This window comes from Podarcis bocagei, assembly GCF_964188305.1.
Source record: "Podarcis bocagei genome assembly, chromosome: 6".
In the NCBI taxonomy this organism is placed as follows: Eukaryota; Metazoa; Chordata; class Lepidosauria; order Squamata; family Lacertidae; genus Podarcis; species Podarcis bocagei.
In genome coordinates, this window is record NC_138130.1 from 26,527,812 (window position 1) to 26,671,990 (window position 144,179).

The 144,179-nt window shown below is 42.1% G+C and overlaps 2 protein-coding genes across 11 annotated transcripts; both read left to right on the top strand.

The window, feature by feature from the left end:
* Positions 1-2,190: 2,190 nt before the first annotated feature.
* On the top strand, positions 2,191-89,805 carry ARHGEF7 (Rho guanine nucleotide exchange factor 7). Of its 7 annotated transcripts, XR_014009194.1 has the most exons (23): positions 2,191-2,874; positions 16,575-16,661; positions 27,018-27,102; positions 29,589-29,719; positions 32,205-32,406; positions 33,314-33,402; positions 39,492-39,586; positions 41,829-41,924; positions 43,266-43,388; positions 51,237-51,375; positions 53,543-53,602; positions 55,008-55,154; positions 56,371-56,457; positions 57,895-57,973; positions 59,363-59,502; positions 59,948-60,172; positions 62,497-62,590; positions 63,769-63,858; positions 69,552-69,728; positions 76,557-76,648; positions 85,061-85,160; positions 85,921-85,975; positions 87,740-87,823. XR_014009194.1 is itself a non-coding variant. In XM_081198333.1 (22 exons), the coding sequence occupies exons 1-21, from the start codon at positions 2,710-2,712 to the stop codon at positions 85,118-85,120; spliced, it is 2,463 nt and encodes an 820-aa protein (XP_081054459.1). In that variant the 5' UTR covers positions 2,191-2,709; the 3' UTR covers positions 85,121-85,160; positions 85,921-85,976. The 7 variants fall into 7 exon arrangements, 5 of the variants coding, with proteins under 5 accessions (XP_081054459.1, XP_081054460.1, XP_081054458.1 ...); XM_081198333.1 differs by lacking the exon at positions 87,740-87,823 and having other exon boundaries at positions 85,921-85,976; XM_081198332.1 differs by lacking the exon at positions 76,557-76,648 and having other exon boundaries at positions 2,192-2,874; positions 87,740-89,805.
* A 1,115-nt stretch (positions 89,806-90,920) lies between these two features.
* On the top strand, positions 90,921-103,279 carry TEX29 (testis expressed 29). Of its 4 annotated transcripts, none has more exons than XM_081198690.1 (5): positions 90,921-91,352; positions 93,419-93,529; positions 96,475-96,544; positions 98,527-98,640; positions 103,103-103,279. In XM_081198690.1, exons 1-4 carry the CDS (start codon positions 91,166-91,168, stop codon positions 98,621-98,623), a joined length of 465 nt encoding a protein of 154 aa, XP_081054816.1. In that variant the 5' UTR covers positions 90,921-91,165; the 3' UTR covers positions 98,624-98,640; positions 103,103-103,279. The 4 variants fall into 4 exon arrangements, with proteins under 4 accessions (XP_081054816.1, XP_081054815.1, XP_081054817.1 ...); XM_081198689.1 differs by lacking the exon at positions 103,103-103,279 and adding an exon at positions 101,628-101,780; XM_081198691.1 differs by lacking the exon at positions 103,103-103,279 and adding an exon at positions 99,669-99,892 and having other exon boundaries at positions 90,924-91,352; positions 96,505-96,544.
* Positions 103,280-144,179: the final 40,900 nt, after the last annotated feature.

Below are 144,179 nucleotides of genomic sequence, written 5' to 3' on the forward strand. Positions count from 1 at the left end.
GGAAAATGCACAAAGCCAATTCCCTGCTTCTTTTAAAAAAGATTAACAAACCCTACATAAAACCATTATCTCTTACTCCTTATCATATGCATCTCTCTACTTTTTCACATTCTCTCTGAGGATCATGTTATATGCCATGTTTTTATGTGCCTATTAAAACCATTTGACAGGTACACATAAAAATCAGAGTACGCACACACACAAAATAACAATACTATCCATGTCTGAAAGACATGACACGAGGGGAAAAACAAGCTCAGGCACCAGTTCTTAAATTAACGTAATTTGTTGCAGTGGACATCTTGAATGAACAGTTGAAGGAGAAGAGTGCCTTTATTAAAGATTTCAGTATTAGATACACCAGTTTTTAATTGTGGAGGGGGAACCTTGTCACCTTTTAACAACCTTTTGGTATTAAGCAGGTTTGGCAATCTTTGGTCTTCTCCTCATCCCTGGCCATTGACCATGCTTTCAGGGGCTGATGGGAGTTGTAGTCCAGCAACATCTGGAGTCAGTGGTTCCCCACATCTGGCACAAAGATAGGCGAAGGGTCCTGGGTTGCCATAGCTTCACATTTCCCCCACTTCTTGCCAAACTTGTGTCTTGCTAAAAGCATTGCTGGCAGAATGCCAAAATGCAACAGAAAAAGGGTGGTGGGGAAAGAAAGAATATAGCTTCTCATAACAGCATACAAAAGAACTTGTGAAAAGTGTATGGTACAATCTAATTTATCCAACAGCTATGACTAATCAGCAGGTGAAGCAAATAGAAATGCGGTCATCTTGGGTTACATTGCCACAGCAGCTAAATGCAAAGAAAAAACATATTCTGATTTCAAAATAGCTAATCAAGGTCTTTACTAGAAGGGTTTCCCCCCTGAACTCCACCACACATATAAAAGGAGTGCCTCATTTGAATAAAGGGAAATGTCCACATTTTTATTAATTTTAACCAGCCATATGCTTTTCTAATGTATTTTTTAGCCTTGAACAATATGATCCAAATGCTCTTAGGTGAGAGAGATTATTTGTGGCAGATTTCAGAATCTGTGATCCATATTAAAAATATACAATGAGGATTTTTTAGTCTCTCCCGCTTTCTTTTGAGCCATCATATCCTATTTTCAATAACTTCTATTCCTAGATCTGTGACCCAGATAAATATTCCTTTTGGCTGTTAAGAGTCTGCATTCCCTTGTCACCAAGAAAAGAAAAATCCCTCCCTTTTAATTCATTGCACCATAAAACCGTTAACGTAGTCCTGCTATTTTGATTTGATGATCTCATCCTTTGGTGTGAACAAACCGACCCTCCGCCGGGGGGCGCGCAACGCTGCGACTCTTCATTCAAACGCCCGAAAGGGCAGCGCGTTGCTCTTCTAATTCGGTATCTTACAGACATCCGAAGCTGTTCCTGGAGAAGTGCAAAGCCCCGCCCCTCCATCAGTGTCAGAACGGCATCTCCCCCCTAACCCAGCCCGGAAGCTGCCCGGCTTAGGTCTCCTCACCTGCCCTCCCTGTCGTTGCGCACCTTGGCACGCATTTGTAGCGCGCGCGCGTAAAAGAAGGCTCGGCAGCTGCAGTAGCATCTTCTCCTCTCCTGGTTGCTGGCTTGTCTCCTTCTTCTTTGTCAAGTGATTCAGTTTTTTAAAGCCTAATCTGAGAGATCCTGTTGCAACCGTTTTTGACTACACATTTAAAGGAGGAACTCTGGTAATAACCACTTTCCTGGGAGTAAGTCCCATTCAACTAAGCAGCCCTTACTTCTGAGTAGGCATGCATAGGATTTTCAACTGGATTTTTTTTTAAAAAAACCACAGCCCTTCGCATACAGGAGACGGTATTTCTCACAGGGAGTTTAGAATTATGATCCAGATATTGCTCTTCAGAATTATTATGTACGCTTGCAATTTTATCTACGTCTATTGTGTTCGTGGTACGCATAGGGGCACAAAAGCCAAAAGAGGGGGATCGCATGTCTCAGAGCATTCGCGTGCAAATGCTTTTCTTATCCGTGCAGGTTTCACGCTGGATCGAACGTCTGCATTTGCAACAGGGACAGGCTTTGGAGCGCCGTCTAAAAAAAAATCTGCAAGCGGTTTGCCTAAAGAATTTGTAACGGGAAGCGGAGCGCGTGTATGTGCGCGCGCGCGCCACCCATGTGCCTTTCATGCAAAACGCCCAGGCGCGGGGGGGTGCTGAATTTGTGCAAGGTCTGTTTGCCGAGAGGGGGCCCGTCTCTTCTTCTCCCCCTCCTCCCGCTTCAATGATGTCATGGAGAGGCAGCAGGCGAAGGAGGGAGGGGGGGAGGCAGAGAGGAAAAAGGAGGAGACACTGCAGGTTCATGTGTATATAATGAAAAGGCATTTGACAATCTGCCAAAACGCACGGGAGGGAGAAACTGGACCTACTGGATTTCGTAAAGCGAATCGTCATCATCTGCAACTACATGGGGAAGGAGGAGGGGGGAGCAGTGGCGGCGGCAGAAGCAGCGATTCCAGACTCGGCAGCCTCCATGTGAAACCACAAGCAAAAATAAAGCGGGGAAGAAGGGGGAGGGTGGGGTGGTTGGGGGAAAATTAAGGGAGGAGGAGATCACTGATATTTTCACACAAAAAATCCATCAGATCCAGTCCTCCTTCGTCGCAATTGCTTTCTCGCGCTGGCTCTTCGCTGGGATTAAAAACCGCCTCTTGGCAAGAGCAGCAGCCATGAATTCAGCTGAGCAAACCGTTACATGGCTGATTACTCTGGGGGTGCTGGAATCGCCCAAAAAGAGCATCTCGGATCCGGAGGGATTTTTGCAGGCGTCCCTGAAAGACGGGGTGGTGCTGTGCAGGCTGCTGGATCGCCTGCTGCCGGGGACCATCGATAAAGTAAGTGGCATTTATGTCCCTATATTTCCCCTTTAAGCCTCCTCTTCTCCCTCCACCGCCCTCCTTCCCTCCCCCCCCCCCCACCATCACACGGGTAAGGCAAGCGGATTTTATACTTGGGTTTCACCACCAGAGTGCTCGCACAGCTCATGCAGCACACCATGCTGCCCTCGGATCTGATAACCCACGAGTGCAGCAGACAAATAAAAATGCCCGGGCTGGGTGCTGAATAATGCAGCGGCCCCGGCTGCTTTTCCGATCCTCTTTGGCACAGGGCGCAACAGTCACCCAGGTAGCCAGAGGCTCCGCCGCCCTTGCCAGATAAAAGAGGCGCGCACAGCGCGCATGGGCGCAACCCGAAGAGGCTCCTTCCATCCCAGTCGATCTGGACATGCAAGGAAGTGAGCCGATCGCATCTAAGCGCTTTTCCTTTGTCCAAGGAGTCTCCCCACCCTCGCAAACGCAGGAAACGTGCGGCCTTTTCCTGGGGAATGCAGTTGCCTTCCTTCAGCCGACGGCGCGGACATCCCATCTAGCAAGCGAAAGGCGCCATTGTCAAAGAGGAAGGGGGTGGGAAATGGGTGGGGAGTGGGGTAAATATAGGAGCAGAGTTTGGAGCAGGGCTAAGCTGCTGTACTTTTCGATTTTCTCTTAAAGGGGCAGGAATCGTCGAACGTTTGCAGATCTAGCCTGAAGGAAAATTAAGGGTAAAACGTTTGTAATCGCCCTACAAGACCCACAGTGATTTAGCATGGGAAGAATGAAACGTTTTCCAAAAAATAATGTATAAGAGAAAATTAGTTTTCCTTCTTTTATTTAAGACATTAGCAATCTAAACTAAAAGCGTGCCTCTCCTTTTTTGCACAAGCACTGTTATTCATTGTTCTTACTGAGAAGTAATATTACAGCTGTGGTCTGATAGGCATGCAGACAGAAGGTTCCAGCTGAAATTAACAATCCGTTCTAGAATTTATGGATTGGTGCAGTTTATAATTTTGCATGGATGCTAAGGATCTGCTGAGGCCTTCACAGATCCAAAGGCCCATTTTGGGCCTGTTGGATGGGAGAATGGGTGTGACAGAAAGAACATACTCTCAGGCTACAGGCTTGCAGTGGAACATACAAATTTCACAAAATATGACTGATTAGAGAGATAGAAAGATAGACAATCTTGCATGAAGTCCTGCACTTAGACTTACAGTTCTAGCATGGGTGAGGTGCAGATCACATAATTCAAACTACTATAGCACTACTGTTGCTATTGCTTAAAAATACCCCTTATACTAAGAGATAGCTCTGCTTGCTCACATTGCAGTACGCTGACCTAGTTTTCGAAGGAGCGCTGGTGATTTATTGTAAGTGTTATTTTGAAGTCTTAAGTTTAGTGTCTTACAGCTTGACCCTCGGTAGATGAAGCAGCATTTTAGCTGAAAACAAAGCACCTTAAAATTTTCTGTTGTGTGTTAAAAAAATTTGAATATGGTACTTGTCTTTTTCAAACATTGATTCAAAGCCAGAGAAAGCCCCCCCACCCCTACCCCCGGTGTATTTTGCAGGCAGACCTTTATTTCAGGGTCTATAAACAATGTATTCAGATTGGCTTATTGTATTTTCTTATCTCTGGGTATAGTTTTGACTGTAGACTTTTCCAAACTTGGGAAAATCGGTGCCTGTTTGCTGATCCCACTCCACCCTTGTAAATTAATGTGAACTTTGACCTACATATTGGCTAACTTTCGCGTTCATACTAGTTGTCTAGTTTCTGTGCGGGTAGAGGGAGAAAGGGAAAGTTCAGCTTTGTCGCTGGTTACAGATGCATCATCATAATGCACGAACCTGCATGAACGCAACAAGAAAAACAATATTGCTCTGGCTGTAGTATTTTTGCCATAAGTTTCGGCACTATTCTACATAGGTTTGTGGATTCAGAATATTATTTGTACAGTGGTGGCCTCTAGAGGGTGTAGTGGTTGTTAGCGTTGGAGCTGCAACTCCCAGCTGCATTTGCAGAGCATGTGGAATTTGAATTCCCACCTTCCTTTTTTCTAACCTTGGAGAAATTGGCAGCACAGGGCTTGCTACTGGGTAATCCAAAACTATAGCTTTAAGCAAATCTTGTCTGGTGGGCAGTGTGACTTAGACCAGGTTGGCAGAATCATCTTTGGTTTTTTTTTTTTTTGGGGGGGGTATTAGAACCTTTCAAGATCCATCAAGTGGAGCCCAGGTGCAAAAGACATATACTTAGAATGAAATAATTCTGACCCCCCAAAATGGCTGAGTACTGGAACTGCCCTTCCACACACAAAAAACCCACTCCTCATTGCCTCTTCTCCCTGAGCGGTCTTAGCAGTATAATTTGGGGGTGACAAGTACTTTTGTGGTTGTCCTGTTTTTTTTCTTTTTTTAAAAAAAGGAAGCCAGCTTTCCTTGCTCATCTGCTTCAAATTACCCAGAGATCTACCAGCAGATTCCAGTCTCCCTTTCACCCACTTCTAGGCTTAAAACACAGCAATGTCGTTTTCTCCATGCTGCGTATCAAGTTGCATTTGCACATTGCTGCGAATTGCACAGTGCTGCGAACATTGGGGCGGAGACAGGGGTGTCTTCACCCGATGCGCGTGAACCTGTTTGATTTCTCTAGCCTTGCAACCTATTCAGGAAGCTGCCGTCTGCGCATGTACAGTGGCTGTTACGCATACACACCTCATCTTAACAGCAAGGTGAATGAGGCTGTTATGTACTGAGTTGAATAGGATCCAAAAGGCAGCAGTCTGATTGGTCCTAGAACAATAGGATTCAGAATGCAGCAGTCTGATTCGTCCTAGAACAATGCAGCAGTATGATTGGTCCGTAGGAGCCACCCAATCCAGCTCCAGGTGGAAGTGAATCCGCAACCTGATTGGCCCATGGGAGAATCCCGGAATTAGCCAATCACATGCGGCCCATTGTGTAAATAATGTATATAAAGCAGATATTTTGGGGGAGCTTTCATTCCCCACTACTATGAGCTGAATAAAGAGCATGAAATCCACACTCGACTCTGAGGATATTTCAGAGGCTTAAGTTTTCCTTTCGGATTGACAGAAAACACATCAAACAACAGGGCCTCTCAAGGAATTACAGGATAACTCTGCACCAAGAGGCAACGTCCTCTGTGTGTTCATGGATTCAAAAGCCAACCGTGGTAGTGCAGCCCTGGTTTAACCCCAGCACCACCATTCCTTTTAAATTTGCAGGGCTAAGGGATGCGTAGATGAGTCCTTGGGGCAGGGTGGGGCAGAGTGTGGAATGTGCTGTTTGCTTGCATAAGCAGGCAAGGGAGAGTGTGGAAGGGGTCGTGGGGACACCCTGGGGAGACTGCATCTTAGATGACAGGGCTGTTTGGGTTGGCAAGATAGTTGGTGTTTTGGCATGTGGGAGGATTTTGGAGGGCAAGCAGTGGCACACGAGAAGAAAGCTTAGACTGTATGTGTGTGTGTGTGTGGCTGGAGGGCGGGGGGAGAGAAGGAATTGGGAGTTGCAGGGAGGTGCTAGAAACCAGATAAATTGGATGTTAGCTACTATCTGCTGCTGCCCTGAAACAGTGTGAATGGAAAATGTGCGGTGTGGACCCTACTGGATAGGGAATTGTTGGTGGGAGCTCAAGCAACCGTTGGTTTGATTGGAGGCAATGGAGAATCGTGCAATTCCCAGAGAGCATCGTACTGCCTTGTGCTTTGAGAAACATGGCTTAAGGCTGAACTGCCAGTGTAAACCCTCATAGAAGTTTGTTTGAGTATAGCGCCTAGATCTCTAAATCACTGCCGCCGCATCCCCTCTACTGCTTGAATGTATATGGTAGGAAACCTTTCCAAATCAGGAAAACGTATCTTTCCAATTGTGGCCAGAACAAAGATGGCTCACCAGCGATGGAGATCAAACTAGAAGGAGATACAAGCTGCTTGCGGGATTTAAGTCAGCAAAGAGGGCTGCTCAGCTGGCTCTTTTGCCTTTGCTAGTCAACAAGCCTAAGCATAACAACTTTTCTCAGGATGGCAGCCAGAGGGTTTGGAGTGGGCTTTGTTGTTGTGCGTTTGTAGTTCTTTTTGTAAACAATCTGCATGACACCGAAAAGCTGACTTAACATTGGCTGCATTTGGACAATCCACTCCCAGCCTAATAAGCTGAGAAATGAATGAGTGTTTTGCCTGCGCACACACAACCCCCTCGATTGATCCATAATTGAACCAGGAAGGGAATTAAGCATAGTTTACCATTTCATCCAAACTGGGAGGCTAGAGTTACCAGCAAGTCATGATGTTAAGCTGGCTTCAGATCGTGTTTGAATGCTCTGGCTTGTTATAAACTTGGGAACCATATGTTGCATTTATACTCCCATTTACTGTGTACTCACTGCGTTTCAGTGTTGCGTTTTTAATCCCTTCCACACAACATTATCCAAAATGCATATGTATCCTGTACTTTGCTGTGATATACCAATGTTTGATGTGTTGTTTCTCCAACCAGTGGTGTCACTTCACACCAACTGGAGTCCTTAAGTGGACCTTAATTTGTCTCTATCCAAGGTATGAACACCTTTGCATAGGGTAAGACATCCCTGTCATCAACAGCCCCTGATGTTTTTACACACTCAAATTAATTGAAGCTGTGCAGAAGTGAACAGCTAGCGGGGAAAGAGCTGTGAAATGCACTGAGAAAAAACCAACTTTACTGTGCTCTGAGATGGTAATGTAGACCAACCCATGGTTTCCTGGTTTGAATGAAATGCCAAACTATGGTTTTTCTCAGGCTTTCTAACATTTATTCACTACCTGATACTGCCTATGAAAGCTCATGTTACAATAAACAAATTTAGATGTAATTTACACATTCAGGTACCTTGACAAGGTCTGCATTTTTTGGATGTATGATTTCTGCTAGCACATTGACACGTAACAGAAAGTTGCATTATTGTCCTTTGCAATATGATGAGTGATGCCGCACCATTGAAAAGCAGCTTTCACTGAGATAGCCCTTCTAGGTGTGTATCTGTATGCACAGTGCAGAGAACCTGGCATAGAAAGAAACCTGAGTCTTTGACGTCAAAATATCAAGTACCATCCAAACTGGGTTGCTGAAATTCCACTATGCCCAGAGTGCGTGGCAACTGGTGAAAGTAGCCATTCTTTTATCATTTGGACCACCAAAAACAAAAAGGCTAGGTTGTGCTCAAGTAAGGAGTGAATAGAATTAGGAGTGTGGTGATAGAGACCTTGCTGAAATGTCGCCACACACACACACACACACACACACAACCCACCCCAAAAGAGTTGCTAATGAGCTTCCACACAAGCTGTGACTGCAGATGCATAACACGTTATTTTTACTTAACAGAATTTCTGCAATAAGAGCAAATTTGGATTTAAATGGATGGAAAGAGTACAAACTGGCATTTTCATGTGATATGGATGATGGAAAGAGACTTGCGCACACAAGAATGGTTGATGAAAATATTGGAATATGCAGAGATGGCAAAACTGACGGCACTGATGAAAGACACAAATTGAGAATCTTTTAAAGATTGGAAACCCTTTCTAGTTTATATAAAAAAAAGTTATTTCCCATATGCGAAGACCACAGTGGGGTTTGAAGTGTAAGAAAACTGCAGAATATATGAAGAAACAAGTTAGAGAGAGGATGAATTTAAATAAGAGGGAACCTTAAAACACAGTTGTATGTGTTTTGGGTTATAAACACTGATGTTGGGTGTGAGCAGGAAGTCACTAGTTTCGTTGAATTGGAATATAATTGTTGAGTAACAAATGTAACTGTATGGAAAAAAGAATAAAATATTGTTATAAAAAAAGAAAGAAAGAAACTTGCACACATGAGCAGCTGTGATTCCATAATAAACTTCCATCTGGAAGCCCCTTTTGATGACAGCTGACCAGCTCATTAATTACTATGAAGTAAATACCCAGCAAGCTAGCCTTACACAGGAATGTTTCAGCACTAATGGAGGTAGTAATTAGAACCTGATGAGAAATAGTGCTTTCATGTGAAGTATACAGAAAAAAGTAACATTTAATATGAACAACATGCAACATTTTCCGTATGTTAATTTTTTACAATGCTGTATTGTGCATAACGTGTTTTATGTGGGTTTATTTTTGAGAAGACATTTATTTGGAATGGGGGGGGGGGTAACATCACAGTCCCGTGATGTTAACTCAAAAGTAAGACTCATTGGGCATAATGGGGCTTCCTCCCAAGGTACCTAGTTTGCAGCCAAAGGCAAGAATTACTTCTGGGTGCACAATTCTTAGGATCGTTCTGGGAATGACTGCTTACATTTATATTGAGAACGTAAGAAGACCTTGTGCAGGGTCAAAACCAGAGGAGCCATCTAGTCCTGCATTTCCTTCTCATATTGGCCCACCAGATGTGAGAAGCTCATGAACAGAGTGATACTCTCTGCACGTGTGATCTGGAACAACTAGTATTCGGAGGCATATAGCCTCTGATACTATGGGTAGTGAATAACGATATCATGACTAGTAACTACTTAGTTTTATTTCACCACCACACTATTAAAAAACAACAACAGCTCATAGGCATGGTCCGACAAGGAGGACCCTGGTCCAACTCTTGCATTGCATTGCAGAACATGGCATGTAAGGCTCACACTTTAATTATCGACCACAACTCTCTGTGTTTATGTTACCGCTGACATAATGTGCCATCCACATGCTGTGATACCATATTATGCATTTTCTTAACTGTCCCCTACACACACTTCAGTTGTTGCTGAGAAACAGGGCATGAGAAGCAGGGCATGTGATAAGGGTCCGCACATGTTATAGGAAGAGAGGCATTGAACTCTTGCTTGTGCATATCCATTTTAGAAGCATCACTGTTTCAGTTTTCACATGGAGGATCATCCTTTTTCAACCTATGTGTTTGTCTTTGTCCTCTCTCCTCTCCTCTCCTCTTTCTCCTCTCCTCTTAAAAACTTGCCCAAAAAGAAAATGCCAGTGGTGTAGGTCCGGGCATGATCCAGTTGTAGGTTATGATGAACTACCAGGAGGTGCAAGAGCTTACAGATACCTTGCACTCCAGATATTTTATTGTGCACTAGGGTTCCATCTCCCCAACAACCTGTTTATTGAGCATTAATCCAGTTTTGCTTGCATGAAGCTTACATGGAGGTTAGGTTATATCCGGTCTTTATTGAGCATTCATTATTTGTTTGTAGGGCCGCTATACAACAAGGAGCATTCGTCTTGGTTTGCTTGTGGGATGTTGATATCTATTTCTATTAGTCTTTATTTTTCATCCCTATCACTTTTCATTTCCCTATCACTTTCCAAACTACGGAAAGGCATATAAAAATGTATGTTTATTGTGCTGGGGCAGCAGAGCTGTATATCCCACTCTTAACTATGTAAAACTTAAAATTCTGATATGCACTTGAATCTCACTCACAAAGCAGTCACAATCTGGAGGCACATTTATTTATTTTTGAGGAGATTTGATTTGCATTTGAACTGTGTGTTTTTTTAATGCAAGCCGTATAAAGGCAAAAGGTGGAATATAAGTTTTAAAACAAACAAATTGTGCATTTTTACTTTTAATTTCCCCCTTACATTTATACCCCATATTTCTTCCATCATAAACTGCAAGGTGGCATAGAAGGTTCTCTCATCTAGGCATGGATGAGACCCAGACGTATTTAGCCACAGTAGGTTGTGGTTTAATGTGTCTTCAGGCTGTCACCGTCCAAAGTTGTCCTCTCTCATGGGAGAGCATTCAAGCTGTTGCAGACCTCATCACTGCCACTGCCACTACTTCATCGCTTGCATAAACTGGCTCTGGATGTGAGGACATCTCATGGGCTTGCCTTTTCAGCTATGGAGATGGAACCTGGTGTTTTATAGATGTTGGAGAGGAACCATAAATAGGACAAGAATTAGACGAAAGTACTTTGGGGGAAGGGAGGAGTGGGGGACCAGTGTGTTAAGAAATATGGATGCTTTTTTCTGAGGAGATAATTGAGAACTGATAATGAGGCACAGACTATGGGACCAGGTTGCCTTGAACTGCTGAGCTAAGCACCAAGGCACCGCAAGCAGAGGGCTTCATGGTGCAAGCTGCAGCTCTTTTCCTTCCCTGGCAATCCTAAAGACACCAGTGTGCAATTGTGACAGTTTTTCAGAAGCATTTTAGGGCTTTACACTGGGGCCTGAGGCATGGCCTGCATATTTACACACATATGGTCTCCTTCCCTGACAATACTCACTATGTGCAGCCTCCTGTGGAGATTTATATATGCCCCTGACAGAAATAATCTGTACAGGACAGCTGTGTTTGGTCTGTTTGAGGAATAACACTGCACATTAACTATTCGTTTAGAATGTTAATTCTCTGAAAACTGGCTGTGCAAACATTCCCTGAATGTGCATCAAATTAATTTTGACACCAGCTGTCCTGGTGGCTCAGGGAGTGGCGAACTGACATTTGCTCCTGAAGGTCTAGAGCTCCACTACAGAGCTGATGACTCCAGATTCCATGTGCTAATTGACTTCTACTGTAGACCGCTTGGGAATCTCTTGTGTTGGCACAGCACTACATCTGGAGTCTCAGCCGGTGTAGGAGGCTACAGCAAATCTCTGCAACTCGTGACTCACCAAGCCCATGAGCAATGTATTGCAAGAGGCTCACCGACACTCCCTTTTTATGCTAGACCCAGGTAATGGCAAAAAAGGGGTTAACCCATCACGTGATGGGGTGCCACGGCCAGTGGGCTGCACTTACGTTAGTGTGTGGCACGTTGCTCAAGCCTGGATTCGGTTTAAGACACGGAAAACTCAGGTTCAGCTCTCCAGACAGTTGTGAAGTTTGGTGGGTGGTCTTACGCAAGTCGCCATCTCTCAGTCTCACCAAGGTTTGAGCTTGCTCAGCGGCAGACAGTGATGTGGGGCTGGGCCCCACACCTGACCTCTGCCCAGCTGAGCCACTGCAGCAGAGTGGGCTGCACAATGGGAGTGGGGTGGCAGCCAGGTCAGCGTGGTGCAAGTGCGCCAGCGGAGCCAATCTAGTCTCCTGCTGGTTCTTACTCTGAGTTATTTGGCAGAAAGTTGGGTTACGAATAATTCATGCATGCTAATGCGAAGTTCTTTGTGTGTGTGTGTGTGTGTATAGGGGTTGTTAAGTTGGAACCCAGAAATACTGTTTATTGTGTGGTATGAAACAGCTGTAGACTGTGACTTATAGAAACTTCTCCAGACTTCCAAGACTCAGGACAGTGTTTGGATGACTATGTTTATATGGCAATGACCCAGCAATGACTCAGCATGAGTGTGGATTCTTTTTATAGCGGGACACTTAGTGACTGATTCTGTGAACGCACCAATATGTGATGAGGCTGTTGCTTACTACATGCAATTAATTTGGATAGGAGAAAACTTAACTATGAAGCGAACAGTCAAAGGACGGGTAAGCACACCCAAAAATGACAAACGATGATGATTTTGTGCCACAGCTAATGTGTTATGTGAGGTAGCACTCAAAATCAAGCTGTTGAAGCAGAAACTGCCCAGTTTTGAGGTTTTTGCCCACAACTGTGGGGCAAAAGATTTTAATAAACAAACAAACAAACAAACAAACAAACAATTAAATTAATTAAAATAAATAAATAAATAAATTTAATAATAATAATAATAATAATAATAATAATAATAATAATAATAATAATAATAAAATATATAGTCATGGAGATCTTCGGCCTACTATATTGGAGTTTGCTTTAAATGACTGAATCACTTGTAAATCGACCCCACCGATCCCTGTGGGAGTATTCACAAGTAAGTGGGTAAGCTGTTCTTGCCATTATGAAGTTAATTTTGAATCCATGCGCTATTAAGTCTTTCAGACTGTTAACAGATATAGAGCCCTGCCCTGCAATGAAGCCTCACCTCTTAGCTTGAGTGTCTTGCCAAGTGATACAGAAAATGGTGCCACACATTAGGCAAAAATATGTAATAAAATGTCAAAGGATTGTATGGACTCTCTTCTAACAGATCAATTTTACCTCAGAAACATGTAGGGTAGTCCTCTTTGACCTCTTTTCATGATGAATGCTGGCTATTTGTTTCTGTTCTAGTTTACCTATGTTTTAAATAACCGATGGAAAGACTTGTCGCAGCTGAAGTGTTACAGGCTCCCATCTTTCCTCCTGCATTATAAAGGTTGCTTATGTAACACTTAATTTATCACACAGGTTTTAGTTCCAACTCATTTATTTTAAGGCAGCTTGAAGAACAATTTGGCAGTCTTCAGAAATGTTTCCAAAGTAGAAGTAAGAAAACTATTTTTGGATTTTTCAGTTGCTTCCCTTGAACTCTGGGATAGTTGGTTTTATATTCATTCACTTGGAGCCAACTCTGTGAGCGTCACAAGCCAAACTGCGAATTTCCCCACAAAAGTGAGGTGTTTACGCGCTTGAGATTTTGTGCAGATACACAGAGCAGGCCATTTTGTGCTAGCAGAGCCTGCCAGCTACTACCTACCTGAGTACTCATTGCCACTGCTTTATGGCACGTAAAACTGCCTGTGAGGGAGTCCGCATAGCTCCATTAAAAATAAAATAAAATAGGGAAGGGGTTTGGGGGACAAACACAAGGGTGCTCCCACCTTACTTCTCCTGTTTCTGCCAGAAGAAAGTAGCTTGACTGTATGCATGTACATATACATTCAGATTCTTATTTTCCACATTCATTGGAAATTTGATTTTCAGACCACGTGTATTCAGTAGTTTCCTGGAGAGCCCATCTGTGTGCTTTGTAGTGAAAATGTTTAGTAGCCTAAGTTGAAACATACCAAAAATACTAACACTGAATGCATTTAGCCATAGGGTTATATATACATTAAGGGCATACTCACATTACAAACCTAAGCTGTTTTAACCAGGGGTCAGCAAACTTTTTCAGCAGGGGGCCAGTCCACTGTCCCTCAGGCCTTGTGAGGGGCTGGACTATATTTAAAAAAAATAATGAATGAATTCCTATGCCCCACAAATAACCCAGAGATGCATTTTAAATAAAAGGACACATTCTACTCATGTAAAAACATGCTGACTCCCAGGAGACTAACAATTTATGCAAAAGCATTCTTGGTGTCTTCAGCAAACTATAACGGTAAAGGTAAAGGGACCCCCGACCATTAGGTCCAGTTGTGGCCGACTCTGGGGTTGCGGCGCTCACCTCGCTTTATTGGGCGAGGGAGCCGGCGTACAGCTTCTGGGTCATGTGGCCAGCATGACTAAGCCGCTTCTGGCGAACCAGAGCAGCACACGGAAACACCGTTTACCTTCGGGCCGGAGCGGTACCTATTTATCTACTTGCACTTTGATGTGCTTTCGAACTGCTAGGTTGGCAGGAGCAGGGACCAAGCAACGGGAGCTCACCCCGTCATGGGGATTCGAACCGCCGACCTTCTGATCGGCAAGTCCTAGGTTCTGTGGTTTAACCCACAGCAAACTATAACCCCCACTATATCATGGGGAGAAGCCATGGAAATTACAGCGGCATGAAACTGGTGCATGCTTATAGTGGGTGCATAGATAAGTAGTTCTGCATGCTATGATTTTGTGACTACTCTGGGCTCTCTGTATGAGAGTTGAAGTTGTATTTTCTGTGGTTTAGGGGACCATGTTTGTGTCTGTTACTAGACCCATGGGCTGGCGGGAAGAAGTTGAAACGGGTTGATTCAAGGAGGCTGTCTCTATGTAGTGTATTTTTCTGTGCATAAGACTAGGTCCCCCCCCCCCTAAAAAATAATGTCAAAAGTGTATACTCTACTTATACTCTGGGCCATCTTCCCCCATTTTCTTAATAGGGGCGCCTTATACATGGGGGCATCTTATAGATGGAAAAATATGGCACTTTGTTTTGCTGTTGATGTTTATCATGTGTTTCATTATTTAAGGATTGTTAGCTGTCTTGAACACATTTGGAAACGTGGAGCACAAATGTCTTAAATAACAATACAGTAAAGTTAATAGCAATAGAAGTCAACAATACAGACTTCTGTACCATTCACCTAGCCTCCTGCATCTGCACTGACAATGTATGGAAACCAGTGTACAGTGGTATCTTGGGTTACAAACGCTTCGGGTTACAAATACTTCAGATTACAAACTCCACTAACCTGGAAGTAGTACCTCGGGTTGCAAACTTCTCCCCAGGATGAGAACGGAAATTGTACAGTGGCGGCAGCGGATGGCTCCATTATTGAAAGCGCGCCTCAGGTTAAGAACGGTTTCAGGTTAAGAACGGACCTCCGGAACGAATGAAGTTTGTAACCCGAGGTACCACTGTATGTGGCATCAATGCAGTGAAATCACTGCTTCAAGGAGGGGCCCGTTTCTCTGGTTCAGCTTCTAGTGCGGCGAAATGATTTGTTTGCAGAAACTCTGTAAATGTGACATCAGCAGATTTCCCCACTTTCACTGTGTTTTGCACCATTATGCAAATTCAGCAGGTTCCACCTGAGAGAAACAAGTGGAAAGAAGGAGGGTGTAGGAATATGGCAAGAAGCCACTCAAGGTGGCTTCATCACGTACGTAGGCTACATTTAGCAGCTTGCAAGATTGGAGTTAAAAGTTAAGTAGGTTCCCCACCTCCCTACTGACTGTACAATGGAGCTTGGCTTGATTTCTCGAGTCTCCTGTAACCTATTTGTTCTGCAAGCACCGGTGCTGTTTTGTAGCACACCATGAACTGAATGCCGTGCTGTGGAATGCAGATGGTCCTACTATGGGCGACAGCAGACTCGGGGCTTGCCCACACTGGGGCAAAATGTGGACCCCCATCCCAATGTTCTCTCAGACCCTTCCTCCTTTAAATGCTGGGTGTTTTGATCCTGACCTTTTCTGATTTCCCAAGCATCAAAGCCCTCTGCATTTCAAGGTGGAAAGGTCCAGGGTAAAACTTGAGATGGGGAGGACATTATGTGGATGCTCCTACATTAACGGGGAGATTGGCCCCCTGGGAAGACACACGTTGGAACAATGTGGACAGGCCATTGCAGAACGTTGCTGATGGGGAAAGCCTATGAAAGAAAGTCCGTCAGCCCTGCCTTATATGTTATTTTCCTGAAGGTGGCCACCATTTATTTCCGGCAGGCTCCCCGTGCCTTGGAAATAGCTAGCCCAAATCCAACAGGTGGATCTTTATTAGCAGTTTCTTAGAGAGCCCTTCCAGAAAAGCACGGTGGCAAGATCCTGGCAACTCCGTTCTGCACACATTGCTGCTGCTGCACTGGTGGGGTGCTCTCTATATTGTCTACTGTAATTGCATAGCTAATAAGACAGCACCTCTCTAGCCCTGCCCCTGCAGGGGGGGTGGCGCGGGCGGGAGGGAGGGAAGAGAAGGGGAAATCATCCCGGAGTGGGGGAACGAGGGACTTCCCTCGTCCCCCGTTCCCACGCCATTTCCTGTCGGCATGTTTACTTCCGGGCAAGTCAAATCCAAAAGCTGCTTTCCAAGTGAAGCCTGGAGGGGAGAAAGTGCGGTGGGTGGGCGGGTGGAAGCGAGAGCCCGGAGCCCACGGAGGGCGAGTTAGACCCGGGTGGGTGCTCCGCAGCCCCTGCTTCTCTCCACGGTCTCAACCCGCCACCGCGAAACTGACTTGAGCCGCTTCTCCTTCTCTTCCTCTTGCAGGTTTATCCGGAGCCGCGCACCGAGAGCGAGTGCCTGAGCAATATCCGCGAGTTCCTCCGCGCCTGCGGCGCCACTCTCCGCCTGGAGGTGAGGTGGGGGAGAATTGTGCATATTGCAACACACACACACACACACACACAAACACGTGTGTGTGTGTTTGCTTGCTTGCATGTATCTATATATGCACACACACACGTGTATATATGAGCATGTAATATGGGGTGAGGGTGGAGGGTGTTAAGGAGGCTAGAGGGCCGTGCTAAGGAATGAATTAAAAGTTAAGGGAGCCACTGTGCCGGACGGTTGGCAGCAAACAAACGCCTACCTGTTCCATCCTCTCTCTCTCTCTCTCTCTCTCTCTCTGCACACAGGCGTTTCTTTCTCCTCCAGCGTAATGTCACGGTGGTGGTTCTTACCCACGCACCTATTCAGCACACTCGTGTCTGTGCAGCCACAGTGTCCTTTTTTTTTTTGCACGCCTCCCCTTTTATATTGCCTTGCGAATGCTATATATCATTTTGTACGGGTAGCTGTTTTAACAGCCAGATATTGAACAAGCTTTCCCACCTCCTGTTAACTCTCACTGAAGGCCAGACCAGATGAAATACAGGAGGATTGTGAGTCCTCTCTCCTGGCATTTTTACTTAAAAGCAGCCATGGAGAAGCCTGGATTTTATTGGAGCCATGGTGCAGGGGGAGTGAGGCTTTTACATTTCCCCGCTTTCACTGTTTATTACCTCTTTACAGCTGCTATTAGTCCTGAAGTAGAAGACATCTCTGTTTTCTGCTGGGAGGTTATTAACTGCTTGTTGAGAGTACTGTATTAAGTTTTTTTTTGGGTAGGGGCAGTTAACTTCCACTCCCCCAATGTTGGTGCTTTGATCATAGTCAAAGCCCAAGCACGCGTGCACACACACACACACACACACACACAGGTTTTTGTTTTTTTACTGTTAAGTAAAAATGAAAATGTCATGAGATTGTTCCACACCTCTTGTTTCTTGTCTCATCTGGCCCCAAATCTAGCCTTGTTTTTCAAAGAGATATATTGTTTTCTACTGTGTTTGTCTTCGCACTGATTTTATTTGGATTCTTCCAAATTTTATATATATATAGGAGAGAGTCATCCCTTTAAAATAGCCTGATTAATATCATTGTGTAATGCAAACATATTAAAATATACACTCTCTAGTTTCATAAAACTCAATCCATGCCCTCCCATGAAGTACTGTATATTGAGGTTTTTTTGTTTTGTAGGGAACGATCGTCTCAGAATCAGATTTTTAACGCCACATCTGCACAATATATTGAAAGCGCTATTATGCAGCTAGGCTTCAGCCAAAGAATCCTTGAAAACTGTGTTTAAGTGTACAGTGAGTTGTTAGGAGACCCCTATTCCCACCCCAGAGCTACGATACTCAGAGTGGTTTAACTGGTTGTCCCTTTCCCCATGGAACTCTGGGAATTGTAGCTGTGTGAAGGGAATAGGAGCCTCATAGCAACTCCCAACTCTCTTAACTTTTAGACTTTTAAAAGACATCTGAAGGCAGCCCTGTTTAGGGAAGCTTTTAATGTTTAATAGGTTATTGTATTTTAATATTCTATTGGAAGCCGCCCAGAGTGTCTGGGGAAACCCTGCCAGATGGGCGGGGTATAAATAATAAATTATTATTGTTTATTATTATTATTATTATTATTATTATTATTATTATTATTATTAACAAACTACAGTTCTCAGGAATCTTTGGGGAAGCCATGACTGTTTAATGTGGTGTTATACTACTTTAAAATGAAGGTGATAGCTGATGTGTTCACGCCTCCTCAGAGGTGGTGGATTTCTGCTCAGCATGACCAGAAAAAATCCTAACAATGGAGGCAGAAAGAGGGTTTTCTTGAGTATCCCTGGGCTATGGAGCAAGGAGAAACCGCTTGTTCTGGTTCTACCTGCTCAAACACTTTGAACGATGAAAAATTTACCCTACTTGTAGAAGGAACATCATGGGTGAGCATGTCCAGCCATTTCAGGAATCCTACCCAAAGCTGTTGCTGTCAAAGGCATTTATCCTCTCTACTTAAAGAAGTCCCTGGCTGGAAGTGACACTAAATCATCAAGTCAACCCTCCTTCCTCAAGGACAGCACCTAAACAAATCTTAATCAACGGTGGTCTAACTTGATATTTAAGGCCTCTGTTGACAGAGGATGCACAGCAAGGTTCCATCTTTTTATGTCTCGTATACAGTAGACAAATAATATAACTAATCTCAATGCATTTGAATACTTCTATTAGATTCTGAGGCTGGGGAACGATGGCTATTCCAGGCCTTTCTTTAATTTTTCATTTGTTTGTTGATGATCCTCGGGATCCCTTCCAACTCTGTGATTCTATGATTCCAGCCCTTTTCCGTAGTGAGATAACTAGAGGAAATGTGTAGGTGATAATCAGTCTAAATGCTCTTCTTCTGTTCTGACTGCTAGGTGACACTTTCTCAGATTTTCTCTATGAAACTAGTTGGTTTCTACATATTTTCCTCATTTATTCAGACCCTTGATTGCCTTGGTTTTTGTTGGCTTTGGTTTCCTTATGACTTCTTTGTTATAAGGAGTACAGTTTAGAACGGGACAAGTATCTTCTGAGTCTTCTGTGTATAATTCTCTTGTTGCATCCAAGTATGGTGTTTTCTTCCTTTTGGCAGTGTCGCTACATTGCTGAGTCAGAGTCAATTAGTTAATGATGAACTCCCCCTCTACTTACTTTCTACACAGCTATTTAAATTAGTGTTGTCGTCCCCCCAAGCTTGCTAACTTTCCCTTGGGTTAGTGAATCTGACTTTAAAGGGCCTTGTAGATTTAACACTTGATAACTTTAATACCTAGCAAATTTATTGCCTTTCCTTTTAATGAGTAATTGATTAGAACATAGAGACCTAGATTTTGGTCACATGATCAATCGCACACCTACCTTGCTTCATTTTTGTCTGTGAACCCTGTGTGGGACTACAGTTATGGCAGACGTGTTGAAACAAGCTTGTGAACTACAGTAGAAATGTGAGACAATTGAACTTCTGGCTTTGTTTACCCAAGGTAAAGCCTCACCCATGTTTCTTATCTTTCCAGGGGAAAGACAGAAAGAATAAGAGTTTTATAAAATGACTTAGCTTTATTTAGGTGGGGTGCAGGGGGTGGAATTCACAGGGCCATCTGAGGAACAGTTGTGATTGGCTACCCTGAGTTGAAACTTCTTGATTATTGGCCATAAACAATATGCAATTTACTATATTAAGTGGTCAGTGCTGTTTGAATTCATTTGTGAAGTTGTTTTCTTCTTGCCTGCACTTGCCTTTCTGTTAAGACATGGAACTTAAAAATTGTTAGTTGGAAACGTATTTAAAAAATTGAATGGGCATTACGTATAATAACAGGAACAAAGTCTGCCAAAATTGTGGGACAGTTCAAGACTATATGACTCACTTTTTGCGGGGGGGGGGGGAGTTGAGGGGAGACTTCTGTATTTTCAAGGTTTGGGGAAAATTGGAAATATTTTGAACCCAGGCACGAGTCGTTTTAAAGTTGTGAACAAGATAACAACTAGATAGTTTAAGAGAATGCTGGATAGGAAAAAACCCAGCTGTACCCTATTGCATCATATATTGTACTTGAACTGCAGGTTTTTTGGGGGCCATTTTCCGTTCTAGATAATATTGTTGACCTCTTCAGCACATTTCAGATATCCCTGGCCTTAATGTTCTGCCTTGGGAAAAGCATAGGAATATATCTACACTGCAAACCTATAAATCTCATGTTTACTGTAGGAAATTATGGGAATGGTTGGTTGGCAAACGTGCTTAGAATTATCTGTTGTAAAACTATAGTTCCCTGGAAACCTAGAATAACTACAGTCTTCAGGTTGAGCATTTTCGGGTTGTGCCCTGCGGCGACCCTGAAGTAATGGAACATTTTACTTCCGGGCTTCACCGCTCGCGCATGCGCAGATGCTCAAAATGATGTCATGCGCAGAAGCAGCAAATCGCGACCCATGCATGAGCAGACGCGGTTTGCGTTGACTTCAGGATGCGAACAGGGCTCTGGGACGGATCCCGTTCGCATCCAGAGGTACCACTGTATTAAAATCAGTGTTAGCTGTGGTCTAAACTACTGAGCCTCTCGGGCTTGCCGATCAGAAGGTTGGCGGTTTGAATCCCTGCAATGGGGTGAGCTCCCATTGCTCGGTCCCAGCTCCTGCCAACCTAGCAGTTTGAAAGCACACCAAAAAATGCAAGTAGATAAATAGGTACCGGTCTGGCAGGAAGGTAAACAACGTTTCCGTGCGCTGCTCTGGTTTTGGTGTTCCGCTGTGCCATAAGCTGCTTAGTCATGCTGGCCACATGACCCGGAAAAACTGTCTGCGGACAAACACCGGCTCCCTCGACCTGTAAAGTGAGATGAGCACCGCAACCCCAGAGTCGTCTGCGACTTGTGGGAAAATGATTGCTTGTACATGAGAGCATGAGCAAAGTTCTTATTGTTGCAGGGTGATTTCATAGCTAAAAGCATCCTTGGAGCATGAACAGCGCGTGAATAGCTCGTGCTGTCCCAAATGATTGGTCAACTAGCATGGCCTGATGCTCGCATGATCTAGTGCGATGGTCCTTATCTGCTGGCTGAGAACAAATTGCTTTGCTTGTATTTTGTATCTTTCTGACTTCACACAATAAAGGCTGTGCTGCAGTAGCTCTAAGGCAGCTAGAGGGGCCAAGGCGACCAAAGGGCTAGGGCGGCCAGAGGAGCCGAGGAGCCAGAGCAGCCATATTTCTTCAACCTATCTTGGTGTGAGACTGATTTCTTCAGATGTCGAGCTCGCACTCGACATTTGGTGCCCCGTGTGACTACCTTCGGACTTCACGTTGTTTCTCATCGTTCAGCGCTCACCACGCGTCTTTCATCTGCTTTGGATCCCGGTGAGTGCTCCCTTTCCTTCTGGCATTGTGGGGCAGTCTCTTTCGGATCGCGTGCATGTGATTTATCTCGGACTTCATGCTGTTTTACAACGTTCAGCCTCACCTCGCCCGGCAAGGGCTGCAGACGCGTCGTTCATCCACCTAGTGGATCCCTGGTGAGTGCTCCCTTTCTTTTGCCATGTGATTCTGGACTACGTTACGGACTTATCAGCACTTATCTCGCCCGGCAAGGGCTTCGGCGCCATTCATCCTTCTAAGGATCCCTGGTAAGTGCTCCCTACTTTTTTTGCTACTCTTGCAATCATGGGGACGTCTCTATCAGCACCACAGAAAAAGTTTTCTGAAGACCTTAAATCTCTTTTGGCCAGCAACAGCCTTCTCGTCTCAGATGCTGACCTTCAGTCTCAACAGCAAAGTTTGACTCCAGCCAATCTCCTTTTGGCTGCCGCATCTGTTCCTTTGCCTGCCGACTTTCCCTTGATATATCCAGCATTGCCGCCTTCTGCTGTATATGCCCCACCAAAGGCTCCTGTCCTCCCTCCCCTGCATTCTCCGCATTCTTCGCTTCCTGCACCTCCCGTTACTACTCCTCTCCAAGAATCTTCGCATTCAGCACCCACCGCTCTTCCACCTCCTCCACCCAAGGCATCTGGCACCGCTCCTACCATTTCTCTTCAAAGATCTCTCAGTGCTGCCGCTCCGTTGTTGCCTTTTGATTCTGATACTCCAAATCTCTTTCCTGTGATTGCTCCTGCACCCCCAGCCCCCGTCATGCTGACTCAAACCGATGTTCTTGATGGGCTGACGGGAGGAGGCAATTTTCTTACTGCTGCCCAACAGCTAACTCTCGATCCTCAATATTGGGAGGCCACCACGGCTGCTGCCCAAGAGGCTTTGGCCTCTGTCCCTGATGACAAGAATGAGCACGATGGCCTATTGGGCAGCATCAGACAGGGCCTTGCAAAGCCCTATGGACAATTTGTTGATCGCTTGTATAATACCTTCAAGCGGCAAGTTCAGGACCTGGCAGCACAAGAACTGATTGTACGCCAGTTTGTGTTTGATAATGCAAATGAGGACTGTAAGCAAGCGCTGCGCCTTCTAATGGCAACATCAAATATAGCCATTGCTGATATGCTTAAAGCCTGCCAGTCAGTGGGCACTGCTAGCCACGACCTGCTAGCCACGGCCTTGTCCTCCGCCGTGTCCCAAAATCCTGCAAAGGATAAAACCTGTTGGATTGACAGTGGCTAAGGAGAAAATCCAGCGGACCTTACCCATTGCGTGCCTGGGACACAAGCTGACAGCATCTGCAGCCATTCCAGTTACGCCTCAACTACAGTTTCCTGGTTATCTTAGATTGGTGGATTTACAACAGATTCTTGGACAGCTGAATCGGATAAAGAGTTATTTGGACCTTAACTGTCAGGGGTTCTTTACCTTTACCTTTAATTCTCATTTAGGGGTAGGTGTGTCTTTGGGCTGTGCTAGGTAAAGGTAAAGGGACCCCTGACCATTAGGTCCAGTCGTGACCGACTGGGGTTGCGGCACTCATCTCGCTTTATTGGCCGAGGGAGCCGGCGTACAGCTTCCGGGTCATGTGGCCAGCATGACTAAACCGCTTCTGGCGAACCAGAGCAGCGCACGGAAACGTCGTTTACCTTCCCGCCGGAGCGGTACCTATTTATCTACTTGCACTTTGACGTGCTTTCGAACTGCTAGGTTGGCAGGAGCAGGGACCGAGCAATGGGAGCTCACCCTGTCGCAGGTATTCGAATCGCCGACCTTCTGATCAGCAAGTCCTAGGCTCTGTGGTTTAACCCACAGCGCCACCCGCGTCCCTTGGGCTGTGCTACTGGGCTGTAAATGGGAAGTCACAAAATTAAATGTTCTTCCATACTAATGCATAAATAAAATTCCTCTCCTTAGAGGGAAAGGGTTCTAGCATAGCCTTATTTCTTACACTTGCTTTTCTATATGCAGCGGTTATTGATTTCTTTTGCATGGAGGACTCTGTAGTCACTAGTGATACAATCCAGGCAGAGGCTTACTGTTTTGTGTAGACTCTCAGGCCCTCACGATCTTGCTGTGTTTTCCAAATAAACATGCATAGGATTAGGCTGCCAGTGGGTTATAGCTTTCTGTCCCATTTATAAATAAAAAAAATCCTTCCAGTAGCACCTTAAAGACCAACTAAGTTAGTTCTTGGTATGAGCTTTCGTGTGCATGCACACTTCTTCAGATACACACTGTATCTGAAGAAGTGTGCATGCACACGAAAGCTCATACCAAGAACTAACTTAGTTGGTCTTTAAGGTGCTACTGGAAGGAATTTTTTTTATTTTGACTATGGCAGACCAACACGGCTACCTATCTGTAACTGTCCCATTTATAGTTTTATATCTGCTTATGCAGTTCTAGGCCAGGAGAAGTTGAATTCTTGACAGGAGAAGGGGAGCAGAGGAAGAAGAGAAGACAGGAAAAGTATTGAGCTCTCATTTTGGTAGAGACTTGAAAGCATTCCTTTACTAAAAAAGAGACGGTTGGGCGATATGTGTGTAACCATTCACTGCACAGGTTTCTGGAAGGAAAGAAGTTTGCTTGAGAGTCAAAACTGTCTGTATTCTTACTTCTGTAGATGAAAAAAAATGGTGTGTACAGAGTTTTCTGTATCTAGGCTGATCAGAAGTGTTTGGCTTGGTTTCTTGAGAACATGGTATATTACCTTGAAAAACGATAGGACTTTAAATACCAGATAATAGTGAGAAGAGACCCAGAGCCATTTAGGCTGATTTTCTGTAGACTGCAAGTTGCTGCCTTCAGTTTTACAGCTGTCACAGATTCAAATGGCGCCAAGTACATGATCAGCAGAATATGTGGTACTGATAACTGATCAGTATCTCAGCATCAACTTGCGCCAGCGTTTGCCATTAAAAAAAAGTGCTTGGGTGAACTAGTCTTCAGTACAGTTGCATTTTACAAATGTTTAACTTGCATGATTCGAACCATATGCAGCTGAAGGCTGGTTGACTGAAATTTTGCAAGTTAAATGCAAGGAAGATAGAAGGCTTTAAAGCTCTTTCTGCACTGAATTTTGCCTGCATGAAAATAACTTTCAGCTCTCTGCTTTGCTTGGGGGGTGGGGGCAAGGCACACACAGATTTGGCGCACTGGTGCAAGATCTCACAGGGCTGTCCAGTTCCTGCGAGGTCTCATGCAAGCATCCCTACCCTTCCAGGGTTGGCGTGCTGAGTGAGCCTTGCCTGGCAAGCAAGGGAGACAGCTTAAAAGCTCTTTCTGCACTGGGAAAACCCAGCGGAACAATAAGTTTATAAACATTCTCACTGGCTCGCTTGCTGCTTCTTCAAATCCCTCTCTGCAGATTCAGAAAGGCGAACACCCACAGAAAGAATGCATGGTTCTGATTGGCTTAGGGTTGGCTGATTGACTTAGGTTGGGGAAACTGAGTCTGCCCCCCTCAGCTCATTATAGGCAGCGACCATTTTATGCAAATCATGCTCATGCTCATCGCTGCCAATATGGAAGTGGTCTGAAAAAGGGGCGGGGTGGGCTTATGTAAGCTCCGCTTACATGCATGGGGGGTCAGGAATGGAACGCCCGGCCAAAAGGATTGCCACCTGTATAAGCCGTAGCTTGGTTTTCACCCCCCTCAGTGGCTTCTTACAAAAAAAAAGGGGGGAGGGGAATGAGCAAAAGAATCCACTGCCCTACAGAAGCCGTTTCTTTGGGATAGAGAGTTGCGGGAGACTGGGTGGGACCTGCTGGTAGTGATCATTCTGACTGGCTAACTAGAGGAGATGGGCAGAAGCATCTAGGAAGCCTCTCGGTTGGTATTTCCAGCACTGACCATAGGTGGCTTTCCAGAGTCTCTGGTGGAAAGCTCCCTTCCCAAGCGCTGCTTCCTTTGATGCTTTGAACTGAACTGTCGTGGGCTGAACCTTGAGCCATGTCATCACGAATCAGCTGCTCTTCTTCCCCCACCTATTTTTGTTTTCATCTTTATGCTGCGGAGCATACCATCCTGAAATTTGGCACCCCCACATAATTTCTCAGGTGCAAAGAAATGTTGAGTGTTCAAAAACAAGTTGACTCCCCCCCCCCTTGGTACATTGTTGGCGATTCTTACTATTCTGTTTAAAGAGAATTCCCAGATGACATGAAATCACTTCCATGAAACCATTACACATGCATATATACTCTTCTCTCTGCAATCCCCTGTCGTTCATCCTCTTGTTTGGCTTCCTGTTGAGTAACGCCGCCTAGGTGCGTGTGTTATTCCGATGATGAACTGGCTGTTGGAATGGCCAATCAGCTTGCTCCCACCGTCCCAGATAGCCTCAGACTGGCAGGAAACATAAGCCTCTTCACATCCTGTTTTTCCTTGACTTCTTTGAACATACACGTTTAGCAGTCTACTTTTGTTGAGAGAGAATTCACAATGGTGAGCCCAAATCCTTCTCTTGTGTGCTGTTTATATAGATTCTCTTGCTTCCTAACCCATTTTTATTTTGTGATGGCTGTTTTGAAAAATAGTCCTGGTATATCTCTGGCAGGATTTTTCTTCCGGTAGATACTTATCTCTCCAGGGTGGACGGGGTGAGGGGTAGGGAGTGGCTTTTGGAAACAACTTTTATGCCTTTACAGTGGTACCTCGGGTTCCAGGCGCTTCAGGTTACAGACTCCGCTAAATAGTACGGTACTTCAGGTTAAGAACTTTGCTTCAGGATGAGAACAGAAATTGTGTGGCGGTGGCAGCGGGAGGCCCCATTAGCTAAAGTGTGGTACCTCAGGTTAAGAACGGACCTCCGGATCAAATTAAATTCTTAACCTGAGGTATCACTGTAATCCTTTCTGGGAGACTTAGCAGGATTGGCTAATACTGTACATCCTGTAGGGTAAGGCCGTTCTCCCCAAACCCCCCCCCCCAAATCTAATGCCTGAAGAGGGCTATTGTGTTTGCTGAAACAGATTGGCATAACTGCCCCTCTGTACCGCAGTTGACTCATCAGCCTGTAAAAGGGACAACATCTGGACAACCTTTACATGGCCTATGGAAGATGGGCATAAAATAGGCCAGGTAGGGGTGTTTTTGGAAATGGATTCCATAAGGAGGTTGTTCAAGGGAGAACACTTGGTCCTGTGCCCTTGCAGTTCTGTGTGAACACAGCCGATTCCCTTTGGCATGTCTATGGGTGACGCATGTAGCAGGAGATGTTCATTCAGGTAGGCAGAGTGCATAATGCCCGGGGCTTTAAAATCCAATGTCGACCTGGAAGCTAATAAGGTAGGTGGTCCTCGCAACCGAAACAGAAGTTGTATGCTCTTTGCAACTCACGTTTGTGTGTATAAAAAATAAACAATGGATCAAAACTTGGCTGAGATCTTTTAGAAAAAAATCATTTTGAACTTGCAGTGGCTTTCTTTCTAGCATGACTTAATATGTATTTATGTGTGTTTTTTTAAAAGACGTTTGATGCAAATGATCTCTATCAGGGACAGAACTTCAGCAAGGTGCTTAGCTCCTTGGTTGCTCTAAATAAAGTAACAGCAGGTAAGTAGAATCCATTTCCTCCTACTTCATTTACTCGCTGTTCTGTATTTTGTTTGTTTCTTTTGCTCTGAACTGAAAGTGTCTATGTTTCAGGTTTTTTTTAAAAAAGAATTCACTGCATTTACCATTCAGCAGCAGGATTTTTATTTCATTTCATTTCTTGCTCCGCTCTTGTGACACTCCGGCTCACAACTCCCCCAGTTGTCCTTGAGCTGAATATGCTTCCTTAACTAAATAAACAAACTATAGCTGAATAGCTCTGTTGATGATCGCGCCCAAGTCATTAGCTTGGAATTTGCTTGGTTTTCAGTGTTACCTGCACAAGCGACCATTTCTGTACTTTGATACTATTTGGAATATATTTGGCGTGGGTGGCGCTGTGGGTTAAACCACAGAGCCTAGGATTTGCTGATCAGAAGGTCAGCGGTTCGAATCCCCGCGATGGGGTGAGCTCCCGTTGCTTGGTCCCAGCTCCTGCCCACCATCAGTTTGAAAGCACGTCAAAGTGCAAGTAGATAAATAGGTACCGTTCCGGTAGGAAGGTAAATGGCGTTTCTGTGCGCTGCTCTGGTTTGCCAGAAGTGGCTTAGTCATGCTTGCTACATGACCCGGAAGCTGTACGCCGGCTCCCTTGGCCAATAAAGCAAGATGAGCGCCGCAACCCCAGAGTCGGTCACGACTGGACCAAATGGTCAGGGGTCCCTTTACCTTTACCTTACAGAACACCTCTATTTTCTAAGTAGTAATATATACCTACTGTGTCTGTTTTGGTGTTCATCCCATGCTCCCTTTTTCCATTTTAAGAGGATAGATGGACAATTGTCCCATTTTCAGATTTTTCTAGTAATACTGTGGTGTGTACGTTTGTTGTTTTGATTATAGGTTCACCTCTAATGATTTTGATACCCCATGAGTATGGGGCATAAATGTCACTGTCTCTTAAAGCACTCATGTGCGTGCATGCACAAGCATACACCTAACAGTTCATAATATTAGTATTTGTGTTAATGCCTTTTTTATTGCATAAAGCCCATGTGAGGCCCGGAGGGTGGCAGCACAAGAACCGGCTTCCTCTGATGTGTTTGCACACATCATTGAAGCTGGACAACAGTAGAGCTGAGGAATAATCTAGCAGAAGTCCCTTTGAAAGCAATCTAATTGAAAGTTTATTTTATTATATGTGTCACTCACTTTTTTTTCAAAACTGGCTCTCAAACCAGTTTACATCTACAATATACCATATATTATGGATATAGGTTTTGTGGTAGGCTATTCTGGTTCCTGGTAGTTGGTGTCATAGTCTAGGATGGTTGTAGGATTTCTTCCAGAGAGAGAAGGCGCTGCAAATGGACTTGGGGGGCTAGTAGATTATAAAGATGCATTTAAGTGCTCAAATGTATGAGCCTCATTGAATTCAGTGGCACTAACATTCCCATATGATGTGCCTATTATAATACTACAACAACAACAACAACAACAACAACAACAACAACAACAACAACAACAACAATTTATTATTTATACCCCGCCCATCTGGCTGAGTTTCCCCAGCCACTCTGGGTGGCTCCCAATCGAGTGTTAAAAATGGCTGCCTTCAGATGTCTTTTAAAAATAGGATAGCTGCTTATTTCCTTGACATCTGATGGGAGGGCGTTCCACAGGGTAGGCAACACTACCAAGAAGGCCCTCTGTCTGGTTCCCTGTAACTTCGCTTCTTGCAATGAGGGAACCGCCAGAAGGCCCTCAGCGCTGGATCTCAGTGTCCGGGCTGAACGATGGGGGTGGAGATGTTGTGCCTCTCTGAGTATAGGAAGAGTGGGCTATATACATTTAAATAAGTTTAGACCCCTGAAAATGTTTCATGATTTATTTTGCTACTGTTGTTGGTGTACGGTTCCTTCCTTTCCCAAATGAGACAGTGAGGACTTTACCTACCGGCCTCTTCTTCCCACCCCATGTCTCCTGGATTTCTTGCCTGATCCAACTAAGGAGACACATACATGGAAGTGGTACACCATCCTAATCATTTCAATAATAATATCACTTCTGGGGTCAGGGACAGGTTGTCTAAATTGGTCTAAATGTGCCTCCTGGTGTGGATATGAAAGTGTGTCCTCATGCATTCCATTTGATTTAGGGGGATGAGGGGTGCGATTATTATCATTTGCTTTTGAAGTGAATTTTGCCTGCATACCTGTTGGATGCATCTGCCCAGAGATCCTTTCCAAGCCCATCTCTTCCCGTTTTGGTACTCAGTATATTCCTATGAAGACAACTCGCTTTACAGATCCAAGGGATGATAAAATATAGTTCTGTTGTCTTGCATAGAAGTAGGTTAATTCAAGTAATTGGCATCTTACACGTGCATTTCTGGGAATTCTGCACTTCTGTTTTAGGAAATCAAATATAAATGCTTGTCCCCAGCATGAATTTTATATATATGTGCCTTACTGAAATGCTAATGTTTCATGGTTATCTCTTTTCAGATATTGGGCTAGGAAGTGATTCTGTGTGCGCAAGGCCATCATCTCATCGAATAAAATCTTTTGATTCCCTGGGATCCCAATCTTTACATAGCAGAACCTCAAAACTTTTTCAGGGCCAGTATCGAAGTCTGGTAAGTGTTGACCTATTTCTATTCTCTTTTTCTTTTCACTCTCCTTAATTAGTGCTGCAAAGTGAGAAGCTTGACTCAGATTCACAGATACTTGATCATTGCCTTCTCACCTATCTGTAGCATAAGCCTTTGAGACTTTAAATATGTGTTGTGCTGTTTTGAGGAATCTGCTTTCGGATTATGCAGATTCATGGGTTGAGATCAACAATTCAGTGCAGTCAGGTGTTGCTGAAACCCACTAGTGCACCAGTGAGGTTTAAGTGTGCTTAACTACTGGCTTGTGGCCATAGAGTCCTAGAAATGGTGTATTTGTAAACAGAGCCCATAGCCATCTAGTTCCTCCATGTTTGTTATCAGGGGCAACCCAGTCAAATGGGCAGCATGTTGTTGTTGTTGTTATTCTGTGCACTATCTTAAGTCATAATATATGGAAGAAAAGATCTCTTTATTCGCTGGGGAGGGTGTGTGTCCAAGAATTACATTTGTGTTTCATTTTCCGCTTAGGGTTTAACCAATTAAATTTCAGCGTTGCGTCAAACATTGGTCCTACTTAGAAATGACCCATTCAAACCAATGTATTTAAGTTAGCCATGCCCATTCACTTTAATGGTTCTGCTCTGAGGAAGGCTAGTGCTAGTTACTGCCCTCGGCAACCAAGTTGGCCAATGTCAAATGAATTCGTTCAGTTCCAGTTCGCACGACAAAATGTGTGATGAGAAAATAAGGCACACGATAAAGCAGTTCAAAGCAAAATAATAGGTCTAAAACTTTTACAGCTAAGGGGTATGAATTCTACTTTAAAAGCATACTACCTAAGTACTAAATAAATCCCAAAGCCTTCTTTCATTTGTACTTTTTAATTATACAATCATACGCATACATAGGTGAAGAAGCAACCTATGCTTTTGGTCTGAACCCGGTAACCTGATTTTTTGTTTAGGGAGGGGGTGGTTCTATTCTGTTTCATACTTGGCTAAGACTTCTGGATAATGGTTCAAGTTCTGTTCTGCTTCAGGAAAAAATAAGGGTTTATTCTAGTTTGTTTATTTATTACACTTATATCCCATATTTTCTGGAAGGAGGACACAGTGGCATGCTTGTTTCCCGCCCTATTCAATTTATCTTCATAACAACCCTGTGAGGTATATTAGGTCATCAGGCAGTGACTGGCCCATGGTTACCCAGTGAGTGGTTGAATTTGAACCCTGTTTCTTGGTTCACATTTTGTTTGAATCCGTGTTTTTCCCCCCAGTTTTTGAAGTATGATTACAATCTGTGAGAGTAAATCATATTAGTTCATATAAATGTTGTTCCTCTGCTTTCCATCTCAAACAGAGTTTTTCTGCTGAAAGGCAACTAACCAATGATATGCATCGGGTGCAGAGAACCAGTGGTTTTCTAGATGCTGTCGGACTCCCAGATCCTGTCAGCCCCAGCTTACATGGCTGTTGGTCAAGGGAATGATGGGAATTGCAGTCCAGCAACATTGCAGTGCCTCACCCCTGATATAAATTAAATGAACAAAATGAGGCCCACACCTTATGATCAGTCCTTGCCATTTGATGCTCACTTTCTTCCTACTGTGTGAACTTTTATAGAACTATATAGAAATAGCCTCTGTGTTTGATTTGAAGCTTAGCTTGGTATGGTCAAGGTATCCCATGCATTTCCAGGAATGGCAAATCTGCCGAACAATGACTGTTCACACTGTTTGCAAAGGGTGATGTTGGTGTCAAGCTGATGGAGGAATTGGCGTTCTAGAATTGAGTAAGCGGCCATGCCACTTCTTTTGAGGCTGTCTTGTACTCTTTACTCCTGAAGTTTCTAAGCAGCTGAAAGTACTGCATACTTTCCACTAGTCAAGGCAGCCGTAAATCCTGAAATCAGTGGCTGGCTTTATTCCAGTCTGTTTTGAATGACTCCACCCAGGGATGTGAAAGAGTGCTTGTATCCTTTCATACACTTCGTTTTGCATCAGTCGGCGATATCAGCTTATACTGATTCACACATACAGGCTGGGACATTAAATGAAAGAACTCTTAGGGCACTCCTAGGAAAGTGATAGCAGGCATCTGTTTTGACTTAACTTTTCCATCAGTACGCAGTTGCAGGTTCAGTTTGGAAAATGTTGCAGCAAATATGTGTGGGTGGGTGAATTTTCAATTCATGCCAAGTTTCACAGTATAAGCTTGGGAAAGTATCATGGGCTTCATAATATTCTAGGACCTTTGCCTGTCTTGTGTGCCTGGGGACCATGACTGTTTACTACATGTTCCTAGACTCCCAAATGTTATAGAAATGGCATGGTTAACCCATTGTACAAGCACGGAGACCTTTCTTGTTCTTCAGCCTGTGAAAAAGCTGTCTTATTATCCTGCACTGGGGATTTGCAGATGCCGTTTCATACATCTCACTCAGTTAAATTCTGTTAACATTTTGAAAAAGTACCTAAAACTTTTGTTTTCGCTTGTCTTGTCACTTCTAGGATATGACAGATAACAGCAACCACCAGCTGGTGGTAAGAGCAAAGTTTAATTTTCAACAAACCAATGAAGATGAACTTTCTTTTACAAAAGGAGATATTATTCACGTTACAAGAGTGGAAGAAGGAGGCTGGTGGGAAGGAACTCACAATGGCAAGACAGGCTGGTTTCCCAGCAATTACGTACGAGAAGTAAAATCAAATGGTGAGTTTCAAGAGTCTGCTTATAAACTGCTCAAACTTGCTTTCTTTGTGGATTTCTATGTAACATATATATTTGTGATGATGCATGCCAATGTGTGAAATTCTTTAATCTATCTTTTGTGCATCAGGACAGGGCACTGAATGAGAGGTTTTATTCTGAAAACTCCAGAATAGATTGACAATATAGTTAGGTGCATTGCACGCAGATACACAGATTTCTTTCATATTTAGCAGCCTTAGTAAGATCCCCACACATTACGTGACTGCTAAGCAGGTGTATGCTCTGACACTTGTTTACAAGTTACTAGTTTTCACATTTGGATTTCTAGCCCTAGTGAAGATGGTTCACTGACCAGTGGTAGGGAATGTAAAGCTCCAGGTCTTATCTTTCATTTTAAAAGAATACACTGTGTAATGTGTTCCAGAGTCTCCAGGCTAGGATTTATAACAAATGACCCATATTCAGTGCTTTTCCTTCTTGTCACACAGCAATTTAACTCCATAAGTTTTCAGTCAACTACAGTTTCCTGTATTGTCCAAACTGGGAAACAATGGGTTTGGAACAAGGCAGACTTTTTAAAAAAATCTTCAAATTGTGGTTTAAGATCCTGGCTTGTTCTAAAAGTGGAACAAGGAACTGTTATTAATTGAAGACTTCTTAGCTTACTGCAGTGTGCTGATGGAACGGACTCTGCGAACATGAAACACTCAGGCAAAAGGACTCATTCATATCTTTGTTTACTAAGCCGAGACGGATCCATATGAATGAGCTGTGTGCTTGTAAATAAATAGCTGAGGTAAATGGTCCTGAACCTTGCTGCAACAAGATTTAAGAAGAGCATTTTGTTTGACCTCTAGTGTCTGAGCTGTGAAATTGCATCCTACTGCTAATATATTCCCTATTTCAGAAAAACCTGTCTCCCCAAAATCAGGAAGCCTGAAGAGTCCACCAAAGGGATTTGATACATCTGCAATTAGCAAAAGCTATTATAATGTGGTGAGTAATCTTTATTTGAATTTATTGTGCACTACTTATCCATAGAATCTTGCTTAAGGCTAGAGCACCGAAGTTGATGATGTCATGGTTTGGTGTGTTTTTTTTTGGGTTTTTTTGCAAATGATATTCATCTGCAGGATCTGGGCACCTTAAACCATTATTTGCTAAGCTACAGAGAGCCCACTAGCCATGTATTGTGGCAAACCAGGATGCTTGACAACAACTCCTGCCCGTTTTTGTATTCCAACATAGGCAACAAACCAGAAAGCTGCCCAGCTCCCAGTATGCCACTATATGTGGCTTGAAGGCTCATAGGTTTACAGTCTTGGCTTAAAGAATTGGAACCCAAATGCTGAAGTGAAAGGCTGATGTTTAAATATCAGCCAGTATTTGGAAGAGCTGGCACCTTATATGCCTACTGGCACGAAATACTGTGGTACCTCGGGTTACATATGCTTCAGGTTACAGAATCCGCTAACCCAGAAATAGTACCTCGGGTTAAGAACTTTGCTTCAGGATGAGAACAGAAATCGCGCTCTGGCGGTGCGGCGGCAGCAGGAAGCCCCATTAGTTAAAGTGGTGCTTCAGGTTAAGAACAGTTTCAGGTTAAGAACGGACCTCCAGAACGAATTAAGTATTTAACCTGAGGTACCACTGTATATGATTCTAGTGATACAAAACAGCACAAGATGAATAAGGAAGAGCCCATGATCAAGTCTGAGTAGTTTCCAAGGACGTTATCCAAATAAGTGGTTTTGTTAGCGCAAGATCTTCCTGTCTGCAAAATGGAATCTCCTCCCTACATGCTTCCTGCACCCTCCCCGAATCTGCTTCGGAGGGTTGGGGGAAAACCCCATAGCAGATTTAGGGAGTGCAGGGGGAGAGGAGAAGACAAGGCATCCAATTACACAGGTGAATGTCTTTGCACTAACAGAACTACTTTGTTGAAGACCGCCCCAAATACCCAGCTCAGTTTGAAGACAGTCTTTGTGCAAAAATGAAAAGGTGTTTCCATAAGTAGTGGGTACTGCATGATTTGCGTTTATGCAGTGTGAATGATTGTGGTAGGGAGATCAGGTGGGAGCTGATGTAAGACAGAACTGGTGTGATGTGTATGTGTTGGTGGGGTGAGTGTTGCATCTTTTGCGAGTCAGAATGTGCCTTGGCAAGAGGGCGGTTGAAGAGGGAATGGATGGTGCTTTTATTTAGGTGGTTATGGGTAGGAGAGAGTATGGGGAGTGAAGGGCGGGGAGGTCAGAGGGTTGCAAACCATGCCCCCCTCTCTCTGAACTTCCACCCATCTTACAGATACTTGTTGGCCAGGCTACTGCATCCTGACACTTGATGCGTTTCTTTTGTTATGTGCAATTGTATTTGCTATCTTTTTTGTAAACTATTTAGTCTTGATTTGGTATTAAGCAGTATGTAAAAAATGAAATGAAAGTCAAGAGGCTGTGCTGCTGAGCTCTCTTGTATTTGCAAATTCTTTTGTCAGAAAAGAGTGAGTGAGGGCTAATGCACACATTGCTATTCCTGTTCTCCTTATGATCTTCATAGGAAAAGGAAGGAAGGTTTTTGATGTGTGCCTTAATAGCACCTGAATCAGGTGTTTAAAGGAGCTTTTCCAGTTCCACATAATGGCCGTGTCATACATTGGGAAGGGAGTGCACCATCCTCATGTGATTGTGGAAGAGCCCTGTTCCACCAGAGAGATAATGCTAAATATACAATGGATACATTCCATAAGAATGTCTGATCAGTGATGTAGAGGCCTAGTCTGTGCAGTTTTTCCCTCTTACATGGAATACTTTTATTTCTATTTTATTGATGTCACAGAAGGAAGAAGGCAAGGTCTCTTCTGCACCTTGCAGGAATGGTTCTCCGTCACCCAGACTGGGACTTAGACTTACAACTGTATGTTCAAATCTTATGACAAGACGCCATCTTTGGCCCATTGACTTCTTCCTATGGAACGATGATGTTGGTTCCCCTACATCAGTTTGTAAGGAGCCTATTTATGGCATTCTTCCAGATGTTGTTGGACTTCAGCTCCCATTTCCAGCAGTCAGCATGGCCAGTGTTCAAAGATGATGGAAGTTGTAGAACACCAATATCTGGAGTCCCCTGTGTCCCCTACCATTGCCCTCCTCAAAGGAGGTTATTCCAATGAATTAAGAAAGGGAACAATTGAGCCGATTGGGATAGTAATTTTTTTTTAAAAGAATGTTTGAAAAGTGAATATGTAATATGCAAATTTTAGAGAACTTCACTGATGAAATGTAACTTGCACTCTTGATGAGGGCACAAAATCTAAACATTGCTGAAAAATATTAAAAGGGTGCTTGTCACAGCTGGAATGTTAGTCTTTGAGAATGCTGAGTAAATCTGTCACTTTCTCTCACTTGGTAGTTGACATGTGAATCTGTGAAGAGTATTTCTTGGGGAAAGCTTTTTCATAATGACTCCCAGGGTCCAAAAACATTCCTCGGAAAATTCAGAAAAGTCACTGTGAAGTTATTAAACTCAGCCCACATTTTTCATGGCTTTGTTTTTGTGTGTGTTTTTTTAAAAGGAATGTTCACACATGTTATGAGTTGCATGTAAACGGACTTGATGAAGATTTCCTAAAATAGATCAGGAGACAGGCCCCTGTAATTTTGTGGACTTTTAGCAATCTCTTGTATAGTGTTGAATTTGGTTTTATCTGTTATTATCTTGTGACTATTTGAAATTTGTCTATTTAGAGATACACACCATTATTTCTGCATTACATATTTTTGACTTTTTATTCTGCATATTCTCAGTTCTTCTGTTTCTAGGATGGGCGGGGGAAAAGTATATGCTATTACATGCAAAAAATAAAATAAAAAAAATGCAAGGATCCATTTTGCTCCAAAACGTTTCTGGGTACTTAGGCAGCTTCTCTTTATGATTGTGTATCTTTCCCCCCCTTTTTTTAATGTAGTGGAAGAAAAAACATTGTAAAGTGGCCCTTAGTTTCCTTTCACCTGATATCAAAACAGTCATTTAAGCAGTTTTGTTATTTATTTTTTTGAATAAAAGAATAGTCAAAGTTAGAGATGATAACCGGGCATTGTGTGAGCGAACTGTTAGACATACTTGATATTTTTCTCCCTTCTTGTGACTGAGGGAATAGCTCACACTGAATGAATCCAGCTCTTTATGCTTTTCATTTGTGCGCAGACTGCTAAAGGTTACCATGTCTGTGAAAGCAGTCCACAGTTGGTACCTAGTTCCATCAGATGGTGATGGAGCTTTTGGAACGGGGTCTTTGAAATCTCATGGGTTCTTGCAGCAGCCAGAATGTGCAGAAAGCAGGAAAGAGGAGAAAGGTGATTATTAGAGCAGACAAGCAGGGTGGCGAGATTAGAAACCGTGAGGTGCAGCTATGCTGAATGTGAAGTATTACTATGTTTGATGCTTTGTAACCTCCAAAAATATTGTAAATGTGAATTGTCTGCCCTGGGAGGCAGGTAAGTGAACTTGAAGCCCATCCAAAAACAGTGAGACAGAAAGAAATTATGAGAATTGAGAACTTTCTGCATAAAAATCAGTATGAATCTTGAAAGTCAAAATAGACTTTTTTAAAAAAAATGTTACTTCATGAATGCAGGTAATGTAAAGGAGAATTATTTAAACTTCGGGAACATGCTTATTTGTGGGAATTTAATTTACACTTAGCCGAAATGCAGCTCTGTTAGCTGCTGCTAATTAAGAAACTGTGTTACACAGCATGTTTTAATTTAGATACGGTTTATTTTCTCAGATTAGCAAATATACTGTGTGCATTTTCAAATTAAAAACAGTTAATTTAAAAACATTTAAGAGTGGTACTATTAAGCGTCTCTTAATAGGATCACTCTTAATTCAAAGACTAATACAGTTAATTAATGTTTTTTCAGAGATTAGATCATGAGAATACACCTTGATGACTCCTGCGTAAAAATGATGCAAAATAGTTCCAGTGTAATACTTGAAAGCCTTATAAAATGTTTCTTCTAGATGCTTATTTAATACCCCCTTCCCCACATACAAGGCAACTTTTGCTGATTGTTGGTTTTGTAACACAGCAGGCAACAGGTTTCTATGCATCGCCTAGTTTTGCATGCGATAGTGTTGTGGTCTGCTGATGTTTCAACATTGTCTTTTCTTTCTAAGATATAATTTATTAATCTTTCTGCTTCTTGTGTGCAAGCCAGTACTTTCTGACCGACTAATTAATAGCTTATGTGTTCTTTGTGACATCTGTCCTTCGTAGCGCTTCTTGCAAAATGGAGACATTTTAATCTTCGGGGCAGGAGTCAAGTTACCAACAAAAGAATGAACTCAGAAATTGTCTCCCCCCCACCCTCCGTGCCCTCTCTTCAGCTGAATAGGCCTATTCAAAGGAATAAAACTGAGTTCAGCAACACTAATGAAAGAAGCAGTGAATTCTCCGTTTCAAATAGTTCAGCATGCCACTTGTTTCATCAGGTTTTCATATAGACATCTGGCATGAATAATGGTTTTATGCCCATACCAACTATAAACTGCTGTATTGAATAATGTAGTTAGGCTAACGACATCCTAAGATCATGGGGGTCCTAGGAGATCCATTGCATTATATTGGCCTTCCCAAAGTAATAAAAAATTGGGGGTTTAAAAGGGAAAGTAGTGGTAAAAACGGATAGCTTATTCTTGCAGATTGCAATGCTCTTAGCAACTATTGAAAACTACTACATTTCCCTACTCCTAGGGCAGTTCTGTTGTACACCTAGCAGTGTACACCTAGCAGTGTTAGAAACTCATATATAAGCTAGGTGCTAAACGGCTCCTTAAAATGTCTGGTTGCCATTTTTGGGTAAGACATCTCCAAAGTCCTATTTTTCAAATGATGGACTGACTGTGATTGATTCTCAGTTAAACATCTGGCTAGGTCAGGCGACAGCCTTGAACTGGGTTAAGAGCTTTGAAAACTTAAAGAAGAAAAGTCACTTGATCCAGGGACAGTCCTCATATACAGTGGTACCTTGGGTTAAGTATTTAATTCGTTCTGGAGGTCCGTACTTAACCTGAAACTATTCTTAACCTGAAGCACCACTTTAGCTAATGGGGCCTCCTGCTGCCACCACGCGATTTCTGTTCTCATCCCAAAGCAAAGTTCTTAACCTGAGGTAATATTTCTCGGTTAGTGGAGTCTGTAACCTGAAGCATATGTAACCTGAAGTGTATGTAACCTGAGGTACCACTGTATATATATTGGCCTATTCAGACCTCTTTTTCTGAATGGTGACTGCTCCCACTCAGGCTGCGCAGAAAAAGCACTTGGGTTCCAGAAATTCATTCTGATTGTGCAGATAAAATATAATTGATTGTGGTATTAGTGTGCGTAAACAGCCCAGATCCAATGCATGCATCTCCAGGCATGCACCTCCAGATGGTGTAGATGTCAGGAAGCATCCTGGTGCCTGGGCATCTTCACTTGGTCGCAAAATGCCCCTGCTAATTTCACACACTGACATCTAGCTGCACCTGTACTCTAGTGGCCGTGTGTGTGTGTATGTTAGACAAAGGTGTGAGAAAGAAATTCAGGGTTGCAGTACAATAAGATTTGGAGTTTCCGATATCACTCCTGTGTGCCGCTGTTTGTAGAGTGTGGCAAAAACCACACCCAAGGCAGGAAGGAGAGCTGCAGAGCAGAGTACCATCTCACACTTTTTAATTTCTAGCACGCATTTGTCGAGAAATATTAGCCATCGCTGCCTTAAATAATCAAGGTGCTATAAGGAAGATATGCCAGACATATTGCCCTTTGCAGGCAGGATTTTTTTCCAGCCCTAACCTGGAGATGCTGAGGATTAAACCTGCAAAGTGTTGGTTCTACTACAGCCCTTCCCTACCATTTTGACCCTTAAAAAAACGTGCTTTTTTTTTACTACGCTAATTGCTTACCTTTAATCAAGTGCACACTTCTTCCTCTCCTATTTACAGTCAAAGTATAGAAAACAATATTGGTGTCTTGACATTTTGGTTTCCTCCTCTCTGCAGCTTTAACACGACAGTCACAGGCTTTTTTTAATGTATTATAGGTGCTACAAAACATTCTAGAGACAGAAAACGAATATGCTAAGGAACTACAGACCATGCTTTCTAACTACCTGCGACCCTTACAAGCTAGTGAAAAGTAAGTACATCTTGCCGTTGAAAAACCTCATTTGAGCCACCATGCATCATGGGCAGTGTAAGTTGCTTAAGGGACACGGGTGGTGCTGTGGGTTAAACCACAGAGCCTAGGACTTGCCGATCAGAAGGTCGGCAGTTCGAATCCCCGTGACGGGGTGAGCTCCTGTTGCTCTGTCCCTGCTCCTGCCAACCTAGCAGTTCGAAAGCACCTCAAAGTGCAAGTAGATAAGTAGGTACCGCTCCAGCGGGAAGGTAAATGGCGTTTCCTTGCGCTGCTCTGGTTTGCCAGAAGCGGCTTAGTCATGCTGGCCACATGACCTGGAAGCTGTATGCCAGCTCCCTTGGCCAATAAAGCGAGATGAGCGCCGCAACCCCAGAGTCGGTCACAACTGGACCTAATGGCCAGGGGTTCCTTTACCCTTTACCTTAAGTTGCTTAAAACCTACTCTGCGAGCCTATGGTGAAGGGCAGGCAATAAATTCAAACAGCATTCATAATAGTAGTAGAATCCTAGAATTGTGTTGGAAGGGACTCTTGAGGGTCATCTAGTCCAACCCCCTGAAATGCAGGAATTTCAACCCTCAGGGGTCATAGTAGTACTCTGTGGCACTGTAACAGAGATGCACACAATATTACATCTGTTGTTTGGAGGCTAGTATTGAGGGGAGCACTGTATAATTTATATTGATCCTGATCTTTCCTTTTGACAGTGCGTTGAATTAACATTCTGTGACATCACAACCAATGGTTCCAAGGGCTTATGGGTGAAAGAGACCCTGATTTTTAGTTTGTTAGAGGTGTATATTGTGGGAATTAGACTTTAGTTCTTATTTACAGAGAACTATGTGTATGTGGGTTGTTTGACCCTTTAATTCTCTTTTCCCTCCTGTTAAAAACTACGAAAGATGCTCTCTTTTAAAACTTAAAGAATGTACAACTTTTACCTGGTGTACTTGCAGTTACAGTGTAAACATATTTATACAGTGCAGGTGGATTTTTTTTTTAGTTGCTAAAGCACCTTATGTGATTAAACTGTTACAGATGAAGAAACATTTACAGACTGATAGTCTGAGGCAGACAGCAGCACAAAACAACATAACCTGCTGCTTTAACTGTTGTGAATTGCAATTAATAACAAGATGAAAGATAGAAATTTTTATTTATTTGTTTATTAAAAGAGGATCAAAAAAGAACTCCCTTAAGAGAATCAAGTCTTTTTGTCTTAAGATACTCTTTAAAAGAATCTTTCAAAAAAAATATTAAAAAAAATTCCAGTAGCAGCTTAAAGACCAACTAAGTATAAGCTTTCTAGGTACGAGTGTTCGTGTGTATACACACTTATTCAGATACTCTGAAACAGAGGTCATTACAGCCTTATAACTGTTGATGGCTGTTAATGATGGCAGTTGGTTCCACAGGGAAGGGCAAGGGATTTTTAAAAGGACAGATGACCAAAATTAGCTTTAGCATGTATAATGGGACATGAATCCAATATCACTATTCAGACCAGGTCTCTCCATAGTTTTTTAGTTTGGTAATGAGTTGTAACTCAGCAACTTCTCTTTCAAGTGTATTTCTAAAATTCTTTTGCAATAAGACAGCTACTTCATAATAAATAACAAGATGAAAGATAATTTTTTTATTATTAAAAGATGATCCAAAAAGAACTCTCAAGAGAATCAAGTTGTTGAGAATCGCGAGACTGTTAATAACTGAACCAACTGAAATAACTGCTGCAGAGTGTATGACATCACAGGATTCTACAGCGGCTGTCAAACATTATTCTGTTCTGGCAAGCTCCCTATGCAAGTTAGCAAGTTAGCCCCAGAGAAAACCCCCCACTCCCCGTTCCCCACCTCACACATCTTTTATGTATTGCAGAGGACTCTGGCATAGAATCGTAGAGTTGGATCATTTCGTCCAACCCCCTGGAATGCAGGAATATGCAGTGAATCTGGCTATGGGGGAAGCTGTCAATCAGAGCGTATGGAAAGCATCTTCTGGGATGTATATAGTGGGAAAGAGCTCTGGCCTGTCTCCCCGTCTCTTTAGCTTCCTTAGCCCCCAAGTGGGAAATTGGAGGAAAGGGGCGGGGTCTGTTACGTCAGAGGTGTATGTGAAAGGAAAGTGATTTTATGCCTCCTATATTGGAAGCTAGTCTCGGCCATATAAGCAACACCAGAAATGATGTGGGCTGTTTTTCGTACAAGTGCTTAATTTTCTTATTTTGTTTTTGGCTCCAGGTTAAACTCTACAGATACTTCATATTTAATGGGAAATCTAGAAGAAATCAGTTCTTTTCAGCAAATGCTTGTACAGTCTTTAGAAGAATGCACCAAGTACGTACTATTCAATCTAGCAGACCTGTTTATGTTTAACTGTTTAGAATGACACCTGGCATCTATAGACATTTGTAGCCCACACGTTGATGTAAATGTGTAAATCTTGCAGTTCAGTTGCAAAGTATGAACAAAGAACAGGAGTGACTTCTCCAAAAATAAAAAATAAAAATAATGAAAGTACTGTGCACAAACAACCACCACCACCAGTAGTTTTATGCAATGTGATAAAGGATATTAAAGCAGGTGATTTTTATTCTTTATTTTTTAAAAAATACGCTTTCCAGCAGTAAACATTCTTGAAGTAAATAATTTCAAAACATTAAAGTTGGTGCAGCTGTAACAATTTTGACTCTTCAGTTAGGATCATGAGAGTCAGCTGTTGGGTTATTGTAGAAGAAGAAGAAGAAGAGTTTGGATTTGATATCCCGCCTTTCACTCCCCTTCAGGAGTCTCAAAGCGGCTAACAATCTCCTTTCCCTTCCTCCCCCACAACAAACACTCTGTGAGGTGAGTGGGGCTGAGAGACTTCAAAGAAGTGTGACTGGCCCAAGGTCACCCAGCAGCTGCATGTGGAGGAGCGGAGACGCGAACCCGGTTACCCAGATTACGTGACTACCGCTCTTAACCACTACACCACACTGGCTCTCCGTATCCCTGCTTCTAGGGGATGTGGGTGGCGCTGTGGGTTAAACCACAGAGCCTAGGGCTTGCCGATCAGAAGGTCGGCAGTTCAAATCCCTGCGACGTGGTGAGCTCCCGTTGCTCGGTCCCTGCTCCTGCCAACCTAGCAGTTCAAAAGCACGTCAAAGTGTAAGTGGATAAATAGGTACCGCTCCGGTGGGAAGGCAAACGGTGTTTCCGTGCACTGCTTTGGTTTGCCAGAAGCGGCTTAGTCATGCTGGCCACATGACCCGGAAACTGTATGCCGGCTCCCTCGGCCAATAAAGTGAGATGAGCGCCGCAAACCCAGAGTCGGTCATGACTGGACCTAATGGTCAGGGGTCCCTTTACCCTTACCTTTTATCCCTGCTTCTAGCTTCATTCTCTTCCTCGCTGAGTTATCTCTCCTCCTCCGTGTTTGTCATGCTTATGGGCATTCAGCACAAAAGCAAGGACATCGATTGTAAAAAATAGAAGGCATCGCATTCCAAGTAACAGCAACACATAATGAGCTATCAAATATATAACAATTTTACAACAGTTTCCCCAACACTAGACTCCCAAAGCTACACTTGGTCTTTAAGGTTACTAAAACAAATGTCCTTGGTGAATTTGGAATGCATTGCTCATTAAGCTTCAGAACATTAAAAAAATTACATTTACATTGCTTTCTTTCAGGTTGCCTGAAACTCAGCAGCGGGTTGGTGGTTGCTTCCTAAATCTGATGCCACAAATGAAAAATTTATACCTTGCGTACTGTGCCAACCACCCGTCGGCAGTAACCGTCCTCACAGAACACAGGTATGTGCATGAAGAACAAGAAAACCTTGTAAATTTAACTTTGTTTTTCTTTCCACTTTTTAATGGTGTTTTGCAAACAAATTGAGGTGTTTTATCAGGCACAAGACCGAAGATGAAGTGGCAGCAGATGTGAGTGTCAGTTTTGAAATCAGCTTTTTTTAGTGGAGGATTTGAGAATAAGCATTGCTGGTGTTCAGCATGTAGACTGATTTCAATATAACTTGGGGCTCGTTCACACTTCCACTTAGAATCATAGTGTTGGAAGGGACTACAAGGATCATCCAGTCCAACCTCCTGCAATGCAGGAATCTTTCGCCCAACATGGGGTTCAAACCCACAACCCTGAGATTAAGAATCTCATACTCTGCCAACTGAGCTAAGTGTGCATCACTTGTCCTGTAGCTTGTAGGCATTAGTCAAATCAGTTTAGCCTTTGCCCCACCACCTCCCCCCAGAAAACATGGTCTTTATTGCTAAATTGGAACAAACATCAGTCCAGAGAAAACCCAATTGATATTTACTCGTATTTAGTGGTAAATGGCAGGTTTTCTTAGAGGAAAGAGGCAGTAGTGTGGTTGAGTCCTTACTCCTGAGGGAGTGTGTACAGGTTTGCAACCTTACAAGTCCTGTAGTGCTAGTCATATTTAGTTCAGTGCCTGAAATAAATCAAATACTTTTTATTCAGGCACATGACAAAGGCTTTCTTATTTCGGCAGGCATTTTAAGGTGGCGGTTGTGTTACTGTCCAGTTTCACAACGGATTTTTATTGTTTTAATCTCTTGTGTGATCTATTTTTATATACATCACTTAGAAACGCTCAGGATTCAGCAGTCCATAAAATGCCTTAAATAATTTTGTTCATTGGATGTGTGAGATAATAGTTACAGAGGTAATTCAGGCATATGATACCTTGGTTCTAAGTCGGGGATAAGCAACCTGAGACCCTTGAAATGATGATGGGCTCCAGCTTCAGCTAGTGTGGCCAGTGGCCAGGGATGATGGGAGTTATAGTCTGGCAACATCTGGAGGGCCACATAGGTTTCCCACCCCTGCCCTACATGAACTAGACTAGGAGAGTGGCTATGTAAGCTCTCAGAATACTTAGAATTAGCCAAATTGACAGACATAATAAGACAAAAACCAAAAAGTGAAGTAAAAAAAGAATGGGAGTGCCTAAATGAATACCTCAAAAGTCAAGGTTCAAGGGCAGAAATCTGGCTGAGTCTGGAATAACCTTGTGAAGTGAAAGGATATGAAAGAAGGATTTATATCTAGATGTTAGGATAGAGATGATAAAGAAAACAGGAAAACAAGAAGACACAATGAGAGATAAAGGAGGTGTTTTGGGATTGGTGGAAGTCAATGTCTTGTTGTTTTAGGGTTTATAATATTAACTTGTAAGATGGATTTTTGTTTTGTTTTGTTTTTAGTTTTTGTATGTTGATTTATGTGTGTTGTGTATTGTTATTTTTTAATATCTTTCGTGTTGTTGTGTGGAAAATACTAAAAAAATTCATTTTTTAAAAATAAAAAGGTAGTTTCCTCCACTTGCATATTCCCTCCTCTTCCTCCACTTAAGCACTTTGAACAGTGCATTGTTAATCTATGGAACTCACTGCTCCAAGATAATGATGGTGGCTTGTATGGCTTTTAAAGGGGATTAGATGAATTCCTGGATGATAGAGCTATCTCTGGCTGTTGGCCATGACGACTCTATATGGAACCTCCATCTCTAGGGGCAGTATCCCCTTGAATGCCAGCTGCTAGGGAAACAACAGCAGGCGAGAGCTATTGCATTCAAGATCTGGTTGGCCATTTTGGGAAGCAGAATGCAGACTAGATGCAACTTTGGTCCAATCAATCAGAGTTGTTCCTTTTCTTAGGCAATTTATTTTAAAAATTGAGAAAATTTATAAAGTGCCCTATTAAAAGTTGGAGTACCTGAATAGGGCTTGGATTTTCTGTTTCAATTATATTTGCTTAATGCATTAAAACTGAAATTAAACCATTGTGCTTTTGGAATGGTGTGATCGAATGGCTGAATGTTGGGTGGGATGTTACAATAAGTAGAAGTAATTTTGCACAGCCTGTGGAAAAACATGATTCTTTCTGAGGATTCCAGGCTAATGCTAGCACCTACGGTAGCAATCTTTGTAATATTTTCCGGTGTGTTTAATTCTGTGGCTGGAAGCACAGTGTTGACACTTCCTAATATATATTTTTTTACTTCATTTTCAAAAGACGCACAGTGGTTGAGTGTATTGAGGCTTTGGCTACATTCCTAAGGTTCAGGGGTTCAAGTTCCACTTAGTGTTGTTATCAAGGGCTGTGTCAAGCCTACTGTGGGATTGATTGAATGTGATTGTGCTTTGAGTATAATAGACAGTAGAAACTAGCTTGCCACAGAAGTGCTTTCATTTAAAACAAATATATTTTAATAATAAAATTTGAGGTCTACATCACTATTCTTGGTCAGATGAATAGGATTTCCTTTTTCTGATACCCGATGTTTTCAAATGATTATCTACGGACCAATAGGGCCATTAATTGATTCAGCTTATAACTATATTATTTTAGACTTGGAAGGAATGTGGACATTTCTATCCATCGTTAGCCCTCCCTCCTTATTCAGAAACCTGTAGTTAGCCACATATCAAAGTAACCTGACTATTTCTCACTTTGGGAGTTCTTAACACCCTCTGGCAGGATTGTCACTTGGTTTAAAGCAATCTTAGGTCTTTACTTAAGGGACGGGGGTGGCGCTGTGGGTTAAAACACAGAGCCTAGGGCTTGCCGATCAGAAGGTCGGCGATTCGAATCCCCGTGACGGGGTGAGCTCCCGCTGCTCAGTCCCTGCTCCTGCCAACCTAGCAGTTTGAAAGCATGTCAAAGTGCAAGTAGATAAATAGGTACCGCTCTGGCGGGAAGGTAAACGGCGTTTCCGTGCGCTGCTCTGGTTCGCCAGAAGCGGCTTAGTCATGCTGGCCACATGACCTGGAAGCTGTACGCCGGCTCCCTTGGCCAATAAAGCGAGATGAGCGGCGCAACCCCAGAGTTGGTCACGACTGGACCTAATGGTCAGGGGTCCCTTTACCCTTTACCTTTAGGTCTTTACTTTAAAATGTTTTTGTTTTAGTACCTTGCCTTTCTATAAAATGAGCAAGTCAATTCAAATGTATGAATTTAGTTGGTTGAGTTTAATTATATACAAATAAAACAAAACATTTGAAGAAGTTCAGACAAGGGAAACAACAGGGTTCCCTTGTTGTTTAGATTATGCAGGCAACATATTAAGAGGAGGCCTTCTGTTCCTCTAGGGAGGAGAAGAAATGCTGCTTCTAGGCTGATGCCTGCCATGCACATTGTTTGTAAATTATTGTACATAAAAATATTTATAGTCATGGTGCAAATGTAACCTTAGATGAGGTAAAGTGATCAGATTCAGGCTGTAGGATCATACGTTCTTTCCCCAGAGCGTCTCATTTTTGTTTTAGACCAGGGATGGGGAACCTGTGGCCCTCCAGATGTTGTTGGACTCCAGTTCCCATTGGCCCCAGCCGACAAGGCCAGTGGTCAAGAATGATGGGAGTTGTAGTGCAGCAACATCTGGAGGGCTTACAAGTTCCTCATCCCTGTTTTGGACATTTCCCTCCCTTCCCTCTTTTGCACTTCACCATGAATTTGACCCAAGGAAATATCACTAAGAGCGGATCTGCTTTAGCGTTAACTGTGATTAATGACATAACCCTTAACCACTATGGAGAAAAGGATTGTCGGAAAATTTGCATATGAGGTGGAGAGCTGCAGCTTACTCTGCCCCCTTAACCATAGTTAAAGGTTACATCTCCATCAGTCTGAGGGACGTGGGTGGCGCTGTGGGTTAAACCACAGAGCCTAGGACTTGCTGATCAGAAGGTCGGCGGTTCGAATCCCCGCGACGGGGTGAGCTCCCGTTGCTCGGTCCCTGCACCTGCCAACCTAGCAGTTTGAAAGCACATCAAAGTGCAAGTAGATAAATAGGTACCGCTCTGGCGGGAAGGTAAATGGCGTTTCCGTGTGCTGCTCTGGTTCGCCAGAAGCAGCTTAGTCATGTTGGCCACATGACCCGGAAGCTGTACACCGGCTCCCTCGGCCAATAAAGCAAGATGAGCGCCGCAACCCCAGAGTTGTCCACGACTGGACCTAATGGTCCACGACTGGACCTAATTACCTTTACCTTTACCCATCAGTCTTACTGATGCAGCCTCAGTTAAATCTTTACCAAAGGCAGAAAAGTCTTAAAACAAAGGTAAGAATACTTTCCATGGAGGCAAATGGAAGCAATCTTTTTCCAGCATTAACCCAAATGAGAGAGCAGATTATAAAAAGAAACTACAACCAAGCACGACACTCAAGACTTCTGCATGCTTCAGGCTAAAAATTGCATCTGTAGAACTGGAGCAAGGCTTAAAGCCACTTTTTCTTTTAAAGTACAGTTTAACAGAGTGTTAGAAGATCCTGTAGCTGGAACCTGATTTGAAATTACTTGATTGCATTTTTTAACAAAAACAGATTTCGAAATGTGAAGCTTAAATAGCATTTATGGAAGATAATGGGAGCATGGAATACAGATAAGCATCTGAGTCAGAGAACCTTTTGTCCCTCCTCCACTTTGCTTCAGAAAAAGGGCTGCTAACATAGAGGGTGATGTCATACTTGAAGCAACAGCCCAAGAATAAGGCATTCTATCTAGAAATGCTGCACTAGAGACAGTAAAAAGCTTAGAGTCATTAAGTGAGCCAAGGGTTTAGTGGAGGGTTTTCAGCATGCATTGTCTATGTGACATATTTAGACCTTTCAGCAGTGAGAGTTCATGTTCCGTCTACTATAGACAGGAATTGGAAGTGTAAGTTGCAGTTTTAAATGTTTCTTTTTCCATTTGTTTGTTCATTTAATGCTAAGAGTTTTCCTATTGTTCACATGGTTGTAGGTGCTTTGAGGTTTTTAAAGATACTCTTCCTAGTTGTTTTTTTTAGTGATTTTACATGTTAAAAATGTTGTTGGTTTGGATCCCTTTTAGAGGCAAATTGCAAATTCTATTTTAATACCTTACTAACCTAGGAGACTTCATGAAGCACGGATGATAAAAACAGTCAGTTCTCAGAACTATCTTTATAGGAGAGGTTTCAAAAATTCCTTGATACCCAAATTTTGTAAATGTATACTAGCTTCGTAATAATATTTATGCTTATTTATTTTACATACTTAGTCTGTTTTGGATAGATTTAAGATTTTAATAATAGGCCTATTTGTTTCTTGGCTAAACTACTATCTCTTGCATATCTCATTTTGTTTCTTCCCTGTGTACTGCTTTAGCTAAATATGGAGTGGATTCATTGTGAAATATTCAGCAGCATTTGGACAAAAGTGCATATTATAAAAACTTAGTGTCTTTGTTAAAACAGCTGTGATCTTGAACTAACCACACTGATTTGTAGATGTAATGGTTGTTGAAGGAAATAAATTAACTATGCATAGTCTTTAAATAGTTCATTAATGGAAGTTTTTTTTAAAAAAAGAAAAGTTCTTTCTTGATCAGAACACTATTTAAAAGATTCTATTTTTAAGTGCTTGGCTAGTTGATTCTATCCCATGTAGTGAGTTTTGTAGCTAAAGCAGGGCTGTGTTATGTTTGAATATACACAGACTCTTGAATATAAAAACTGTTTCTGCTCTGTGTACTTAACATTTTGTATATAGCGTATGTACATACAGCCTTCTGTCAAGCACATGTCCATGAACATATTGGTGGTGGTGTGGACCATTTTTATGGTCTTAGGGATTTGGTTTAAACACAAAATGAGGAAGCTTGATATTACTCCTGAAATCAAAACTATATTTTCCTGAAGTGTTGCGGTTGTAGGAACGTGTTGCAGCTAACCTTGGACTTTCTTGGCAATGAGAATGTTGAGTGGGAAGGACGCATTTGACTCTTCAGTGTATGGATGGGGAAAGGTCAGTTCAGACTTACAGAATCATAGAATTGTCAAGTTGGGAGGGACTCCGAAGGTCATGTAGCCCAACCCCCTGAAATGCAGGAGTCTTACAGCTCTTACTATCAAAAAAATGTTTCTGATGTTTAGTTGGGTTCTTCTTTCTTGTAACTTGAATCCATTGGTTTGAGTTGTACCGTCCAGAGCAGGAGAAAACAAGCATGTTCCCTCTTCCATGTGACAGCCCTTAAGATGTTTGAAGATGGCTATCATACCTCCTCTCAGTCTCTTCTTTTCCAGGCTAAACATACTCAGCTCCCTCAACCGTTCCTCATAAGGCTTGGTTTCCAGACCCTTGATCATCTTGGTCGCCCTCCTCTGCACACATTTCAACATGTCAACATCCTTCTTAAATTGTGGTGGCCAGAACTGGGCACAGTACTCCAGGTGTGGTCTGACCAAGGCAGAATAGAGTGGTACTATGACTTCCCTTGATCTGGACACCATACTTCAGTTGATGTAGCCTAGAGTAGCATTAGCTTTTTTTTGCTGCTGCATCACACTGTTGACTCATGTTAAGCTTGTGTTCTACTAAGACCCCTAGATCTTGCAAGGAATCATAAGAGAACCTAGCAGAGGAAGGTTTTGGGAATTCCACTTGTTGGATTGTTATTTAAAGCATGACAATAGTTAAATGCAACATTGCAGATGTGTAGGTAGACTAGACTTCCTTTTAGAGGAATGTTGTGACTTAGCTGAAAAGGGTGTGTATGTGTTGATGGTGGGTGTGCCAACATACAATGCTTTCTTGACATTCTCTCAGTTGTGCTAAAGTGGATTAAATTGCTGTGGGAGATTTGAGGCTATACAAATGCAACTGCGATGGCGGTTCTTAAAAATGTACTTTTTATTTGTGTTTCTTCTGGAAAACGTTCAGTAATCTATTATTTAACTTTGTGTTCCGTGTATTTACCGTATTTTTTGCACCATAACACTCACTTTTTTCCTCCTAGAAAGTAAGGGGAAATGTCTGTGCGTGTTATGGAGGGAATGCCTATGGGTGGCATGCCTACGGATTTTCCTCCTCTTAAAAACTACATGTGTGTTATGGTCGGGTGCGTGTTATAGAGCGAAAAATACGGTATATATTTAAATTATCCTTAACCCTTCTACATTAACATGTTGTCCTGAGTATCTCTTAACTTTAAACAATAGCAATAAAACAACAAATTAAACAAAACAATAGCATAAAATACAATAAATAAATAAATAAATAAAATAAAAACAGTAGATGAAAAAACAGCATTAAAGGAACCAGATCTTGAAAATACCTATAATTAGACGAAAGCAACTTTCAATGCCTGCTTAAAGGCCAGTATGTTCATTTCACAGTGTGGCTTGTTATTATTTTGGTAGTGTGATTTTCCCCTGATGCTTTGGCCCTGTGCAGATTTGCTTGGGTTTAAACGCCATTGAACAACATAGTGCTTAATTCCAAGTACATGAGCACAGGGTTGAACTGTTAATCTTCTTGGACGTTAGCTCTCGTCATCAGTATGAATAATATGTTTAACATCACCTGAAATACTTGATTATTTATAGTGCTGGGAGTCCTAATTTTAGCTCTAAATTGATGCATTCTTTTCAACTGGGATTCAGAGAATTAAAGCTAAGCTTGAAGAACTGCTTTTCCATCAAAAAAATACGGATAATATTAGGCTTGTTCATATTTTATTTTATGAGGAAGCTTAACCCTTTCTCAGAAAATGAAAAGCAGACTATTGCCGAAGAAGTTAAATGATTTATTTCTCTCTGGTTTGGCTGATTTTACTTCTTTGCTTTTGTTTTAACTTTAACTTCTTTTTTTATGAACAGTGAAGAGCTGGGAGAATTCATGGAGATGAAAGGAGCCAACAGCCCTGGGATTCTTGTATTGACCACAGGCCTGAGCAAACCTTTTATGCGCCTGGATAAATATCCCACATTGCTCAAAGAACTTGAAAGACACATGGAGGTATATCTCAGCAGCATTAACATTCCACCTTAATGATGATTTGACAATGATGACCTTAAAGGTACATTTCAGGAATGATGAGTCCTAAAGGACATTACTATGCTCTGGTTCTTCTGATGTAAAGGAAGTCATAGTAGTCTGGAAAGATCAACTCCATTAGAGTTCTGGGGCTGTGATTTCAAAGATAAAAATAAGATGCCCTGATCCTAAAACTGTGGCTTGCTCTGGCCTATAGTATGAGTGTATTGCCACATTTTATATGGCACTGCACCTGTTGCTTTTTTATTACTCCAGTCTCCCAAGAGGCACTTGTGGATGTCTCAGACAGGGTGGGTATTTAACAGCAGTGCTGTAATGGTAAATCTTGGAAGTGCAAGAGGTCATAATGATGACCCCCAAGGAAAGTCCAAAATGCAAGGAGCTGTTCTGATCATACCTGCACAACCACATTAATGCATAGCATAAAAGCCAATGCTTCAGGATTGGCTATAGCAGCCTTAGACTAGTGAGCTGACCTCATTCTCTGATTCTAATTTGTCACAAACAGTAGTGAAACCTGAAAGTCTTGATATTAGCCCACTCATTTGCTGGAGCAAGACACTCCCGACAGATGATGTCATTGCGCATGCTCTGAAAAAAGTCCCAGAGCTACACTTCCCTGTGTTTCTCCACTGTTACACAACTGCCTTGTTTGTGCTTCTCATATATGAATCTTGGCTGTCAAGCCTTGGTGAAGGCCTTTTCTGACATTCCTTTGGAGTTTTGTGAGCAGTTGCTTGGACAGCAAAGTGGACTTGAGAGGACTGTGCATCCCCATTGCATATGTGTTTTTCTCGGCACTCCTAACTTACCATGAAACCTACATTGGCATAATTGTTTAATTTTAACATTTGGGAACTGCCCCCCCCCTTGGTTCTTTGGCTATTTAGCTGCTGTTCAACAGTGTGTACAAATTCACAGTAATCCGACTTGTAGGCTTGGTCCTCATTACCAAACCTAGTTTAACGTACTTGGTTTGACAGCGTCGTATAGAGTTGGGCTGAAAGGTTAGTTTCAATTTTAAATTACGATGAGACATAGAATTTTTAGTTCCAAGGGTCAAACATATTTTGATTAGCTTTAGGGCTGGAACAAGATTCCTTTTCCTCTTTACATCCAGTAGCAGCCAATGGAACTGTTCTGCTCTCCCGTCTTCTGAATATGTCAGGTCACACCTGCTTACCAAGAGGGAGAGGGGCAAGGCATTGAGAGCTTGGTATGGTGTAGGCACAGTAAGGACACAGCATCTGGAGCATTGGGCTGGTTCTGCCACAGCGCCTGCACCACACTGAACTCCAGCTGCCTTGCCTTTTCCCTTTTTGGTAAGTGACCCAGCATGTTCAGAAGGCAGAGCAGGCCAGCCACACCAGCTGCTACTGTTACATCTACAGTAGTAAATCAACTTATTTTTAAATTGTGCGCCAGGGAAATCTTTCTCAAATTGTATTTATAATAAAGGTTAAAGGTAAAAGATCCCTGGACAGTTAAGTCCAGTCAAAGGTGACTATGGGGTGCGGCGCTCATCTTGCTTTCAGGCTGAGGGAGCTGGTGTTTGTCCACAGACAGCTTTCCAGGTCATGTGGCCAGCATGACTAAACTGCTGCTGGCGCAACAGGACACCGTGACGAGTGCCAGAGCGCACGGAAACACCATTTACCATTCCTCCGCAGCGATACCTATTTATCTACTTGCACTGGCGTGCTTTCGAACTGCTAGGTTGGCAGCTGGGACAGAGCAATGGCAGCTCACCCCGTCGCGCAGATTTGAACTGCCAACCTTCCGACCAGCAAGCCCAAGAGGCTCAGTGGTTTAGACCACAGTGCCACCTGTGTCCCCTAGGTATTTATATAGAAGTGAGTGAAGGATACAGATTTATGGCTAGTCCATCAGGCGAAGTGTCACCAGGCCAGTGGGAGGGAATAGGCTTATTTAAAATAAAATTGGTTCTCTAGATCTGGCATGACCTGATCTAGAGGTTTGCTGCATTTAAAGCAGCGTAGGTGTGAGAATTGTATCTTAACATTTGATTTATATATAATACCAGAAGAATGTGTAAACCTTGTATAGAATGTAAAGTACATTTTGTTCCTTTCATATTACATATAAGTATCTTTTAATATTCTTTTAGGATTATCATCCAGACCGGCCTGACATTCAGAAATCCATGACAGCTTTCAAAAATCTTTCTGTAAGTTACATAGGTGATAGATGGCAACATACTAGTCTAAACATAATACAAAGTAGTGTATCAAAGTCACGAGAGCACTTTGGGTGGGTATCATGAGGGAACTGTATTGAAAGATGAATCACTATGGAAGAATTTTTAAAAAGATGGTTCCGCTGGAAACTCTGGTCTGGGTTCAAGGGACAGACAGTTTATAGGATAAAAGAGGAGTCACATGGTGCTACATGAAATACCTTTGCATATAGAAATACATGCAAATACCTTTGCATATAGAAATCTGTCTGAGTGAATTCAAGTACTATAAATCCATATAAGGATAAAAGCACCCATGTTGTGTTTGGTCCACATAGCCAGCTTCCTGTTGGATTATGTGGTGTTAGGCTGCCTACACATCATTCTTCCCATGGATCTCTGGCATGCCAACAGAATTTAAATGTGAACCTGGTCATTCAGAATGCAGAACTAGCAGGTGCTTTTCCTGTTTAAATTGGATATAATCCTCCTGTGCAAATGCTTAATGTGTAAAGTAGTTCGAGGAAGGCAAATTTGAGAAAGCATTCTGCAGTTGAGGTTCACAGAGGGGAAAAGAAGCAAACCCCAGTATGCTGAAACTCTTTAAAAAAGTTATTTGTGCTTGAAGTTTCTTGAGCAGCTTCCTTTGTTTAGGATGTTTCACACGTTTCACACACCCTTATATGGCGATAAATGCCCTATATAATGTATTCCTTGGGTTAAAATTGATTGTGTTCTCTATTTACTGAGCACAGTGAATGAAAGGATATATATAGCTCTTTGTAAAATATTTCAGTTGTTAAAAGAGGACAAAAAGAATTGGTAAGAAGTCAAACCAAGTGTTGGAATATTTTGTGTAGAAACAGCTTAAAATCAAAACACTTGAAATGTCAGACTAGGACAGCTAAGTCATTATAACGGATTATACTTTAATAATATTTTTTCAAGTGCCTATAGGAGCTATAAGTTATACATGAAACAGTTAAGTAGAGACAACCCCTACCCATAGCTTTCAATCATAATGACACCTTGAGGAAAGGTAAGAGATAGACGTTAAGGGATTTAAAAAAAAAAAGTCAAGGGAAAACAAAACTGTTTGGTAACCAGCTGTCCCACTACTGTTGAGGTGCCTCAAGTTTCTATTTTGGCTTCAAGTATAGAATAGCCTTTAAAGCAGCAATGATACAATGCATAGCCGTCTTAAGTAAAAAAAAAAGAGTAGTTGGGATTTGGTGGTCTGGAGAGTTCAAGATGCAGTTATGTCCGTGAGTGTCTCTCCTCTTCTACAGCCAAATCAAATGAAAAGATCCAGGCATGGCACTGAGTAAGTGTTGTTTCTGGGCTATTTCAGTTGTGCTTGCATCCTGGCTCATAGTATTTTCTCCTGGTCCAATAGGCACAGTGTCAAGAAGTACGGAAAAGAAAGGAGCTTGAACTTCAGATACTAACAGAAGCTATCCGCTGCTGGGAAGGAGAGGACATTAAAACACTTGGAAATGTTATTTACATGTCACAAGTCATGATTCAGTGTGCTGGAAGTGAGGTAATGCAGCTCTGTTTAAAAGAAAACCCATAGTGGTTGCCGCCCCCCTGTCGTGTTCGCGGGCCCCTATCCACCCCCCCCACCAGTCCTCCAAAGGGAGAGGACGTGAGGTGTTGCAAGTCACAAGCCAAACAGTAGAAAGCTGCCACCACCTCCTTTCCTGGGTCAACCCTCGAATGGGGTCCAAGGAGAAGAACCCCCCCCTTCGATATTTACCAGGTTGCCCAGACCTGTGTCACTGTACCGCGACGCAGACAGTAATCCGATAGATGCACCAAGGGTCAGGCACCAGTTTAGCTTCTCTGGCAAAAGGCACAAAATACAAAAGGCAAAAGTCCTTTTCCAAATTTATTGAAAAAGCCGCTTGGAAAGTAAAAGCTTGCACATTTCTTGGAAGGTTACAAACAAAAAATAAATAAAAACATTGTACTGTGCAATATAGCTAACTACAACATACTCACAAAGCATCAGTAGTTCAAAGCATAGCAAGAAGTCACAAAGTCCATTCTTCTGGTCAAACACCTTCAGGCGAACACCAGGGCAAGATAGTCTGCAATTTGCATCTCAATTCCGCAAACTTTTATCCTTGAGAATCCCAGGTGGAGAAGGGGTTTAGGGACCAATCATTTCTTTAGGTTAATTACCAATTACCAATGGCTGTATGATGAGACTATATCTCCTGATTGTCAGGAGGCCAGCACAGCTGAAGTTTGTTTATGCTCAAAGAACCTTGAGATCAAAAGACTGCTTCTTTGTTCCCATACTTTTCTGACATGTACCAGGCTCTTGAGCTGTAAATTACCCGATAGCCTTTTCACACCCATTCCAGTCCGAGCCCCCAGCTGCCAGAATTTACAAATCAGATAACATCTCCTTCCTGCCCAAGTCAGGATGCAATTTGATTCACACTTCTAAAGACAGGGAGGTTTGCAGAACCTAGATATCTATTCCCAGAAATCCACAGTTTTAACTACCCCACAATGCCTCACTCTTGCGTGAACCAAAGTTTAACATACTAAGATTTCCCAACTTCACTACACCCCTGGATAATCTTGTTTTTAAAAAATGCCTGACATGCCTTAATATTACCAAAGTAACAACACATACCAGTGTTTGCGATCATAATATACCATATGAACTTTTCTTTTGTCACTTAATTGTAACACTGTGTTTTAATGATTCACCTTCTCTCTCTCTCTCTCTCTCTTTTAATAAGGAAAAGAATGAAAGATACCTTCTTCTCTTTCCTAACATATTGCTCATGTTGTCCGCCAGTCCTAGAATGAGTGGGTTTATCTATCAGGTAAAACAACTTTTAGTATAACTTTTTCTGCATACTATGTTTGTGTAATCTTTAGCTTTTGGAACATTTGTATCATATCCTCTGCCTGATCCTATAAGGCAGAAGTGGGCAGCATTATGTCTGAAGGCCAAAATGACCCTCTAGGCCTCCCTCCATGACCTTAGGACTCTCCCTCCCCCACATCATGCCCCCTTCACCACCCCTTCTTAGCACCCTGAAGTACTTTTGTGTGGCTCAGATGTGGCCTTGAATTGTCATAATGCCTCTTGCTTCGCTGGAGATATATATGTTTGTGGAAATGGCTGACCTTTGTGTGACTGGAATGAAGTCTACCGTACAGCAGCAAGAGTCACTTGTTTGTTTGTTTGATTGTTAAATTTCTATACCGCCCTTCATCTTCATCATATAAAAACACCAAAAAGTACCATAATAGCAAACAAAAACAACACATCCCCACAGTTTAAAATGCTGTAGATTGCTTAATTAGCGTATTTTTCGCTCCATAAGGCGCACCTGACCATAAGGCGCACCTAGTTTTTAGAGGGGGAAATCAAGAAAAAAGGAATGCGCAGCTCCTGCGGGCTTTTCTACGAGGAGGGAGAAAGGACTGACTGGCTGCATCAGTCCCTTCTCCCTCATCGTAGAAAAGCCCGCAGGAGCCGCACGGAGCTTGTGTGCGGCTCTTGGGGGCTTTTCCTGCCTGCCTCCCCCCTGCATTCGCTCCATAAGACGCACATACATTTCCCCTTACTTTTTAGGAGGGAAAAAGTGCGTCTTATGGAGTGAAAAATACGGTGGCCAAAGGCCTGGGAGAAGAGGAATGCTTTTGACTGGCATCTGTAGATGGGCAACGAAGACGCAAGGCAAGCCTTCCTGGACAGACCATTCCACAAGCAGGGATCCACTGCGGAAAAGGCCCATTCTCGTGTTGCTGCCCTCTCGTGGAGGAGGCGCACCCCTTTTTTCTGCTTCCACCTCCAACCACCATGAACATACAACCTCTGCAATGTTTCTCACAAGAGAATGTGGTCCTCAACGACTGAAAAAGATTCCTCAGCCTGCTGCTACTGTGGTAGAGGAGCAAGTAAGGAGCATAAAGCCAGAACTGTGGATATTGAACATAAACCACTCTCCAAGAGCAAGCTGTGTCCCAATCTTTGCTTAACCACCCCCTGGCTCAAAAACAATTCATACATTTGTTTTCATTTACTGAATGTATTTTAGGATTCATCAATGTAAATAAGCTCACAAAAATTACTGATCTGCTGGGATCTGGCAGAGAAGAGACAGAGAACTCCCTTCTTTTTGTCTGGCAGAACGCTTGCTTCCCTGCACGCAGTTCCTTGTCACCCATGGCTCCTAGGCTAGTGCTTAAATACAAGGCTGCCATGTTTTTGGATTTTGTTTAAAGTATGGTTTGATATATCTGTTTTTTAGGGGAAATTGCCGCTAACAGGCATGACCATTGCAAAGCTAGAAGACACTGAAAATCACAGAAATGCATTTGAAATATCAGGTAATGTCCTTGTGCTTCGCTGTCTGGTTCTGTTTGTATCATTTTATGTGACAAAAGCCAGCTTGAAAAAATAAGTCACAAGACAGTTTTAAGTGACCTCTCTCGTCATACTGTTTATAATTTATTCATTTTTAAAATAGTATGTGGGTTTGTTGTTGTTTTCTTTAAAAAGAACTCAAGACAGGCTTCGCCAGTAAAAAAATCAGCAGTATACCAGTAAAATAACAATATGGTTTCGATGCCTGGAATTGTAATCCACTCGATCACTGGGCCATCAATCACTTCAAGCCTTCATCCTGCACATGCGAGGGGGAAAGTGGGTAGAGGAATAGGAGTATACATGTCAGCCCTGCTCCAATGCCGCCTCCTCCTCCACCCTGATCTTCATAAGTTTTCTGCAGTGCCCATTTGTGTGTCCCTTTCCCTCTTTATATTTTTGCCATCACCTGTCCAGCTAAACACCTGAAAAGGGCTTTAGTGGAAGGGGATTTTAGTGCCTTCACTGCACTCCCCCCCCCAAAAAAAAAGCTCTTGCAAACTGATTGTCTGTTCCAAAAACAGGGCAACACAGCTAAAAAGGTCCTCCCCAAAGTCACAGTAAGTCTGGGGTGGGGGTGGGGCATTTGGAGCAAGGCTTCCTCAGTTGATCCCAGAGAGATTCACTAGAGGAACAGATATTCTGATGCACAGGGCCAGAGTCAGTGGGTGAAGAACACATGGCCCACCATATAATGCTGAACTACAACTCCCATCATCCCTAATCTTTTGCCATGTTGGCTGGGACTGATGGAAGTTGGAGCCCAATAACATCTGGAGGGCCATAGGCTCCCCACCCCTGATTTAGAGTTCCAGAGGTCAAAATCAGCACCTTGATTTGTGCCTGGAAATTATACAGCACAGGTATATTGAGACTTAACACCAGCTAAAACCTGAGCAAACCATATTCTCTGCTAAGCAGAGTTAGCTGACTGTAGCACTCCAAACAAGAGTGCTGGTTCTTGAAGATGTAGTGGTGATTCTCTGTGAGGTGGCCATCGTTGTGCAGGGGTAGTAGTGGTTCATAGGGAGTAAAGCCCTAAACATCATTTGTATTTGTAACCTGCAAACCTCCCATATATTCTGTAACCAAGTATTACTCATCCTTAAAGGGACAAGAGAAATCTTAAGGAATGCTTGTTTAACTGGAAGCATTCTTCTTTTCTCATTCCCAAATTGTGGTAAGGTGATGATGTGGAGGAGACACCAGATTCAGGAGAAGTGTGCTGATCCTTAAGAAGCAGAATATGTTCATTTGTTTGAAACAGGAAAGCGTTTTGCCGTGTTGGCTGTTGCTAATGTGAGAATTCAACACAACCGCTCTTTCCTTCTGTATTTTCTGTTGGGTTCCAGGAAGTATGATTGAACGGATATTGGTATCTTGTAACAACCAACAAGATTTGCATGAATGGGTAGATCATCTGCAGAAGCAAACCAAAGTGACTACTCTTGGGATGCCTGCTATTAAACCTCATTCTGTGCCATCTCACACGGTAAGAGGCCACCAGCCTTTAGTACCATTGGGTTTAAAATAGGTCATTTCTTTCTGTGTTGCTGGAGACAAATGAATGCATTCTGATAATTTAATTGTAGTCAGTGTTGGAGCTGTGCTAAAGAATGGTATTAATGAAATATTGTGATTTGTTTGGGGGGAAAGAAGCACTTTGTGTTCGGGCACAAAGATAAACCAAACTCTGATTTGTTTTGTTTGCAGCAGGTAGAAGCATTCACATTCAACCATAGCTCATTTTAAACTATGGTTTAATGTGATGTGCTAACCATACCATAGTGTTAATAGATTGGTAAGTTCCAACAAACCTGTTTTTAAGTCTTACTGCAGCAAATTTAATAACGAAAGCTTACTGGTATAGGGTTATACGTGGCATTCCCTTTTGATTGTTCTTTCTTTGCTTGTGTGATGTTTGTTCATTTTGGCAGCTTCCTTCTCATCCTGTAACACCATCCAGCAAGCATGCAGACAGCAAGCAAATGCCCCTGACTCCAGTATACCACACTCTTCCACATCCTTCACATCATGGGACGCCTCATACCACTATAAACTGGGGACCCCTGGAGCCTCCCAAAACTCCTAAGCCGTGGAGTTTGAGCTGCTTGCGGCCTGCACCTCCATTACGGCCTTCAGCAGCACTCTGTTACAAAGAGGTGAGCGTGTGCAACCCAATGAGAAGTCTAAATTCTTTCCAGGTCAGAATTCTGTACGGATAACATAAAGGATTCCAGCTGAGATTCAGTTTGCATTGAGTCAGTCACAATTAACCAAGGCTGTGCTTTCTAGGCAGTGAGTGGGAATATCTGATTTGACTTTGGGACACCATACACTTTTTCTCTTCAGCCACGTTTCTTACTGGAAGAAAGGATGGGGAAAAATATTTAATAGAAAGAGTAATGTTCTTGAAATGATGATTGATCAGACACTAGGGAAAATGTGTCCTGTGTGTTGGCATATAAAAAGCAAATCCTCCTTCAGTTGCACTTTCACTGTCTCCAGGCCACTTGCAGTTTTCTTCAGCCAAAATTTAGTATTGTAAAAATAGAAATCGAGACAGCAGGGTTCTTGTTTGCTCTGTTTCTGAATTTGCACAGGCCTTCTGTTTTCACCAGTAGTTTTTGCCCAGCAAATGTCTCTTGTAGTTTAATAGTTTAAACGGGTTTTATTAATAGCAGCTCCTAAAATCGACACACACTCATATCTTTAGAGCAGCAAGATTATATAGGAGTTCAAAATCTTTTTGTCTTGGGGCTTCCCTCCTCCAGTGCAGCTTGGAGGAAGATTACAATGGAGATTACTTTCAGTGCAAACCATTAGTATTATGTGCAAACAAGGAATCTTGATTTAGAAGAAACAATGGATAGTTGCTCAACAAGCCAGCTTCATATGAAGCTTGGAAACTGAAAGTAAAATTGATGTATCCATCATACAGGAGCGGACTGGGGGTACATGAGCCCAACACTTCACTTGGGCATATCCACATAGTGATAAGCCATAGTTCAGTGTTAGAGGCAAAGCAGCCCAATGGCTTATAACAGCAAACCACAGTGACCAGATATTGGGCTCATACACTTCCTCCTCTTCTTGGATATTCAGATTCCTTCTCTCTCTTTCTGATATGATCAAACCATAGTTTTCTGTTACATTGGAGCCAGGCAAAATTTGATCAAACTGGGACGTGAGGGAGGAGGAATTGGATATGCATGAGCAAAAGGGCAAGGAGAGACCCAGTGTGCAAACACATTTGACTCAGGCCATTCAGTAGATTTCTGTCATGTTTTACCACCACTTCCTTGTCCTCTTTTTTAACAGACGTCTAGTTTACCAGAAGACCAGCATATCTTGGAATTCCTGTAAATTAGCTTGTTTGCTCAGCAGAACTGAAGTGCTCTGTGTCTGTTGGTCTCCTCTTTTCAGTATCCTAATTTAATGCACAGGGTTGTATCATCATCCTATTAGCACAATAACTTCCACCTGTGCATTGGAACTTCTTCTCCCTCTCCTCACCTGTGCATCCCTACCTGCTTTAGGGCTTCTGGAGCAGATTTGGGGGTCACACAGGGAGAGGAGGGGGAGAGGAAGTACCTTGGTGGGGGCGGGATGATTTCACTGGATACAGCTGGAAATTTATTATTTGTCAACTGTTGGAAGCCAAGGAAATGTGCCAAGTTGAATTCTCGAGGCTACATCCACAGTAGAAGGTCGCAGCTGGATCTAGGCACATCAAAGAAGCGTTTCAGTTTAAAGCGTTGTAAATTTAAACAGGGAAAGCAAGTAGAGAAAAATAGGACTCCAGATCGCCATCTGGTGGCACAATGTTATATCGCACATACAACACATATACAGTCATACCTCGGCTCCCGAACACCTTCGGAGTTAAAAGTTCTGGCTCCTGAACTATCGAAAACTGGAAATGATGGTTCCAGTTTTCAAATATTCTTTTGGAAGCCGAATGTCCGACTGGGATTTTGCGGCTTCCGATTGGCTGCAGGAGCTTCCTGCATCCAATCAGAAGCCATGCTTTGGTTTCCGAACATTTCTGAAGTCAAACGGACTTCCAGAATGGATTCCGTTCGACTTCCAAGGTATGACTGTAAATCGCTTTTCTTTACCAGTCTAGCTGAGTCCCATGTTTCATAAGACCAAAACCGGCTTATCATTTCTCCATCAGATTCTTATGATTCTTATGTTGTGATTTTAAATTGTAGTTATTTATGCAAACTTGATTTTTGTTAGCTACGTTTTGCACTAATATAAAAGTTGAATATAAACTTTAATAAATAAAGAAAAAAACACCATTTTTATTGTTATTTATTTCTAGGCAACAGCCCAGAATGGAGAGAAATGGTTCATGTGAATGAGAGTTTGTAATAGTGAATTGCTATTCTATTGGTGTGTTTTGATACCTTGACACAAGTAGGTTTTCACTGTGTTTGTATGTATCTGTGTCCCCCCCCCCTTTTTCTTTTAACTCCAGGATCTCAGCAAAAGTCCCAAAACCATGAAAAAACTACTGCCCAAGCGAAAACCTGAACGGAAACCATCAGAAGAAGAATTTTCGCTGAGAAAAAGTAAGTGTGTTTGCTGTGTGGGCGAGTGAAGGCTTTTCATTCCTTCTGCTTAGTCCAAAAATTACTGTTGTTAAACAAATGGGAATCAGAATCTTTGCTGATTTACTGCAAACCACTTGGATCTACCATTAGATACCAATACCTTCTGCCCACCATATCCATATCGTTCTGCCCACCAAAATCCATATCGTTCAACTTAAACTCACAAGGTCATTGGTTATATTGGTTATATGGCTTGCTCTCACTTCCTTTCATAAATGCAGGTATAATGAGCTGTACACATCTAAGTCACATTCAGAGCTAGGCCTATTAAAATCAGCAGACTTGAATTAGTCCTGACTAACTTAAAAGTCCATTGATTTCTGCGGATCTAATCTTGAGCATGACTCATTTGCATACAGCTTAATGTTCCGACTGGGACGCGGGTGGTGCTGTGGGTTAAACCACAGAGCCTAGGACTTGCCGATCAGAAGGTCGGCAGTTCAAATCCCTGCGACGTGGTTTGCTCCCGTTGCTCGGTCCCTGCTCCTGCCAACCTAGCAGTTCGAAAGCACGTCAAAGTGCAAGTAGATAAATAGATAGCTCTCCGGCAGGAATGTAAACGGCGTTTCCGTGTGCTGCTCTGGTTCGCCAGAAGTGGCTTAGTCATGCTGGCCACATGACCCGGAAGCTGTATGTCGACTCCCTCGTCCAATAAAGCGAGATGAGCACCGCAACCCCAGAGTCGGCCACGACTGGACCTAATGGTCAGGGGTCCCTTTACCTTTAATGTTCTAAACGCCAAGGCCGCAGTCACCATTCCACAGTTAGTTGTTGCTAACAGGACTGCCCTGTGATAGGCAAGCGTTTTTACATTATCTCAGCAAGAAATTAACATTTCTCACATTTTGTTGCGTTGAATGATACCATGCTGGCGAAGCGGTAGGGTCTAGCAGCACCATACTAGCAACAATAGTCACTGTGCAAAGTCACCTAGGAGAATCACCTGGGGGTATACAGGATTAGTGGAGATAGGTGCTCATGCAGCAGGTCAAGACCCAGGAAGACCGGATGCCATGGCCATGTTGACATAAGACAGTTGATGCTTTCAAAGGTATGTGTATGGGATTGGTGCGCCAGCTGTTGCATCTGTTAATATTGTCTTGAATTGACCAACACCTTCTTTTTATTTTCTGCAGGCACTGCTGCCTTGGAGGAAGATGCTCAGATTCTAAAAGTCATTGAAGCTTACTGCACAAGTGCCAAAACGCGCCAAACATTAAATTCAAGTAAGTTTTAGAAAAAAACATAAATAACATTACAACTGTCCTACTTATTCAGTAAGCAATATCTCTAGTGGTGACACCAGCTCTTCTCCTTCATCTTCTTTTGGCTGACAAGTGGCATGTCAAGTGATTATCAAATAAATGTGCTAAGAATAGCACAGGTAAAAATATTTGCAACGATGTAAATACAGCTTGTTCTGCATAGCGGCGCAAGTTTGGCAGGTGACATTTTGTGGTCGTTTGCACCCCACACTCGGGACAATTCCAAGATTCAGCCGTCGGAGAAGCACTGTAAGGCTCAGGCCTGTGAACAGAGCAGTGACTGCCATGTTTTCATACTGGATTTCTCGAATTAATGCATACTAACATTTTCGTTTTGGATATTTGTGCCAACACTTGTAGTCCATGCACCCATTTGTTTTAGACTTACCCAACTGAAGTCACTGGAAATGCCACAGGGCTATTCTAGAATAAGAGGACTGTAAACTACCATTCTATACCCGTATTTTCTAAATGTTTGATTGCTAAGGTGTGGTTCGAATTGGAGGCACACTTCAAGTGACACTCAGAAAGATAAATGTGCATTTTCTCAGTCAGCTCTTAGAATAGGGAACAGAGATCCTTCTTTCAACTTTGCATAGGCAACCCATTTAATAGCCTTCTGCCATTTCCGTTGTCTAATCAGCCAAGTTTCAGATATAGTGCCTTTCCGCTCCAATGTGGGTTGTGATAGGCATTTCCTGTACATCCTTACTTCCTCTGTTTGGGATGATGTCACTCACCACATAATGGAGAAAGAAGATATATAAGTTGTCTAAGGACTGTCTTCTCTGAGAGGTATAAAGTAGTGCATGCAAGGCACACATCACAATCTCTCGTGGTACAGTTTGGAAACTGCTGCCATAAGCATTTCAGCCCTACTCTAACCTTTCCACTTCTGGAATAATATTCTTACAAACTTGGTAGATTGTCATGGTTTTGTATGTTAGCACAGATGATGCTGAAGCCCATCCTAAATGTTCATTTATTGACGCAGCAAGTCTTAGAAAACTATTAATTGTGCATAAAACTTGTGTCTAAGAACAGGTGATCTTCAATACCCTAAGTAAAAAAATTTCTTTTTAAGAATGGTTAAGTGTTGATGTAGGGCATCATATTCAGTAAGATGCACATTTTTTCAAAGGCATTTAAGAGACATTTAGTTTTACTTTTTTAAAAAAAGGTAACGGGGCATAAACAACTAATAGCAGTTTAAATTTTTTTTTGTTACAGATATCAATAATTCCCCTTTATTCCAGAAAAAAATATATGTATTTTTGTAAATACCTGTATGTTGAGCAAAGCTGCTGTTTTCAATTACTCAGATATATATCCAACTTACACTGTGTCTTGAGGACCCAGGTTATTTAATCTTAAACAAGGCTGCAATGGTGGAGATCCTCTATTGTAAGTAAAGCATTGCACCTATCAGGAGAATCTGCCAGCATGTATCACATCTACATAAGGGAATAAAATACTCTTTGGTTTATTCCAGTTTGCACAGTTTTGCCATTAGTCTATAAAACTAGTTTACAATCTATATTTCCATGCTCCAAATTCGTCAAATAGTTTGCTATTGGCAGAAATCAATGTAGACATTGGTTTGGGTTTTGTCTATTAAAACTTCTTACATTTAATCAGGTTTTCAGCAACATGTATTGTTGAGAATATCTAATGCCAGTGCCAGTCTTACTAGACTGGGAGATAAGACTCTCATACTGCTTGCTGCTTTGGATCATTAATCAGAGGTCATACATGTCCACCAAAAACTGAAATTTGACCTGTTTAAATCTTAGGAATTTATTGTAGGACTACTTTTTAGTCTTTTCATATTTAGATTTTCTGGTTAGAACCTTTATGAAAAGGTTCGTAATGTTTGTAAGCCACGGTATCAAATCGTTGGTGCTGTGTTATGTCTTTGTGCTGTTACGTTTAGGCTGTTTTAATCATTCTTTTCTAAAATCAGACTTTATTCTAGTCCTACAATTGTTTTGAAGTGGCAGCTATTACGTTTCTATGGGCGATTGCAATAGGGTGGGATGAGATAAATTGCTGATGTTTTGAATGGCACAACTGTGCTCAGTTGGTGTTTGTCATTATTTTTATAAAAAAAAACACAAAGTGAAAAGAAGTGTTTTGTGAAGCATATTTTTTTTTTAGTTTATGCAACAGTGTGCTTACGGAAGCTCACAGCTGGTACAAAATGTATTTTGCTTTTTTGCCGTTTCCCCCTTTCTATGTATATTTTGTAAATATACATAGTGCAATAAATTTCATTGCATACATCAAAAAATCTGCAACTTTTATTTGCATTATCTGCAATGAAAATAAAGGTAATAGCTATTAGATGCACGGCTTCTTTTTTTCAAGGCTGCTGATATTGTTAAAATTATATTTGTTTTCGTTTTTTAAAATTATCTGCCCGTGTGTAATTTAACAGGAATTGGCAAAAGGGACAGGATTTGGCCTTGTGCTTTAGGAATGAGGCCAAGTATAGATGTAATGCTTCTCGGTCTCTTGCGTGTGGTTTAGGAGACTGGGAAACGTGTGTGCCTGCATCAGACTCGAGAGGACATGCAATAGCTAAATAGGCCCCTTTAGCACAACACCATTTCTTTGTCTCCAGTCTGTCCTCACCTCTGTGTTCACATCCTGACTGTTCCTCATAGTGCAGGTCCGCAATTCCGTTAGTAGCACCGTCCATCTCTCATTTTGGAGGTGCTGCTTCTGGAAATGCACATTAAGTATGGCCAGGGGATAGGGGAACCCCATTGCCCTGGAAATCTGTGGCATTAGAGGGTAGGACAGAAGCCTTTTCTCTCCAGTGGAAAAGCACAGCCCATGTTTTGGGAAAGGTTTTTGGGAGATGGGCATGAAAAGGGAAATGGCTGGCCACCAGGGTTTCTGCCTCCGCCCCTCTTCTCCTTCTAGTTAAACCATGTCTTCAACTCTGTGTGCTCTATGCTGCTTTCAGGGCAATAGAAGCATTTTTCTAAGGGCCTTTCCACACAATCAATCTGTTGCGCAGCAAATGTGTATTTGCTTCTTCTTTTGAGTATAGTTCACACATCTTCTGGAAGGAGGTATATTACTTTTGAGGGGAGACTGCAGAGAAGCAGTCCTTTCCTGCGGAGATCTATTGCAATTGCCAAATGGAATTTGGTTGCATAGGCATCACAGGTCCCAGGATTTATTTTATTACATTTAGGGATTATTGTCATGCTCGTCACTAACGTTCCTACTGAATATTATTCTCCTCCAGTTAGTGCCTGCATCATTCTTTAATCCCTTAAGAGAGAGAGATTGAAAACATTTATTCAGTTTTCATACATTTTTGCTGGGGTTGTTAAGCATAGGAGTGTTAATCTAGCATATTTGTGTTTTAAAAAGTTTCCTCATCTTCCTCTCCCAGCAAAAAAGACAACGTCCACCCACTCACACCCACCCCACCGTACAGTTCTTGATGCTGGAGACCAGCTATTAGTGTCACTAATATTCAGCTTCTCTCTTCCATGTGGCAAGGCTATCTGCCTCCTTTATTATATAGAATCATAGAATTGTAGCGTTGGAAAGGGACCCCAAGGGCCATCTAGTCCAACCCCTTGCAATGCAGGAATCTCAACGAAATCATACATGACAAATGGCCACCCGGCCTTTGCGGATGTGGACAAAATATTGAATATTCATTGAATAGCGACTTAGAGAAACATTGCCCACAGCCTAAAATGCCACCGATAAGGGCATGACTCCATTCACTGATCATGTGAAAAGGTCCTTAAGTATTGTTGAAAACAAGTGGGAAGAACAGCAGGTGGAGCCCAGCTTCCCTTTTAAGCCCTGGGTTAGTTTGCTTTTAATGTCTGTATGAATGGTCTGCGATCACTTGCCCTAGTAGGGAAATCCATGTGTGCCACAATGTGCACACAGTGCTTCTGTGTGTACAGTTTTGTTCCCTCCATTGAAGCAAATGGAGAATCTGTGGGAGTGACAGATTTGGGGGGCCCTCTTCACATGTCCAGTCTGCATCATGGTTGCTGCTGAAATGGCTGCAGTTGTACAAAACGTTGCTCAAGCAAGCAGCTGGGTGTGGCTCTACATAATTATTTCCAGAGGGTACCAAACCCAGAGATTGCACATGTGAATTGGGCTTTAGCTCCTACATGGGTTTTCTTTCCCTGGATCAGACTGATCCAATACTTGCTATGTTAGGTGTCTGTATAGTTAGCGAGCCTTCTGTTTCTCCCATCTTGAGAATCCAGTTTTGCATCACTTTAAGATTCTCCTTTATTTTTCAAGCTAAATCTTCTGGGGCCAAGTTTTTCCTTCCACGGGCAGGGTTTGGAATAGTTCGTGTGGAGAAATGGCATTTCTCGCGTAGTCTCCCAGAAAAGTCTTTGTGTGGGATGGTAGAGTGCTGACAGCTCCTTGTTACTAATTTCAACCCCCCCCCCCAAGTAGTTCTCCATGGGAAGACTAGGGCTGGGCGATGTCAGCTTTTCAACATCATGATGTATCACCAGCCAAACATCCCAATATAGTGATACATCATGATGTTGAAAAGTGGAGGGAGGAACAAACTGCATCGGCCCTGGTTCTGCGAGGGAGCAGTGGTGCCTCAGCTCCCTCAGCCTTGTGGGGTTGGGGTCGATGCAGCTCGTTCCTTCTTCCAGGCGCTGGTGGCGGTGGAGTCAGGCACAGGCAAGCCTCACCCGTGATATGCCACCGGGTGAAGATGCCATCGCAGTCTGGTCCTCAAACCGGTCCTGGGTGATGTATCAGTACATCGCCCAGGCCTAACCATGAAGGACAATATTGCTGAAATCCACTTATAAGGGGGAAGTGATTTAGAGGTAGTGAATAATAAAGTGGGCACAAAGACTTAGATCATTGACAGCTGAATTCCACTTAAATCCAGAATACTTTAAACATTTTTTTTAAAAAAATGTCTGATTTGGTTTACATTTAGATTGGCTTTATAGCACTTTTCAGAAGACATTTCTTCTGGAAATGCAAAGCAGCAGAGCCGTAAGAAATATTTTCATTTAAAAAATAATAATAGAGACTGCTCTTTTGATACATTAGTCTGTGCTTCCACTTATTTTCATTTTTAAATACCCAATTTTAACCAGAGTAATTGATCCTAATAGCATTAAAATGAATCTGCAAGCAGAAGCACCTTCTAAATGTGACTGTGGATTGGACCCAGACTTTGATGCAATCTTGTACACCTTTACCTGGGAGTAAGTCCTGTAAGCTTACTTCTGGGAAGACACACGTAGGATTGTGCTGCCGGTCATGCTTGGAGTAGTCCATTGAAATCACTGGAACTTACTCTTAAGTCCCATGGATTTAAATGGGTGTCTTCTAGGAAAGTCTCAAGTCTGTATCCAAGCCAACCAAAACAAATTCAGATTCTTATTGTGACAAATGTCTTTTCTTTTTTTAAGAAAAATGTAATTTGTACATAAAACCCAGCCAAAATAAGGACAGCAAGATTTGGTGCCTTTTTAACAATATTTTCTCTTTTCCTTTTCTTCCCGTCACCTTTTGCTTTTGTTTTCATGTGTTTTGGTTGTGGCTTATCCTGTATGTTCTCCTCCTCATCCCACCTTTGCCTGTCTACATCCACCATTTCATTTCACCCCATACATCCTTAGCATGGCAAGGCACTGACCTGATGCATAATCACGTCTTGGCTGATGATGACCAATCAAGTCTAGACTCCTTGGGTCGTCGCAGTAGCCTTTCTCGTTTGGAGCCTTCCGACCTCTCTGAAGACTCTGACTATGACAGTATATGGACAGCCCATAGTTACAGAATGGGGTCTACATCTCGTAAGAGCTGTTGCTCATATATCTCTCACCAGAACTAATGCACTTCTGAGCTTTTCTTAACAAATGCTTGTTGTATCACAGCCTGCTTTTCTTAGATGTTTTCTTGCAGTTCCTTGTCTCTTTTAATGTGATATTTTAACAACCTTCGGGGTGGGGGGAAACCAATTTCTGATACTTCAGTCACATCTTGTTGGGATACACTAATAGGATCTCTTTTTTATATAAAGATTGGGAGCATTGATATGTAGCTATGAATGGTTTAGTTTTTGTTTGGTTTTTAAGTTTTGGTGTAGCCATAACACTTACTTCCTTAGCCCCCTTCCCAGCCCCATTTTTACAGCACATGGCTCGTATTCTGTGAAGCAACACTTGTGCCATCTGTATGGAAATTCTTTTAGCCTTACAGTGTTTAGGTTGGTGTGTATTAACAATAAAACAGGGGAAACCAAACACAACAACTGCATAAATGTACAAGGAAAATCCCAGAGAGGTGTGTATGCAGTTAACTGTGTATTCATTTTTGAAGAGCAAGCCAAGTGTGTTACTATCCTGTCTACAGTTCTTAAAAAGCTGGGAGAACCACATATACGTTTAAAAAGTTGAGCAAGCATGGGATGGTTCACAATTGTAAAATACTGTTCCGATAACTATTGGCAAGGTGAAGTTCACTGCCACTTTATGCCTACAAGTCAGAGAGTTCTGCAGCTAGCTCCACAGTGTTTCCTTTAACAGCAGACCCTTCCTTCCCCTGTCTTCACAGCAGACCATGTTTGATACTTAAGGGAATTTCAAAAGCAGTTTTCAGCACAGCTGCCTGGTGTGACAAAAAGAATGTCAGTGCGCTGAAGGATTCGTAAGCTCCTGTGTCTAAAAAAGCTCTCTGGCCTATGGCTGATAAGTTATAAGACAATGTTAACCAATACATGTGCAACAGTAAATCATTACTTTCTGCGGTAGGAAGGAATTCCTAAATTTTATTTGACGATAAAAACACTTTCTAAGATCCCTTTTTAAAAATGTCCAGTTTTTAGAAGTGCCATGTCTCTCCTTGTTGTCTTTTTGAGGTTCATTCAGCTCTCCAGATCTTGCTTATGTCTGCAATTGCATGTAACTATAGTAGTACCTCGGAAGTTGAACGCCCTGCGACTCAAATGTTTTGGCTCCTGAACGCAGCAAATCCGGAAGTGAGTGTTCCGGTTTGTGAGCGTTCTTTGGAACCCAAACGTCCGACGCGGCTTCCGATTGGGTGCAGGAGCTTCCTGCACCCAATCGGAAGCCGTGCCTTGGTTTCTGAACATTTTGGAAGTCAAACGGACTTCTGGAACGGATTCTGTTTGACTTCCGAGGTATGACTGTATAAGTTTATTAATTTCTTTCATAAGCACACTTTTCATTTGGATTAATAGTACCCAGGGCTTTTTTTCAGCCAGAACTCACCAGAAATCAGTCTCTGTACTTCTCAGGTGGGGGCCATTGCTGTTATAAGAGAGGTGCTCATTCATGAGTTCCAACACCTCTTTTTCTAGAAAAATAACACTGATAGTACCACTGAATACTTTGAGATACCTTTTTGTATTATAGGAGCCCAATATACTTTTTGGGAAGCCGTGTTTTACAGATAAAATTACTAGGAAATGTAATCTAAACTAAAACAACAAAGAATCAGAATTGCTATTAGAAACTGGCAACTTCTTTCCCCCTAGGATGCTGAAACTACTGTACCCACTGTCCTGACATCATTGTTTGAATAAATTAAACCAAGCATAATGTTCTATTGCTGCTTTCTAGAAACTTAATCATAAATGCTTATGACTCCTCATATGACAACACACATCTATGCAGGTAATCTTTAGTTTCCACTGCTTAATGACTGAACAGGATACAAAGGGCCTAAGGAACAAACAAACTGACCCAGTAGGTGTAAAATTACTTGCACTTAACTTTAAGCAATTTATGCATAAATGTCCCAAAACTGAAGCACTCAAGAGAGGATTGTTAGCAATGAAATAGCATGGACCTGTTTCAGCTGCACCTAATTCAACTGCTGGGATGCGGGTGGCACTGTGGGTTAAACCACCAAGCCTAGGACTTGCTGATCAGAAGGTCGGCGGTTCGAATCCCCGCAACAGGGTGAGCTCCTGTTGCTCGTTCCCTCTCCTGCCAACCTAGCAGTTCGAAAGCACGTCAAAGTGCAAGTAGATAAATAGGTACTGCTCTGGTGGGAAGGTAAATGGCGTTTCCGTGCGCTGCTCTGGTTCACCAGAAGCAGCTTGGTCATGCTGGCCACATGACCCGGAAGCTGTACGCCGGCTCCCTCGGCCAATAAAGTGAGATGAGCGCCGCAACCCCAGAGTTGGACACAACTGGACCTAATGGCCAGGGGTCCCTTTACCTTTACCTTAATTCAACTGCCAGCCGATGGTCCAGTTTTGGCTGGAGAGAGGGAGAGAGGTTTGCTTCAGGTCAAATGGCGTGGAAGGCAAGACACTGCCTGCAGTCTGGCCCCACTTAACCAGTAAGCTGCCTGCTGCTGCAGCCTTGACTTAATACCAGCATTTCATTGTAGTGCTCTACCTTTGCACATCCCTAAGGCTGCAGAAAGTAACATGAGGAACCGTATGCAGCATAGCAGTGACCCAGAGGGATGAGCCAGGAGCACCAATCTACAGATTGCTGTTGTTTTATGGGTTTTGAGTCACTTTCTAGCTTCTGTTGCGCCCCTGTGGTAGCAACAGGAGGCCTATGCTGCAGTTCCAGCGGTTTATAGGAGTCGGCTCAAGTTTTGAGTAGGGAAATGGCAGGGGTGGGTTTTCTTAGCACACTACATTCAGAACATCTTCCGTTTCAAAATGTGCCCCTTGCTGGAATGCTTTCCTTCCTTGGGGAAAAATATATAGGGTACTCATGCACATATACCACAAGTGCAGAAGCAGCTGGAAGGAGGCAGCTTGAGTCAAAATGGCCAGGCCTCTGTTGCCCTTCATAAAAACAAAAAAGGGAAGCCAGGAAACTGTTCAAACATGTCTGCTGCATAAAGCCTAATTTGACCCTGAGAATTCTCAAAGCTCAGTTTAAAAACAAAACAAAACAGACAACATTGAAGGCATAAATTTAAGCAATCGTGTTCTGGCTTTTAGACAATAGATGTTTCTTACAGTGGCTGAAAGCTTTTTAATTGATTCTGTTGCTCTCAAGATAATGTATTATGGATATGGTATACCATGGTTTCCTTGGAACTCCCCCCTCCCCTTCTCAGAATTATGTTTAACTAATTTTGAATATCCAAAGCACTGAAAAAATTGCCACCATTAATTATTACAAGAGCTGCGAACCATCAGAACAATGGAGTCTTTTTACGGTAATTTTCTTTGGTTTAACCATGCCATTAAAAGGTCCTTATCAGTGTTCTCACTGTGGCAGACTGCTGGCTTTTGTGACTGGAACAGAAGTGTTAATGCAACCAGCATTAAAATATAATTATAATAATAATAATCCAGTGTTAAAATGGTGGTATTCAGCCCAAAGTTTTAGTGTTTTATTTTTGTGAAACTTAAATGATATTAATAATGGTACCTAATGTTATACAATCTGTAAGATAAGTGTGTACAGTTAGTATTAAAATGAAGGCGTACAGAATTTGAATTAGAATGTTAGGTGTGAGCCATTGTCAGTCCCTTTCACACAGCTTAAATGATACTGCCATTCAATAAGTATTTGCTATAAGGTGACAGTAAGCTATTATTAATTGTGTGTTTTGCATAAATCATGCCAAAACACAATAAAATGTGTATATAGTGATGTTTTAAAAAAGAACAAATATATATATTGTTCATTTCATTTGTGAATGGGAGAAGCCATCTTTAGTAAGTTACTGACTTTTGAAGACAATTATAATAGATGTATATCTGAATGTGCATTGTATTGTACAGTTTGCATTTTCTTGTTTGTGGTGGCATATAACAACTGCGTGTTTTCTTTTTGTTTTTTTAAAAAAAGGTTTCTGTTATGTACAGTTGAAATAAATTTTGCATTTACTAGCCTATGCCTTTAATATTAAAATTATTATGCTCTGAAAAGGGCAGCTTTTTATAATTCCTTTTTAAAAATATTCCTTTTGGATGTAGTCAAGCAATATGGAAGCCAAGCACTAAAGTAAACATGTTTCATTCAGGGCCTGGGTGCGTATATATAACACCTTTTGTGCTCTGATGAGTTATTTCACACAGATTTTGCTTTATGTAGGGTTTTAGCTTTCTAAAAACAACAACAACCACCCTGTAAAGTTCTAAATTTCCAGTTATTTGCTATTTATAGAACATGGCTCTGGTACTACTGTAGTTGCGTTTCATTCTGTGCAGTGGGCGACCTCAGATTGTGGGTGTTCATCTGCATCAAATGTGTCTTTCTAGATTAGATGGGAAAGGGATGTGCACCCAAAACATCAGCTGTGTATGAAGATTTTATTTGCTGGATCAGGGTCCACATGATTCAGTACATTTTAATATGGTAGTGTTACTCCTCTGGTATTTGGCAGGGAGCATGCTTAAATGACTTAAAGAAAAAATTAGTGAGAAATGTCTCAGATGTTTTCAGGGTATATGTTTACATATTTGGAGCTCTGTTGTATAGGCTGATCAATAGTATAAATAACAGCAGCAGTTCCAGTGGGGCATCCCAGGTGAGTGAGGGACCTTTCTGATGTTTCTGTGCTCTGGCACCCATGAGAAGTGACTAGATTTGGATGGAGCATATATCCATCAACTGGCTCTTGAGAGCCACAGAATTTTCACCGAGGTACCTGGATTTTCAAAGAGTAAATGTGTGTGATGTTGTTGTTCTTAAACATTGTCATTGTGTGAACTAAGTAAAATACTGGAAAAGGTCCTGCTATGTAAATATTTGTATTGTTACTGCTATGTTGGCAATTCATCTGAACTAATCATGACTGCTTTTTTCCCTACTGAGCATCCATATCAGTTAGGGATTTATGAGCAGGTCTCTTTCTGAAGTAAGTATTGCTGTGTCATTCCTTAAAACTCCAAAAAAATGGGAAACAATGTGCACTTTCCTCTGACTTCCTTTGTCAAAATACAGGAGCTAATACTGTAACTTTGTAACATTGGAGTTTGGTGTCTCTTAAGACTGCAATCTTGTATATACTTACTTAGGAATTAAGTCTCATTGGATGGCAAAATTTTCTTCTGAGTAAACATGCATAGGACCAGGCTGTAAGGCTGTTTTAACAGATTTTTATTTCAGTAGTTCCCTGAAATATTTTATTGACTTGGTTAGCATGTAATGCTAAGCCATGGTTTATTAAATCACATTTTTCTATTGTCCAAACAATAGAATCTTAACCTTGGTTTGTTAACCATCTTAACCTTGGTTTGTTAATCATGAACAAGCCATGCTCATGAGGCTTGGTTTATTATTGGTTTATAAACCTTGGTTGATATTAACCATGGTTTAGCATTACGTGTGAACTCAGACATTGAGGTTTTTTATGTTCATCACTTGTTCTTGGTAATAAAGAATATTGGTCATTGTCTGTGACGTAAAATGATTTATGACATGCTTGTTTAGCTACATAAATTTTCAGTGCATTTCCATATGCAAATATTGACAGTATAAAATGAAGAATAATAGGATGTGTGGTAAGGTGGGAGCAATAGCTAAAGGAATAAAATGCAGAAAAGTGTTATGTAAACAGCTAATGTTGAAAACAGAGATAAAGAAATTTTATTTAGAAGTGAACATGAAGCTTAATTGTAACAGTAATCCATGGTAATGGCCTTAAAATAAAACACAATTAAATATTTTCCCTTTATTAGTTTGAATATTGCAAAGCATAAACAACTGACTTCATAAATACAAGGTCTCAAATCTGAAGTTATTCTTTTGTTAATGTAAACATCAGTGATTTTCTGCAGCACCTCACATCATGATCCACACTACTTCCAAGAGTCCCCCATCTGCCAATAGCATTTATTAGGTTGGGCAGGTAGGGGTCTGTAGTGGGAGAAGGGGAATTCCTGCTCCATGAACTGTGTTCCTTTCAGGGAAGGAAAACTAAGATCCAAGCCAATGAAATGTGCTGTTAATGGTTGACTTAACTAATTAATATTTTGCCAGGTGACACTTGCCAGTCAATTTTCACTCTGAAATGCAACACTTGTAGGTTTTTGGCTAAAGGTATTCAGAAGCAGACTTTCAATATGAGCGGTACTGTTGTGTATATTGTTTTAGTTCCAAAAGTATACCCAAATGCTTCATCAGCTTTGTATTGTGCTAGGGAAATCCAATTAACTTAAGTAAACACAGTTAAAACACTTCAGATGTTTTCCAGTTAAGCTGTCAGGCTGTGATCCAGAATGAATGGTAGGATTAGATTTTTTTTCCTACTCAGTGCTGCAAGAATCTACAGCTTGTTGAGTTTTGTGAAAAAAAATGAGCAGGGGCTTTTTAAAGCATATAATTCATAATTACCTTTTAAATATATGCCCTCTCGTCCTTCTGTTTTTAAAAAGTGAATGCAGGTGATCTGCTATATAAAAATATATTATCCTTTCCTCATCTTGTGGTCTCTTCATTTCTTGAGACCATTTTCATGAAAAGACAAGATAGAAACCTGTACAAGGGGTGTTTCTTTACAACTGTAAATAATGTGTTACATAGCTTACTGGAATAAGTGAACAATTGTTAGCTTGTCTACCTTGTTTATTGATTTGGTTTAAGCTCCTATGTGTAGTCCAAAATGTTTTGTTTTATAATCACTCCTCTCATCCTTGTATTTTAAAAGGTTTTATTGTTTATGTGTCATTTACTCAGATCAGGACACAACAGTCTTCTATCTCAACCATGAGTTCAAACTGAATGAGCAGAATTGTCAAACTAAACTGAAAATTATTTTTTTACTCTGGGTGAGTTTATATAATCATTTATGACAGGAGGTATATGTTTCACCATGGTTAAATATAGTTCGTCTTCAGTGGTGGAGGGATTTCCGGAGCACATTACTCATCCCACTTGCTCTGAAGGTGGCTCTATTCAAGTCCTTCTTGGCCCTTCTGATAGAGGGAGACTTCCAAGTTCTTTCTCTCTCTGTTCTGAGTAAACAAGGTTGGTGCACTAGCATTGCTGTGGGGCCAAACAGACTGCTGGAGCTCCTTTTTTTATTGTCTCCTTCCCTCCTTGAGTTTTAGAGTCTGATCAGGAAGGGAGCCAACACACAGCTTCACCTTTAAAAAGTACTTAGAAGAAGAAGAAAAAGTGAGGCGCAAAGATCATGCTGATAATGTTTCAACAACCACCAGTCTAGGAACAGGATGCTTCATTGGCTACCCATAAATAGGTGGTTAGCCCCAGGGGGAACTAGGAACCAGCAGGAATGGGGACACCACCAACCTAGGTCTGCTGCTCACTTGGCAGAAAAAAGCATGAACTTTTGGGCCGAGGATGGACACCCTCTCCTGTCCAGCATAGTGGGTGTGGGTGTTCACCCAGAGGTTTTTAATTTGATTTGCACGTTGGTGGTCAGATATACTAGTACTGGCCTCCATGAGAATAGAGAGAAAGCAGAAAGCCAAATGCCCTGACCCCACAAATTACCCGCCAATCCTGCCACCCACCTTCACCCTAAGGCATAGGGCTGGGAAGGAGAAACATGAAAAGCAGGCTCTTAAAATGTAGACAAATTTCAGCATTTACTAGGGGAAAACTCCTCAGCATGTTTGGAGCAGGAATTTCCACCCATCATTCATACACTTTATTCTTATTATTCTTATTATTATGGGGGGAATATTAAGTTTCTAAGACTGGTTTTCAGAAGGTGTGTCTGTTGTGTTTGGAGTATAATGCCATAGCACTGTAGTGCAGCTCTAGGGGGATTAATGTACGGCTTTAATTTCCCCCCTAACCTAACATGCTCACTTAGATTGCTTGCTCCTCCCTTCCCATTTTTGGATTACGGGTGTCCCTTACAAGCCTCACAGCAAGAATATTTGACCACTAAACAATTGTGAGAACACGTTCATGAACACTATTGGAAGGAACAGCCAACTCCAGTTACAGTTCTCTTCCAACCAGTGTAGAGGAGCAACAGGAGGATGCTCTCCATACAATTCCAGGCCATTTGTCCTTGTGGAGCAAGGATTCATTCAATACTTTCATCAAGCCTTGAAAAATAATGTTATTGTTGTATTAGTTGACCTTGGGTGTTAATCTTATAATTGTCAAGAGATTAGAGAGCCACCTTAACTTTACAAAGCTTGTCAAATGCCACATATTCCAATGGGAGAAGCCAGTCAAAATGGCAATTTATTGACCTTCACAGAATCTCATGGATGTGTATACATACCCATTCACTACCATCACTGCAGATTCCCAAGTTCCATAAACGGGAATGAACTCTTTCCATACAAGACCCTCCCAGTTAGCCTCTCATCGGCTCTTGGTTTTTGCCCATACTCATAATGTTTCTGATTCCCAACTATTCACGTTTAACCAAATGGCCACCAGTATTGTAACACCTTGGCAGTGTAGGTGAGTTTCAAATATTTTGTAAAATAATCTTATTGTGTGCAAAAAGTTGGAGCTTGTCAGAGGCAAGGGAAACTTCCTTCAGAAAATGGAGTCTCCAGATGAAAAAAACAACATACACTTTAGCAAAAGAAATGCAAGCAGATGATAAGGAAAGCAAAACAATAATTTGAAGAGCACATCACTAAAAACATTAAGACCACCACCTCCAATAATAATAAAAAAATAATAAATCCTTAGATATATTAGAAGCAAGAAAGGGGCTAGCACGATCATATATGTGCTAAATGAGGAAAAGCAAATAGCAGAGAAGCTAACTGAATTATTTGAATCTGTCTTCATTGTGGAAGATGAAGGCAAGATCCCTGTTCCTAAACTAACTTTCTCAGAAAGGGAGACTGGGGCAATTAGTGGTGCCAGGAGATTACGTTCTATGCCTAATGACAAATTAAAAATGAACAAATCGGTGGGTCCAGATGGAATCCACCCAGAGTTCTTGAACTCGAATGTAAAAACTTTAAATTAAAATTTGTAACTTGTCCCTAACTGGAAAGTGCCAATGTAACAGCAGTTTTTAGATCCTATGGGAATCTGGGGAATTATAGGCCAGTTAGCATTTGTTCTGATGGTAGAAAGCATTCTTAAAGATATAATTGCCACACATGTAGAAGAACAAATCTTGCTGAAGAAGAACCAGCATGGCTTCCACAAGGGTAAGTTCTGTCTAACCAATTTTCAGAGTTGAGTGTCAGTAAGCATATGGATGGGGTAATCCAGTACACATTGTGTAGTTGGACTATCAAAATGTTAATAAAATTCCTAAAGACTCCTGTAAGGTTAGCAGTCACAGGATAAACCGACAGATCCTCTGATTAAAGGATAACTGATTAAAGAACAGGAAATGGAGAGTAGGGATAAATTGATTCTCAGAATGGAGGGGTGTAAAAAGTGAGACCTCCCAATGGTTAGTGTTGGGACCTGTGCTTTTTAACTTGTTTGTAGATGACCTGGAGTTAGGGGTGAGCAGTGAGATGGCGAAGTTTGCTGATGACACCAAATTGTTCAGGGTGGTAAGTACAAAAAGCGATTGCAGGCTGCTCCAAAAGGATTTCTCCAAACTGAATGGAATGGCATATGCAATCCGATGTAGGCAAGTGTAAATTGATGCACATTGGGGTAAAAAATTGTAACTTCATATATATGTTAAGTGGAATGTGAGTTAAGCGGTTATTGTGCATAACAACTGACCATTGTGCACATTCACCAGGCATCATGGAGAATGTGCACATAATTCTTTCATGAGGTGGAGATGGTACACATTTCTCAGTCAATATATCTAACCTCCAATAGGCCTTGGGAAATGTGCATATTTTGATAGAATTTTGTACGTTCCTCAGGCAGGTTTTTGATTATGCCTGGCTGCTGTTTTCCTGACCTGAATCAGAGGTACTTTACACTCTTTCTCTCCCAGCTCTTTTCCCATGATGATTGACCTCATGCTGCTATTAAGCTTTTTCCTAAGTTTAATAGACATACTTGAGGGCAATTTCCATCATAATCATGGCTGGTTTAAACTTTTCCTCTCCTTGCAGCTCCCCTTGTGCTGCTCAGCTGACTGGTGAACAGCTGAGAGGTGAAAAGGGGGCCGGACAACAGAAAAAAATTGATATTTTCCTGCCCCCCTGTCTTTCTGCTACTTGCCTGATCAGTATGATGTGGGCCATGTAAGTACTGACAGTGGTCTAGAAGCAGCTGACTGCACTTGTAAACAAGAAACGGGGAAAATGTGCATGTTTCTTAGATTATATGCATACTGACCAGAGAATGTGCATGTTGGTAGGACAGTGTACAAGATTCAGCTGAGATATGCACATACCCCAAGGTCTGTTGAGTATGCATATTAGCCAGAGACCATACAAAATTCAGTCAATATATGAACTTTCTCAAAGGCCTGTTGAAGATTATGTATACTGACTGGGCAAATTCCTTCTTCATGTAAGGATCCATGTACTTATTCTCCTTGAAGCCTGGGGAATGTTCTTGTCTTTCCTATCTGTTCTTTGCTTCATTATCATTAGTACTGGAATTGACAGAAACACACCTTATACAGAGCCAGACAATTGGCCCGTTTAGCTGAGTAATGCATATGGGTCGACAAGGTGCTTTGTAAGTGGAAGCATTGCCATTACAAGGGTCTCTTGTCGCTACCTCTTGCAGCAGTGCTGTCATCTCCCCTCAAGGTTTGTCATATTTAAAGACAAGCCAGAATGCCTGGAAGTAGACACTTGTCCTCTTAGATGGAAGGATGTATTCAACGCTGCATGAATGGAGTTCCACTTCTCATCTCCCCTCCCTCTGCATCTCCAAAATCTCCCATCACTATGTAGCATATTTTGCAGGTGCGCAGGGGAGCAGAGAAGGAAGTTTCATTGCACATGCAGAAGCCTGGCGAGTGGAACAGCAGTGTTGGCTACATCCCTGAGGATGTAAACATGTTCTTGACACCAGTTCAGAGAACTTTGGCTGATGCTACTTTGGTGTATTTGTGTGGAGGCTGTCAAGCTCTGATTTCAACCCTTACGCATGTCTGTCTCCCAGTAAATTCACCCACGTTGCCATGTCACAAAGTGTGCTGTTGTAATGGTTTGACTGGGACTTCCTATTGATGTGCAGGCATCTTTTGTGATGATTTACTTTGACATATCTTCAGATGAACTTCTTCAAATGGTTTATACCTTTCAGTGTTCCATAGTTTGGTTTTAAATCTACAGATCAGAAAGTTTTATCTTTAATCATGGTTAATCCTTTATTCTTTTCTCGCTCTCTTTTCACCAGCTATTTTCTTGATTTTATGCATTATTTATCTAAAGTATAACAATCAGCAAAGCAAGCCCCTCTGAATTTGTTATTGGAGTGCCAGTTGAGATGTGAATAAAATAATGATTGCCGTGTGTGTGTCCTGTGTTCTGTATTTTCTAAGTAATGAGATTGTTAGTGCAAACTGCAGTAGTTTTTAACCTTGATACGATATTAGTTTTATTTTTACCACAGTTTTAAAGACCACTGAACATGTCATTTTGCAAAGCACATCTATAGGTATTTGTAAATCAAACCAAAAGATTTATAGTATCTTACTTAAAGGAGTTTGCAAATTGAGCTTGAGTCCCACTGAAATCAAGGGGTGGGCTTCATTGATCTTGCTGTTTTTAATTGCAAGCAAACTCAAATTATTCAGGAATGTAAAAAGCATAACATTATGCAACACATTTGGGTGTGTGTGCAAATGTTGCTTAATTTATATATGTTCCAATTTTATACATGTCATGGTGCAGAATTTGGATTACCCAGATATAAAAATTTAAGTTATTTTGGTCCCAGGTACATGCATGCAGGTCATACAGGATTACCTCTAGAATTGCAACCTGGAAAAATCTCCTATTTATTTATTTACTTGATTTTTAATTTCAAGGAACAAAACATACCCATATAAGGAATAGAACTTTTCTTACAGAGATGAAAGAAAAAGAGCAGCTGGTGGTTGTAATTTTAGACATATTCATGCCTTACTTTGGTAACACAGCACTGTGAAGTATATTTACAAATCCAATTAAATTTAAGTTAAACAAGAACATTCACTTATTTTATAAATGATGAAGAGCCTGCAAGAGTAAATCACATGCTTTTGTAATGCAGGAAGCCAGAAGCCATGATGTGGAAATATTGGGGAGTGGGAGGCAAAACAGGAAAGTCTCTCAACTTACTTATTTGCAAAATACTCAGTGGATATTGGCTTATGATTATTGTAGAATGCACACTTGGAAATCAACATTGGGGAAACCTTTAAAACTCTATCATAAGGTTACCAGATATTTTTCAATGAATCTGGGGACACTTTTCAACTTAAGTAGGAATGATAGGATTTTGTCAGTGAAAATCACTCCCTTTTAAAGCTGCTGTTTGCTTTGGGATGAAATCCTCCATTAACACAAATGAATATATCCTCCCAATGCAAATAGCTTCAAATGAGCAAGTTCCATGAGGACCACTGCAAGGGAGGAAAGGGTTAACTGTCCCCTCCAATCTCCCTTCCCCAGCAGCTGCTATTTGTATTTGTAAATTTTTTTTAAGTGCAGAATTTTATAACATGGGCGGCTTGGGCTTGATGTCTTGATGTTGCTGGGTATTGTTTTTCAAAACTCTTCTTCCATTATTAACAGTCTACCTGTTTGTTGCAAAAGTTTATCTTGCTTTAGTTTGCTTCTGTTTTAATGTAATTCTAAACATGTATTTGTTCCTGCTGGTTGTTTACACATTTCTGTATATTCTGTACGATGCAAATTTGCAGCATAGATGGCTTTCTTGGCTTCTGGGAAACAGAAGAACTTAAGTTCTGTTGGGCTAATCAAAGCATTTGTAATAATAGAAGAAAATCAACATAACATGGGCTCATTTACAAGTCACTACCACTTACTCACTACTTCCTGGCTTGTAAGTACAAGTTAGAAACATTCACTTCAGTGGGCATAAATTAATTTCAATATTGAAAAGTTGTGGTCGTTTTGTGAAATGAGCTAGAGGTCAATCAGTAGATTTCCATCCCAAGCCTTTGCTAAATGAATTGTCTGTGGGATCTCTAGATAAACCTTTCAGATTTATGTAATTAAAATGTTTTGAAATGATTGGTGGGTTTTTTGTGGTTTTTCTAGACCAAAAGTGTGGAAGTGTCTTTGTTTTCCTCTTCTCGTATTCAGAGCTTTGATGTGCCTTCATTTCAGCCCATTCCGTCACTACAAAACCATGCTTTTTCTTGCCATGCAACTGCATGTTTTTTAAGAAGATACAAGTCTTGGATGGTTTTAATATCCTAAACATTTAACAAAGTTGTTTTGAGACACAAGGACTGTGCTTCTAAGTGTGCATTATTATTGGGAAATAAGTGACAACAGGTCAAGCTGAAGGTTGTGTTTAGATTGTTATTTAGTACGTAAATAAATTAGAGTCGAGAAGCGGATCTGGCCTATTGTGTAGTCATGTTCGCTAGAATCTGTTCATGACATTCTGTAATAGTTGTCTTACCATGTATCAAAAAACATTTAGTAACTTAACCGTTTTTGATGCCATCCATAAGGCTTACATTCTTTCCAGTTCCCTTTCCTTCTCTGTTTATTGTAACATCCATTAAATCAAAGCATTATTTGTTGAAATAAATTGTGCTTCAGATCTCATACATTCTAAAATGATAGTTACCTAATTTCCAAGGGACTGAACTGATAGTTTGGATTTAGGTTTTTAATTTATGTCCGGGAGCTACTGATAAAAATGTTTGGAAATAAATAGCTATTCCTTACCACACACAAAGGGATAACAGTGTTTCCATGTCATCAATTTCAGTGTCATTATTGCAATAGCATCCTTTATTTCAGTACAGTAACAAGAAATTACTTGATTTACACTGTATTTAAAATGTTAATGATGTGTCATCGTTGTGTGCAAAGAATAGCACAATTCATTCAGTGTTGCCTCTTTTTACGACATGGTGGTTTTTTATGGTGTTTATTCTTTTAAAATTAGTTGCAGTGATGTGTCAGAGATATTTCTTCTGCCTAATTGTTCTGGGTAATGATGAAGTACTCCTTGTTTTAAATAACATCTATTTTTATGTTACCTTGCCTTGTCCTTTGATTTTACTTCTTAAAGTTCTTGAGTTCGAGCAAGTTAGACGGAAAACACTTGTTTTGTATCTTCTTTTTCCTACGTTTGCAGCATAAAAGATCTGGTTTTGATCCTATTTTCTGAACAACTCCTGTGTGTAAGTGGCTTATTAAGATTTCTGTACCATAGGTTTTCGGTTTAACTAGTGACCATTTGCCAAATGGGAACTTGCCACCTGGTAAACTGGTATCATCCTGTCAGGTTGTAAGGAGGCTTTAACTACACATTTGGTACAGATAAGTGGTAAAACAATTCTCTATATAGGCTTTGTGGTGGTGTGTTTCTTTAGCTGTTGTGGCAGAAATATTTTCCTCTACACCTCTTGTATGGTTGTTCCTTTGTATCTACTCCTGATTTGTGTTTAGTTCTGAGAATATTGTCAAGAATGTGTTCCCCCCCTTGATCCTAAAATTTATAGTGACAAATAAGAGAAGTAGCAGTCTCTATATTATGTGACTCAGGTCAAATAGATTTTCAGAGTGAAGGCTAATACTTTGAATTATGCTTAGCAATATAGTAGAGCATCATTACAATTTTTTTTCTAATGACCAACCAATTTTAGAGCCAGGTTACTCCATTGAAGCAGTTGCAATTCCTAAATATTTTATCAGAAATGCCTCTTTTATTAGGTGTATTATATAGTCAGGCGATCACAACCAACCAAGATATTTTCATATGGCGTGCTTTTGCAGTATCTATAGAAATTTCAATTATATTAGTGAAAATTCATTATTGCCTGATTAAGTTACTGGCGAAAGATCATTTTGCCTGGTTATGTTACTAGGCTCTCTATATAGAGTTTTCTTAGATTTAACTAGGCAGTGCTAATCTGCTCATAGCTCAAAAAACATAAGTGGCAGTTTGTTGGTCAGTCTCACATAAATTAGTGTGAATACACCTATGGAAGTAATTGGCATACGCCCCCCTCCCAAAAAAGAGAACTAGACATGATATGTCCCCATGTCCAATATTTCAAATAGCTGCTATGTAATAACAATCCTGCAGTTTTTAGAAACGTATTCTTTCATATGCTTTTAATAGTGCCTGGATGTTTATCTTTTAATTCTATTATTTTGCATTAGGCTCCCGTAAAGAATCTGCTCCCCAAGTACTGCTTCCAGAGGAGGAGAAAATTATTGTAGAAGAAACAAAAAGTAATGGTCAGACTGTGATAGAAGAAAAGTAAGATTTTTTCATTTCTTTTAGCAAAATGATGGCTTTTAAGCAGTCCACGTTCTTGAGCACAGGAAGTTTTTGTGTGATAACTTGAGCTGCATATAAACTTGTTCCTTATATACTCTCTGGCTTTATATTTAAGCAGATGAATATCCTACTGGAGTTCATTGCTGACTTGCGTATAAATGTGCACTGTCGTTCCTCTCTAGCCCATTAAGACTAATATCAACAATCTTCGGTTCTCTAACTTTTCTCTTTGCATCTTTTCTCCTTCATCCTTGTACCAGCTGGGAATTGATCAGTTTTGTTGGGTAAGGTGGCATTCTTGAGTGCTCCGGGATTTCTGCTCTTATTAATATATAGAATCACTACTAGGTGCTTTTTTTTTTGGTACCAGTTAACGTTATTGTTTCCGTTTTAAAATGTGCAGTTAAGAGTTGCTTCATCTCAAAGCCCATTAAAACAAAGAGGATTTGCAGATGAACAGCATCTGCTATAGCAGATTGCTCCCTAACCAAGCAAAGTGATTTTATGCTGCCTAGTTGTATAACCTCTATTCCAAGAAAGGCTAAATTAAGAATATGCCAGAAAAGACCAAGAGATACTGTGGAGGAATACGTTGGCCATTTTTGTTTCCCTGTCTTTTCCACCTTAAAAATTGTGTGGCTTCTCATTTAAATGTGTATTGATAGTTCTTGATGTGATTTTTATATTTATTTTAACGTAATATATTTACCAAGTATTCTATCTTAATTTTCTGTTTTAGAAGTCTTGTTGACACAGTATATGCATTAAAGGATGAAGTTCAGGAATTAAGACAGGTTGGTAAAAGATATATATCCCACCCTTTATCAACACAGACTAGGAGGGGCAGTATGCTGTGCTTTAGGCCATTTAAGATTTCAAAGAGTTAGCAATAGAATCAGTAAGCCCCAGTAGCAATGCTGTTTCATAGCATCGATGCTGGAGTGGAGGTTGAAGGAGGAGCATTAATTTTCTGCTCCCTGCACCATGGGCTATATAGCAAATGTCTGAAGAGTGTGCTCTGCCTCCTTTAGATCTGTCTGTCAGGGGTCAAGGTGGGCCAACATTCTACATATCCTCCTTACTTTGCTGATTACTGCTATCACTGTTACTAATGTGGGGTCAGCATTACTCCATACAGCTCCCTCCTTCTTCCCTGCTGGTCTCTTCCTTGTGACATATAGGCACTAGGCCTTTGCACTTGCTCTCCTATGACCTGACGGCAATGTAATACCTAGTGTACTAACTGTGAAAAGCCGAGTCATACTATGGAAATGCATAAGCCCTATCGAGAAACAGTGAACGTGAAGCTGCGTCGCAACTCCCCTTACCCCCCATCATCAGCTATAAACACACGGCCTTCTCTTTGCTTTTGATGCTTACTAACTGTTGCGGCATTTAAGCAGATGTGTTATTGTAAACAGTTTGTGAAAATGAAAGCCATATAAGACAAACCCCGGAAAGCGATTCCCAAGTAATGCAGATGCGGAAATGTATGCTGGACACATGTCTAGAACGTTGGCTAGTCAGTGTTTTGCTCTCAGTGTTCCAAGTTTCCAAAGTGAAATATATCCCTAAATATCAGGATTTCTTGGTCAGAGACTAAAAGGAATAAAATGAACCTTTCAGTAGTGTTAAGTAATCATGCTGTCAGCTCAAGGATTTCTGCTTTCCCTGTCTCCTTACCCCCTGTCCTGTGCACAGCCCATGCTCTGAAGCATTTGGGGAACAGATTTAGAGGGCGCACAGGGGTAGTAGAGGTGGGAAAGTCTTGTTGTGCAAGTGGAAATTCTTGTGATGACAGGACAGATAACTTCGTCCTACATTTCAGCATTACCTTGTACAAGATTATTATTTTTGGAGATATGTTAAGTTTTGAGTACTGCCATGATTTTAATGTTTTGTGGAGTTCCCCCCGTTATAGTAAAGGTAAAGGTACCCCTGACCATTAGGTCCAGTGTGACCGACTCTGGGGTTGCGGCACTCATCTCGCTTTATTGGCCAAGGGAGCCAGCGTACAGCTTCCGGGTCATGTGGCCAGGATGACTAAGCCGCTTCTGGAGAACCAGAGCAGCGCATGGAAACGCCGTTTACCTTCCCACCAGAGCGGTACCTATTTATCTACTTGCACTTTGACGTGCTTTCGAACTGCTAGGTTGGCAGGCACAGGGACCGAGCAACAGGCGCTCACCCCGTTGCAGGGATTCAAACCGGCAACCTTCTGATCAGCACGTCCTAGGCTCTGTGGTTTAACCCACAGTGCCACCCGATAAATAGTTATACTTTATGACTATTTACTTAACATTGTTCATGTACTTAAAATGGAGCCCCTTCTAATATGATACCCTTTCTTCCATTTGTGGCTTGGGCCTACTGATGTAGAAATGTTTTTTTACCTCATGAGGCAAAATATCTCTGGTCCCTGGATAATATTCTAGAGCAACAGACTAGTGCTCCATGAGATCCTCATGTCTTCTCCTTATAAAAACATCTCGATGAGAAACTAATCTTCCAGCTGTTCAGACCAAGTTACCATGATATGTTTGTCTTTTGTTTGTTAGGATAACAAAAAGATGAAGAAGTCGCTGGAAGAAGAACAAAGAGCTCGCAAGGAGTTGGAAAAACTTGTCCGGAAAGTTCTAAAGAGTATGAATGATCCATCTTGGGATGAAACCAATTTATAACAAACTTACTGTTGTTCTTTTCTTTTTCTTTCTATTGAAAGACCAGTTGTCAAATCAAGCTGGGAAGTCTTCTGACATTTAGTCAGTGTTGCATAACAAGCACTACAAAGTAGGACTTAACTGGATCAAATTATTTTTATTTCTTACAATGTATAATAATAATGATAATAATAATAATCCATCCACTTAAGCTGTCTGTACTTAAGTGTAGATAGCATGGACCCTGAACTGAACTAGAATTAACTTGTGTGCATTTAAATTACCTCATTTTTGCAGCAAGTGCAACAGCTGGCTAAGTCCATGATGCCACCCCACCCCAAAAAACACTTTGTAAATATTATCTGTAATTTTGAATGCATATGTGATTAATGTATCAGGACTGATATAGTGTTATAGTTTCTTCCTGTAATGATTGCAGCAGACAGACATGGCAGTGCCTGATGCTCCTCTAAAATTTACTGAAAATTCTGCTCTGAGTTGGATTGTTTTAAATTGTTCTAGACATAGTAGATGTTAGTTGCAATTTTTTTCTTTTTTGTAATTTCCCGAACTATTTCCCAGTATTCACCAGCCTGTTTTAATAACTTAAATTTATTTATGTCTGTTTAAAGCTTCAGACACAATTTTAACCCGCTTTTTAAAAACACCAAGCTGTCAATGCAGTGACACTTGGCACCATTTTGTATTCAAGTTAGCATCTTAAAGATCCAAGACAGACAGTTAAGTTTCTTTTGGCATGCCAATATGCAGAATTACTAGTTAAAGGTGGATGTACTTGCTCTTGTTTTTTTAATGGCTAGTTATTAGATGATTTGTGTAGTACGTTGTTTTTTTATGGTTGTGCATATACTTTTAACATACAGCTGGCTAGTATTTTAATTGAACACTCAAGCACTGCTGTCAAAACAAAAAGTCCCAATCAAGTGTGTGTAGGGTTTTTTGTTTTTGTTTTGGGATGGAAAAAAAATGTATTATTTATTTTTATCATGATCGTAGCAAGTTTAGGTTAATGTATGCATGTAAAGCATTTGCAAAACTCAAACCTCAGAACTGACATTTGATCTTCCACTACTGTGCAGAAAACATCCCCTCCATCCTTTAAGGTCAAATGAAATTATAGTCCACATAACCTCCATTCCCTTTATACAAGTAATAAATAACAAAGAAAGGAATGAGGGGGGAAAACCCAGTGCTTTATGAAAATAAGTCTCTTTAGTTTTCTCTGTCCGTATAAAGTGGCTGTTACGGTTAAACGCGGCACTGTGACATTTTGGGTTGCAGCCTGGGACTCTGCAATGTGTTGGTAATCAGGGACTCTATGACGTGCAGTTTTGGCAGTATATACTTTTAAATTACCATTGTGATCATGTACCATGTCAGTGCGTCAGACTGAAGGTTGCGTAACATTTCTTGAAGACAAAGGAACTAAGGGATTTGGCTCCTGAAGTCAGTGAATCAGTTCAAATCCTGGTGGGTGTTAAATATCAGTCTTACTGCTGAGTCTAGGCAGGATCCTGCAGCAGAACGCACCCTTGTTCTGAGCTCTTCCCCTGCCTTATGGTGTAGTAAAACTTTTGCCTGACTCTTAATGGCATCACATATGTTACTTTTCCTGCCCCTCAGCTGGTGATTTGGAGTAGGGGGGAACACTTGTGATGAGATCAGAAGTCCAGATTGCTTTTACTGCATGTTACAGGAGGAGCGAACCCAACATAGGGGAGCCATCTAAGGAGGTAGCTCTTGTGTTTCTTGTAATGTCACCCCTAAAAGATGACACGTCTCTGATACTGTATGCTGTATGGTTGATTCTTCCATCAAACAGGCAATCCACATTCCCCACCCACAAAGCAATAAGACTCAGCTGTTTATTGTTTCTCGCTGTCAGCAACCAGAAATGGGCAGCTATACTTCCGTTGAAAATAAATGTTTATTGTGATGATAAAGGGCTTATGTGGCTGCTTATTTTATGAACTGGCTTCATACACACATAATTTTAGGAGTGGGAGTAAATTTCGTGGGGCTAAATATCTAAATACTTAAGTGGTGTTGTGAATTTGGAAATAGGAACTAATCCCAATCCTGGGACTAACCCTGTTTGGCATTGCATTATCGCACAGTATATGTTAGTGCAAACGTGCAGGAGCTTAAAGGACAGTCCCTTGCCTTGAGGAGCTTACAACTGAAACTTTCAACAGGTTTCGCCAGGCTTACCTTTGACACTTTTGAGTTATGGTGCATTATTTTTATTTACGATTTCCCCCCATATCTTTTTGCAAGGAAAAGTGACTTGCAAGGAATTGAAATATAAAAATGCCGCCAAAATAAACAAAAATAAATAAACATACACACACACAAAAAGCATGTACTTTTCCACCCCATTAAATGAGGAGCATCAAGACAGGCTAAAAATGGTATCAGTTTTTGAGAACAAATATGTATTTGCCTGGCATTGGAAAGCTGAGTTTTCTTGGGGAGATCATTCCGCAATCTAGGGAATGGGGAAAACATTAATGAATAGTCCTGTTCTCTCATTGCAACCCTCTGCATGTCTGGACTTTCCCGGCTTTTCAGCCACAAAAGGAACTGGTACATAATAATTTTTGGGTGGCTAGATCCCCAACCCCAAGTTGAGACAGATTTCTACATTCATATAAAGGGAGCTAGCTCATCAATTTCTAGTGTCTGTGCTGTAATCTTCACCAGCACCAGCACTGAATGTGCTTCCCTCCACCTGACACTTGAGCCTTAGGCTTCAGAGTCTGCTCAATTCCTGTTAACTTAGCAGTACACCCTGTATGGACAATGTGGTACAGCCTCCTCAGCTAGAAGCAAGAGATAACTTCTCCAAGCCATGGGCAGTTTTGCAGGAGTCCGGGGAGAGCTACAAACCCCATCTTCTCTTTTCTTTGCTCAGGCTTTGTGTTGCATTTTTTACTTCCATACCTGTATCCTCTCAACTTTCAGTACCCTAGGCAACCAGTTTAATGACAACACACAGTCAACTGTGATGTCATAACTTGCAGCATCCTTTAGTTGTTCCCCATGACAGCGGGGAGATCATTTGGCAGACTTGGTGGAGAGAAAGAATCAGAGAGGGGTCAAGGCAGGTTTCCACACTAGCTAGATCAGCCACCTGCTAAATGTATGGAAATAGTAGCACTTAATCAATATCTTGAGTATTTGTTTCCTGAAAGAACTTACGAATCAAAGCTGTTGGCAAATCCACAAGAATGTAACTGGTTTTTTTTGTTTACATGATTGCATTAAATATTTTTTTACGGATCAGTATAATTAAGCCCATTAATGAAAGACCTGGAAGAACTTGGGCAGAATCCAAGGCTTATTTTCTTAATGTATTGCCTAACATTGTGGTCTCCTCCTGGCTTGTGTGTTCAGTCGCCTCTGAAGTTGAACAGGGCAATACAATCTCCACCCTTGCCTCATCGGCTGGAAAAACGAAATACCAATTTCCTCCGTTACGGGTTTGCAGGTAAGAAGTTAGCAAACTATTGCTTTGCTGCCATGAACTGATTAAAATACCTATAATAAGATGACATTTTGCAAGAGACGCTCAAGTTAACTTTGCACTATATTCATGTTCACTGCTGGGATACAGAACAAATTAAGTTACACAGGAAGTGTTCTGGTAACCTTGGTTTTTCTGTGTGTTTTAATAGTACAGAGTTGTATTTAACTTGTTGCTCATAATAAAACAATCTTTACTACACTAACACAAGCTGCTTCCCTAGCTTTGTGTTTGAAAGCTATTCAGCTATGCCTCGCTGCTGGAAATCCTTAATGGAATAAGTAAAATCTATGTTTTCAAGCAGATCAAGCAAATGGGAGGTGGAGAGCATTGTGCTAAAAACAAACATCTTTTACAACATTTGTGGACTAATTTTGCTGTTGGCTGTGCTGTTCCGGGCTGAAACAATGATGATTCAATTATTTCAGGAAAAGTTTTCAATCGTTCTTTCCAACTGAGGCCACCACCATAAGACTTCTGGCAAAAGTTGTGCAGGTGTTATATTATCTGCTGGGGAGCTCCCTCTGGTGGCAACCACATATAAATCTGTTAAAAATGGGAAGAGTGCATGCAAGTGGACACATACAAGAGCAAAGGGGCAGTTGAAACTGGCATTTTTTAACGTATTTTTAAATTAAAAAAAATTACATATATATGTGCATAGATAAATTGATAAATTGTCTGGAACTGGTATGGCATTCAGATCACGATACCAGTTTCAGACAATTTGAGCTGGTGCTAAAACACGCCAGCTCAAATTGCCTGCAGATGGGCTCCATCTCCCTTCTTGCTTGTGCCTTTAAGGAAAGCTCCTGTTCCCCAGCTGAGCAACTGAACGAAGCCCTGATGCTCCTCTAGCTTGTGTGAGCTGGAGTGGTATGGGGGCTTTGTAGGGCTGGGCAGGGAGGAAGAAGCAGCCGTGATACATACCAGAGTCAGACATGATATATCAGCATATCGCGGTATTTAGTTGCTGCTGTATCACAATGTTGAAAACCAGATATTGCCCAGCCCTAAAGGGGCTAGGAAACCAAGTCCGATGAGGAATGTTTGATGGAGTATCTTTATCCTGGGAAAGAGGCAATATGGTAGCCATCGTCAAGTATGTGAAGGTCTCTCACATAGAGGCGATGGGGAAGAGCCACCATAGCTCAGTGGTTGAGCATTTGCTTCTCATGCAAAAGATCTTTGGTCCAATTCCTGACATGTTCAGGTAGGACAGGGAAGGACCCTTGCCTGAGACCCCAGAGAGCAGCTACCACTCATTGTCAACAAAACAGCTTGGTGGGCCAGTGATCTGGCTGCCTGTCTAAAGCTCAGCTTTCTGTGTTCCAAAATATGGTCCTGCAAATATGCGCAGGATGCTGGCAGAGTAATGGTCCCACAAGCACTGCCTTCTGTGGGGCACACTAGGTAGCAATGAAAGTGTGCCAGAGTTTCTATCCTGAACAGCCAGTCCAGAAGGACATTGTGGTTCATGGTATCCATATCTGTTGAGAGGCTGCTGAGTTACAGTCTCCAATGCGAAGGTCATTAAGTAGAACCACGAAGGAAGTGTCAGTGGGAAACATGGGTCAGGAGATGTAGGAGTACAGAAAAAGAAACTTCTGACTTGAAGAACTATTGAGAGGAAGGGGTATGGCTGGAATCTAGTCTTTTGGGACTTCATCCTGTCCCTCAGCTCAAGTGACTCATTTCTCATTTACTTTGACCTGCTGCGTTAACTTCAGCATGGAAATCTGTGTGCAGAAGTGTCTTACAATATCTGTCTGCTGTTTGCATTCTACCTGACACACAAATTTTGTGAGAAGTTTGGTTTCCCTGTCCCAAATCAGTCATATGGGAACATGACAGATCCATATATGTGCAAAAAGTCTTTGGATATAAGGTTTTAGGATCAAGGATATTGAATGCAGCTCGTAATCTATATAAAACAAACAGAACAGCAGTGCAAAACTCTTAACGGATTTAAATAGATCTATTAAAAGATCATGCTTGCAATTCATTTTGGGCCTTTCTCTTTTCTGAAGTCTGTGAATTCCCCTTTTATGAAATATGCCGTGAAAATGTATCAAGAATTGAGTGTTCAGAGTTGGGGTGCTGTTACCACAAAGAAACGTGCTATAAGAAAGCTGTACCACGTAAGTAACTATAATTTTGTAGCCCAAACTCAAGCTCAGTTGCCAACCTTAAGAGCAAATTCCCCTTTCTTCAAGTAAGAACATTATTATTATTATTATTATTATTATTATTATTATTATTATTATTATTATTATCATCCCTCTGTGGCTGCTTCTAGAAAGCAGTTTTCCTGGGACAGCCAGAAATTAACTTGGCAATTACTGCACAAAAAGATGTGCAGTACAAAAAGAGATGTGATACAGCATGATCACAAATGTTTGGCAGGCGGGTTCTGGAGAGTAGGAAAGAGGAAACTTATCATTTCCCCTTTCTTCCCTCTTGAAGCCTCATTGTTTATAGCACGAGGAGAAGAGCTTTTCTTAAAACTCATGGTGTGCACTTCTCCTACAGCCAAGTCTTAATTTCAAGAATCCTATAAGATCCCATGGCTTAAGCAAAGCAACTCCTATCGACCTACCCCGTTTTTCCTCCCCCCCTCTCCAATGGACACTATCAACACCCCATGGCTCCTGAAGACTACTGAGCATGCTCAGTCCTAGTTTCTCTCTCTCTGGCAGGAGAGCTCTTTTCTTTCATTTAGTAACGAATATACTATGCATGTATATGTATGGATAGTAGTATTGCATCCACCATCTAGACTGTACTGTGGATGGTTTTGTATCACAACCAAACTGACAGACATGGCACCATGAAGTTTCCAACTGGAGGAAAGACAAAATGTCCCAGTTGTTCCTTCTAGTCCTTAAATACACTACAAGGGTCCTGTTAAGATTTACAGCAGGGGTCGGCAAACTCTGGTCCTCGGGCTGGATTAGGCCCGCCAGGGTTCTAAATCCAGCCCGCCCAGCCATTTAAGAACCCGCCACGAAGCCGAGACTCCCACCAATGGTGACCAGAGGAAGAGGCCAAGCGGCGGCTCTGCCAATCAAACGCCATGCCTGTTTTACCTCAGTGTGGCATGTGGACGTCTCTGCCAATCAAATGCTGTGCCGCACCAGGCGCAGCGTTTGATTGGCAGAGACGTCCCTGCACGGTGCTGAGGTAACCCAGGCTCGGTGTTTGATTGGCAGAGCCACCGCCGCTCAGCCTCTTCTGCCGCCACTGCCGCCCTGGTGCTCCTGTGGCTGCTGCCGCTCTGTGTCCCCATGAGGGGGGCGACAGTGGTGTTTCTGGAGAAGGACAGCCGGCCCGGGCTAGGGCTCGGCGGGGCCGCTGCTGTGCTCCAATGGCAGTTGACACGATGGAGGACAATGAGGCCAGCGGTGAAGTGGCCCATGCGGTGGCCTTCACCTCAGGAGGATGAAGGGGTGGAAACGCCTGCACAGGGCGGCAGATGCAGGTGAGGCAACAGCTTGTCCTTGTCTCCGTCTTCGTGCTCCTTGAAAGAGGTGTGTGCCGCTCTCAGCCAGCTCCTGCAGGCTCCCAGCTTCCGAGGCACCCAGTTCCTGCAAGCGTGCCAGCCCACTCTCCAAAACTTCCCGTCCGGCCCCCAACAGTGTCTGAGGGACAGTGAATTGGCCCCCTGTTTAAAAAAAGTTTGAGGACCCCTGGTTTACAGGGACTTGTAAAATTATAAAAAGAGACGAAGTGGGGGGGGGGAAGGAATCCTCATCATCCAAATATTTCCACTCCTGTGTTAAAGAACTCAGATTAGGGTCAGCCAGCCAATCTCATGCCTAAGCGCTTTAGGGCTATATAATGGAGTAGGCAGAAAAGTTTCTGGAAAGGGAACTTTGATTTTGCACAGGAATGGTGACGTTGCATTTTTTTTTTTTATTGCATTTCATTTTCAGTGCTCTCTTTGCACTGGAATTCAACTGTGAACTGCCTTGGGAGCCAACTTATTGAAATATAGGATAGAACAAAATGCAGTGAAAATGAATACCTAGGAGAATACCAAATAATCCTATGCACAGTTGCAACATGGGACTCTGAGGCACAGAGCCAGTTCAGAGGCAGTGTGGATTGCCTCCAACCTGGCTGGGCCCATCTGAACTCAGATGAATAAACCTGTTGAGAGTCTGTTGAGATTCAGGGCTACAATCCCATTGGTTGTGGGTCTCCACTAGAATGGAGGCGGTGAGTGCTGCTTCTGACTTGGTGGGGCCTTGGCAGGGTCTGAGCCAACTGTTTTGTTTGTTGGCTACTTAAATGGGCCTTGGCCACAGCAGCTCCCCAACTCAGCTGGCCTACATTGCTGGTAGGATGACCACATCATCAAACAGAGGATGCAGATCTGCATAAAATTTATATAGGCCAATCTGTATGTGCAAATTCAGATTTAGAAATAATTACTATAAATTAAATAGAAGTAGAATGCATCTCATGATAGTGGGGAAAACTTTGGGCTGTCCAAGTGTTGTGGTTCTTTAACCGCAATCTTTTAAACTATTTGGGCCCATCAATGCTTCAAAGAGCTCCTTCAAATACAGGATAAATTGCTGGCCATGGACTTCAACATTCATGATTGCAGTCCTTTCATCATTTAGACGAACCTGAAGAAGCTGTGTATGAAGCTCTCCTTAACTGAAATGTTGCCTAAATCTACAGTTGTGTATGTGTGCGTGTTTTGGAGGAGGGGAAAAATCCTGGTTAATGTGGTCCTTTTTTTAAAAAAAGAGAGAACCATCTCTCCTCTTAAAGTGAAGATTGTGCCAAACAGGAAAAGTCTGACGCTGTCAACTGTACCTTTTCAGTTCAGAAGATGGTTTTAATCACTTTGAAGGGAAGTTTATCTATAGGATTAGGCAGAACAGGATGACTCTCTGAGGCCTGTTTTAAACAGTGGCACAGACCACAAGGTAAGGTAGGCAACTGCTGTGCTTGTAGTGACTACGTGAGTCTCCATTGCATGCTTGTAGCAAAGCTGTCCTTTATAAAAAAGATAAATTCAAAATTAACACTTCACTCTGTCAGAAATTTGAAGTTGCATTTTTATTTTTAGAATACATGAAAGCGTTTATTTGCTTAATAGTGATCGTCATGGTGGCCTTCTGTATATTTGTGCTGCATAGGTAAGTTGACGCTTTATACAAACTTGATTAGCTAAATGTTGGCCTCCCATGAGTTACTTAAAATATTCCAGGATTTAGCCCCAAGAAAACGTTTCTAATGTTATAGTTAGAAAAGGAGAGCAGGATTTTATTTTTTTCTTCATATTGATTCATGAAAGAAGTTATGAGATCCACAAAAAGGAGGAGATTGAAAGATGTGTGGCTGAGGGGTATAGGTTTTGGACTGACTGACTGAATAAATGAATGAATGGGATAGTTCAATCTAGAGCCTATAAAATGCCTTTATTTTCTTTGTAAGAAAGTTTAGATCATTTGTAATATTTTAAACTGGTTGCATCTGGAAGAGGGGGCTTTCTTGTTTGGTGGTCTAACTATGTGGAAGAGTGGGAAATATAATAATAATAATAATAATAATAATAATAATAATAATAATAATAATAATAATAATTTTTATTATTTGCAACCTGTCCATCTGACTGGGTTGTCCCAGCCACTCTTGGCAGCTTTCAACATACATGAAAACCTAATAAAACGGTAGACATTTAAAAATTTCCCTATACAGGGAATACATCACACCAAGATATACCAGTAGAATTCTAAATTTAAAATCTTAAGCTTTAGATTCCTAAATTAATCAACATGCTGCACTGGGACAAGCAAGGCAATTTTCTTTGGTTTTATGTGTGTGTTTTCATCAAAAGGGTATTAATAGCTTAACTACAGGTAAGATCAGGGTCCCATTCCACCGAGAAGCACCTGTAAGGAAGCTTTCCCCAGGAATGGTTTCTCAGATAGCAAAGTGTTGGTAACCTGTGGCCTTCTGAATGATGTGAACTACAGATCCCCACACACCTACATAGGCCATGTGGACCAGGGCTGATGGGAGTTGTAGTCCAAAACAGCTGGAGGGCAAAACATTGGAACACCCCTGACATAAAAGCGCATGAACCCAATATTATCTTGGGACTGCACACTGCAGGGTGAGATAAGTGATAGAGAATGAGTTTTTAAATTTTAATCTTTGGGGAAACTTGGCCTGTATCAGTGGCGGACTTTGGACTCTCAAATTTTGGTGGTGTCCTGGGTGATGCTAAATTTTGGCACGCACACACCGCCTCATTCACTCTGTTCTACAGCATTGTTGTGGCACCCTCTGCTGTGCAATGCCCAGTAGGGTCACACGGGTCTACCGTAAAACTGCCTCTTCTAGTATTACTGATCTTCAAGCTGAGGAGCTGCTAATGAGCTTTTGAGAAAATCCAGGGATTCCTGAAACTGTTTGAAAACCACTAGTTTAACATAAAGTCCGCCTCAATCCAACAGTGCAGTGCGGAATTTGTACTATTATTATTGTTATCAGAGTGGATAAAAATGATTTAAAAAACCAGATTTTTAAAAATTTAAAACAGATTTTTAAAATTTAAATTTAAATTGGATTTTTAAAATAAAAAGCTTTAGGAGAAAAAATATTTCTAAAGATAGTTTTCTATTTAAGTTACATTATAGTCCAAAGGCTATTCATCAGGAAATAAGTACCGGTATTTGTTTTTTAAGTTTTTCATATGTGCCTAAAACTCAGTCTAAATTTTTCTTTTTATTGTTTAACCAAATCAGTTAACAAACATGGATACATATGCTATAATGTTATTGTTTTAGTTAAATTGTTTAAATTGTTATTAAGGAAATGATTTTTCTCCTTCCAGTAAAGTACAGCAGAAAAGTTGTCCAAATATAAACAGTTAACTTATTAAACCTCACAATAATTTCATAATTATCTGTCTATCTTCTAATAGTATAACCAAATCAGTAATTTTTGATATAATTGTAAAATCTACTCTGAAAATTTATTATTCCAAAAATGAAATCTTCATCTGGTTGTAAATTATAGATTATACCAGCAAGAATGAGTCTTTCTGTAAAGAAGAGATTTAGCAAATAACAAATTAGATTTAGATTTAGCAAATAACAAAATTTCAAAACAGTTGTTGTGCAGGAAAAAAGAGAAAGTCATCTTTAGAGGATGAAGTGAAAAGTTCATCAGATGAAAGTGACAGTTCTGCAGAGTCTGATGAAGATTAGCTCCAGGTATATGAAAAGTAAGTGGTTTTTGTGTGTGTGTTGCCCTGTGGAAGCAATCACTGAATGCTTTCTCATTATCTGATACAGTAGTGATCATTGGGGAAGTCCAAGATGGTATTCAGACATGTACATAGAAGCAAAAGTTTACTTAAGATCCCAGCTCAGATTCCATCCCTGTTAAGGATGGAGGCGAAATTTGATTCACATTCACATTTAAAACTGAATGAATCAAATTTGCACTTTTCGAAACGGTAAGAGAACTGAAATGCAGCCATCTTTTGAAATTCACACTTTTTTTTCAAATTTTGCAATGCAGTTCTCAAACCAACCAATTTTTTTTAAGGCATGCATTAGGGGAAACTGTGCATGCATAAAAAGGAACATACTAGTGAACATAACATTCAGAAATGCCTAATATTAGGAGAAATGGCTGGCAAAAATGTGTCCACTAGTCAGAATCACATACAAAAATGTTACAGATAGGTAGCCGTGTTGGTCTGCCATAGTCAAAATAAAAAAATTCCTTCCAGTAGCACCTTAAAGACCAACTAAGTTAGTTCTTGGTATGAGCTTTCGTGTGCATGCACACTTCTTCTGAAGAAATTTTTTATTTTATCCAAAAATGTGTTAGGAGAAATTTGCACCAAATTTTTAAAGAAATTTCATGAGGTTGTTGTTTTTTTTTAAATCACAAGTTGTTGCACAAGTGCAGAGAACTGAATTGAAGATTGGAAAAAAGAGAAACAGAGAGAAGCAAAACTGACTGTTGTTTTGATTATGTTTTAATGGATGCTTATTGCTGACTTTATTCTTAAATGCTGTATACTACCTTGATATATTTTTATGACCGTGTGGATTATCAATCAATCAATCAATCAATCAATCAATCAATCAATTCTCTTTCCAGCAGATAGCACTCAAAGTACTGATTGAGACAGAAAGGGTTAGTACTGGAAGTGGACATGTCAGAAAAAAAATTGCTCGCTCTCTCTCTTTCTGGATTTGATTGAGTCTAAATCCAAAATCTAAATTTTGTTCTGTTTAGCTCTCACTGCATTGTAGAATGGCAAGACAGAAGTGGACACCAAACTTGGATTTAATTTGGCCGTGATGACTTCATTGCTTACTAAGAGCCTGCCCTGCGCTGACTCCTGAAACAATAGGGTCTTATTAAACAAGTCCCAACTGTGCCCTTTTAAAATCTTACTGTGCTTGCTTTAGAATAGCTGCAACATGCCCATGAAAAAGAAAATAAAAAAACCCAAAATCCTAAGAGGCAGTTATGGAGTTGTGTTGGAAGGGGAGGTTTGTGCACACACACAAAATAAAATTTTGTAAAAAAAAAGCTTGGTTCAAAATCTTTCCCAAAGGGTGTGTACAAATGATGTTTAATTCTAGAATCAATGGGGACTTGTTTTTCCCACTTGACATACTGCAGGGGCAGCAGTCAGGGATTATGGTAGTGGTAGTCTGAAAACATCTGGAAACCCATGGGTGAGAAAGGCTGCTGTAGACAGTACTGAGGTAGATGGATCAATGGCCCTATGTTCCTATATCTGCTCATCTCTTAGCACACTAGTGTTTCTTGACACACTAGATTCCCCCGTACCATACATTTAAAGCACATTCAATGCACATGGCTTCCCCCAAAGTATCCTGGTAACTGGTTTGTGAAGGATCCTGGGAATTGTATATCTGTGAGGGTAAACACTACAGTTCCCATGATTCTTTGGGAGAAGTCCTGCCCTTTAAATGTGTGGATCTGTCGCCCCAACCCCCACAGTTTGAGAATCACTGCATCACACGTTTCATTATTCCAGTACATATGGTGAAATCATAGCTGGGAAGAGAAACCTGGCTGCTATTATGTTCAAGTATATCCTTTTCAAGCAAAATGCTTCCCAGTTCATCATAAATGTTACCAAAGGTCCCCTTTGTCCACCTCCTTGAATAGCTTCTTTTCTTCCCTGCTATCCTTGTTGCTTGGAATTAAATTCAAAGTGTTGCTTTATCAAGCCCATTTGTTGTTATAGTCACTAGTTGATTGCAAATGTACATCCATTCTCCCACCCCCCTCCAGCCTTTTAAAAAGGGCTGATCACTATGGTAACCATATTACAGAAATGATCTTTTCGCCTGGTCTCCTCAAAACGCCCTTCAGAAAAAAGGTCATTTGGCATTAACATTTTCTGACGAAAACTTGAAATGTTGGCGGCATTGAGACTATTCAAGGCTCATTTCCATGGTCTTATTTTTATCCCTCCTTCCCACCCCTCTTAACCACCCCATTATCTATATTTCAGAACAATATCAAAACAATGCCAAATATTGATGCCCCACATAAAATTGAGGTTGCAGCAGTTTGCACATGTTTTGAAATATGAAGATTCTATTGAAAGACTGCCCTAGGAGAGAAATTAATGGCAGTATTCTCTCCCTCCCATCTCCTTCTCTTTCTCAAGGACGGGGGAAATGTCGTTTGAGTACACACTTTTGCTCCATGAATGTTAGTGTGCAATGGATTCAATGGATGAGGAGGACCATTGATTCTGAATCATCAAATCGCTGTTTGCCTCGGAGAACTAAAATAGCAACTCCAAAGGTTAACGTTCTAGGGAGAGAAGTGCTGAAGGGGTTAGGCTAGCAAAAGGGGGGACGGACCCAGTTCTGATTATAATAACAGAGTCGTAGGTTAACAATACTGAAAATTATGCCCATTCTTTCTCATGCCACTTGTATTCAGCTTGATTGGACATGATGTCTTGGTGGTACTGACACGGTCTGTCCAGGATACTAATATTTGTATCCCAGAGGGCAAAATCTTCAATGGATTTTTTTTTAGTGCTTCTCTCGCATTTTGATAATGGGTAAACCAGTTAAAAGTTTGCCCCCCCCAAAAAAAATAGGGAGGAAAGGTGAGTGTTAATTCACGTTGATAGGTATGTGCCATTGATAGAAGGCTCGTGCCAATGCCACCCTAACTTCATTCCTCCTCTTTGCCCAGAGTGCTGCAAAAGACTAAGAGGATGTTCGTTTAATTGGAAAGCCTACTGAGATCTAAGGCAGCTGAGGCAAAGGAAGCACTCTTTCTTTGCTCAATGGCACTGGCTGAAGGATGTATATAAGGTGGCCTTATTAAAGTGACAAGGCAATTTAATTCTTTTGTGCACAATGATTCTACTTCATTGATTTACAATGGGAAGGATATAATTTTGCTAGTGTTGGCAAAAAGCTCAAATGTCAGGCTTTTCAAATTGCCATACTTGCCTTGTTCGGGATGAATAATGAATAAGTCACCTTTTGTCTCCTGTTAAATATTCTTGAATAAATACAAAGAGCACGGGAGACATAAATGATCGCCCGATTTTTTTATGTTTAAAATAAAGATCAACATTGTGATAAATGGTTGAGAATGTTCCAGGTGAAGTAATATGACTCTGCTGATAATTATGTTATCAATTATAGAACCGTCCAGGTGTAGAATGTGTGGCAGGAAGACAGACCTGCAAAACCCAGCATGCCAAACATCTCTGAAGGGGAGAAAACCAATTTACAAAGCTTATACAGACCGGGAAAATCTTGAACATGAGCATTCTGAAATTGCTTTGATACGTGCGTTCATCTGCAACTCTGGCCAGTGTAAATTGTTCTGCACCAGATTTTGCAAAGCACGCAGCAATTGCAGTTCACTTCAGTTGGGCCTGAATACTGTGTTTTTAAAGAGGAAAAACCAGACATCCTGGCTAAGAGAAAAATAATGACTCAGTAGTAATCTGCAAATTCTGCAAGCCCCAAGAAAGCACCCTACTGTATTCATATTTGTACAGTTTGCTTATTCCATGTCCCAGCAGAGCTTAACAGGGTAACAATAGGGGAGGGGAATCTATTCAAATGGATAGCATCCTGCAATTTGCATTTTCCTTTTCATTTGAAAAATACCATCCCATGTTAATACATGGAGATTTATGTGGAAGAGGCCTTTTACACTACCATCCCATAACTTCCTGATCAGCTGCAACATCTAGCTAAATCCTGCTGTTTTTCACTATATTAGTCAAGTCACACTCCTTCTGTCATCCTAGAATGTGGAAGTGGTCAAGTTAAAAGATGATTGAAGGGTTAACGTTTGGTGTAGTTTGACCATAGGGGAACTTCTATTTCCTTGTTCTGTAGTTTAAGACTAGCCAGGGCAACAATAATGGATTTCATTTAAAAAATGGTTACTCAGCTGTCGACTCGGCTGAACTTTGGTCTTAATGTTCAATATTTTAAATATATTCACTTGGTCCAGTAAAACCTATCATCAGTATATGAATTGTACATGAATTAGATCCTGTGGCATGCTGTTCTCATCCAATAATTTCAATTAGGTTAATTTCTACCTTAATGCTGAGGGTGTTTTTTCCCCTTTGTGTGGACACAACTTAGATTAAATTTCATGGAAAAAGTAGTATTTTCTTTCTTTCTTTCTTCAAATAGGTAGCTTTAAGAAGGTTTGATGAAAGCTCGACACAGAATGACTGTATTGATCCATGCACTTTCATTCAACCGGAGCATTTGAATAAGAATTTCACAGAAATTCATACTTTGCTGGCCTAGACAGAATCATGTAATTATCTCTGTAAGAAAGTTTATGTAGAAATCTGGACAATCGAACAGCAGGAGGTGGGGCGGGTATGGCATGTGTAAATAAATACAGTACAAAGTTGGGAGGCATTGTTAACACCGCTGGGGGATTTAAAAATTACACTGTGTGAACCAGATACAGGCTGGGCATCAAAGGTTGGCATCATAGGGCTCAAGCCTTCAACCTAGCAGAGGGTATCACAGCTGATCCCCCAGACGCATCCTTCCTCTTCCTCACTGTTGCTGCCTGTTCAATGACACTCTCTCAATTTAGAAGCAATGCACAGAGAAGGCCTCCACTTGCCATGCCCTTTGGGCAGAGGTACAAATTGGGTAGTGCTGTGGGTTAAACCACAGAGCTTAGGACTTGCTGATCAGAAGGTCGGTGGTTCGAATCCCCGCGACGGGGTGAGCTCCCGTTGCTTGGTCCCTGCTCCTGCCAACCTAGCAGTTCGAAAGCACGTCAAAGTGCAAGCAGATAAATAGGTACCGCTCTGGCGGGAAGGTAAATGGCGTTTCCGTGTGCTGCTCTGGTTCGCCAGAAGCGGCTTAGTCATGCTGGCCACATGACCCAGAAGCTGTACGCCGGCTCCCTCGGCCAATAAAACGAGATGAGCGCCGCAACCCCAGAGTCGGTCACGACTGGACCTAATGGTCAGGGTTCCCTTTACCTTTACCTTTACAAATTGTTGCAAGAGGGTGTGGTCAAAAGAACGAGGAGGCATGGAGGTGTTCTGCTTAGGGTCCAACCACAGACCCACCCAAGATCTGGAGTCAACATTAATTGTGTGACTTCATCATGTGGAGAAATACAGAACCGAATTCAGCAGCTCAAGTAACTGATCATTATTGTAAGGACAACAATATAAGAATTTTAGCGAAAGCATCCAGGACAGATTGAAGAGATCACAGAATTGTCAACAGACCAACTGGGGGTTGTGCCTGCTGTCTCTGTTCTTGGCCAATGCATATTGTAGCTGCTCTCCACGCAGCTGGAAACCCTGCAAAAGGCAGCGCTGCCCATTGCATGGAACCTACATCCATAAACTTGCATGTGCAAATGTTTGCTGAGTGTGTGGTGGGCTGAGCCAGGGGTAGGCACCATTACATCCTCCTGCATGGGAAAAAAAAGTATAATGTGATGATTATACAAAGAGGGTAGATTACATAGTTGGATTAATTAATTAGGCAAAGCATTTTTAGTAAGGACAGGAGAATGTTTGGACCTTTGTACAAGACACTGGTGAGGTTACATCTGGAATAGTATTGTCCATTGTTAGTAACCAAGTTCAATAGGAAAGAATTAAAGCTGGTCTAGATGCCTGCCAGAGAACGAGAGACTGAGAGAGTGCAATGAAGAAGATAAAAGAACTAAATAATATTATCTGGTTTAGATAATTTCATCCAAATTCATTTTGTGACAAGAGATTAAAGGGAGCGTGTCCTTTTTAGCTTGGAAACAAGGAGGCTAAGAGAAGATATGATGCTAATATATTAGCAACGGATAATAGGAAAGCCACCTAATTAGGTTAAAGAGTGTTGTGTGTACAAACTCTGGTGACTGCAACATGGAATTTAGAGTCGAAATCCAAAGAACGTTTCCAATGGTTGGCGATACAACATTCTAGAATAGTTTCCCTGGAATAAACATTGGTTGAACAAGTTTGAAAGAGAACTGGATACATTCGCAATGCAAAATCCAGCATGCAACTGCAGTTCACTTTGGTTGGCACATTGATTGGTTGTCTGGAGGAAGGAGCAGGGGATAGATGGCCCTTCCATGTTTGCCCTTTGTTTCCCACCTTGTTAAGCAAGATGTTGCACACACTCTGCCTAAGTTTTCCTACTTTCCCCTGATCCAGCAGTGCTGTGTCTACATCCTTGCTTGTTTCACTGACAGTCACACAGTTGGTATGATGCCTTCCTCCTCCTAGGAAGCATGCTGCATTAAGCTGCTGAGCAGATTGGCTGCCATTTTCTGACACCTGCTCACTCTCTCTTATCATACAGTCAAGTCTGATAGCTAAAGATGTGGTCAGATTCCCTGAAATTGTGAACCCTACTTAGTACCTAAAGATGGGTTCACTCATCATGAAGAGCCTTCTAAGTGTACTTGATACTGTTGTTTACTTGATGCTGAGCGTGCTTTAAAAACAAGAAAACACCTTCTGACCTTTCTGTTTGACACAAGAAGACTGGGGCTGGAGAAGGTATGTCCACATTGCATAGCCAGTGCATCCACTTGAGGTGAAGCAGGAAGTAGCATCCCACATGGCTCCCTCTGTTCTGCCTGCTCCGCCATCTTCATCACCAATGGGAGAAGCGGTTCTTGCATCAGCCATGGAGTGGCTGGTGGAGCATCCATGGGGTTGTCCCCTCAGGGGCCTCTGCTGCTTCTAGGCAGCTCCTTCACCCTGCCCCATGAGTGGGCCAGGCCCGCCACACTGTTTACACACTCTGCTCACATGCATTCTTTTCAACGCATGAAAAGGGCGAGTGCATTGCAGCATCAACCGGTGTGACAACACAGTGATAGTACAGAGTGAGACAGTACTGGAATATGAACTAATTTCCAGCATCTGATTTTAGTCCAGGCTTCTCAACCTGCGCACACCAGGTAGTGCTGTTTTACCATACAGTCATACCTCATGTTACGTTTGCTTCAAGCTGCGCATTTTCAGGTTGCGTCCCGCGGCAACCCGGAAGTACCAGAAAGGGTTATTTCTGGGTTTCGCTGCTCCGGAATGGATCCCATTCGCAACCAGAGGTACCACTGTATTGCCTTATAGGTCCTCCCCATTGAATTTTTATCCAGTGGGGCCATGAAGAAATTGAAAATAAATAAATCCCTCATTGGTTGTTCATGGAACTTCTCTGTATGCTTTCTCAATAATCAAAACAAAACTAAAACAACTGTTGTTTGACAGACTGGTTGAGCAAGCTGGGGGTGGGCCTATTTAAATAGCACTCTTCTCTCTGGCCTGCTTGGGGGTCCCACCGAATTGACTGCCATGGGGAACCCACTGCCCCCACCTGTGCTGATGTCGCCATACGGCCTCCTCCCTCAGCAGCACAGCCGCACCAAGGTGGGACAATCTTGCTCCCTTCCCCTCCCCGCCTCCATGCGTCACGGACCCCAACCAACTTGCATAAATCATGGCCAAAGAAAATAGCGTTCTGCTATTCTAGAGAGGACCAAGATGAATAGAAGACGAAGACATAGTCCCACCTTGGTTAACTCCTGCATTTTAATATATACATTACGATGGTGCATAATGAAAGAATGCAAACTTAATGCATTGCTCCATTTGCTGATGCTACGAAGCTGCAGTTTAGTATTCAGTTCCATGGCACAGGAGGCAAGGCTATCAGCCTTTGCTTCCTTGGATGCGAAATATTGCATCTTTCATCAAGGTAATGTATCTTTTCAAAAAACTGTCAGAATCATTCAGATTGAATGAATGAAGAAATCAATAGTAAAATTATATTAAAGAAAAACACTGCTTTGCTCACCATTAAAGGCTTCAAGTTCAATAACAGTGGACTTAAAAAGAAGAAGAAGCCCTTCTTAATATTTTGAAACATAATGCGCTTAATGCACTATACTGAGGAGAACGCAAAGGGTGCCACCAGTTAATTTATGTTGCTTTCAATTCCCTCTTATCTGCTTCCAGTTCTGATTCTCTCTTGCATACTTTCTTTCTTTTGGAATAGAGAAGTCACTTTTTCTTAGCATGAAAAACGGTGCCACACCTTGAATAGTGTTTGTATAGAGGCAAAACTTTAATTCTTCTGCAACACCATTTTTTATTTTTATATAATATATATATAAATATATATATAAAAAGGCTGCAAACAAACAAGTGGGCTTAATAAAGCCATTGCTTTGCATTTCTTGTTCCTGAAGACCAGCATAACCCCAGTTCCACAAAAATGTTGTGTGCGTGTGTGAAAAAGGAGATAGTCGGAACACATCCATTGCTTTCAATGGGTGTACAGTGGTACCTCAGGTTAAGAACTTAATTCGTTCCGGAGGTCGGTTCTTAACCTGAAACTGTTCTTAACCTGAAGCACCACTTTAGCTAATGGGGCCTCCCGTTGCCGCCACACCGCCGGAGCACGATTTCTGTTCTTATCCTGAAGCAAAGTTCTTAACCCGAGGTAATATTTCTGGGTTAGCGGAGTCTGTAACCTGAAGCATATGCAACCTGAAGCGTATGTAACCCGAGGTACCACTGTACTAATACCTCGGTTTAAGAACAGCCCTGTTTACGAACTATTCGGTTTCCGAACTCCACAAAACCGGACGTAGTGTCCCGGTTTGCGAACTTTACCTCGGTCTAAGAATGGAATCCGAACAGTGGAAGGGCAAGCCTCATTAGGGAAAGCGCGCCTCGGTTTAAGAATAGTTTCGGTTTAAGAACGGACTTCTGGAACGGATTAAGTTTGTAAACCAAGGTACCATTGTACTAGATGTCACCCTGTAGATTTACTTTTTGCAGAGCAAGTGGTTGCATCAAGATCACCTTTTACATAGCGACCGGAGCACAAAGAATTAAGTGAGAACGAAACCTAAGAACATAGTAAGAGAATGCTGGATCTGACCAGTCCTCAGCAAAGCCCCACTATGTTCCCGGCTCACGAGGAGACCCACCCTGGAGTCCAAAGCGGACATTGTCCAAGGGCTCTGGAGAGGGTCTCCTCGTGAGCCAGAGGCACAGCAGGGCTTTACTGAGGCTCTTCAGCCTCCCAGCTAACAGGTGACCCGCGGGAAAGCCTCACCTCAGCTGAGCAAGGCCCCAGCTGTTCCAGCTCACATGAGCCAGACAGGTGCCGTGGGGGCTCGTTAAGCTGCTTGGCTGGTTGTGGAAGGCTCCCATGGCCTCAGCTGAGCAGCCTCAGCAAGCCTCTGACTGGAAAGGAGAAGATCTCTTTGGGCTTCTTCTGGAGGAAATGCATACTTTTTTCTGGGGGAAAAGCACTGGGTATAACTCACTGAAGGCTGAAAGAAAACTTGAGGTATGTCACTGTGTTATTAAACAACCAAGCAACTATAAAACAAAATGCAGTTGAATGCCGGGATTGTACTTAAAATAAGACAAAGGCAAAGGGGCTGGTCTTACCACAAAGTGAAGTAAAGCAGTTGTTTTGAGAGGCTTCCAGCATCCATCTTGAAAGCTGGGAGGAGGAACAAGAGACATTTTGACTTCATGTTTCCAAGGTGGGAAATGTCTCGGGGCGTCAGCATTAGACGCCAAGTTCCCTATTCTACAATGTTATCAACAAGGATAGATTTAAATGATATCTCTCGATTTCATCTCTGGGTTCCACAGAATGGGGCTTGGCTTGCAAAAGAAATCTCTGGCCATGATAACAAAGCTGGGATAGCTGCAGAAAACGCAGGTCTTGTGGGCCCTTTGAGGTGTTGTGTGTAGGCATGCTTGGTTCTAAGGAAGGAACCGTTCCATCACTGTCGTTCTAGCAATGGCCAAAGTTTACTACTTTCTGAGTACTCCATTCTCTACTATTCCACATGTGTGAATAAACTGACCTTCCCAGAATACCTGATGAGAAACCTTGTATTTTCCTCATGATTTGTAAGCAGTTCCCAATAACCAGGAAATGTGCTTTGATCGGCGCATGCTTTTGACTCTCTAGTTCCCTTCCCCCACCCCCACTGGGTATTTTCACTTATTTCACATTTATAAATTGCTCAGAATCAGAGGAATCCCCCCTCCTTGTTAAGAAACTCTTGAATGGTATAACTAGTAAATAGCATTCATTTCTAAAAATGAAATGAAAACCCCAAACTGGAAAACCAGAATTAACAAGGCAGGCTTAAGACAACCACATATTAGAGTTGTCAAATGATTAAATAGTTTTCAGTTTTAAGCGTTTGCTTTTTCACTGATTATGATGTCCACATGTAGAACATTTAAGTAGATTTGCAGAGCATCCCTGCTAATTAAATGTGTCTTTTAGGGATCCTGTGGTATTGTACAATTGAATAAACAAAAGCTCTCATTGTTAGAAGGAAAGGCCACCTTTAATATTTTATTTTTTGTTTCATATTATTACCAATAACACACCGGGGGGGGGGGAAATAACCTGAAAAACAGAAGATACGTGCTCTTAACTCCCAGCTCCAACCCCTCTGACTAATCGACCGGTTTGGCTGACTCATGCAGTGCTATCTCACAAGCAGCCCAAACACACCATTCTGCCCTCAGCTCTGCATCTCAGGCTTCTTCTTCTTCTCATTTTCCATGGCTTTTCTTCAAGCTTTCTATTTGCTTCTGTGCATCCCTGGTGACATTGTTAGCCAGCTGGCACGGATCTTCACCCTTCTCTCCTCTACAGAGATTAGATTGAACAGAGACTGTTTGGTGAGTTCTGAATTGGCTGCACTCCTTTTTGGAGAGTGTGCTTATTAATGGCACGCAGACTTCTTCACTATCTGTGCCATGCTGTAAAAAGATGAAAGGATGCTGGGGTGCAGTTGGGGGAGCAGAACTGCAGCAGACGATATATTAATTGCTGAGAACAGCAGGGAGTACTTTTTTAAACCAAGGAGTAGTAATTATCTCCACCTCAATAAAACATTTACCTGATCACTGCCTGGTAGAGAGGGTGCCCTTTGGCTGGGAAAGACCCACAAAAAAGTAGTACTCCAATACACAAATGTGAGATATACTCATACTCCAAGTGACTTGGAGTCAGCCCCACAGAGAATTATTATTGTTTTAGTACTCTAGATTCCTTACCTGCATTTTATTATGAGGTCCCATGCCACTGGAAGTATGTGAGAATGTTACCTCAGGATCAAAGAGCAAGTTGCACGGGAACTCCATATTAGGAACTGTAGTAGAAATGTGGAAGATGAATGGTTAATCTGAAAACGTGTATGTGGCCTTGCACAATTAACCCTTCATATCACCATATGAAGTGACGCAGGTGGCGCTGTGGGTTAAACCACAGAGCCTAGGACTTGCTGATCAGAAGGTTGGCGGTTCGGATCCCCGCTACGGGGTGAGCTCCCGTTGCTCGGTCCCTGCTCCTGCCCACCTAGCAGTTCGAAAGCATGTCAAAGTGCAAGTAGATAAATAGGTACTGCTCTGGTGGGAAGGCAAATGGTGTTTCCGTGCGCTGCTCTGGCTTAGTCATGCTGGTTACATGACCTGGAAGCTGTACGCTGGCTCCCTTGGCCAGTAAAGTGAGATGAGCGCCGCAACCCCAGAGTCGTCCATGACTGGACCTAATGGTCAGGGGTCCCTTTATCATTACCTATCACCATATGAAAACAGGGCTTCATGGCTCTCCTAAAGCCCAGCAGTAGTGATTCTAATGCTGACTTGATTGCTTACAGCTGTGCTCCTGGCGCTGAGATAACACAGCTGTAGTTAAATACTTTGTTTGCCTGCTGGTCTAGGTCATGAGACCCCCATGCCTGGTGAAGGTAGCTTAACAATCAAGCCAGGGGAAGGTAGCTTAAAAACCTTAGGGCTTGAGTGGGGGAGCTTTGATGCAGGGATAAAGTGACATATGTGCTGCATAGGCTGGCCAGAATGAGGTCTACTCTGCTGCTACATCCTTGGGGCTCCCAGCAACTGAAAGGCGGGATTGTCATTTGCCTGGTATGTTAGTCTACTTTATTCTTGTGTGTGATAAGCCTGCTGTGAAATTAATTTCAGACTTCCTTCATTACCCGTGTTTTGCAAAAAAATAGTGCCTCAAATTACTGCAAGGAGGACAGTAAGTTTGGGAAAGAGATTTGCATTGATCAGTAAAGAAAAACTAATGAAAGTCCCTTTATGATAATGTTCACCTGAATGCATCACTGATATGTTGAGAGGTTATGGATCACCATAAGTTTTCGAAAAGGCTGTAAAGGACTGCTGGATTGTTAAGTCCAGTCAAATTCGACTATAGGTTGAGGCACTTATCTCCACTTTCAGGCCAAGGGAGCTGGCGTTTGTCCGCAGACAGCTTTCTGGGTCCTGTGGCCAGCATGACTAAACCGCTTCTAGCACAACGGAACACTGTGACAAGTGCCAGAGCGCACGGAAACGCCGTTTACCTCCCACCACAGCCATACCTATTTATCTACTCGTGCTGGTATGCTTTCGAATTACTAGGTTGGCAGGACAACTCTGGCTTGTAAAACAAAAGATTCTATCTTTGGTGTGTGTTAGTTACTTGAGCTTTCTGTGCCTGTTGATTCCTTGCCTATGATTGGCTAGTCATGTGCAACTACCTACTGCCACGCAGATTCCAGCATTTGCACATTGTAGCAAATGCCATTTTTCAAGTGTGTGGAGATATGAGGAACAACATATGGCTATATGGCTCTGTTACCGTGTGCACAAATGGCTGGTGATAGAAAATGAATCAACATGCTTAGGAATATGCAGTTAACAGAAGAACAAAAGAAGAACTTGATGGCTTAGGCCAATGGTCCACCTAGTCTAGTATTCTGTTCTCACAGTGGCCACCCAGATGCTTGAGGGAACCCCAAGCAGAAGGGTAGTATCCCCTCCTGTGGTTTAGAAGCATTTAGAAGCATTACTTCCTCTGAAGTTACTTCATGTAATCGTAATTCGGAGCATTGTCTGAAGGTATAGAATGCCTGAAGCTAACCAGGTCTGGCCCTGAGCAGCATGTAAATGAGAGACCACCTGGGAACTACCTGAGTTGCTGTGAAGGCTTTGAAAGACTAGCAGGATGCAAACATAACATGCAAATAAGATGCTGCTTTGTGACCTAGCGATTGTGCTTGTTGGCTTTTAGTTGAAGTCTAATAAATGCAGTTTTAGAAAAGAAGCATTTCACATCTAAAGCCACATTGTCGATTAAAAGGTAAACAATATTTCTTGTTGGTTGAGTACTGAGGTGGGGGGTAGCTGACAGACTTCTTATGATCTGGGATCCTAAATTTAGTAATTTTCATGTTATTACAGCAGAGATTAATGGAGGGGTGAGATTTCTGCATAGGGAGGGTATCTGAAAGGGATCTCAGATGCCAAGCCTTATGGCAGCCCTGGTGTGATGTTGACTTAAGCTGTGTTGTCGGTACGTCTTCTAACTTAGGATCTCCATCCAAGTTTCCAAGGGCTGTTCAATTTCTTTATTATTATTTTTTAGAAGTCAAATTACCATTTACTGATGAAGAAAAGAACATAAATTCAGATTAAGTGTAAGGCACCAGAAGTTAAGGATTTAAGGACAAGCTATTCAATACTTGGATTTCTAAACCCAAAAGGAAACCATGATAGAGCCGAGCCTGCTGAAAGTCTGTTTTGTAGTTTATTGTTTTACTGAATGCTAAATCATTCACTCATGCCCACTTCCAGAATGCCTCCTTTAGGGGAGGTGTCTAACTCAGAGTTCAATTACAAATTTAAGTCAAAGAAGAAGCAAAGATCTCTTACATTAGATTCCATTCATTTAGAATAATAATGTATGATTGTATTGATACTGGTTATTCCTCTTGTGTTGAGGCACATTCGTACACCTTCCTTATCAGGTAGGCGTTAAGCCTCCAATATTGCCATCTGTGGCATAAATAAGTTTACTGCTGAATTCAGTGGGGCATTCTCACATGGTAAGGTGTATAGCAGCCTTCCTCAATTAGATGCCCTGTCTGTGTTTTGGAATACAACTCCAGTCAACCACAGGTAGTGGTTAGAGATGATGAGAGGTGTGGTTCTGAGAGGGCATCAAGTTAGGGAAGGCTGATATAAAGGACTGAAGCCTAGGTCTGATTGAATCAAACTTGTGCACTGTGGTGAAGTCAATTCTAGATGCGGTGCAGAAGGCAGCAAAAACAATGTTGTATAAAAACGGAGTGAGACCATTTTTTTATATTTATAAATTGCAGAATTATTTTGGTTTACATATTCTTAGGTGTGTGGAGATTTCTTAACAGAAATAATCATCCACTGATCAGTTACTTCAGTCAAGTTGTGAATACAGAAGATGAGGGGGAAGAGGAGGAGAAGGAGGAGGAAGATGGAAACTACTCTGAGTGGGGAGGAAATGCCCAAGAATGTATAGATACTGATATAAGTGAATTACACAACATGTAAAAATGTTTCTATATAAGTTAGATAAAAGACTTTACCACTGAAGCCAACCTTCATAATCAGTGATCTGATAGTTAATCTTATTTTTAAAGACGCGCATCACAAACATCTCACACAGTGTTCTCAAGCAACACAGAATGGTTGAGTCAGAAGAAATTGCTAAGCTGTTGCTCTGTGTTTTTCTTTTCCAAATGTTTAACTTTAAACCAGGCAGGAAGGAGGGGGGAATTGTTAAATTTGCTAAAAGAATACTCTTTTTTAAAAGGAAACCCTGTGCGCCAAGTTCTTTTTAAATCCTAGTTTTACAGCTGAGCTAAAAACAACAACAACCAACAGGCTTATAATAGGGGGAGCAAAAAAAAAAACACCCCCCCCCAAAACCCCTGTCAGACCTTTAACTACAGTAGCATGAACAGCCTTGCTATAATTCCTGGTTGAACTTTGTCATTGGATGTGTGATTTTGGAGTGTGCCGGGGTGACATTCAGCCTCTACATTCATTTTTATGATAATTCAGAGTAAATTGTGGTGCAATAAACTCTTCAAGCCTGTCTTTCTTGTGAAAGCCATGAATCAATCAGCTGCAAGCTCTTTTTTGGGGGCCTTTTCAATGTATAGTGATCATTTAGATTTGACATGCATTGTGAGACCTTAGCTTGGCTCCTCTCTATGGTCTGTCATTAATTCCAGCCTTTGCTATTCTGAAGTACAGTGAAGGATGACTGAGAAATCATTGCCCCTCTTCAGCTCTGTTATTGCACAAAATAGCAGCGCAATAATTTTTTGTCAATGTTTTACTCTAAAAGCTTTCTACGTCAGTCTTGAAAGGGAAGCAATAAAGCCCATTCAGTGGCATGAATAAAAATCCTTTGAGGTTTAGGCATAGGGTTTCTTTTCTTCAGCTGGTAATCAAATTGGAGCTAAAATGAAATTGAGTTTTCTTATGAAAATAGCCTTTGTTGCTGGGAAGGCTGGTAATTCATAAACAATAACCTGCTCTTTTGTGTGGATAATAATATATTCATGTTCTTTCAATAGGGTAAAAGCCAGACCTAGTGCATTATGGTACAGTAAAAAAAAAAAAAATAGCAGAAGGAGCTTTGCTGGAATAATCTTCAAGACGAAATGTACTGTTCGGTGACTCGAAGCTTTCAGCTCCCATCTGAAATTGTACTTTGCTCTTATTTATAAGCTCGGTTTCTCCCCCCCTTTTTTTTCAGTTGTTGATTTGTTGCTGCCATACAATATTTGGTTAATTGTGGATAGTCTCAAGCTGTGCTCATCACTGCTCCTGCAAAGGCTGCTGCCAGCTGCGGGGAACAGAGCCTGCTGCTAGAGGATGTACATTATGCAAGGGAGCAGCCTCTCAGCACTGATTATCACAGAAGAGTTCCCTGCTCTCCATCACTGTGTACATACAGTACGGGCGACTGGACCGCAAGACACCCAGAGGTAGGCTGAAATCCCCTTCGCTTTTAAGTGTGAGTCAAGGAATAGATGAGGGAAAAGAAACTGGGGAAAGTTCTACCGGTGAACTTGGAAGTGGTGTTGAAGGAACAACTAAGGAAAGAGTGTGTGTGCTTGGCTACTTTACCAGAATGGAAGGTGTATTATTTTTGAGATGGAGTAGAGTCTTTTTTTTTTTTTTTGGTAAGGACATGTATGCTAAGACTGCACTGGAAACTGTGTGAAGTGCTTTTGGTTTGGTTTTTCTTAAAGAGAGATGTGGGCTATATGGTTCTAGCACACAACCTGGAGAATCTTTAACGTGCATTATCTGACACATGGCAATAGACACACCAGTATTGCTTTATGGATGTATTTGTTTGTCCCGTGCCATACATGTTCTTGGTACTTTTAGACAGAGACTTTTGGGGTATATGAAGAAGATGCTCTATTGTCCAAAGTGGATGTTGTTCTCTGCCTTAACTTGGAGGCTGGGGAAGGAGAAGTTATCTGTGAATGAGTGTGTGTGTGTGTGTGTGTGTGTGTGTGTGCGCGCGCGTGTGCTTACATTTATTTCGACTTTGGATATTGTTTAGTACCTGTAATGTTCATGAATTCTCATATAAAAACTATTTTAAAAATTCAGCCACAGGTCTCAAGTTTGTGAGACATTTATTAATATTTGCAGAAGCTACATTCAACCTTCAGCAAACCACGCATTCTTTCAACATCTGGAATCCCTACTATATTAAAGATGTCAGTAATTTTGTTAGTCTACAGATGTTGGTTGGAAGAAAGCAGTGGGCAGTATATCTTTCAGTTGCTTGCAGATATAGAGATTAAGATCAGTGTTAGAAGAATGTGTCAGAAAAGGGTTACTGCATGCAGACTGAAACTCTGTTAGAAGACAGCGAGATGATGTACCGATGGATTAATGACCCCCCCCCCCCCTCAGCTTTTACAATGAGAGATTACACTGTTCACAACAGCAGGTCCAGAAACTCCAGTCTTATGCTATGAAGTAAAGAGACCGGATGCACACCATGTCTTTTTGGGTTTTACCTTGGTAAACTCTTGAGTTGGGTTTACAATAAGGTAAAGGAAACGCTTACCTTTGCAGTGTAGAATTCGGACAAGAGCTTGAAATGTACACATCACTGTAGCAGAGAAACCCAAATGCTGTGTTGGAAGAAATAGAGAAAGAGGGGGGAATATGCCTCACATTAAATGATTTGCCATTACTTGATTATTTATGCAGTTCAGTGATGAAATTGCACACTTAAGTCACATAACTTTTATGAGCACAGTGGTAACTGACAGTCATGGTAATATGTGTTATTATCCAATTAGTAAAACCAGCATGTCGGGCGGGGGGGGGGGAGGGGGTGAACATACCTTTCTTTCTGGCTCTCACGCACATGATACAGGGTGCAAACATTTGTGGTTGTCACTGTTTTGTTCACCTGGAGTGGAAGTAAAATAATACATTTTCTTGAAACTGTTATTTATTGAAGTGGAATGCCCTTCCAAGTTAAGTATGCCAGCTACTTCATCTTTGGACGAATCCCTTGCACCTCAGCCCATCACACATGTACTTGTTTGTTTGTTTAAGGCATTTATATACTGCTTAATCCTTAGAATTTCTAAGCGGTGTTGTACACAACAAGATCCATCCCACATATTAGGCAGAATGAGGTGAGAAACTGAGGTGGTAGAATTCAGATTGCAAGGTGGAGAATGGGGAGGCTGTATTCTGTAGTACTCTCACACAGAATGAAAATTTCCCTGTATTTAGAAAAGTTTACAAGAGTGGCTTAGTCCAGAATTCTACCACCTCATCCCACTGCCTTGTTCTGCTTAAAGTGTAGAACAGTTTGAAGGCTGGAAAGGGTGGTAAAGTCGTCAGGTGTAGCCCTTGGATGGTAAAAATGGGTTGTACTGCTTCAGGTTGCAGGGGATGTTAATTTGACTGGAATTCTCCTCTTTGTAAAATGCTTCCTGAAAGTAGACATATGGTCTTAAATTATATAGCGAGTTAATAAAGATGGCATAAAAATATTTGAAATAATCACTTCAAATAAGCCTAGAAGAACAGGCAGAAGCCAAGGTTAGTGTCCTCCCAGATTATGTTTTGTTATGGGCAGCATTCAAAACCAGTTTTCTCTACCTGCATTCAGAAAAAATGGGACAGTCCATCCCACCCCCTCAATTTTCTGTCTATGTAGAACTAGCCTCAAGCTAACTGACTTCAGTTGAATTTGCTTCCCAGCATTCGCCTGCATAGTTGCTTGGTTGTTGAGTAATAGTGTAATATACTTCAACTTTTCTTTCCGCTTTCAATGAGATGTACATCCAAATGAGTTCTGCTTTAGAACTGCGGTGTACATGTTTTAGAAATAGATAAAAATGCTGGCCATTGGACTTTGCAGGACGATGAAGTTTTATTTCAAACATATTTTTGAATATATATATATATATATATATATATATATATATATATATATGATGTTAAGGAAGGTTATACATATAAGAAATGGATAAAGCTAGTTGGTATATCTCATTGGTTCAATATCTGTTGCAACACTTATGGAAGATACATGGAAATGTTGATATGCAAATTCAGCATGCTTAGTGGTGGTATTTTGGTATAAAGTGATAACTGTCTATGTAGGTTTATGGTATAACATGAATCCCACCACTTTGCCTTTTCATCTTGCGTTGGGATCGTCATGTACTTACTTATGTATCATGATTGCTTTGTAAATCTATTGATCCCAGAAGCACATCAGGAAGGAACCACTGGAGGGAAATGAGAGGAAAACAAAACAAAAAAAACCCAAAGGTCATAATTCAGTAAAAACAAAACAAAGCATGCACACTTCAGAAATGGGACTTCAGAATTTCCCCTATCTCAGCAGGATGTAATTACATCCAGCTTTCTCAGAGTTGTGCCCCATAACATCACATTAACTGAAGTTGGAAGTTCAGCTAGTGCAGTATCACCCAACATTTTGCCCAGTTTTGGATATTAAAATGGCACCTTTAAGGAATTGCTTCGAAAATGGCACCTAACACCAATACATCATATTTTATATAAGTTTAGGTAGTTTACATTGTTGCCCTAAACCAGGGGTGGACAGACTTCAGACATTTTGCTTTTTATTAAGAACCTCAAGATCTAGCAACCAGAACAAGGTACTAAAGGCATGCATTTCATATTAAAGAACAGGATACCTCTGAGCCCAGAAATTTATTCTAAGTTGCAAAACAAAACTGAACTCACATTTCCTCCAACCACTACTGGATACTTCAAGCTTTCTTCACTTCAACAGCCTAATTTAGGTGGGACCGTAAGGTTGCTGTTGCTATTGCTAATCAACTGGGAGATAGAAACTCTTTGCTGATCTCAGGCAAATCGCTCAGAGATCCATCACTAGATCTTGATCAGCCCCCTGCCTGCCCCTTCCATAAACTACCAACATTAATCTGAGATATGGAGGCGCAAGAAAGACCCTCTATAATGTATAATGACAGTGTTAACTTTACAGTTAGGACATGAAAATGAAATGTTGCAATGGATACGTCAATGTTCCTAGATCACCTCATAATGACCCAGACATTCTTTCCCAGGTCTCCTTCCTGAGATTGTGAACTCCTGTCCTCTGATTTCTGAATCAATTTTGTTCTTTGAAAAAAATGTATTAAAGAAGGCAAATGGATTGGAGCACTCGGAAATAAATTAAAGTACAAGACACCTGGAGCCTTGGTAGTGGAACAAGGCTGACAGCTGAGCCAGAGTTTGATTCACATCTGTACAATCTTTTGAGTGCTTACTTGGGAACTTTCCATTGCCCTTTTTTTGGAGGGGGGGGGAGTATTTAGGCTGGCATAATGCATCTTTGCTAGCTGATGGACAAGACGGAGTCCCTCACCAATCGACGTAGAGAGGCCAAGCGGGCCTTTTCAGTAGTCACATCCACCTGTGGAACGCCCTCCCAGCAGATGCCAAACAGATAGTTACAGTAGTACCTCGGGTTAAGTACTTAATTCGTTCTGGAGGTCCGTTCTTAACCTGAAACTGTTCTTAACCTGAAGCACCACTTTAGCTAATGGGGCCTCCTGCTGCTGCCGTGCTGCTGGAGCACGATTTCTGTTCTCATCCTGAAGCAAAGTTCTTAACCCGAGGTACTATTTCTGGGTTTAGCGGAGTCTGCAACCTGAAACATATGTAACCTGAAGCGTATGTAACTCGAGGTACCACTGTATGTGGTTTTTAAAAGACATCTGAAAGCAGCCCTGTACGGGGTACGGGGTAGTTTTTAGTGTGTGATGTTGTGTTGTGTTTTTACTATTATTATTATTTGCTTGGAGCTGTCCAGTGTGGCTGGGGCAACCCAGTCAGATGGGGGCATAATAATATTAAAAAAACCCGAAGCTGAATCTGACTTCAAGACTAGTCACTGGAAAGCAGCTTTCACTGAAGCAGAGGGGCAGCAGGCTAGCTTAGGGGTACAAGACAGGCCTCACTGCACACAGAGCTCTTTCCTCACCAACTCATCTCTGCTCACTCACTGCTCCACCTGGCAGCTGCTCACAGCCCACTGAAGCAAATGTTGTGATGCAGCAGCAGCAGCCTCAGGGTGCATTGCATGAGCTGCGCAACACATGCACAATGCCCTCTGGAGCGCATGGCCTGGACATTATTCTGTTAGCTCACTTAATCAGTCAGGGCCCTTTCCCAAGAATGCTACCTGTGTTTGGTTGAGAGAAGGAAGTAGGTGACATGGTCGAGGGCAGCCATTACTGCCCAGTATCTGCCAGTTTAGGCAATCAGGTTATACTCTTAATGGTAGGGCTATCCCTGAGTGGTGGGGCTTACTCCCCAATAAGTATGATTAGGATTACAGCCTTAAGTCGTGAGTGTGGATGGGGTCACTCCTTCATGGCTGAGAGAACCAGTGGAGCTCTCTTTATAATATACGGTACCTGCCGTCTCCCTCAGTGTCAGGGACCTCACTGCTTATTATTCATCTGGTAGGACCGGAGGCCTTCAAATTCACCACAACTTTTGCTGGTTTAAGTGTATTTATGAACACACTTCTTGATAACTGCAGTTGTTTTTCAAAGGAATACCCTCCCATCCATAATTACCCAATGCAATTATGTGAAACCAAGTTACAGTGGTACCTCTGGTTACGTACGTAATTCGTTCTGGAGGTCCGTTCTTAACCTGAAACTGTTCTTAACTTGAAGCACCACTCCTGCTGCTGCCGCACCACTAGAGCACGATTTCTGTTCTCATCCTGAAGCAAAGTTCTTAACCCGAGGTACTATTTCTGGGTTAGCAGAGTCTGTAACCTGAAGCGTATGTAACCTGAAGCGTATGCAACCCGAGGTACCACTGTACTTAAGTAATAACACAAACAAGAACTGCCCAATTTTTTTTTTGGCAAGTCTACTGCTGATAGCTAACTTATGTTAATATAGGTCAGTGTCAGTCATTTTAGCTGATATCAACAAATGTTGTGGATGTTTAATTGGGACATAACCATGCCGCTTCCTACAGTTCAAGTCTTAGATGCATTTATGTGGAAGTGAGTTCATCTGATGTCTGTGAGGTTAGCATCCCAGGTATATAAGCTGTGTCAGGAAAAGAAAACCACCTGATGGGAACTTGTAGAAGATGCAGGATCAACAAGCTTATTAAACAGGATTTATTATCAAGAAAGCATGCATGTGATAACAGAGGAAGATGTACAGTGCCTTTTTTTGAAAAATAATAATAATGAAGTGATAATAATGAATAATGAAGTGATAGTGAAGTCATATCTTGATAAAAGTGCCGGATGCCAGCACCGAATGGCTGCCATGGGCAACAAAAAAAAAGAGAGGTGCTTGGACTCTGTACCAGTGAGCACTGTCAAAATAAGCACTAAATATATGTAAGAAAATTAGAAGAAGAATTTTGCTGGGTCAGACCAAAGGTCCATCAAGTCTACCATTGTGTTCTCACAGTGGTCATTGCCCTGTACTGAAGGGAGGGTTTTTCAAAAGAACGAAATATATCTATAAATGTGTTGGATAGCATAGAATTTAGGGATGGCTAACATGCATTTTCAGGTCCACTCTAGTCTCTCCAGAGGTAGCTACTGTGGTGCCGTCCCCTCCCCCAAGAAGCTGTTGGATTACAGTTCACACCATCCCCACCTATTGGTCATGCTGAGACTAATTGGTGTTGGAATCCAACAACACCTGACTATGCCTTCTTCTGGATCAGGGATGGAGAACCTTTGAGTATTGTTGGACTCCAAATCTGATCAACCCCAGTCAGCATGGTCAGTGACCAAGGGATGATGGGAGTTCTAGTCTTGTCAACACCTGGAGAACCTCAGCTTCCCCATCCCTGCTGCAGATCTGCTCTAATTCCTAGAAGTACATTTTTGCTGCACAATCCGACACACATTTACATCCTCATAGATGGCAAGGTTCAACAACAAAGTTGCTGTTGGCCAGTGGCAGTTGGAACTGGAATACACAGTATTCACTCAATGATGACCATTTCCCTTATAGTACCAAAATGAGTGGGAGAAAGCACAACTTCGGGCCAGCAAAGGCATCAAACTCCAAAGTTCTGGGAAAAAAATAATTTAACTGTAAAAACTATTATAATTTTTTGCAAACATTTTTGTGTCTCGCAAATTTCTAGCAGAACAGCTTTTTCTCAGAAGGTGCCTGGACCTGCAAGTGAAATGAACAAAATTTAGGTACTGTAATCTAAAAATATTTAACACTATGCAAAGCTCTGTATATGATCCAAAATGGTCAAGTACCAGCACATTGTTCAAAGTATTCAAATAATCTCATAGTAAAAAAAAAGCTGGGACTATAGGCTTCTTGCGTTGGCTGTCCTTTCATTTGAACAGACTGTCCACTGTCTCTCCATTTTTTACAGACAGACATTTTACAGAATACTTTAGACATTCGCAATGAACATAGGAACACCTTTCTGTTGGTGTTCTTAAATGTTCCTAGGCAAATTCTTATCAGCAGATGAGCTTCCAAAACAAGCACTCTTAAAGAGTCAAGCAGAGAATTGCATTTGTGAGTCGTCCTTTTGACACTCCATTACAAAATGAGTGTACAAATGATTTTGATATGCTTTGGAAGTTTTGGTCATCCTTGTCACTAGTTTCTTAATGGCACAACGGACCCTTGAGTAACACATCATATTTTTATTTTCAATGTTTTGAGTAGCATTCAGGGTTTTTTTTTGCATGTTTTTATTTTACAGTGGCTATATATACTGGTTATCTTGGTATAAATAGTAAGATTAATGGTAATATAGTTTCTTCTGCTTGGGGAAAATGTTGATGATGCTCTGCTAGATTTTCCTCTTCATGAATAAAGGAGGAATGAATGAGGAGGAAATGAAATGTACTGGGGTGACCTAAGGTTAAGATGAACATGTAAGCAGAATGAGCTTTGAATTACATTTGTTTACTGCTTCTGTGATACCTATGTAAGCACCACTTAAACGTTTTATCCCTGATCTCAGTGGTTTTGTGGTCATCATGGATGACCTTCTCTAGAAAACATCTCTGAATATTATGCTGTAAAAAAAAAAAGTATTTTTGGATACAACACAGAAATACCTTAATAATTTTACATTCTCCTTTGAAACTACCTGACAGAAATATTGACAAAATAATGCCATGAACTTCAGTATTCATCACAGTTGGCTGTAATCCAACATACATAGTTCTTTCCTGATTTTTGCATCATGTTACTTTAAACTTGCTTGAACGTTTTATTTACATTTATATACATAACAGCATGCTGAAAAGCTAAAAATGGAAATATTTAGCATTGCTGTATTAGAGAGTCCATATCGCTCTGGCTTTGATTCTTTAGTTCTGGGACGGACGGACTAGGAATTGATATGACTGAGTTCCTGTGAACATACAGAGTGCCTTGTGACACACCCTGCTCCTTCATGAATCCTTCCATTTCAGGAAATGCTGCATGGGAATGAAAACCTAAGTTCCCTTAGGATAGTAGGTGGCTGTCTTAGGCCAATGGTCTGATTCAGTATATAATAATCATAATCATAATCATGATCATGATCATGATCATCATCATCATCATCATCATCATCATCATCATCATCATCATCATTATTTATTTATTTGTACCCCGCCCATCTGGCTGGGTTTCCCCAGCCACTCTGGGCAGCCACTCTGGGCAGCTTCCAACAAAGATGAAAAATACACTAAAATGTCACATATTAAAAACTTTCCTGAACAGGGCTGCCTTCAGATGTCTTCTGGATGTCAGGTAGTTGTTTATCGCTTTGACATCTGATGGGAGGGCGTTCCACAGGGCGGGCGCTACTACCGAGAAGGCCCTCTGCCTGGTCCCCTGTAACTTGGCCTCTCGCAGCGAGGGAACTGCCAGAAGGCCCTCGGAGCTGGACCTCAGTGTCCGGGCAGAATGATGGGGGTGGAGACGCTCCTTCAGATATACTGGACCGAGGCCATTTAGGGCTTTAAAGGTCAGCACCAACACTTTGAATTGTGCTCGGAAACGTACTGGGAGCCAATTTAGGTCTTTCAAGACCGGTGTTATATGGTTTCGGTGGCCGCCCCCAGTCACCAGTCTAGCTGCCGCATTCTGGATTAGTTGTAGTTTCCGGGTCACCTTCAAAGGTAGCCCCACGTAGAGCGCATTGCAGTAGTCCAAGCGGGAGATAACCAGAGCATGCACCACTCTGGCGAGACAGTCTGCAGGCAGATAGGGTCTCAGCCTACGTACCAGATGGAGCTGGTAAACAGCTGCCCTGGATACAGATTTGACCTGTGCCTCCATGGACAGCTGTGAGTCCAAAATGACTCCCAGGCTGCGCACCAGGTCCTTCAGGGGCACAGTTACCCCATTCAGGACCAGGGAATCCTCCACACCTGCCTGCCTCCTGTCCCCCAAAAACAGTACTTCTGTCTTGTCAGGATTCAACCTCAATCTGTTAGCCGCCATCCATCCTCCAACCGCCTCCAGACACTCACACAGGACCTTCACCGCCTTCACTGGTTCTGATTTGAAAGAGAGGTAGAGCTGGGTATCATCTGCATACTGATGAACACCCAGCCCAAACCTCCTGATGATCTCTCCCAGTGGCTGCATGTAAATGTTGAAAAGCATGGGGGAGAGGACAGAACCCTGAGGCACCCCACAGGCACCCCACAAGTGAGAGCCCAGGGGTCTGAACACTCATCCACCACCACTTTCTGAACACGGCCCAGGAGGAAGGAGCGGAACCACTGTATGACAGTGCTCCCAGCCCCTCAAGACGGTCCAGAAGGATGTTATGGTCGATGGTATCAAACGCCGCTGAGAGATCCAGCAGAACTAGGAAACAGCTCTCACCTTTGTCCCTAGCCCGCCGGAGATCATCAACCAGTGCGACCAAGGCAGTTTCAGTTCCATGATGAGGCCTGAATCCCGACTGGAAGGGATCCAAATGGTCCGCTTCTTCCAGGCGTGCCTGGAGTTGTTCAGCAACCGCTCGCTCAATCACCTTGCCCAGGAATGGAAGATTTGAGACTGGGCGATAATTGGCCATCATGGCCGCATCTAAAGATGGTTTTTTAAGAAGCGGTTTAATAACCGCCTCCTTCAGCGGGTCTGGGAAGGCTCCCTCTCGGAGGGAAGCATTCACCACCCCACGAAGCCCATTGCCCAGTCCTTCCTGGCTAGCTTTTATAAGCCAGGATGGGCAAGGATCCAGGAGACAGGTGGTTGGCTTCACTCGTCCAAGCAGCCTGTCCATATCCTCGGAGGTAACAGGTTGGAATTGATCCCACGCAACTTGACTAGACAGGACTCTAGCACTCTCCCGCCCTGGCCCTGCTCCCACGGTGGAGTCTACTTCTTCCCGAATCTGAGCGATTTTATCTGCAAAAAACTTTGCAAAATCATTGCAGGAGATCATGTGGCCCGTACTGGGCCCAGATGTCGCAGGTGGTTCCGCTAAATTGTGAACCACCTGAAAAAGTCTCCTGCTGCTGTTTTCTGCAGATGCAATAGAGGCGGTGAAGAAAGTCTTCTTCGCAGTCGCTATCGCCACTTGGTAGGCTCGACGTTGAGCTCTAACCTGTTTCCGGTCAGATTCGGAATGAGTTATCCGCCACCGGCGCTCTAGCCGTCTCAACGATTGTTTCATTGCCCTCATATCCGTGGAAAACCACGGGGCTGTCCGGGCTCCATGCAATCGGAGAGGGCGCTTTGGAGCCAAACAGTCAATAGCCCTGGTTAACTCCACATTCCAGCGGGCCACCAGGGAATCGGCTGAAAGGCCATCAACATGGGATAAAGCATTCCCTACCACTCTCTGGAAACCATTTGGATCCATTAAGTGGCGGGGGCGGACCATCCGAATTGGTCCCACCTCCCTGCATATTTATTTAAAGTATTTAAATAAAGTATTTATTTAAAGTAATATTTATTAAAGTACTATCCATTCTGAATGGCAGCAGTTATCTGAGGTTCCAGGCAGGAGACTTCCCCAGCCCTGATGTGGAGGTAGCAGTGGCTGAAACTGGGGCCTTATAAATGCTCTACCATGAATGACCAGGGATGGTAGGAGATGTAGTTTAGCAACATCCAGATCAGAGTTTCTCAAACTTGGGTATGTGTCCAGCTGTTTTTGCACTACAGTTCCCACCATCCCTGACCACTGGTCCTGCTAGCCAGGGATGATGGGAGTTGTAGTCCAAAAACAAGTTTGGGAAACCCTGGTCTAGAGGGCTACTAGGTTTACACTGCTGCGTAATGCACCTATGGTGAGTCAGCTCATTAGTGCCTGATCGGCTGTGACTCCAGGCCCTGAGCTTTTTCTCAGCCTTGCAGCTTAGATTCTTTTAAGTGGGGATACTAGAGACTGGACATTGGCCTTCTGGATGCAAGGCAGGTGTTCCTTCACTGCTTTCCTTCAAAAGCTCTGTGAGATCCAGTCACACTACCCAAGTCCTCTTAACTGAAGATTCAGGGACTGACCCTGCGTGCAAAGCATGAGCTATGACCCTTTCCCCAAACACACTCCACCCACCTATTATCCAACTCCTCAAGAAGGCGATATAGATTCGTGTATGTACAATGTCGCAAGTAGATTGGGGTGGCTTGATATGATAAAAGGGCCTTTTCAGTTGTGGCTCTATTCCTGAGATGCTCTCCCCAGTGAGCTTGGGTGCCTGGCACCTTTGCTGACATCTTTTTCGGTACCAGGTAAAACTTACTCCCACCCCTCCTCCCTTTGGACTACGATGATGACGTGCTGCTGTTAGTTAGCATCTTTGCCATAGGATAAGAATGTTTCATCCAGCAAGGCTCCTCTTGGAACTATCCATGGTCCTGCTCTTGTCTGCCCTTTGCTTTGCCATGGCACTGCCATGCCTGCTTCCCCTGTGAGCTTCAAGCTCTCATGGAACTGGAGGGCATGCCACGCTAAGACAGTCCTCCTGAAAGGCTGGTATGAATTCTAAAAACAAAATTAAAAGCAAACTTAATGCTATATAGTTATATAGGTGTCTAGCAGTTTATAATTGCATAATGTGGTAGTAAAAATGTAAGGACAGCTATCATAGGAGATAACCTGGTGAGACATGAATGATTTGCTCAAGCTGGTATGAATTCAAGCCCAGATATTGCCCAAGGAACTGAAATTAATATTTTGACTAGTTTTTCTTTCTTTCTGCCATCTTGTTACATTGAATAACCAGGTAAAGGGAATACATTTCTGTTCTTTGGCTCAATGAGGAAATCCTTTGCAAAGGCTATTGAATATCACCCTTCTTGCACCCTGACTGGGGAGACAGAGCTTGCTTCCCTGTATTGCTTCCCAGCAGCATATTCAATCTCCTTGGGCAGGGAAGACGGATGGATGTTTACCCCAGGAATGGTACAGTGGTAGCTCATGCACTGCCTTCCAGATGTTGTGGGACTCCATCTTCCATCAACCCCAGACAGCATGACCAATGGTCAGGAATGTGTGTGTGTGTGTCACACATGCTCATGCTTGTACTTATGCTACATTCCTTGCTGTATATGTGACTGGGAGGTGATGCCAGGTCCTGCCTCCCACTGTGTTGTAAAGCACACCTGAAACATCTGTATGCGTCATGGCAGGAAACTGTTTCAGAGTTACTCCACCTGCTTTCCTAAGCTTGTGTGAGTGTGTGTTTGTGAAATACTCTATTGATTCCCCTTTTATTATTTTATGGCAGCTTTGAGTATATACATTCGTACCTCCGCTTACGTATCCCTCCGGTTACGCAAACTTCGGGATACATAAGCTGCAAACCCGGAAGGATATTTGAAGTGCTCTACTGCCATGCATGTGCATGCGCAGAAGCGGTCTCTCCAGTTGCAAAAACCTCGGGATCTGGCTGGACCTCCGGAATGGATCCCATCCGCAACCAGAGGTACCAGTGTGTATGTGTGTGTGTGTGTGTTAAAGTTGCCTTAATTTACTCTTGTTAGTGGCTTTGAGTCTGACTAAGGAGAGGCACACTTTGCATGCTTCAAATAATAAGTGGATAAGAGTACTGATGGGCACTAACAGAGCAATCCAAATTTCTCATCTAGAGCAGGTTTGGATCGGGTGGCAAGGACATACCTAGGGATTGGCAGAACTAGCTCCTGCCATGGATGCAGGCCGGCAGGGGGCGAAAAACCACACTGTGACTTGGTGCCATTGGGCTGCCAGCTCCTGAACGGCATGTTCTATGGCCACCAACCACTGTTTCCAATTCCACAAGTAGCTTTGCATCCAGCTCTTTTGCAGAAGCAGGGCGTGCTACTATGTTGGAATCTGCCCGTTAACACATCATTGCTCATCCATTAGCACCTTGTGCCTTATGATACATTGCATCGGACTTCGTTCTGAAATGACATGCGCACACACAAGAAGCTCAGAACTTGGTTTTCATGCCCTGCAAGATGACAGGGAAAATTATGTAGAACTTCAACACTCCAGAGCAGCTAAAATTGATTGTGTGAAACCTGTCAGGAGATCGCCCTGATGCCTCACACTCCTTTGGGTACTATGGAACCTGAATGTACTTTGATTTCTTCACTTATAAATGTAGAGTAGTAAATTAGATTATGCTGGATTTTGTTGACAGGGAGGATTATGTTACATGAACGGAAGGCTAATCAACTGGGAAGGTGGTCAGCCTTGGATCACCTTTAGAGATGTTGGGAAATTCAAATGCTTGTCACACATTCATTTGTAAAAAAAAAAAATTCTTTCTCAATACCCTCTTTTTCTAGATGATCAGATAGGTGTGTCCCTTTGTAAAGTAGTGGTAGTTGATTGTTGTAGATGCCAGCATGCAATGCTGGTTCAGCGTACAGTATTGTGCAGTGTATAAAGTGTAATAAAATGGTATAAAACAACATGGGACCTAAAAAGCCATCTGAAAGTGCATTTAGAAAGCTAATGTTTTCCTAAATGTAACTATATAAGTAATGAAATTAGATTGGCCTTTATTTATTTTATCCTGCACCCTCATATTATACCATAGTAGATCATGTAACCCACCACCCAAATAAACATGAATAGGGGGGGAAAGTTTTTTTAAAAAGGTTACTCAAGTTGCAACAAATATGATGGGTTAGTTACAACGTAAGTTTTAGTCAGGGTTAGTAATCCAGGGTTAAGTTAATACATTTAGCCCATGTATTATAGTGGTAACTGATTTATGCTCATAGTGTATATTGATTTACTGTCTAATTGATTTATATACTTTATTATTTACACCATTAAATTACATGCCACATTTAATCAATGAAACAAAAGCATTCACAACTAAATTGACAGTCATTAATGTCGTTTTTGCAGTAATTTTTAGACAAATAATGTGGCTGTTGTGGAAAAGGGTTTTGTGGGATGTGAAACACAAGAGCAGACAAGTACAACATCCCTAGAGTAGACATAAAAGGGGATGTCTGGACCAGCCAGTTGGAACGTCCTGTTTCTCCTAGGCTGGGACAGACTTCCTCTGCATGTGACTAGAGGTGGGCGTGACCTCACCTGCCCAGGTAACAAAAGAGCAGGACTGGTCAGCCATCTCTCTCTCTCTCTCTCTCTCTCTCTCTCTCTCTCTGACTACATTTGTCGTAGAAGCAACATCTGCTTAGCCTAAGATGCTCTCTTGTCTTCCAGCGAAGAGAGGACAAAGGGACTGTCTCTTTATGGGATAGATTCCAGGTATATTACTTTTGTAAATTAAATCTGCCTTCTGGGATCCATTTGTGAACAGATTGTGACTGAGTAAACGATTTTTGTACTTTTATAGAAGACTATGTCGTGTCTATCTTTTTGTGAGGGACTAAAGGGGAAATTGCCAATCAAAAGTATTTTAGAGGCTTTAGCAAGCCTGAGCAAACGCATCCACTGTGCAAGTTTAAAAAGGGGAATGTTACTCTGCTAAATTGTAGAACTTGTTAACACAAGTTGGAAAGGATATAATCAAACAATATATCCTCTCCTGCATCCCTGAACATTCCCACAGGTTTGTTGCGTTGTTTTTTTTGGGAGTGGGGATGCCAATACAGCTCCTTGCTAAGGGCCCAAGGGACCCTAGATATGACTTTGTGGGACAGAGGTGTTCTTCCATTTAGCCCTACCAAGCTCTGTCAGCCTCCACTACAACATAGTTTAAACCACTTTTCTGAAAGTAGTTGCAATTGTCATTCAACTACATGTAAAGTTGTTGAACTGGAAATCACTAGCAGGGAGAGGGCTGCTCTGCTCTGGTCCTCCTTTCTGGCATCCCATAAGCATCTGGTTGGCCAGTGTGAGACCAGGATGAAGGACTAGATGAGCCATTGGCCTGATCCACCAGGCTTTTCTTATGCCCGAGTAGTAAACAACTAGTTAAACTATTGCCCAGCGCTGGAACAGAGTCAGCGCTTGCTATTCTTCTCCTATCCGAGGTCCTATCAAATATTTGCAAACTGCCAACATATCCTTCTGCCCACCCCAACCTTGAATGGCTGTCCCCCATACTAATAATTCCTTTGATGACAGTAGAGACTGATTATTAACCCACAATGGAAGTGCCACTTACAATTCAAGCGATGGCTTCACTTTGAACGAGCGGTGCCAACTTGGATGAATCATTATCATGTAAATTTTGTTTCATTTGTACTTCTAAAACACTCATGACTTTAACTTCTTTCTACACTTGTTTTACGTTCCAGAATTGGATTGTTTGAATTGGTGGGTTATCTTTGGCTGATGGGGAACAGTTTAAGATGGGTGGATATATGCTTGGTTAGTTGAGTTGAAAAGTCTTCACCAGGCACTGAAAGGACCACAGAGGTTGGAACCAGGTGAGCCTTCTTGGAAAAGGCTGTTGCATAACCAGCTACTGAAAAGACCGTCTACCTGGTGGTTCCCAGCAAATGTGCTTATTAAAATAACATATACAGCTTCCTCTCACTCTCCTCCTCCTTTTGCTACCAGGGGCATAGTGTGTCGTGGTGGGGCTGTTGGGATGACTGCCCCTGCTGCCCTCCCCAAGACCTTGCAAAGCAGCTCAGGAAGGGTGCTATGAGAGGGTGGACATGAACCCTTCAATCCCAGCCTTGCCAGTAAAGGTGGGGCTGGGATCAAGGAGCACATGACTGTTGCATCCTCCTTGCGCTGCTCTTGCTGGATCCCAGCCTTGCAAGGGCTGCTCATGGGAGCGACCATGTAGGAAGTGGGGCCGCAGCCATGTGCCTTTCGTTCCCAGGCTCATCTTTGAGAGGTGCATGACTGTTGCACCCTTCTTGCAGCACCTTCCCTGGATCCGAGCCTTTCAAGGCCACTCGGGGAGAGTGGCATGGGGATGCAGCAGCTGTGCGACCTGTTGTCCTGGTCATGACAGTTCCCAACTCTTACAGAAGTGCCTGATACTTATGCACATGTTTTGCAAGCAAGGCTCTTCAAGCTGAGAGCTTGTATACATTTCTCGTTGGCTGAACTTGTCCAGAGATGTTGGCCAGGATCCAGAGAACTACTTTAGGCTAAAGCAAGGTCTCATTTGTGCCCAGAGAATCTTTTCTTTCAGTTTTTTTGGCTTATTTGCCACATCACTGTCTCTCCCCCCCACCCCCTCTTTTTCCTACTCCTCCCCATTCAGTTTCAAAAGATGTTTGCTATGTGACTAGAGGCTACCGAATCTCAAGTCTGAGCTCCAAAGGGCACCTGGTGCTCAAAGTCATAGGTTCTTTGAATTATAGTGATTCACTCTTGTGAAATGTTTCATGCGCATTGCTGCCATTTGATCAAAGAGGAAACATTACTTTTGGAGCTTTCTTGAGTCATGCCAGCACGAAGAGCTTTCTTTCCCTGTAGCAAATTAAAACCATGCTTCATATTCTTCTTACCACTTCATGTAGGGTTGTCAACATGCTGTCTTTCATGAGTTTGACTGCTGAAAAAGTGTGTTTCAGGTGACAGGTACTGGGGGTCTGAAAATTTGGTAGATTTCAGATTTTACTGTGCTTTACACCCACAACCTGCAAAGTTCTAATTACCTCTGTCCTGACCTGCACAGCTCCCTAAATTAAGGCTGGCAAATAGCCATTTTTCTGCTTTCCTGTGGTGACTTGATAGTTTTCTCCAGGCAACCGGATAGAGAAGCTCTACGGAAGTGGCTTCTATTTTTTCCCCAAAAAGAGTAAGTGAATGACTAATACAGAGAGTCTTAAATGACCTACCGTATTTTTTGCTCTATAGGACGCACTTTTCCCCCTCCAAAAATTAAGGGGAAATGTTTGTGCATCCTATGGGGTGAATGCAGGCTCCTTGGCTTCAGCGATAGCAATGCGAAGCCTCCGAAGCGCAGAGGGAGCGTTCCTTCCACGCTCCGGAGGCTTCGCGTTGCTTTCGCTGAAGCCTGGAGAGCGAGAGGGGTTGGTGCGCACTGACCTCTCTCACTCTCCAGGCTGCAGGGATAGCTGCATGAAGCCGGGAGAGTAAGGCTTTCCTGGCTTCAGCAGAGAGGGATAGCTGCGCAGTGCCCCTTCAGCCAAGCGGGAGGAGAAATGGAAGGGGCTCCGTTTCTCCTGCTGCTTCGCTGAAGGGGCACTGAGCAGAGAGGGGGAGATTTTTTCCCCTTGTTCTCCCCCTCTAAAACAAGGTGTGTCCTATGGTCGGGTGCGTCCTATAGAGCGAAAAATACGGTAATTCATTTGGGGAAGTTATTTTGCATTGTCAGCCAAATGCTGACCACAAGTGGTGGCAATTCACATACCTGAATGCACCCCTGCATGAACCAGCAGACACGAGCAACAATGATGATTGAGTATAGAAAACTAGCATTTAAAATAAATGATTTTGATAGAATCCTTTGCCCTCGATTTCTCATTTTCTATCTGGGAAATGTTTGTTTTGTTTAAGGAAGATTTAATTGCATGAATCACCCAGCACTTATGTGGTACACAGACCACAGACACAGGTTTACCATCTCAGGGAGAATTAGCCTGACTTGCATTTGCAAGCTCATTCTCTTAACGTTATTCTGCAGAATTAGCCTCTTCCAATGTAATACTAGCCCCCTTGTCGTCTTCAAATGCCCTTTAGGTGGAATAGAATGGAATACCTAAGGCAGAACGAAACGCCAGAATGAAACAGTCCTTCACAGAGGGCATTTGCATTTTTACAATAACGACTTGCCGCTTGGTACAGAGAAGTGAAATAGCGTTAAGAGTTTCCATTTTCCACGTGTACAGGCAGGTGCTCATTATGTACCTCTCTCCCTGCTTTTTACTGAATGGCTATGTTAATCGACGTTGACTGTTAGGAAGCTTCAAACAGTACAGAAGCTTTCAACGCAAAATGACCACAATTGAGCCAGAAGAACCATTAATATTTGGTTCCATTCATATTTTCATTGCTATTGCAACCTCCTCTTGACCCCCTGCTTTTAGGATTTCCACAAGAGTTTCTCTCTCCCTCCCTCCCCCAAGATTGAGTGATGGGCTGAAAATGAGCATTGGTGGTCGTCCGCCCCCCCCCCCAGGAGGCTGCCCACATGTAATGTCAGTTCATTGCAAATCTTTGACAGGCTTTGGCATAGAATTTCCCTGAAAGGATCTTAAAGGATGATGTTATTACGGTGAAATGCAGACCGACTTGCTTGTTCCTCCAATGCTCATACTTTAAGTGCTCCAGCTTGGGAGAAAAAGCAGGCATTTTATTAGGGCCCTCTAGACAAACGTGATGCGTTTTCTTAACCTTACCATTATGAAATATACTTCTGCTGCCTTTTTTCAATGCACAAAGAGCTTTAGAATTCTTATCTCGTTTTTCTTCCCAGCACTCTGTGAGAAGGAGCTGAGAGATGATAACCTTTCCCTTTGTATTAGCACAAAACATCTATACATTACGACTTTCCTGTTCCAGCTCCACATTCTCACCTTGCTTCAAAGCAGGGGGGAAAACACACACGTATGAATAGAGAACACGAAACGAGGGCCATTTCCTCAGGTCACATTTTAATGACACTGGCGCACTCAGATAAGACACCTTCATCTCTCCGTATATAATATTCTCCCAACACATTGAATGCAACAAACCTGGAGGGTACATAAATGTACTGAGAGAACAGTTATTTACTCCCAATGTCTTCTTTCCAGCCTAATTCTGACCCCAGTTGTGACTGTGGTCCTATTCAGTGTTTTTTTTCAGCCTGAACTCTCCAGAATTCAGTTCTGGCACCTCTCATTCTCTGCCATTATAAGAGAATGAGGGAGGTGTTCACAGTAAGTTCCGGTGCCTCTTTTTCTACCTTAAGTCCCATTTCTTTCAAAGGGACCACGTCCTCTGTGTATGAGTGGTCTCACACTATATTTGCATATAAAGGGGGTTCCAACGATTCCCTTCACACATTAAGTGGTATGAAGGGGTAGTGGAAACAGGCCATCTTCTGGCCAGCCACTTCACATACTGAAAACATGCCCATAGCAGCTCTGCATATTCGACGTTAGTAAGAAAAGGGACATAATACGTACATTCTGCTGTAGGTCTGTGGACTCCTCCACCTAATTGGGAAAGTCTGGTAAATGAACATTCCTGACCAGATGAAGAAGACTTACATGTGTGTCCACAGCTCCTTTCTCTATGTTAATACATGGCCAACAGACATATTAGTATGGGAGGGGGGTGGCCAGCAGGTGCATTCCCATCCCCCGATCATAAAGTCATTAGGAGGTTAATTAGAAACCACCTGTAGCATTCATCTCTTGCAAGAGGACCAGGGCTATAACAGGAAATGTTGTTCTGATAGGACATGGTGGCCATGCGAGTCACCGAATAACAGCCAGCATATAAACACAGGTACTTTGGAACTGTTAAAAGTAATATGTTTCTATTACTTACTAGTGAGCAATTGGGTAAAAGGTTGTTTGCACTTTCCCTGATTTCTCTACAATGGAAAGGTCTAGACTCTAGCCATTGCAGCTCTGAAGGTGACTGTTTTCTCTTTAAGACTTGAGAAGCAGCCCTTATGCAGAACTTGGACTGACTTTTTGTTCACTGAAACAAAAAGCTTGTGCACATAATGAAAACCCTACATATATATTCCTTGTTGTTTGGCTGTTCTAGACAAATAAGATGGTCTTGTGGTTTTTTTTTAATAAATAAGGGGTGGGCAACCTGTGGCCCTTCAGATATTGTTGGAGTCTTGAATTAAAGGTCTGCGAAAAGGCCTGGTGGGACATCAAAGGATTGAAGGTAAAGTGTCAAGTTTTTAGGATTAGATGGTGGAGGAAATGCTGCTTGATGCCCCGGAGAGAAGTGATTTTTCAGTCCAAGTGAAAAGGAAGCTTTAAAACAAAGGCACAACTTTCAGAAGGGGAATGGTTTGAGAGCTGCTACTGTAGGAGCTGATGCAACTCACAGAAATCATTCCTGACTTCAGATGGAACTTTGGCAGTCCTGGTAAGAATGCAAAGACCAAGTGGAAATCAATCCTTGTTGTGTTCGAGTTCTGCACAAGATTGCCTCTACCTTAGCTGCATTTGCATTGTGTACAAGATAATTTGAGCATTATCTGTTTTTGTGCCTGTGGCACTATTTGTTTAAGGGCTTGAAAATATTTGCACCGGTCTTTGTAAGTAATCCATATTGCGAGTAGAGCTGAGAATTAGCTACTTTCTCATTCTGTCGAACAAAGACTGGTGGGTGAAGGCCCGTCCATACAAAAAAGCTTGAATTCTGGGGTACCTAAGGTCTCTTCAAGACTGCTTGGAGTCCTTTCACTCCCTCCACCTCTGCATTTCTTTGTGCTTTTAGAAGATACGTCCAAAGTCAACCTAAGTTGCTAGCTGTGGCTGGTTGGCTGGAACTGGGAGCTGCCATTGGAAGGGGTACTTGGGATTCTCTGTAGAGTTATGGAGCGCACGCCATCTTGAGTTCCTTGTGCAAAGGGCTGGTTACAAATGTGACGACATAGCTTGCTTGTCAGACATTGATCTCTGTCCTTCCAGGTTTCATAGAGTTGTAGAACTGGAAGGTATCCTGAGGGTCCAACCCTCTGAAATGTAGGAATCTCAGCTAAAGCATCCATGACAGATGGCCACCCAACCTCTGCTTAAAAACATCCAAGGAAGGGGAGTCCACAACCTCCTGAGGGAGACAGTTCCACTGCCAAACAGCTCTTACTGACACAAAGTTTTTCTTGTCGGAATCTCCTTTCTTGTAACTTTAAGCCATTGGTTTCAGAACAGGAGAAAACTGCAGGAGAAAAATTAAGAACGGCACTATTACTTCCCTTGATCTGGAGACTATACTTCTGTTGATTTAAATGTATATGCATGCTCTCCAGTTTTTGATCTGCCTTCCCTCAGTTGGCAGGCCTGATCTTGGATGGTCTTTCTCAAATCAAGCTAGTCTGCTAAAATGCAGCAACTAGCTGGTTTTGTGTATCTGAGGCTGCAATCCTATACCCACTTACCTGGGAGTGAGTCCCATTGATATCAATGGCACATATTTCTCAATAGACTTGTATGGAATTGTGCTGCTAACTCATCTCCCCAAACTTCAGCATCAGTTAATAAACCCTGCAGATTAGCTGAATGAGGAAGAAAATCAAAACAGCTTCTGTTCTGTTATTTTCACTACTGTATTGTTATTGTTAGAAATAAAAAGCACAAAATTACAGTGCAATCTCTATTGACTGTCTCTGTATCAAAACGCAAGGCAGATTGTGTGTCGCATAAACAATTATTTATTTGAAAAGAGAGACTCCCTCTTGTGTATGAATGTATGAATTACTCTGCCTGCAGAGAAAGGAAGAGCAGCAGTGTTATTTCTGTCTTAGAGATTTGAGGGCTACTGATTAAAAATATGCTGTGTTCTTATTTGCGTTATGAACATCAAGCAGTGCTAAGGTTTCTGAAAAGTCAATTTTATGGATTTTTAAACTGTACTTAACTTCTGTGAATCAGCCTCTCTGATCCCAGAAACTGAACTTATGAACTTGATTTTGTCTTTTCTCTGCCTCTGACCATTTTTTGACGGATGACATGCAATTCCATTTTCTAAAGCAGGGTTCAATTTTACAGCCTCCCTTTTCTCTGGGCTCACAATTCGGGGTGTTAAATCAGTATGAAGGCAGAGCAGCTTCTCTGAGGTCAAAACATCTATAAGTTACTTATACAGGTGTCAATAAGAAAATTAGGAGGTTCAGCGTTAACACCGCATTTCTTTTCTTATGCACCACTGCCTGAGCACCTTGTTAAACCCTTTGTGTAGAGTTCAATTGACTCTCTTTCTTTTGCTTCTTCCTGTGCATTGATTTTGAACATGTTATGTTAAATCCTCCTGTGTCATATTTTTGATGGTATGTACCTTGAGGCTGGGACGTGGGTGGCGCTGTGGGTTAAACCACAGAGCCTAGGACTTGCCGATCAGAAGGTCGGTGGTTCAAACCCCCGTGACGGGGTCAGCTCCTGTTCCTCGGTACCTGCTCCTGCCAACCTAGCAGTTCGAAAGCATGTCAAAATGCTAGTAGACAAATAGGAACCGCTCCAGCGGGAAGGTAAACGGCGTTTCCGTGTGCTGCTCTGGTTCGCCAGAAGCGGCTTAGTCATGCTGGCCACATGACTTGGAAGCTGTACGCCGGCTCCCTCGGCCAATAAAGCGAGATGAGCACCGCAACCCCAGAGTCGGTCACGACTGGACCTAATGGTCAAGGGTCCCTTTACCTTTACCTTTACCTTGAGGCTTGTCCTCCATAAGGTGCCATTGGGTATTGCTGGTGCTACATAAATAGTCATTATAAATAACAAATCTTTATAAATATTAAGTCACAACTAGGAATCGGCAACAAAACCTTGCAGCGCATTCTACAGTCTCAATATGAGCTGTTGTCTGGCAATGCTAACTACCAGCAAGGGTTGACTGGCCTCTTTGATTTTCTGAGTGAGATCCAGCTGCTCAACCCCTCTCCCTTGCATCAGAGGACCTCTGTGGGACATTTCTGTGGGCATCCTTTTTATTGTGAGAAGGTTTTTTTTGGAAGCATCTCTATTTATATCCCCCTAAAGTTGGTTATAAACAGTGCTCTTTTTTTCCTTTTAAAAAATGTTTAGGGGCACTATCATTTTCCTCCACGCATTGAAATACTGCCCCTCAATGAGGCCAAACTTAGATTCACAAAATATTTAGGGGTATGCGTACTCCTGCGTCCCCCCAGAAAAAAACAGTGGTTATAAATAGTCTAAAACAAACAAGTGTTCAGATCTGGAGTTCAGGGCTTGGGCAGAGAGTTTTGGCAGTGAGGAGGGACAAATAAGATCGTTTCCTTTTCTGTTTCAGAAACTACCCACCCCCTTTCCCTGGTGTTATGTAGGATGTGCTGGAGAGTGTTTTGGAGAACAAGGAGAACGAAGTTGTCCTCTTTTGTTTTCCTCCTCTAGAAACCTCCCCATACAGTGCAGAGAAGAGAGTTTTTAAGAATCTCATGTCATATACACGCACATGCACACACCTAGGCCCAGCCCAGTGATGAGGCAAGGTGAGGCACCTGCTTTGAGCGGCTGAAGCCCAAGGAACGGTACCCCCCTTGCTTCTACTGCCCACTCTGCTGTCTCTGCTGCCAGTGGGAAAGCTACCCTGGCACCAGTTTCCAGTAAGATCTTGCAAGATTTTGGTGAGATCTCGCCAGAAACCAGTGCTGCTGCTGGTTTTTCATGGGTGCGGCTATGCAATGCAAGTAAGAGAGGGAGCAGTGCTGGTGGCGGGGTGGCAGGGGCGGGCAGTGGCATGTTCTTGTCTCGCCTCAGGTGGTGAAATGAGATGTGTTGCCCCTGCGTGGAGTGCATGCATGGAAAAACACACATTCTAACCCTCCCTCCAAGACTCTTATAAACCCACTCCATTTCTTCACCTTACAAGTTATGCTTGCAGGCCAGCACAGTGATACCTTGGGTTAAGAACTTAATTCGTTCTGGAGGTCTGTTCTTAAGCTGAAACTGTTCTTAACCTGAGGTACCACTTTAGCTAATGGGGCCTCCTGCTGCCGCCGTGCGATTTCTATTCTCATCCTGAAGCAAAGTTCTTAACCTGAGGTACTATTTCTGGGTTGGCGGAGTCTGTAACCTGAAGCGTCTGTAACCCGAGGTACCACTGTATTTATTGTGAGGTTGATGTTCCACATACATGTCTCTCTTCCCCCCACAGGGTTCATGCAACATTCTTGCCATCAAAATGCCAGCCGATATTTCCCCCGTCCCCACCCAATTCAATTTAGATTTTCCTCTTCCAAAGGAAATTCAGTATGTTAGGAAACAAACCTCTATTGCCAGTGTACTCTTTGTGATACAGTAGTACCTTGGGTTACATACGCTTCAGGTTGCATACGCTTCAGGTTACAGACTGCGCCAACCCAGAAATAGTACCTCAGGTTAAGAACTTTGCTTCAGGCTGAGAACAGACATCGTGCAGCAGCGGTGCGGTGGCAGCAGGAGGCCCCATTAGCTAAAGTGGTGCTTCAGGTTAAGAACAGTTTCAGGTTAAGAACGGACCTCTGGAACGAATTAAGTACTTAACCTAAGGTACCACTGTATCTGAGCGACCCAATTTTAACATTAGCCCCATCTGGAAGTACCTACTGCTGGCATTCTGTGGCTCGGTTTCCTTCAATGTTTTCTTGGTAGTCACAGGGTATAGGTTTTTTTTGTTGGCTATGTTTGGAGGTTATAAACATTTCTTTTTATTTTAATTTTAAAAAGCAATAAATTCCTACAGAGTTCCCTTACACTCCTTTTATTTTTGGGTGGCACCAGACCACTCACATTTGGCATTAGAGGGAGTGAATAGGGACTTATGTGTGTCCCTATGGCGCTGTGTCTCCCCAGCTCCTAACAGGAGTACTCCTGATCAGAGCTCCAGCTATTATGAAACAAGAACCTCATAGCATAGCACTCCTTAGGGCAGGTGTAGGAAAATTCTGGTCCACCAACTACAATTCCCATCAGCTCCGGCTGTTATGCTTGCTGGGGCTGAACAAAACCCATTGCGCCAGCCGGGTGGGTGCAGGGCACAGAGGGTTAATGGGGCTGTGCTGTGCTGCCTGCCTGCCTGCCTGTGCAGGTGAGAGCCCAGCCGGCTGCCCTTGGCAGGTGCATCTCCCCACACTGTCCAGGCAGCAATTCAGCGAGGAGCTGAGGGGTGTGGCAGTAAGGCCAGGGCAGGCTCTGGGGCCCAGAGACACCACCCCCAGTGGCAGACAGGGCAGGGAGTTCTGCATGGATGTGCCTGGTTCACACACCCTCAAAATCATGTGCCCAGGGCTACGTCTCCCCTGGCCCTCCCCACGCTACACCCCTGTGCTGATGGGCATTGTAGCTCAGCAACAGCTTGGAGGGCAAAAAGTTCTCCACACCTGGCTTAGTGCTCATACGAAGAGACATTTTTTTCTTTGTCATCCTCCTCAAACCACCTCCTGCTGTTCAGAAGGTATCAATATCAGGACTGTCAGTGCTGACCCTGTTCCTTTAAACAACAACAACAACAACCACAACAACAAATTTGAGAAGTGGGATGGAGAGAAGTATAGCCGAAGATGTTAGGAGCTCAAGCAGCCCAGAATCCTCTTTGTTTTCATATTTCCTTCTTCAGCCGACACTTCAAACATACTATGACTCAACTGCCCTTAATTAAAGACTGACTTGCAACACCCACATCTGCAAGTATTCCAATTCATTTAAACCCTTTCCCCTCCTTTTTCTGGAGCAAATGGGAGATCTGTCCATGGCAAAGGGATGGCGAGATGCATGGTTTTTGTTTGCACGTGATAGGGAGGGTATCTCATGCCAAGCAAAAAGTAGCATTCAGTGTGAATATGGATGCCCCCACTCCAGAAAAATGAGTTGCTCTAGACTTTTATAATTGATATGCCCTAAACATTCCAAAAAGTGCTGGAAGCTCTCGGGTCCTGAAAGACTGCAACCTCTTTTTGTTTAGTTTTCTCTCCCCTTTCAATTTATTATTTTGCACAATTTGTGTACCTAGAGAGCTCCCACAAGGATGTAGAAACCCCTTTCTTATTTTTGGGTGGCCCTGTTTCACTTCCAAACTTGCAATCACTCAAACATGCAAGTTCATTATTAAAGAGGATCACGATAATAAATTGTATAGGTCGAATTTACAAGCGCCACCATTCAGTACTATGTACATACAATTCAACCTTTTACTCCTGATTTATTAATCTAGAGTAATTGCCAGTAATTATCTGGAATTAATCACTAATTGTTTCCCCCATCTATCAATAATCATGACCTGAAAGGAGTGGAGAGATAAACCCAACTTTTAATTATAGAGGTGTGTGACTTGAGAATCAGGCAGATGCACTGGGAGCAACACGATTTGGTGCATACTATCGATTACTAAACCTCTCTGTGCTCTTGGTTTTTGTTCAGATTTGTTTGCCTTCAGCTCATCTTTCCTCACTGAATCATTTCTGACCTTAGCATAGCCTTGCAGCAGCCTAGCCTCAGCTCTGACTCGTCTTGTTCTGCCTCAGTATCTCTTATTTTGCCCCTTCCTTTCCATGCCATATGTACCATCATCTATCCTCCTTCCTGGAACTCTTTATAACACCAGACACTCAACTGTAGAGACAGATAGGCTTATTCTTCCTCTTCCTATTCTTCCCCCGTGAGCCTCCTTGCCTAGCATCTGTTGTTGGCATCCATCTGTCTCAAGAGACAATGGAGTGTGCCTCCAGGGGTGAAGTCAAATGGCTGTGTTAGCAGCACTGAAATGACCTCAGGTGCAAGCCCTAGGACAGGCTTCCTCAACCTCGGTCCTCCAGATGCTTTTGGCCTACAACTCCCATGATCCCTAGTTAGCAGGACCAGTGGTCAGGGATGCTGGGAATTCTAGTCTCAAATCATCTGGAGGGCCAAGGTTGAGGAAGCCTTGGCAGTGTGTGCAGAGGTTCTGGGCTGCCCAGACAATAAGAACCCCCTCTTGGCTTCATTAATGTGGTCCAAAGGAAAGCAGGACAGTACATTTGGCACCAGGAGTTGCCAGAAGGGAATGTACAAATGCCATCCAATTCCACTCTGGATTGGTGTAGGGTTTACTCCTTAGCCTTTTCTTCTTCTGAACATATCCTGCAAGGCAGAGGAGGTTTAGGATCAGTTTTCTTTCTCCTAGATGGGCTACCTTCCCAGGTTGAGGAGTCCCATGTGTCTTTTACTTCCCTCTACAACAGGCATCCCCAAATTCAGGCCTCCAGCTGTTTTGGGTCTACAACTCTCATCACCCCTAGCTAACAGGACCAGTAGTCAGAGATGATGCGAATTGTAGTCCCAAAACATCTGGAGGGCTGAGTTTGGGGGGCCCTGCTCTACAGCATGGGCAGAAACCACCTTCTTGAGCACTGGACTCGCTAGTATCTAGGGCTCAACTAATCTGGTTAATTCTTCAACCCATTGCTTTGGTTTAAGTGATGCTTACTGTATATTGTGCTTTAAAAAAAACCTTTGGGCACTTTCCAACAGCTCATTCCTTTACAATGGGTTAATTGATGTGAGTTTAATAGAGAATGTGCATAAAAATGGTCTGTTATGCTCATTCATGGACATCAGGAATAGAGAACTGTGCACATTGTCTGTTTCATATGCATAGACCTCACATCATGTTGGACAATATATTACACACATTGACCAGCTAATGCCCATAGTCTCCAAATGGAGAATATGAATTTGTGCAAAGGCAATGTGCCAAATATGGTACCATTGATGATCAGAAGGTCTGCATAGTCCCTGACCATTGTCCATTCTCATTATCCACTTTTGGATAAATGTGCACAACGGCTGGTCTGTATGCACATTCTCCATTTAACCAAAATCAGCTAGAAGCTGTTTAGAAGTTTTCCTTAAGTTTGCTGCAGAACTCTACTTTAAATGAAGGCGACGCTTTCCCTGCATGCAAATACTCATTTTCTAAATGGCATATCTTGAAAACCTGCCTATTTAATTTCCTGACAAATGGTTCGGTAATATTGTGAGGAATCCGAGTGAATAGTATTTGCGGATGGAAACAAAACATCCACATTAGGCACTAATCAGCATTTAATAAGGGAAATGCAAAAGGCTGGCTCATATGTTGAGTTCGTATAAAGATTTCATTGATTGGAAATTTGTGAAGGTCGCTGCCATCTAGTGATGAGATTTTGAAGATGTTTGTAGAAAGCTCAGCTGTACCAACGCAATTCTGTAGGCTCCCCCTCCCCCCCTTTCCCCCAAGTTATTAATTAGATGAAGTGGGGGAAAGCTGTATTTTGCATTTTGAGACGGGTACCTAATATAGATCTGGTAATATTGTAAAGGAATTTATTTGCAGGTGCAAATGTTTAAGGTAAAAGGGAAACAGAGATTCTGGAGGGCTAGTCGAGCAGTGGCAATAGCTGTCTGAATCAGCCCAAGGCACATGGAGCATTTAAATTTGCCACAGTGCTCCATGGTGATGCTACATTGGGGACAATCTGGAAAATTAAACTGGCATCTCCCAGACCCAGATGCCCAGCACTGATTGGAATGCGTTTTTTTAAAGGGGGCGGGCATCAGTGGTAGACCCTGCCAGGGTGTTGGACCCCAAAGAGCTGCCAGAGGACAGCTGTAGCAAACTGACTAGTTTGCAATCATTTCGCCCACTTGGGGAGTAAGTATTTCATGATGGATGTGATATTGTCTCAGGGAAAACAAATCTATGGTATTTTGTTCTGAGAAAACATTGATCTCAGCAGTGTATTTGAATACCACCACACCACAAATGCTACCTCTTTCCACTCACTGAGGGCTACCATTATAGTGTAGAGAAGTAGAATATTTACAGAAAAGCAGATGCTTTTAAAGAATGGGCAGACGGTTTCTCAAGCCGCTTATTTTATTTGAGATTATTAAAATACACTGCAAAGAAAGTGCAATGATTGAAGCAGGCTTGTTAAGCATATAATGTTGCCATTCTATGCGAGCTTATTTATAAACCTGAAATACAAGAGAAACTTCTTTTATACATGAATACTTTTCTTTCTTTTAATAATGTTTGATAAAACTCAGATATGCTTTGCTTTGCTTCTACCCTGAGGTGTAGAAGGTGCCCCTTGCTTGGAGGGTTGGGAGGGGGGAAGGTTGGAAACTGAGAGCAATCATATCATATGCAAATCGAATCAGAAATAAGCCCGACTGAGTTCAATAGAGATATTGCCAAATAGAGATTGAAGGACCTGTCAATTTTAATTTTCACTTTTCCGACCTTAAATTCAATTCTTGACATTTCTGCAGCAATTTGCATTAAAAAAAACTGTCCATGAAAATTCATTAGCATTTCAGTGAAAATTTCTCTGAATAAAAACATTCTGAATGCAGGTTTGACTGATGTGCACATTTTACAAGCAATTTCCTCTACTGTAATGCGTTTCTGTATGTTATTTTTGCTAATATATTAATTCTTATGTACACTTCTCCCTAATATATGCATCTGTGTGGACATTCTTTGGTTAGACAACTGGCTTGCAAAATTCAGATGAGTGTGAATTTTGAAAGCTGGGACTCAGCTATACAGCTGCAAATAAAACATTTTAAATGTGTTGTAAAGTGCAATATACAAATGTGACGCTAGATGGTGACAGCGAGCTATGCAAAATTGAATGTATTTTTCAAAACGTTTTTTAAAAAAGCATTTTCACAGCTTTTTTAAATATGTGTGAAGATTTGACTCTGGTTGTGTTTTGGTTTTCATATTGTTTTGGGAAATATGACTTTGTTAGATTTGCATTTAAATGCTAACCAAATAGAGTTCTCCTTCATCCCTATTGCTAAGTAAAGGTATCAATGAGTTGG

What these genes read in the sequence shown, in the direction of transcription:
- ARHGEF7 (XM_081198332.1), top strand. Translation starts at nt 2,710, where the DNA reads ATGAATTCAGCTGAGCAAACCGTTACATGGCTGATTACTCTGGGGGTG. An exon ending in CCCTTACAAGCTAGTGAAAA is followed by an intron (nt 39,587 to 41,828) that starts GTAAGTACATCT and finishes TTTTGGCTCCAG; the next exon opens with GTTAAACTCTACAGATACTT. An exon ending in AACTTGAAAGACACATGGAG is followed by an intron (nt 51,376 to 53,542) that starts GTATATCTCAGC and finishes ATATTCTTTTAG; the next exon opens with GATTATCATCCAGACCGGCC.
- TEX29 (XM_081198690.1), top strand. Translation starts at nt 91,166, where the DNA reads ATGAAAGACCTGGAAGAACTTGGGCAGAATCCAAGGCTTATTTTCTTA. An exon ending in CTATAAGAAAGCTGTACCAC is followed by an intron (nt 93,530 to 96,474) that starts GTAAGTAACTAT and finishes TTTTATTTTTAG; the next exon opens with AATACATGAAAGCGTTTATT. An exon ending in TGTATATTTGTGCTGCATAG is followed by an intron (nt 96,545 to 98,526) that starts GTAAGTTGACGC and finishes ATTTCAAAACAG; the next exon opens with TTGTTGTGCAGGAAAAAAGA.